This window comes from Scardinius erythrophthalmus, assembly GCF_964197995.2.
Source record: "Scardinius erythrophthalmus genome assembly, chromosome: 12".
Taxonomy (NCBI): Eukaryota; Metazoa; Chordata; class Actinopteri; order Cypriniformes; family Leuciscidae; genus Scardinius; species Scardinius erythrophthalmus.
In genome coordinates, this window is record NC_138232.1 from 4,906,506 (window position 1) to 5,050,684 (window position 144,179).

Sequence of the window (144,179 nt, forward strand, 5' to 3'; positions counted from 1 at the left end):
GTTGAGTGAATTTGTATTTTTAATGAAAATTAAGTACTTTGTACTAATGCTGCTTTCAAGTTCTTCTGGGAAGTTCCTATAAATTGTAATCGCGACATGAAGTGATTTTGGTCATAATAAACTGTATGCAATGGGGGATTGCATATCTTTCTTGAAGACAAGAAGCTGCGGTGCTAGTGCAACAGCATAATAGCATGAAGGGTTCATTAATAGCATGAAGGGTTAATTAATTGCATGTTTACATAAAAAATGTATATTAACTTATGTATGTTATTCATTTAATATAAATTTACACACACACACATTTATACACATATATATTTAAAGTTTTTTTAAAGTGACATATGAAGTATGATAACACATACTCAAATTTGTCCTCTGCTATGTAAATGCATATATATATATATATATATATATATATATATATATATATATATATATATATATATATATATATATATACAGTATATATATATATATAATATATATATACAGTATATATATATAAACTGTATATATATATATATATAAACTGTATATATATATATATATATAAAAATATATGTATATGTATATGTATATGTATATGTGTGTATATCTATATGTGTGTGTATGTATGTGTATATATTTGACCCTAGAAGGTCGTATAGGATCAATGAATGAAAGAATATTTTATATATATATATATATATATATATATATATATATATATATATTTATATTTATATATATTTATATAATATACATAGTTTTATATAAAAGTTCAAGTTCAATACCAAGTTTATTTGGTTGTGATTTTTTAATTCACATGCCCCTAATTCAGACAGTCTGGGCTTTAAGGAAAGTTTCCCGACTGATGATTATGACATTGTTGTGGTGCTCATGTTGTAAATATGATCATTCTTACATGATTTGAAGGCAGCGTTAGTACTTTGTACCAGTACATTGTACTTTTTGTGTTTGTGCTGTATATAAAACCTAGTGTATATGAACCATTGCTTCATTGGGCATTTTTGTACTGGCAAAGCAGATGGTGTTGATTTAAATGTAGCCACTCTGTCTGACACTAAGTATTACCCTTGGATAGCATCATTCAGGAGGTTACACGTGTAGTCTTCCAAATGTTCTTGTGTTTTTACTAAAATGTGATTCTTTTGTCACTTAAGACATGCATTTAGACTGAGACTCTAAAATGCACTCTGGGTAATGTTGCAATTAGCTGCTTAACAATAAAGTACTGTATTACTTCAATGAAGCCTATAGTATAGACTCACTGCATCTCACAGTGGTCTCTGATGCAATAGAAGCTAATTGCGAGGAAAACATGATTTACATTATTATTATTTTATTGAAACAGGTAAGCTTTTCCACCTTTTGATACTTTTTCTAATTAGTGTGTAGAAGTCTTTTCAACAGCCTACATTGAATGCCATATAGCGTTTGATGGATTTGTTGTCACTTAATAAATGCCTCTTTGACTCAAATCTATAGATAACCTCCAATTCAATCTTAATCGACAAGCTTTTTATCCGACAAGTAGGAGATACTGTGAATAGGTGAGCTTGAAAAGAAGATTCACTCTTCAGATGTTAAAGTGTCCTTGTAGAACTGATTCAGAATCGGCTCTGACCACCAGATACCTTCATGCAGAGAAGAAGTGGTTGAGAAACCCGAGATCTAGAGTAAAGGTACAAAAGCTTGTAAACTAGTGCTGATCCAAGGTCAGATTTTACCGTTCATATTCACAACATAAATATGAGATCGATAGGAGCAGATCCTTAGCCTTTTCCATTTTAATATGTTTAAACATGATTACAGATTACAGGTAGAGTGCTAACTTTTGCTACACAAGCCAATAACTGCCGATTCTGACATGAATTGTATTTCCAAGGCTTTAAACATACTAGTATGTTTAATGTTTTATGACATAATAGTTTTTCATTGTAAATATTTATTATTCTTTGCTCACCTTTTTGTCTTGGTAGTGCCTTGCAGTACTTTTTTATGTGTTGTTTGCATTTTTATGTACATATGAAAATCAAATCTTATAAAATGTGATCTATTAGCATAACTGTTTTGGGGAGTGTGTAACATACTTTTATAACTGCGGATCTTCACATGTAATCTGTTACACGTGACTTGCATGACTTTTCCAACAGTGTTACCAAAGACTACAATAAATCAATAAAGTTTATGTTCCTCTTTTTTTTTCAAACCAGATTTTGCAAGCGTATAGCAACAAACAGCATTCTAGTATGTATTTTAAAAAGGCAAAAATGTCAAATGTTTTGAAATTCATATAGGCTATAAATCAGTTACTGACTAAAAATGGTAGTGATGCTAACTACTCTTGTCTGTCATGGCAAGTAACGTGACACAATTCAGTTCAGTGAATTGATTCGTTCAGAAAATGTTTCTTTTGTAAACTGCATTTAAATGGCTTCACTCATTAGTGTTTACAAAATTTCAGAAAACTGCTTTTTATTAGTTGCATTAAGTGCAAATCTGTTTTAAGCTTAATACCATCATCTTAATTGGATTCCTTGTTGTTTTGTGGCTGGCAACAACCACCCAGAACACCCTAGCAACACCCTAGCAACCACCCAGGACATCCTAGCAACACCCTAGCAACCACCCAGAACAACTGCCTAGTAGCAACCACATTGCCACAGCAAGCACTCTGTCACAACAAGCAGATGTCTGTTTTTCATTGCTTTTTTATTAGTTGCTTTCAGTGTAAATTGATGTTTAAAGGCCAATTCAGACTACTATACTATATTAGCAAGTGGATGATATTGTTCTGTTTATTCTATGCGCGTGCTTCTTTGTCACTTTAAGTGCTCGAGGATGGATTCTGGTGGATTCTGATTGGCAGCTGGATAAAATCTTTCTAAAAAAGGATATTTCTCTGTGCTGTTACTGTTATAACTGGTGTGAACTCTTTATTATTAGCTTTATAGTCCTTGGTGTGAATGTACGGAGCCCCTAAAGGCAAACATTCTGCGAGAGAACGCAAAGTTTCTCAGAGGAATTCGTGACTTTTGCAAGAGTTGACTTCTTATTTTTCCTCTCTTGTCACTATTCCGCTGCAACTCGACTCGTGTACGACCATTATACCGGAAGCCAGTGATTATTACAAAGCTATAAATATGGATATTTTTCTTACAAAAATGCACAGCTGTGCTTCAGAAGGCCTTTATTAACCCCTTGGAGTCATATGGATTACTTTTATGATGGATGGATGCGCTTTTTGGAGCTTCAAAAACTATTCACTTCCATTATAAAGTTTGGAAGAGCCAGAATATTTTTTTAATATAACTCTGATTGTGTTTGGCTGAAAGTCAAACTAACTTTTTTTGTGCAAACTAACCCTTTGAGTCTGATACTATCACCCTAAATGACATCCTTAATGTTTTTGGTAGAAAACTCTGCTATTTATCTAAAAGATGTTTCCCCTTAATATTTTTAATTAACTTGAATTTCTCAAGTAACTGCTTAAGTACTTAACTATAATTATATTTAGTTTAATTTTAAATGCTATATTTAGATAATAGTATATGTTACTAATAATACACTATTTTTCAGTAGTAGTTTCAGTGTCTTGTGGTTTGGCAAGCAACATCATCAGCGCTGCGTACTACGTGAAAGTCCTTGCTTGACCAGAACATCCACATTCTTTACACATAACACACACTGAATACACTAGTGCAGTTTTCCGCATGATCTTCTATAGAAACAATTAGTGTTTACAATCCACGTTCTCATTGTGACCGCCGTAAATGTAATCATCACCTGCCATCAGGTTATATGAATACAGCTCTCGATCTGCTGTAGATCATGTTCCGGTGTTATTGTAAACCATTAGACCACATTACATGTCATTTTATATAATCATAGGGTGTGATTATAACTCATTGCTTCAGAAAGACATCTCGCTTCTTGTGTCAGTTTGTGTGTGTGTGTTTTCAAAGTGCCTCTATAGCTAAATGCTTGTTTGGCGAGACTGTGAACTGTTTTATGATGGTTGTAGGCTCCATATGCAAGTTTTGTTTTTCTTTTCAATATAGTGGTCGCATAAAGCATCCAGACACTTAAAACCATTAAACTCTTGTATTTTTGGTTCCCCAAATAACCTTTCAGTAAACAGTTCTACTCTAAAGATCTAAAGAATCTTTTCCCCACTATAAATAACCTTTTGTGGAACGGAAAGGTCCATAGATGTTACAGGTTCTTCATGGTACCATCGGTTTCAAGAGTTTAGTCGGTTTGAGAGGTCTTGTTTCCAACCGAAGTGTGCAGAAGTGTGTGGGTGGACTGGATTTGCATGCTTCAAACTGCTGACCTGCTTTGCTGTCTGTTGGAGAGTAACTTTACCCTCATGGTCTTATTTCAGCTACGGCCCACATCATTAACCATTCTCAAAGTCAAAGAGACTGAGATGTGTGTAGTGTTACAGCAAACCTCTAACCGGTAACTTACCTGAAAGGACTTTATGTTGTGAATGATGTGGAAAAAGCTCATTAGGTATACTGTGTAGTTAGTTTGCATTTTGGACATTTCCTTGTGAAAATGTTCCTGTTATGAAAAGTTTTTCACAGCCTATTATGTGAGGGGACAGCTCGGCCGTTCTCTATTGATCAAACGAAACCTAATTTGACTCAGCATGCTGACTCTATTTACTTTCTAATTCGTTTTCCTGCTTTTATTGTGAGTGATTCATATTCCAAAGAACTACATTTCTTCATAATCTGTAATCAAAATAAATAATTGCTCTTCCCCTGAAGTGATTTTTGTTTTCTGCTGAACTCACTTTGGCCACATGGGCTACTGGATAATGATCCAATCAATAAAGTGGATAATGGATGTTTTTAAATGCATTTAATGGATGAATTTAATTGCATTTTCGTGGATAAATTGAAGTCCCGTCTTACATTATTTTCTCTCTGAAATACGTCAAGTTACGGAAGTTGGCAGATTTTTATACATTGCAATAATGGAATGGATCATGAAAAGTGGACATTTCAGACCTGAATGTGAGTTTGCATGAGGATGAATAATATTTGTCCCAGGAATCAGGCCATGTTTATTTGAGCCTCCGCCTGCTGGAAACTAAAATGGTCATCAGAACGTAGTGGCTGAAGATCAAGTTCAACCTTAAAAGCAACTTGACGCATCTCAACAACGCTTTTTAACTTGTTATTATTGCCATGACCTGTATTACAATAGTGTTAACCAAGATTAAAGCTGAAGTGTGTCATTTCTCTACCCTCAGTGTCACCAAACAGAATTTTAGACCCTTTTCCATTGGTCAGACCAACAGATTGCCCCGCCCCAATCTCACGCTATTGGTGGAGCCCCTTAAAAAAGCAGTTAACTATTAGAAAGTTTTCAAAGAATCTGCATTATAAAATAACTAGACTGAATAGCTCTTTAACCTGTCACGATTATTAATCATCATCTTATTGTTGTTATTCGATCTAATCGCAGTTATTTGAGCTAACTGTAACAATTGCACAGTTTAAATTTCAATTGCATTTTGCCATTCAAATGAGGGAATTCTAAGTGCTTAAAGAAATGCCATTAAATGTGCAATATTGTGTTTCCTTTTCCGGTGAAAGAATATAAAGAGAGAAAGATACACTTATAAAGTGTCCAAAGACATATATACGGAATTAAGGTTTGTGGGTTTAATCAAACTACATTATATTATATAATACTATTTTATAGCATTGAAGTAAATCGTATGGGCCTATTTAAAATTATATTATATTTATGACATTAATCTACAGCACAAAATACATGATAGTAACAGGTCTATACATTAACTTGGTTATGGCAGGTGAAAAAGAAAATGGTTTTAGAAGCAAAGCAGTTTGATGAACAATCATGTAACAAACATTAATCTGCAATGACTAATCATTTTACAGTGACACCAGGACCGTTTATTATAGTAAATATAGGGTAATTTGTTCACTTGTTCATTTTGACATGAAGACCCATGATGTACCCCTTTCAATTTTAAGATTCCCCCAAAAGGACAAACTCAAAGGCTTGTATGAATACTGCAAAAGAAGCTTTTTGTGAATGTAGATGAACTGGTTTCAATCTGCTGACTGGTTCATGGTTTTGTTGTGTAAAGCCACCAGTGCATCATACCAAGCCACGTCGGTTGTGTGTTGAAAGGTGTTTTGTTATTTGCTTTCTTTGCCAGACCTCCTCCCTCTCTTACTCGGAACTCAGTACATTGTTTCTCTGAGGGTCACAACTAATACATTTACTCTATTTTAGGGTGGAATGATGTCCTTACTTTAACCACACAAAGGTTTCAAGCACGAAGGTGATGACATTTTCAATTAGAGACTGACGTTGGTATTTTCACTATGCTGACTGAAGTTACTGCCAGTAGTTTAAATGTAAAAATGTTTACATCATCGCATTTTAAGGTTGCTACTTATTTTATTCTGCATTTTACTTCAACAGCTTTCGTTTTTTGTTAACAATATCTACTTTGTCCTTATAGCCGAATCCAGAGCTTTCTGTACATTTGGAGCATATTTTTTTGTTTAATTTTCTTGTTATTATTTTTTTAATATCATTCAAATGTTTGGACAAATTTAACATTGGCCGCCCCAAAATAATGAATAAAAAAAAAATGAAATGTATGTTTTTAAAGTCTTTAAACCCCTTTGATCTCATTAAACCTGAAACGTTATAAATGTAATATTTATAATAAATATTAAGTAGGTGTGTTAAATCTCTTGACTTGTACAGTAGTGCATATAAACATGTTCTTCCTTCCAGTATTGACTAGCTCAATGACAAAGGCCTTTTTTCCCAAGTCTCCTCTTTAACAAGCATCAAAGCCTCAGGAGACAGGGTGAGTCAAAGCTTGCCAATTTTTTCCCAGTCAACCACATTCACTTCCCTAATATGTCTGGTTACAGTCTGTGCACTCCAAAAGGTGTCTGAGTGCTTTGAAGTGTAACTGGGATGAAGATTTTTTTTTTGCAGCCTTATACACAAAAATGTGATGCGATATGAACCGAGCTGATGACATTTGAAGGTGTTTTTTAGCTGAAGTATGTGGCTGAGCCTGTTGGCTGAAAGAGTGCCAGATATCTGTGTGTTTGAACAGTGGGCCGCTGCCTGAGAGACAGAGAGAGAGAGAGAGAGAGAGAGAGAGAGAGAGAGAGAGAGAGAGAGAGAGAGAGAGAGTGAGCGAGGGAAGAGAGAGAGGCAGTGAGGAGAGAGAGAGAGAGAGAGAGAGAGAGAGAGAGAGAGAGAGAGAGAGAGAGAGAGAGAGAGAGCTGATCAGCTTCTGCTGCTAATGCTCAGTCGTCAGCAAACTGTAGAGCAAGAGCTGGTACAGTACATGAGAGTGTTCATTCAGTTATGCCTCATAACTGCCAAGATGATTCATTCGTTCTGACAATTAATGTTCTGTCATGTTCCAACACTTTTATTTAATTTGAATAGTACACAGGGATATTTGACTCACATTGGATGGTTACTTTGTCCTTATCCTTAAAAAGTTCAAATCCATTTTTTTTATGGATTATTTTGTGTGACATTCTAGTAGAGGAGTGAAGCTTATAAAAACTGTAAGGTTTCCTGGTCATATTTCAACCCAAAATTAAAAGAAAAGTATATATATATATATATATATATATATATATATATATATATATATATATATATATATATATATATATATATATATATATATATATATATATATATATATAATATAAACTGTATTATATAAACTGTAACCAGACATATTAGGGAAGTGAATGTGGTTGACTGGGGAAAAAATTGGCAAGCTTTGACTCACCCGTCTCCTGAGGCTTTGATAAAGAGGAGACTTGGGAAAAAAAGGCCTTTGTCATTGAGCTAGTCAATAACATGTATATATATATATATACTGTATATTACATTTTTACATTTTATTTAAAATGTATGTATTTATTTATTTGTTATGTATTGTGTATTGTAGTGTTGTAATGTTACAAACAATGTTAACCCTTAAATGCATGAATGTTTCACCAGTCATTATTACATATTCAGGTCTTTAGTGACCCGGATCTAGATCTATCATGGATGAATCTCTAACCACCAAAATTGCAATCAGAATCAATATCAAAATCAATATTTTGATAGCCGACAGCTTCTTCACCAGTGACAGACAGTGACACTTGTATTTGATTTGGTACAGTACTTGCTCTGCAGTAAATCTTATGATACTTAGGCTATTCTTTTGTTTTATGCCTGGGATTTCCTGTGGTAATTATGAGTGAAACATCACGCCATCATTGTGTATCATTGTCCTATTGAGGAATAAAGGTGAATTGCACTTAATGAGTCATCAGAGATTCAATTATTGTTGTGCAGAATATGCGGGGGATGTTGCAACATTATATGGTTTCTGTGTTTTTTTTATTATTTTTCCAACAATAAAGTATAGGCCTATGAATAATGCAATGTTAATTGACATAGCCTTTATTACATTGTAGAAACTATAAAATATATTTTCTGCCTTATTCTGTGATAAAAATGGAAAAAGTCTTTGTAATAGCATAAACCAATAATAAAAATTGTAATTAGGAAAATATAGGGGAAAAAAATACCTATTACACATTTTTGGTTATTGTTCAGCAGTGTATATGGCAAAGGTCACAAAATATCATAATATTCTAATTATATACCATGGATTGGAACTATGTGTTCTACTGCCTTTAATGTTGCAAAAAAGCTGCAGAAATAGATGCATTATGGTAATGACAATTTTGAGGATAATATCATGGAAATAATGCATTTAAAAATGTCTTTATGTAAAATATAGCATATATATATATATATATATTTTTTTTTTTTTTTTTTTTTTTTGTGAAATATGAGCCGTGTGTGTTTTTGTGTGATTCATCCAGAGAGATATATGGCAGTTAGAGGTTTACTTTAGATAATGAGCCACAGGCACTGTTTAATCTGTGCTGAAAGCTGGAAACTGTAGAGGTGGGGCTGAAACTGGCTGTGTTGCGGCATGTTTAAGTTTTAAACCTATATGTCAGGGTTTGTTGTAGCTGAATCCATGACATCCAGAATGAGAAATACGTTATAGATTAACTAGGGTGCATCTAATGCCTTACATTGTCATACACCAAAATAGGGTCTATTATCCCTGTTCAGTGCAAAATGTCTTGAAGTTCGTAACTTTTAATTAGAATATGTTTTAATACATTTTTAATTGGTCTATAGAAAAGCTTTGAATGTTGTCACGCCTACACTTGCCATGCATGTCTCATTCACTGTTCACTGAGGACAGCAGTCTACCGGGTTACAGGGACCTCTGCTGGTCAAACACATATATTCTGGTTATAATTGCATCCAGATCCAGAATCAGAAAGAGCTTTATTGCTAAGTGTGCTTGCACACAGAAGGAATGTACCTTTGTGTGGAAACTTCCAGTACTCACATTTAAATATAACAAGGGCATCAAAATGTTCAGGAGGGAAATAGGGAAGAAACCTGTGCTTAGATGTTCTAGTCCCTGTGCTCTGAGGCGCCGTCCAGACGGCAGCAGTTAAACTGGGTTGTGACTGGGGGGAATGGAGTCCGTACTGTCTTTTGTAGTCTCCTGGTGTCTGAGTCGGTGGTTGAACCAAACCAAACAGTTATAGATGAACACAGGACAGACTCAATGAGTAGAACATGTGTCAGCAGATCCTGGGGCACCGTGTCAGTGAGATTTCTTTTCACGAAAGAAATTAATACTTTCTTTCAGCAAAGATGCGTTTTTTATCCAATAAATGCATGAAAATGTCTTACCGACCACAAACTTTTGAATGTAGTGTGCTAAAACATTTTTACATTTACCTACATTAATAAACGCTGTTCATTGTTTGTTAATAATGCATTAACTGAAGACCATAATTTTAAGAATGTTCATAAAGGATATGAAATTTAAGACTCAATGGCCTACATATTTCCCTGAAATTACCAGCGGATAAGGTTAGTTTTCCCAGGGCTCATCTGAAGCTGTTGATGGATTAGTTTCCTGCAGAAAGACACAGTTGTAAAGCAGGATTAGGTAGGATTGTAGCATATGTGCACACCAGCAGTTCTCACACTACAGCCTTCTACATTTCCAATGGAGTGTATTCTAAATTTTCTTCATCTAATGGTGGATTACAGGAAACCATTGATTTATCTGATGAATAAGACTGACGGACCTGCTGATGATTGACAGCTTTGTAGCTCCCGATGACCTTTAAGGGCCCAAAAGGAATACAGGAAGAAAAGATTGGCTTGATTAGTTTTCACTCCAATTGTTTTGGAACATAAAATCAGTTTAATGTCTCCCAGACCAAAGATGACTCACCAATAGACACACAAAATGTGTTTAACTGCTCAACCAAGGCCAGGTTCGTCATCGCACAAACAAAGTTAAGTGTCTGAAGTGCATCCGGACGCAGGGGTCCTGAGTCAGTTGATTGATCCCATTTGGCATGTTGAGTCATGTCTCTCATTACCTATACACGGCTTTGGGCTTGGACTTTGGATTAATCTTTAAAACAGATATTTAAAGATGATGTTTAACAATGGAAGATACAGTATATGCACATTACTCTCTTATTACTTATGCTTTCATGACTGGTTCTGAATCAACGTTATATGTTTAACTGCCCTTTCAGCAAAGTGGTGACCTTTCTTAAATGTCAGCAGTGAAACCAGCTCCAACCTTTTGTTTATTTCTGAATGATTCAGCATCAAGAAAGGCATGCTAATAAAGCTTTGTGTTTTAAAAACAATTTGTCTCCACAGCAAAATGCCTCATCATTTAAGTGGTTCAGTGTTGTTATCGTTAACTATAACTAAAACTAAAACTATTAAACTAAAACTATTAAGCATTGTTTTTGGTCATTGAAATAAAGCTGAAATAAAACAATATATATGCCATGGAGGAGCGTATGATCCGTAGAAGAGTGGATGGTGGAAGGATTCTTGGAGAAGCGGATGGTTGAAGGATCCATGAAGGAGCAGACGGTGGGAGAAGCCATGGAGGAGCAGACAGTGGATCCATGGAGGAGCAGATGGTTGAAGGATCCATGAAGGAGCGGACGGTTGAAGGATCCATGGAGGAGCAGACGGTGGGAGAAGCCATGGAGGAGCAGACAGTGAAAGGATCCATGGAGGAGCAGATGGTTGAAGGATCCATGAAGGAGCGGACGGTTGAAGGATCCATGGAGGAGCAGACGGTGGGAGAAGCCATGGAGGAGCAGACAGTGAAAGGATCCATGGAGGAGCAGATGGTAGAAGGATCCATGAAGGAGCGGACGGTTGAAGGATCCATGGAGGAGCAGACGGTGGGAGAAGCCATGGAGGAGCAGACAGTGAAAGGATCCATGGAGGAGCAGATGGTAGTAGTGGAGGAATGGATGGTGGTAAAAAATTTGTGGAGGATCCGACGGCCAATGAGTGTTTAGAGCGACCCAGGAGATGGCCGGGAAGGAGGTGACCCACAGCGAAAATGATGGAGGGAGGAGCCAAGATGGACACTTGAGCCCAACTGACAGCGGTGGGGACCGGCAGATCAGGGCTGATGGTGGAGACGAAGGGTTGCAGGGATCCAGCAGAGGCGGAGTCAAAGGAAAACAGCTAACCAAGTAAATACAAATTAAAAGTTCATGAAAGCAAAAGTAAAATCTTATATTATATTATATATTATAAACAAGTCCTTGACCAATCTTCTGTCTCTATTAATATAAATGTATCTTTAAATATCAATTGATTAGTTAGATAAACTCTATAACCAGTACTTATTCTCAGTAAAATGTCTGAAGTAGTCAGTGAAAATCAACCTTTCAATGTACAAACAAAGGAACATGACCTACAATGACATGCTTATTTGTACAGTCTAGAAAAGTGAGGTGTGAGAGTGAGAGACAGATGGATGAGAAGGTCTCTCTCTCTCTCTCTCTCTCTCTTCTCTCTCTCTCTCTCTCTCTCTCTCTCTCTCTCTCTCTCTCTCGATGCTGTTTACAAATGGAGGCTGGTGGTGGATGGTGAGTGGGTGATATGTGTTGGTCATCTTGTCTGAGACGCACTGTTCAGTGTGGTACAGTGTTTTATGGGAACTCCACGATGACTTCATTGCAGCTTCACTAGTAAAATCAGGTGTTTTAAATACATATTTATTGCTGTTTTTATTTTTAATTGCTGAATGCAGTTGTTGTGTGTCATGTTAATTCCAGCTCTATGTCCATATGAACTAGAACTATTATGGGTCACATTATGCATTAATATGAAATTATATGTTTTACATATACACACATATTTACTTAACCATACTTTTTCTGGAACAAATATGTTCCAGAATTGAGCTAAACCACAAAAACTTGGGGACATCCTCATTTGTTAAAATGGCACACACACACACAATTTTTTTTTTAAATGCATACAGTTTTCTGGTAGGGTTAGGTTATAGTATTTATAACGTCACATAAAAACTATAGAAGTCTATGCAGTGTCCCCATTTTTAAACATGTGTGTGGTTCAGGTAAACCCTACGTTAATGTCCCCCACGAGGAAACCACCTTATAAATCATACTAAATGATGTTTTTTAAAAATGTAAAAGTGCAGAACGTTTTCTGTGAGGGGGTAGGGGAAAGCATATACAGTTAGTACAGTTTCAAAATCCTTATGTCTATGGAAAGTCCCCATAAGACATGGAAACCCAACATGTGTGTGTCTAACTGCTTTAACACAGCTCCAGATGGAGAGACTGTTAGAAATCAGGCCTCCCCTGCTGCTCATCTTGGAGCTCTGGCTTCCATCCCGTGGTTGTCACACCGCAGAGAGGAGCATCTCCAGGGCTGGCGTATAGGCTCTGCACACTGTGACCCAGATACACGGCAGCGCACCCAGAACACAACCTGTCTCTCTGACTTCCTATTCCTCCATTCCTCGCTATTGTGTCCCTTCCCTCAGACACACCCAGTGAACACCCAGTGAACACCCAGTGGCCTTTGAGATGGTTGTTAAGATGAACATAATTTACTGCATCACTGCGTCAGGTAATCAAGGTTTTTGAACCTTTCATGTTAAACACACTGTATAACACTGAAGTCCAGTGCAACGATTGACGTTAACCAGCAATTACAAATAATTATTTGTATCTCAGATTAAATGGCTTAAAAATGGCCATGATGAGAGTGAGTTTTAGAGTACATGCATTTCATTTGATTTGCATCATATGTCTCAATTTGCTCTTTTGCAGTATTAAAGAAGAACACAAAGGCTACGATTAAAGTATACAACCAATATATATATATATATATATATATATATATATATATATATATATATATATATATATATATATATATATATATATATATTCTTTTTGGTACATTTATGTGGTTGTTTACATCTTTTATTTTTTAGTGAATCATTTGAAAGTGAAAGTGCTTGTTCAGTTGACTTAATTAAAATGAGCTAAAGCAACATAAATGCTGAACATTTTGTCACATCTTAATTTTGTTGTGTTCAGCCCACTTAAATATGAAAAGTTTCTTAACTTAGTGAATTTTACTTTTAAAATGTACTTTAAATAGTGTGCAAAACATGCCAAAAATTGGAGTACATTTTACTTATTGTTATTTGTGTATTCCGATGCGGTCCGATTCCCGAACGAATGACTCTTATGAACTGATTCTTTATAATGAATCATCGACTTGTTTGGCGTGGTTACTGAATGAATCTAAACTCAGTATCCTAAGGTTTGAGTTAGTTTGTGTCCGATTCTGAACGAACCAAGCTCTGTTATTGTCATGAGACTTAAGGCTACAGTAAATAAGTGCAATTACTGACATGTTAATTATGACAAAACATAATTAGTTGTAGGCAATTTCATAAAATGAATAAATAATAGGCTGCGTCACCACATTTATATAACGATTATTTTGCATTTATGTCTGTGAAAACACACATTTTTTAAATCTAGATTTATTTCTGATTGGCTATGTATCTTTTGAGAAATCTGAAAGTGCGTAAATGCAAAAATAAACCTTTTTTCTTTATAGGCCTATTCCTCCCTCAAAGATTATCGTTAAGAGGAAGCATAATCCGAAGCGTTTTCCTCTTTTTTTTGATAACCAAACCCCTTTTATTGGAGGTGACGGGTAAAAGTGGCCTAATTGCCGAATTGTTTAATAAACGATTTGTTAAAACGAACGATTCAAAAGAACCGATTCGCTCAATGACTCGGATTCCGCGGGGCTGTGCGCGCTGACGGTGCTGCGTTCGCTCGAGCGCATCAGCGGCGCAGCATCATTTTAACGCACCACCTTGAGGAGACGCAACACAAAATGGCTTTGCAAATTTAACGCTCGACTGAGAAGAAACTCTCAAAGCACCATTAGGAATATAGGACTCTCTTTGTTTTTCTTAAATAACAAAGACCATACACAAGAAACAAGCCTGGAAATCAACGGCGGACGGTGGGGGGAATTAGGGGACAGTCATGGCGGGGGTGGGAGCCAGGGGGCGAAAGACGGGACTCCCGGGGTTCTGTTGGAAAACATGCTATTTCCACATTCTCTTTTGGGTCGTGTCTGTTTGTGGAGAAGAGAGGACCTTCATTGTTGAGGTACGTGGAAAGAGACGACATGTCCACCATCCTCACCTCCACTGGCTGCGCGTGAAAGAACCTGTTCCATTGAGCAACACGGATGCGTTATAGCGCACAGCGTTTGGGTATCTGATGGCCATTAGAATGAAGTATATATTCAAACGGGTTTATTAGCTGAAGTGGATCAAGCATTTAATAAATTAATGATATAGGGATGCATAAATACATAAGTGAAATTAACAACCAAAGCATTTTTTTAATACATTTAGTTTTTGATTGTTTTAAACAATTAATAGCTAATAATCACCATTAAATACATATACTTTATATTTAAAAATTCGTAGGCTACGCACCATACCCGAAAATTGTAAACAAGCATGATACTACTGGTAAAACAATAACAATGCACCCAAACATCAATATCTGAATACATTTAGTATATTAATTTATATGATATTAATATGTTTGCATTATTCATTATGATTTGTTATTTTTAAGGCATTGTAGGTAGTGCAAAAAATGCAACAATAACAATGCAGCCAACCCATACACATGTGAATAAAATCTCATTATTTCTCTCTCTTCGTTTTGCATTATATTCAGCCCCAGACAGACATTAAGTGTTTTATGTTAGCTCTTCCTGGAAATATAGCACACTGAAACCATTATCAGGTTGCCAGTAATTGGATAATTTCATTGCGCCACTCACTCCACATGCATTCCCTTATTATACCCTATATATCTTTGTTGTGAGCCTCAAGCCTTTTTGCTCAGTGCAATGTTAGATATAAGAGATTGAATGACACATCGGTCCTGTTCAAGATACGTGCATCTTATTGAGCAAAGATAGGACAAAGAGCTTCAGTTAAGATGGAGATTAGCTAGCATAATCATTTTCCTTAAGGACCCAATAACTGTTTTGAATGATAGAGGTTGCATTTATAGCCACGTAATGCTTTTGTTTTGATGTGCAGCTGCTGTTTTTGTGTGTGTTCCAAATATAGGTTCCTCAATAATTGATAGGAAAGGCATGGGAGCAGTTCTCCTGGATTCAGCTTTGTTGTGGCAATAGGTTACTTGGTGAAGAGATCTTACCTATTACTCTGTCATGTCACAATATTTAAAGATAAAACATTTCTATATGGCATAAATTGCTTGCTAAAAGGCTGATTTTCACTGCTATTATGCAGTGGATAAATTAGATATACAAGGAGCACAAATGTTGTGATTTGCAGTACTGTGTAAGCAAACGGAAAGTCTTTGTGGATATCAACATGCATGAATCTCCTTTTTACTTTGACAGAATAATTCTGTCCTAAACATACACACATTTCAAAAATGACAATATTATAGATTCATTGATATTTGGAGAGTTGGTTGTTTCTGCCCATTTTCTCTTCCCATGCCAGGAGCGTTTTAACCCTCCGTTTCTTTGTTTCATTCATGAGTGTGACTTGCAGCAGGTGCTTCAGCAAGACTGCACATAATAGCCACATGCACTGATGCTGTATACTGATTCTTGTGGGCACAATTTAGATTGATTGATTAATTAATTACTTACAAAACAGCGTGATCAAATTTCGGGTGTACACAATTTTCTGCAAATGCATTATTTATCTTCATGACCTAATTTTTTAATTGCAATTCATAAGATTTGTGGTAGTCCCTAACTTGCATAAACTGATATTTACAGGTGTTTACATGATTCGTTTTCACCTAAAATCGGAAAACCGTTTATATGTTTTGGCCGTTCATTTACATGACAACAGCATTTCGGGGGCCTGAAAGCGCAAAAATCATCTTCATGTAAACTACAAAAGCACAAATTTGTGAAACTGACATCATGCGTATTACGTGTTCAGTCTATAGAGCTGGTAAGTCCCACCCCTTCCGCTAACCCCACTGGACCTCTAGGTTGAAAAATCGTCAATGCAAGTGAATGGGAGAAAATAATTATTTTCTGGTCCCGTTTGAATTTTGCCATGAATGTGAACATATGTTGTCTGTGAATTTTTTATATAACTTTTCGTGTAAAGAATGCTACAATTTAGTGGGTAGAAGTTTGATACGGTTAGACTTTGTGTGAGAGCACTTTGTGGACTACAACTCTTCGCTGCTTTCGACGCGTTTGAAACGTCAACACCACTAGCACACGGACACTAGCTCACGGATCCCGCTAAACATGTCTGTGTCTTTGGTGCACTTCACCGCCTTCTTTCAGGGAGAGGACAAAATCGTTGAGGTTGGCGAAAACCACGGGTAAGTCAACTTTATGGGGTGACGTCACATAGGCGACATGTAGTCTTTCTCGTTATGTCTTTTCCACAACTGCTAGCCGAAGAATCATACCATATACTGTCAAACTCGTAACATGAAAAATTATATAAAAAATTCACAGACAACATATGTTCACATTCATGGCATAATTCAAACGGGACCAGAAAATAATTATTTTCTCCCATTTACTTGCATTGACGATTTTTCAACCTAGAGGTCCACTTGGGGTTTTACGGATGGGCGGGACTTACCAGCTCTATAGGTGCATAGTGTCTCTTTACAAAGTGATATCGCCAACTACTGGCCCGGCAGCAGAATACAGCGTTTTTAGTCGTTTTTGCGGATACATGTGTACGGGGATCGTTTTGACAAACATTGTTGTCTGTACGTGAAAATGTTAAAAAATGCAAAGAAAAAACTTTTCCATTTTTGTACATCATTGTTGTGTAAACGTACCCTTAGAAAAGGTTCCTGTTAGATATCGAAAACGGAGGGAAAATAGGTTTCCGATGTCAGTATCCATTCAAAACGAAATAATCTGATCATGATGATCCAGTTAACTGCTCATTCTCTTTTCATATATTAATCTTTTAAGACTAGACTATGATATCAGATTAGACCATATTATATAGATTATATCTTCCTATCTCAGCAGGCCACATTCTGCTTCACTAAATAGCTTCAATCATCAGAGATTCAGTGGATTGGATGTGGATTTGGATGTATTTGCTGTAGTTTGGTTGAGTTGTGCTGAACAAATACCAGCAGTAAAGATGCTTTTTGTAGTACCAGTTAAGTGTGTCACGAGTTCTGGCCAACCATGAAGAAGTGTCTGTTCCTTTACTAAAACAAGTAAATGACAAAGAACCGAGCGGAGCTGCTAATGTGGAAAATGATAAGTGATGGCAGTTGGTAAAAATGAAACTCTGTTCTCTGCGAGCTTCAGTCTCTTAGGCCACGTTTACTACTGGTATTAAGTTGACGACGCTAAATACAAGTGTAAACGGGGTCAAAAACGTTTTGAGCTTTTCCTCTTAAGTCCACTTCCTGAGGTAATCGATAGTGCATTTGACCGGATTGCTTTCGTAGTGTAAACGCTCATGTGGTCGAATGTGGTCGACGCCTACTCTACTGACCTAATGCTTAAACATTATGGGAAGCCAGATAGGATTTAAACTTTGTCGGCAGAAGACCTAAGTTTAGTTTAGAGATGAAAAACGTACCAAGCACGATGTTCTCTCACCATTCCTGATTTCTAACACGCTTTTTTCATGTTAAATATCCTGTTTCACATTATGAAAGTAAAATGGGTTGCACATGTCATTTCATGTTGACTCTAAACAAAGGCTTTTGTGCCGAGCGTTTTGACTTGAATCTTAAGTCATTTGGATAAAAAGTTATTATTTAGTTAAAAGCATGTCGGTTATCTTTTCTGAATGTCGTTTGACAAGATGCGAATGACTTGGTCTGACAGTGATGTCTCAGTGTGCCGTCTCCGTCTGACATCCGTTTTAATGGATGACAGCTGTTATCTGCAGAAGACAGAGTTCACAGGGCAAAGAGAAGGTGGTCTTCATCAGAATATTTTCATCAAAGGCAAAGAATACATTGCTCACTGACAAAAATGTTAAGTGGTAAACTGTGCAAATACTTTTTCCTCAGTGATCAGACTTGTTTTATTGCCAGGAACAACCCAGCAATCGCATAGCAGCAACTTTCTTGGGTAAGCACCACTCAAAGTTTCTTCAGAAAATGTCAATATCTATTTTGTAGATGCTGTATTTAAGCGGGCCTGTGGTATCGAACTGCTGTCTGCACATTAGAGGAATCCCAGTGTCTAATCTAATCAAAAAAGGCACAAAAAACAAAACCTAAGCATTTCTGAGGTTAACTCATTGTACTATTTGCTTTGTTTCATACAGAAAGTAGCTTAATAAGGCATAATGGAGCTTTTTGTTCATTTGGTGGTGGAGATATACAGTCATGCAGGATTTTTAGTCTGATTTAGTTCTATTCCTGAACTATCAATTGATTTCTCTATTCTGTGTCTAGCCCTGTGCAGATAGAAAACCTCTTTACCTTCATGTCACAGACTCTGAGAAGCTGAAACCCGGCGAGGTTAGATTGCCGTCTCCATCTGACAGTTTAATTTTAGCCACAGGAGCAGTTAAGCCCCACCAGTTTGTTGGATTTGAATATAAATGCTCAGCGGTTGCTTCCTGTAATGAACTGCACACATTTACTGTACAACAAAGACTCAGGACCATTATGAGGGAATTCATTCAGCTTTTAGAAAAGCTTCATTATTCGAATGGAGATTTGAGGATGTTTTGGTGTGGCACTAGTTCAGCCGGATTGTGAAGCATGCTATTGGCGTTTCGTTCATTTATAAAGATGTTTGAGAGGGGAATTTGATGGCTTAAGAGTCTTGCTGAGCTCATGAGATTTATTAAAGATCTCATTGAATGAATATATAAACAGTCTTTACCTAAACTAAGTCTCTGAGATCCGGACACCTTGCACTTCTGGAGACTCCAGGTAGGTTGCAGTTCTGGAAAATGGTGGTGCTGGAGACTAAAGGGTTCCTGATGGTTTCACACTTAATTCTTCTCCTTAATTCTTAATTATTTTGCAGTTAACATGTGTCTTTTATTCTCTACCTGTTTTTGTCTGACCCTGCTGACCCAATGAGCATTTCACTGTCCAATGGTCATGCCTTAATTGCAATTTCTAGTATTGCATTAGTATTGCATCCTTCTAATGGGCATTTAATAATTTTTGACTTTTCAGTCGGAAAACAAGCCTAATAATTATGCACACCTGAATATAAGGCGTTTTTCATTTCCAGCCTTCATGAACAATTATATATCACTTATAAATGATTAAATACAAAATTAATAGTTGTTATTAAGATTAGTGTTGTTTGGAATTGGCCAAATGTGCCTGAAGAAAAAATATGATCAGAAAACCAACGTGCCTACTAATTCTGCATGCCTTGTATATTTTATTAATTGACTTATGCTTTAATGTTTGTCACTTTGATTCTGAAAAGCTTGGCTACAAGTGTTGCTGTGTCCTAAGCCTATAATCTGCTGAGAACAGTGAAGAGAACAATGACAACAACCGCCACCACCTCCTCACACAATGGCTTTAATGCCACAAAAATCCCCTGAAATACCTAATTTCATCAAATATCATTTACAGTATTAGACATCTTAAAGACACTTACATCATACTTACAAAGATGGTATTAAACAATTGTACTTTTTGTACATGTATAATGGTAATTCCATGGTATTTTCTGAAGTACCTTGGTGTACCATGTAAATAATACGGTTTTATACATACAGTACCATAGTTGTATATCAATGTACTGTAGTACTACCATATGTTACCATCATTGTACAATACTGCTACGGTACTTGTTTTAACAGTTAAAAAATAGAGGATTTTGCTGTGAGTGGATGTAGAAATGTAATATTTACTTGCCTTAATTTTTGTCTCAGACTGTGAGATATGTATTTCACCGTAGCCTTTAAATGATGTTAAAGCATGTCAGAACCTCTGAGTGTGTGAAGTATAGACTGAAACACACTTCAGTCTACTGCCGCACGCTGCTCCGGTCCCTAGCGAATCTCAGGCGGTGAAGGCTGTGAAAGGAATCTATTGTTGTGTTATTTTATGTTTGCTTTCTTCCCTCTTGACAGCATTATGGTATTTTTTTCTGTTTATTGTAGGATTAAAACACTGTTGTCTTTATGAAATATTCTGTTTTCTGTTGTAGAAGCTGTAGTGTTCGTTAGTTATGCTAGTGTGTGGTGAGAGAAAGCAGTCCTCGCTTTGACTGTGCAATTGATGCAGGGAACTAAATAAGGATGGCACAGTTTCCTCACATAAAAGTCTAATTCGTCCTGAATATGTCTCTTCAGGAGACTAGATGCTGAGGGAGGGAAAAAGTAAGGGGGGGAATCACAAGGCCAAAGAAAAAACTAATTAGTTCTCACAAATCCTGTGCTAGTATCACCACTTGAATTGAAATTGAATGGTGCATTGCCTTTTTTTTAGCAATTCTGGTGGGCTGTGCTGTGTGTTATGTAGTATGTTGACTTGTCAGGTTCCTCATAACTCGGGACAAGCATCATGATTACTAGTGCTCAAAGTGTTAAGAGTTTGAACAAACACTACCCCTACATTTTAATTTCATTAATAGCTGTGAATCCACCCAAGAACACATTAACAACTTCATGGCAATGTGCTAAAAAAAACTCAAAAACTCACACTAACAAGATAGTGATGTGTTTTGCACAGGACCACCACTTTTCCCCCTCGCATTTTGTAAAATGTAAAATATTTTGTTTATTTAGTACTTTTTTTCTCTCGTGTTTTTAGTGTTTATTTCAGTCATTATTCATGTAAATGCTTGACTGTAATGGCTGCCCTTTTGATAAAGAAACGTTTAATTGTATTTAATGTGCACTTTTGTCCTTCAAAAGTACACTAAAAGTGTATTTTCAGAAAAACTGTACTTGGAGATAAGATAATATTAATGAAATAAAAGGCCACTTAAGTGTACTTATTTTACCGGGTACTATGTTTCTTGACACCTCTTTAAAAAGTGCACTTTTTAGTAATTTCAAATTAAAAGTTTTTCTTTAAAGTACATTTTAAATCACATACACTTATTTTGAGGTGTTGACTAACATACATAAAGCACGTAAAGTAATTGATTATACAGTATTTTAACTGTACTAGTGTGTTATTCAATAATACATTTAAAGTTAATATATTTTAAATGTTCTAAATTGCAACAAATATATACAAGTACATGACATTCAAGTTTCAATAGGAAGGACATTAAAGAATATTTTAGTTGATCATAAATGCCTGTCAGTACATTCAGTAGTGCACTTTAAACATTTCTCAAAGACAATAAGTAATTATGGAATTACATACAAATATGTACTTAAGTTCTACTTAAGTTGGTCAAAATAGGCAATAATTGCATTTGATATAAATTGAAACTATAAGATATTTTCATTTAATTTGCAAATAACATGCAATTAGAACATTACATTCAGTTTGAACTTAAGTATATTCCTTAAAGTGTATTATTTCTGTAATAAGTACTCTTTTAAAAAGTGTGCTGAGTGTACTTGTTTTTCATAAGGGTGTTGTTTATGATATGTGGTTAGTAACATTAGATGCAGCTAATGATGGATTTTAGTCAATTATGGCTACATAACTGTAATAATTGTTACTGCATTGCTAATCATTATGGTGTTTAAAGCATTTGATCCATATTTTTTCGTGTCGAACACGAACACAAACAGCAGCTCTCCTCTCGGTCTTTGTCTGAGCTCCCCTCCCCCACGTCTCCATCTACTGTACGCTCTCATCTTCCTCTCTCCATCGCTCTACCTCTCCCCCTCCCCGTCGATATCCTTCGTCTCTCTCCTCTGTCTTGCTCTGTTTGTCTCAATGCCACTGCCTTTGTCTTTTTGTTCTTCGTTGTCTCCATCTCTGTCCGTTTCTCTCTCCAGTACTGTCCTTATCGTTATTTGTCTGGCCCTTGTGCCACTTGTACAATTGCGAAAGGACAAGAAGTGATGGGAAAAGAGGATCGGGGAATGATGCGAGTCAGACTTGAACTCATGTTCAGTGTGTTAGCTAACTGCCAGGCCATGTCTGTAGCACTATTGTTATGTTTTACAGAAGCCAGACATTCATTTTTCTATGTCATCATAAGCTTAATTTAATATATTATTACATTAAATATATTATTACATTAAATATGAACCAAAATAAGAAATATTACTAATGTAGTATTTCACTGTAAAAATAGTATTAAAGAAAAATAAAATTAATAATAATCATTTTCTTTTACAGTACAACTGTAAAATTACGTAACTAATATTCTTTTTTTTTTTTCAAACATTAAACCATCAAGCTTTTATTTTGGCAGAAAACCATCAGTAAGCACTTCTTCCTGTTACAAATTTGGGAAGATGGTTGGCACATATTACATTTTCAATTGCACGTTATAAGCTACTTAAATGTATAGCAAATGCAGAAATGAGTTCATATGCAATTACTGTGAAATGAGCCGCTTTGAGACACTGCGATCACCGAATCATGAAATGCTTGCTTGTAAATGAACAGTGCCGCGCTTCACTCTGAAACACGCACCGCATATATTTACTAAATTAAATTGCAGCCTTTGCGATCTGATTATCTCACTCAGCCATATCGTGAATATGCTTTTTTATTTTGATTAATTGTGCAGCCCTAACCACTAGACTACAGTATATTTAAAAAACTATTTTATCTTTTTTTAACCTTTTCTCCGCTTTTATTTATTGAACACTGCAGAAAGAACGGGAAATGACAGGGATAAGATAAGGAAACAGGAAATGACATGAAATGAATGACATGAGCCAGACTCAAACGTATGCTTCCCTCATGAGCACCATCAGAGCCGGATTAACGCAAAGGCAAACTAGGCACGTGCCTAGGGCCCGATTGGCGGGATGGGGCCCAGACAGAGGGACAAAAAAAAAAAAAAAATGTACAAATGTCCTATCTACAATTTATTTCAATATTTATTTATTAACTAAAAATAGTGACGATGTTTATCTTAACCATAGACTGTTACATTACTACAGTTAAACCAATTAATGTGTCCGTTACAAAGCGGGTGCCGGCTTCTGAAAGTATGTGTAAAGAACGCATCCATCAGGTGCTGCGAGGCAAAAGCCTAATAAGCACACAAAGAAGCACATCTCATACAGCATGGATGTGTTAGTTGTCGTCATCTATTTTGGAGTGATTGCAATGTATTCTAAATATAAACTTGTACTGTAGATCAGCGTCATTTCTGGAAAAATCATTCACCGCTTTATTACGAGTTTAAAAGAGCGCGAGCGTAACGTGCCCAAGACGCGACGCTTTGAATTTGCGCGTACAATGAATAACATCGCGTCGGGAGCTGACTAGTAAAAAAGCTACACAATTAAAAGACAAGACGTCTGTATTCTAAGTTAAAAAGCCAACACACTACAACATTTTTAAATGTTTCAAATAAAGGATCTCATATCTATGGGTCTATCTTCTAAATTCTGCTGATGATTAGATTCCTGACATTACGCCAATAATATCACTTTATATATTTTTTTCTGCTCAGTAGCGATCGTGTCTTTCTCTTCCACTTGATTTGTGTATAGCATATTTAAGGTAGCAATGCAATATAAAATCACTTATGCTCATCTACTGAAGTGGGATTCTGGAACTGTGAATAAATTGAATAAAACAGCAAAATAACAACAACAACAATAACATCTTCATTAAACAAAAAAGAGATTACCTTAGATAAAGTTTGATTAATATGTACATACAGTACCGGTAAAAGTCTGGACCCATTACTATTTTTAATGTTTTTGAAAGAAGTTTATTATTATGCTCTACAAGCCTGCATTTATTTGATCAAAAATACAGAGAAAAAAAAACAGGAATATTCAGCAAGGATGTGTTAAATATATAAAAAGTGACAGTGAAGACTTTTTTAAAACAACTTTTTAATAATCAAAGATCCTGAAAAAAAGTATCACAGGTTATAAAATAAATATTAAGCACCATTTCTAACATAATAAATCAGAATGATCACGTGGCACTAAATTCAGCTTTGCATCACAGAAATATAAAGTATAGTAAAATAGAAAACCATTATTTTAAATTTTAACTATTTTCACTATATTATTTTTCTGTATTTTTGATCAAATAAATCCAGGCTTGATGAGCATAAGAGACTTCTTTCAAAAACATTAAAAATAGTAATGTGTCCAAACTTATGTACTGTGTAAGTAAAAATATACTGCTTTTAAAATTAAATGTTGTATAAATAAAAAGGTTAGGAATCATATTTGTTTCAAGTGTTTTTTTATTGGGGGTGGGGGGCCTCCAACATGAATTTTGCCTAGGGCCTCCTAATGTCTAGAACCGGCCCTGAGCACCATGGCTCAATTTATCTTCTCACTCCTCCTCTATTCTGTTGGTCAGGCGGTATCGGGGTACCGCTGCGAGGAACAGATCCTTTATTGATTCTAGTGATGATGTGACCTGCGGTTTCTCTCTGAAACTCAATATATGAAGAGTCATGAAGCAATGCCAGCCAATCAGTGCCCACAACTAAACGCACACACCGTCCTCTCAACTCCTTTTGTAACTCCCTACTCATTAGCACACATTTATGAGAAAGGAGAGTCAATATGACCTGAACATCTTATGTTTCAAAGATGCCAATTACATGGGCTGTGATCACAATTTTACAGCCAGTAATAATGTCAAAGTGATACTGCAGTAAGTGCATGCTAGATACTCTATCTGCTCTGTAATATTCTGTATAATGCTGTTCAAAGCATCCACATGTTTTTATCAATACACCCCATAATTTCAGTCTGATCTCAGCAGTTTATGTGGCACATTTCAGCATTGATTTTTTTGTGATCAGGGATGGGTAGCAATGGCAGATTGGTCTACTAGTTGTCCAAAAACAAAGCATTCAAAGAGTGAAATTAACTTTTGTGTGCATGTGTGTGTTTCAGGAATGCCCTAAGTTACGAGGACAAAGTGTCCCCTCAAGATGGCAATATCCCAAATCCTTGTCCTTGTGGGGACATTTTTTGGTCCTCATGAGGAAAACAGCTTATAAATCATACTAAGTGATGCTTTTTGAAAATGTACAAATGCAGAACGTTTTCTGTGATGGGTAGGTTTAGGGGTAGGGTTAGTGTAGGGGGATACAGTTTGTACAGTATAAAAATTGTTATGTCTATGGAAAGAATGTTGAAAATGGTTATGAAAAAAAAATCTTTTGGCACACAAAAAAGATTTAAACCCCTTTAAATTCCAGGAGATGGATTGATGGTTGAATCTTCGAGAGTCAGATTGTTTATTTGAGGTAAAACACATGAAACTTTACACAGATTTGATTACATCAAATATCATGATGAGGTAATCATGTTATTTGAGCTCTGCACAGTCTCGCTGGCAAATATTGTGCTGTTTCAGCAGAACAATCCAATGTAATTTGAGTCAGACTTCTTAATCTTAACCTTATCAGTGTTAAACAGTATTTCATTTTATGTGCCATAAGAACAGAACAAAATCGGATAACACCTTATTTTAATAGTCCACTTTAATACTCTAATGAGAGTTAGATGACATGTAGTTGCAAAGTTACTTATAGTTAGTAGACTGCCTCCAGAATATCTTGTCTCATTGACTTCCATTGTAAGAGCATTACACTACATGCACTTTACTTGTTTTTACAAACTGAGGGATGCGTTGGCGTTATTTTCTGTGGTAATCGACTGCATGTCACAGATGCTGTACAAAGAGCTTAACTTGTTTTGAACCCAACACTTTGCTCTAGGCATTATTTTCCACCGAATCCTAAACAAAGATGAAGATGTTTCTGAGGTGTGTTTCTACTCGAAATTCATCCGATCTGTTTAGACTTTGTTTGGAGAGCACATGGAAGACTGCACACTGCTCATCAAGGTAGAATATCATCATCACAATCATGCCACCTGGCAGAGATGACGAAAGGACTTTGAGTTTCAGGGGCAGCTGTTCAGACTCAAAGAAAGACATCCAGTGCTGTGTTTGGAATGGAGTACTAGCTCACTGGGTACTCAGTACTGTATATCATGTACATTGTACTGTATAAATACTACATTTTAAAATAGTATCTTAAATAGAATACAATTTGCAATGATTTTAAACAGTAGTATGCTACATTTTTGTCACATGACCTCATCACATTGCATGTTGAATTTAGTCAGTGGCAGTTCATCACACTAGAAATGGAAGTGAAGCGAGTGCATTGCATTGTGGGATGCAGGACTCTGCACAGTGTACTCCACTGGGGCACCACACATATCGGCAAATGTAATTAGTCATCTGAGTATTGCATGCATATTTGCTTACAATGCATATTATAAATATTATAGGCTATACTTAAATAGGAAGAGTAGTATGCAATTTCTGAACTTGTAGCCCTGGACTACAGTAGTGGCCAAAAGTCATGTTCGGACGCTCTATGTGTTTTTAATGACCCTACAAGTTTGATTAAACCATCAAAATATGAGGAAAATCTTTTATATTTTTAAGTATTTAAAATTGAGGGAAGATCATAGGTAGGTATTTATCTGACAAAATTATTTGGCAAAAAAGGCAACAGTTACAGGTTTTATTTTACTATGCAAAAAGAAATGCATAAAAAACAAAAAGCTCACAGGAAAAATCATACATTGACTACAACATAATCAGTTATTAATATTTCATTGGTTCTTGCTGGTTTTTGCATGTGCTCATAATGTTTTGTTTTTTTATGACAGCCTCGCCAAACATTGACTACAATTTGGCATGTATAATTGTAATGTAATAATTTTTTCATAATATGAATAAAGGGTGAAGATGTCAATTTTCCTATAGGCTGGATATCAATTTCGGCCACTACTGTATTATTGACAATTTTCCTGTTTTAAAAAAATCAGAGATCAGACAATAAATAACATCTGGTTTCAGAATTATATTACCGGTGCTTTGTTAAACAAGTGTGTGGTTAGTAGCCGCTCTTGCTTTATTTCAGAGGGTTCACTCTGAAGATTTTATTTGTTCACCCTCATGCCGTTCAAACCTCTGTGACTTTCTTCTATGGCGTATAAAAAGGAGAAATGATGGAGAATGTATTGGCCACTCCAAAATGGCACATTAAAAGTCATGTGGGCCACTTTTATGGTGCTTCTTTGGAGACTGACAACTTGTAAATTGTATCCCCAATAACTTGTATTATATGTAGAGGAGTGGCAAGTACATCCTAGAGTTTCTCCTTTGGTGTTCCACAGAAGAAAACAGAAGTCGTACAGGTTTGGAATGACACGAGGGTGAGTGCCTTTATTTGATTATCCGTCCATTACATCAATGCAGTTCACAAGAACAATTTATCATTTATATTTCCCGAGAAATGTGGATTTCCGACTTTGTGCTGAATTCCACCGAATCCCACAAAGTGCCGTAACGGAAATAGACCTGCAGCTCAAATAAGGCTTATTATTCACGGAGCTGAACTGCCACAGTCTTTTATGTTCTTCAGATCTCACAGCCTTCATTGATTTATCAAAGTGGATGAGACATGTATAGTTAGGTCTAGCGCTGGTTTCAGACTTCACTGTATGCCATGCTATAATGAAGGCACCAGTAAGAGCATTGGTGAATTATTTAATGGGTACGATTTCCCAGGGGGCTCTGTTACCATGGAGGCTGATGCCAGCCATGTACTCGCTGATACAATGTGAAGTTTGCATTTCAGCATTTGGATATAAGCTAGTGTTGGTTTAATATTGTTTTAACTTAAATTATATATTACAGAACTAGATTTATAACATACATGCACTTCCATGGAAAAATTTGGCACAATGCTATAGTTTTTCCTAGGGATTTTTGGGTTGTTTTTTGGGAGTTGTTAATGAAAACTGATTATGGCTATCAAAAGATTTCAGAACAATTACATTACCCTTTATATATTTCTAGTATACACTGCCTGGTCAAAAAAAAAGTCACTGTTTGGATTTAAACAGGCAAATGCTTAAGAGTCAATGATTGGGTATTTATTGCAGTGACTCTTATGTTTATTATGATTATTACAGAGTGCTTGACTCTTGCATTTTCAATACAAGATCTTGACCAAAAACTGATGCACCTCTTGATGGAAATAAATGTTGTGATGTTTTTGCATCAAGACGTGCATCAATTTTTGGTCAAGATCTTGTATTGACAATGCAAGAGTCCAGCACTCTGTAAAGTCTCCTCCAGCACACTCCAAAGGCCTTTAATGAATTTAAGGACTCAGAGATGCCAGTTCATGTGTGAAAATGATTCTTCATGCTCCCTCACAACCATTCTTTCACAGCTTGAGCCTGATGAATCTTGGCATTATCATCTTGGAATATGGCCATTATGTGTCTGTTTAAGAAATGAAGAGCTACACACTCCATCAATTAGGGTTAGAAGAACTGTTGCCAAACATATAACATACTAGAAACATAATAATCACTGCAATAATGATCCAATCATATACTCTTAGTCTTAATTTAGGCATTTGCCAAATAGGCATTTGCCTATTTGATTTTAAACAGCGACACTTTTTTTTTGGCCAGGCAGTGTATATTACAATATTGGCATCAGTATTCAATCCCCTTTAGTCAGTGTTATTTTAGAATCATTGAGATACTATTATTCTTACTTGCTTAAGTCATAAGAGTCTACCTTTAAATCACTCTGATGTTCTGTTCTCTAGATATGACTCAAATCCCTCTTCTTTGCCTATTTTATAGTATAAATTTATATTACAATGACATTTTAGCCAAAAATCCTTGGTTATGTAGTACGGGTGGGAGAAAATTTCGATAGGGCAATATATCGTTGTCCTTCTCCGTGCAATACGAGAATCGTTACTCTGGCGCCAAATATCGATATTTTAATTAATAAAATAAGGCGCTGTAAATAGATTTTCCTGCTCCCAGCGTCGCTACTTCATGTCTCCTCGAGGTGGGAACACACGAATGAGGGAAACGAACATAAGTTAACTAGCCTAAGAAAAAGAGGTTTTTAACGGATGGCGGACAGCAGTGTGAGTCAAATAATAGATGCGCAGCCCAAAGTCTGGACCCACTTCAGTTTTTATACAATTGATGGGACAAACAAAATTGACAAAGAGTATGCGATATACAAGAAATTCCTGGTAAAATTAAAGTGCACAGGTAATAAAGAGAGAAAACCTGCTCTTAACCTTTTCACAGGCATCTTGTTTTCATAGTTAGATATCGTGATGTATCATTATAGGATTGTCAAGCAATATATTGATTATCGCAGAATTTCAGTATCGTGATATAACCGGTATCGTGAGTCATGTATCGTGTATCGTATCGTGATTCGTGAGGTACCCTGTGATTCCCACCCCTATGCAGTTGTAGATGTGATTGATTCTATTTGCAGATACACATTTAGTATCGAGAGAGCACTCTTTTTTAATTCGAATGAACTCTACATGGCTCTGTCTGATATAGAAACAGTGCAATGTGTACGGGCCCAAGGTATATTGATATCCGTTTCAAGCATCGACTCACTGTTAGTGATGGGTTCTGCTTCATGCTGACAAGGAAAGGACCAGAAACTCCAGCATTAAAATATTCATGCTGAAAATGGACTCTAAGCCATGAGCTCAATTAAAGAGCCCTCTCCATGTGCAGTGCTTTAAAATGAGGGCTTTGCTTACCAGTTCTCCACTCTGCCTGTCCGCAGGGAGAGATGAAAGCTGAGAGAGGAGGGAATGAGAGGATGCTCTATATAAGTTCAGTTTTATTTTTATGCTTTTAAATGCGTTTAGATCAAGGAGCATGTGAAATGAACCGAACTTTGAGAACAAATGGAGTTTATATGAGGTGACTGACCTAAACAATGTCTGTTTAGTTTTTTGTTCCTCCTTTTGTTCACTCATATTTAAAGCTGAAATGTGCACCAGTATCCAAAAATGCATTTGCATAAATGATTATTGCTACCTTAAAACTTGATAGTGCTCTTACTGCGCACATTTTTTAAGTCAGAATAAATTAAAGATGTCATTTTAAGGTCTTGTTTTAGGCCGTATTTTTTTACAGTTTCCAGTCAAGATCTAAAAAGCTGCAACTTTTTTCACCATGGTCAAATTGTTGGGTGTTTTTTCCAGTTCTGATACTGATTAACCACTATCAAAATGGTTTTAGAAAATGTATATCACCAAATTGTGTGTTTTTTAATGTTCTAGGGGTATTTTTAGTATATATTACTATTATATTAAAGTGTAAGTTGCAGGTTAAATTTTTCACGAAGATAATGCAATGTGTTTATTAAACATAAAGATAAGAACTGCCCACCATTGTTTTTTATACCAAAATGCTGATATAATATGAAAAGTTGGCACTTTTAACAGTGGTTTTAACCGCTCCCGCTCCCTTCCACTAGATGGAGCGTGACGTCACAAGAGGAACTCACTAGTAGAGTTACCGGCATAGTCATAGCTATAGATGCCTTACATAACTACAGACAAGTTGGTTGTATGTTTTATTTGATAAAAAAATTATGGATAAAATAACTCAACTGTTAACATACTCGTGTGTGCTGACTTCAAGGGGACCGTGATCCTGCCTGAAATGAGAATAAGCTATTCGCAAAACAAACGGGTTCAGGCACGTCAGATCAGCCGGTCGCGGGTCGAGCTGCTCCACTAAACTAAACGCGTTCACCTCACGGCAGCACACACTCTCCACTGCTGATAGCCCACACACACTCAGTGATGGGGACATCGATCTCTCTTTTTCTTTTCTGACAATAAACATCGCTAATTAAATCGTGAGAAATTGATAACGCGTGGACTGAGGAAGGGTATTACATGACGTTTGAGGCGTCGATGAGACTAGCGATTGCGCCTGACGTGCATCTCTAACGTGCAGCTCTGATTTGGACTGACTTAACGTTACTGTAAGTAAATAATGTCTTCAGTCGTTGTCCCTCCTTGCTATTCTACATGACGGCAATATTTTGAAAAGACTTGCTTGTTCTGTTATATTATCCGGGTTAAGTTTGCACCAGGCTAGACTTGCTCTAACGTAGCTAACGTTACTCACCGGGACACCTGGCTAACCCTCCACTCATTCTCCTCACACCAAGCATTAATAACTCTTTGAGTGCCATGGCTCCCCTCTCTCACGCCTGACCAGTTAAAAATTGTAGGGCTGTGGTCCATAAAGAATTTGATGGTTTCCCACATCCTCAGTCGTTCTCCAAATAGCCATAATACAGTAGGAATCTAGCAGAGTATGGGTTGCGAGTTCCTCTTGTGACGTCATCACCCAGTAACTGAAAAACACGCTACGTTTGAAGAAACCCTAATAAATGTTATTTTAACGCATTTTAAGACAGAAATAATTAAATATATACATATAGAGTACTTTAATTTACACATTAATTGGCTGTGGTGGTTAACCTGCAACTTACACTTTAAATATTTTTCAGTTAATGTTTATTTTATTTCAAGGAACGATTTTTTTTTAATGGTTTAATTTTAGTTAACTATAATAACTCTGCCTTTAGTTCTCAATGTAATGTCTCTCTGTTTGCAGACGTGGCTGAAGAACTATGGCTACCTGCTCCCTCATGACATCCGGACTTCGGACCTGCGATCGGAGAAAGCCATGCAGTCCGCGGTCGCTGCCATGCAGCGGTTTTACGGTATTCCAGTGACGGGAGTGCTGGACCAAACCACCATCGAGTTAGTAACAACCTTTCTTTACTGCACAACTTGCCTTTCAAAAAATACTGAACAGGCAATAACATAAGAAAAACTAATTTCATAACAGTTGAAGTGCAAAAGCTCAATTAATACTGGCTGTTTTTTTTGTTTGTTTTTTCAAACTGTAATTAATTTTATAATTAAACAAGTGTAGTTTCACTTAAAAAGTTAAAAGTATAGTAGTTTTGATAAATATGTTTAAAATGATATCCACTTACATGAGAGGAAGATTTAAAGTTGCCCTGAAGTCAATAATTTTATGCCTTAAAACCTATTTTTTACAGTCTATGCTTAAAACTCATCTTTGAAAAAATGTCATCATGCCTTAGAATAGCTTGACTGCACTTTGCCTCATTTAGTATACGCGGTTCTATGAATATGCAAATGAGCCCCGCCTCCACTCACTCACAGCCGCTCAGAGATCCACTCCTTGACGATCACACGTTGATCTGATTGGTTACAAGGTAGTTTGTGACGTCAGAAACACCAGCGATTTCAAACCGCGTTTTTGAGACTTTCTTTGGTTCACTGCAGTTTTAAAGAGAAAATACTCAGCAATGATGTTGACTTACGAATTTGTACATGTTTTGTCTGAAAGCATATTAAAAACACCACAGAGACGTATAAACAACATTAAAAACATGATTTTTACCACAGGGGGACTCTAAGTCCAGAACAATTTATTTTACACAAGGTGAGTCATCCCTCATGGGAGATGGCATGTTGAGATTACATGACCAGCCGAGTGTTACGCTTAGATCAAGTTCCAGAGCTGTTGGGGGCACAGCGAGACTAATTTTTACTTAGGAAGAAGAATAAATCCAGTGAAACATAAACATATAATTTCGTAGTGCTTAAAGTCGGCATGAAATGGAAGTTGATATAGTCATTTCTTCCCCATTGTGACGAATATCCAAATGAAATGGCTTCTTGAACAAGTAAAAAAAATTTAGGACTTGACTTGATTCTTCCATGAGGAATTGATTGGATGGTTGTGGTTTGCTATTGGTGGATCTCATGTGAGTGACAGGTTTCCCCGCCCTCGTGTCAGTAAACACATCATCAGAGAAGAGAAGAGATGTTGCTGCAAGAGGGAGGCTATTTTGAACATGTGCATGGATAAATCATTTATAATAACAAGAATTATAAATTTGCCCTGTTTGTTTACCGTTAGCTTTTTGGTGTCCTTTGGTGTGATCATTATCCACGTGTTTTAAGGTGGATGAGAAAACCACGGTGTGGGGTTCCAGATCACCCTCACATCAGCCGACGGAGGAGAAATAAACGCTATGCCCTCACTGGTCAGAAATGGAGGGACAAGAAGATCACATACAGGTAAAGAGTGCAATATATTCAGAGACCGTTTAAATGCAAAGCTTACATGATGGATGGATGGATAGGTTGACTGATTCACTGAATATTGCACCTGAGGAACCTCTAGAGGGAACTACAGAAACTGTGTTTACTCTTTATTGAATGGCATTGCAGGGAAACTCCATATGCCTGTAACTAACTGCACCTCACATGATTCTCTTTAATGGCGGCCCATTAGGCATCTTGCTGAAGCCAGCCCGTGGAGTATATGTGTTCCCGCATTTTCAATTATTTTAGTGCATAGTGCATTCACACGTGCAAGTGTGTTTCGGAACACATGCCACTTACATCAAGTTTCCAGAAAGATGTTGTTGAAATGCTTCCCTCCAACCTTAAAAATGCTACAATAAGCTTTTTTTTTTTTTTTTTTTTTGCCTGATGGGATAGAGAAAGAAACAAAGAAAGCAAGGAATGCGGCAGGTCAGGGTGGAGGAGGAATAGTTGATGATAACCTGGTACTTTGACTGGTTTTCTTTGCAGTTATCCCCCCAAAACCCACTCAACCTATTCATTTATGTATTTTTTAAGTCAGTTTCTGCCTATGCCTGTCTCTGAAATATACACATCTATATATGTGTATATATAGCGTAGATGAGCTGAACAATTCTGGGACATTTTGTTCTTGTGGTGCATTCCTATTGGCATAAACATTAAACCATTTAAATAATTTGCAAACATTTGTTTGCTTTCATCTGTTTTTAAGCTCTATTAATTTCATTTAGTCATCAAATGCAGACTTGAGCTTAGTTTGTAGGCACTGGTTAATCAAATGTGATATTCTCACTTGTGTGCCTGCAGTTGTGTGCCAGAGACAACCATCTGCTTCTGCCTCAGGTGTCTGGCCTGGTTTAACTTTTGCCCTATATTCAAGGAAATTTATATGCAGATTAATTCTTATGTAACAGCACAGCGCTGTGAACTGAAATGGGATTCGCTTCAGTATAGCGCAGAGCTAATTCGTATAGAAACAACCTTTCTAATTAAGAAACGGGACACTGATAGTTGCTGCATAGTTTCTGTAGTGTCATAGTTGATATGGAAAAATAAATATGCATGCAGTGTTACTTTACTATTATTTATATTATCTATTACTTAAAGTATTATTCATATTTTTTAGATTTCTAGTTTTCAGTTTAATCTAAGATACATTTTTAGAAAATTTTGTTGTGTGCTTTTGTCAGTTGTATTATGTGTAAGTTAGCTTTGATATATTTTAGAACTTCAGCTTATTTATTTCAGTTAGTTGCCAAGGCAACATTTCAAATGTTTTGAATTTTCATTATAACTTTACAGTTTATGTACGTGCCAGATGCAGTATAACAGTACATTCATACTGCATATTTTGCACTATTTTTTACCAGTTAAGGTGCTTTGAAAATCACATTAATAGTGCATTGTTCCTTGAAATATTAAATTTTAACTAATTAGTTAATATTAAGTCATCCAATTTAATATTAAGTATGCATGATCTTTTTTTCTGTGTTCTTCCTCTTCCTGTTTCCAGCATACATAATTTCACCCCCAAGGTGGGCGAGAAAGATACCCAGAGGGCCATTCGCCAGGCCTTCGATGTCTGGCAGACAGTGACCCCTCTGACCTTTCAGGAAGTGGCCTATTCGGAGATCAAGAACGAGGGTAAAGAGGCAGACATAATGATCTTCTTTGCCTCTGGTTTCCATGGTGACAGTTCCCCTTTTGATGGAGAGGGAGGTTTTTTAGCTCATGCTTATTTCCCCGGTCCCGGAATTGGCGGAGACACACACTTTGACTCTGATGAGCCCTGGACGTTAGGAAATGCAAATCACGACGGTAAGTGTCTCTTAATAGCAAAAACTAAAGAATGAACTGGTGTGATGTAATTTCGAACAATTTCTTGCCAAAGCAAACTTTTCTGGAGAACTTTACTCTGGCTGGTAAACACCTTTGAACTCCTATTGGTTTGTGGCGATTACGTAATAGGTGGGTGTGGCTCTGAGGCTCCGCCTTCTTTGAGGTTCATCTGTTAAGTCCTTTGAGGTCAGACGCGAGTAAAACATGAACACACTGGAGAGCTGCATTGTAGTGAAGTGACACTGGCATTGTTTTTTCAGTGTCAAATACTATAAAGCTGCTTGCATTAAAGCAATATATTGTATAAAGTGCTGTATAAATAAACGTGACTTGAATGGAGTGCTGAATGGCAGAGCTGGTTCAAACATATCCTCATCGCTACGATCAGATGCTTTCTTAACTGGTGTTTTCTCACCGCTGGCATGTTTGTTGTGCGTTTATTTTGTTATTGAGAGGAAAGTGCGCAGCACATATTTACGTATTGATCTAAATGGCACGCTCAGCAGCATGGATGGCATTGGGATGTTAGCTAACAGTATATTGCTGCAAAAGATATTTCCAACTTCATTTTATCCCTAAATGAAGAATGAAAAAGAGAGTATATTGGAGCCTTTAGTGTCTCTTACAAACATTATGTTTTGATCTACCGTAATCAAATATATAGAATGACTGACCTGACATGTCTGGTCTCATAATCTCCGACATTATTTTAATTAACTTTTTTGCAGACATATTAAAGGTGCTACAACAGTTGCAAAATGAGACTATTATAGTTTATTATTTATATTTAATATTTTATTTTATATTCTGTTTTGTAATTTTTTTGTGGCTCTATTTAATGATAAGTTTATGTGTAGGCTATTTATGTGTTTTATTTATTTAGTAGGGAAACGTTAGATTATTAATCAGGATAGGATGATGAATTTTCTCGAATTTTCTGCAGCTGTAGATGAATAGATCAGTCAAATGCGTAGAGGCGAATCTTCTCGCGTGGTAAACTGGAGCAGTGAGCTGAGGAGCATCAGTACATACCACAGGGGAAACATAAAGAAAACACAGAGAATTGCGTTCTTTCTTCTGTGCCTGCATGCTGCATATTTGCTGTGTTATCTTTGTCTGGGTGCTGCAATGTCAGCAGTTCAAGTACACGCTTTATAGACCACAGAATCTGTACCTTGTTCACGTACACACACACACACACACACACACACACACACACACACACACACACACACACGCACACGCACATTGACTTCTTTACAGCTCTATTTCTCTATACACCATATCAACCCTAGTGAATACACATCAAAAGTAACCAGTTTTCAGCAAACAGTAGATGTATTTATCTTCAACGGCTGATGTAGATTTTATATTTCATTTATTCACAATAACACTCCTTTACAGAACACAAAATCTATTTCTTTTCAAAGAGACGGAGAATGAAATAGACTGTTAAATTGGATTGGAAGAGAGTGTGAGGGTTGATAAAGGAGAAATGCTTTGGCCAAGAGAACCTCTAAGAAAGGGGAAGCAGTGTGTAAAAAAAGACGCTTTGTGAGCCATCTGATACTTGTAGCACCCATAGACGCCAACCAACAGATCAGGCTATTTCTGTGATTTGAGTGATATGGTGTCACGTCCCTTCTGTGTTTCCAAAGATCTGAACATGTCAATCTCGACTGAGTCATGTTCTGGTGATGGCGTACACTCGCATCACATGTTTAAGATGTTCTTTTAGGATTCTGGGTACAAACAGCATTTTTCACATGACTACATAAGTTCAAAGATATTACCGTGAAGTGTAGACATAGCGTAAATTGATGTAAACTCATACGACAAAAAATATATTTCATGTTCATATCATGTTTATGTATTACAAATAAAGTAGCCAAAATACATTCCTTATATTTTTTTTTTTTTTTTTTTTTTTTTTTTTTTTACAGTCTTAGTCTTAGTATATATTATATATATATTTATACAAATATTCTTGAAGTTCTTTAAGGGCCAGATTTACCAACAAACTCTCTCTCTGTCAGGATTTACTAAAGACACTCAGAGAGAAATCGGCGCTGAAAAGGCGTGGACAGTTATTTTTGCGGCTGACCTTATTGCATATGTATTTAGTTTCTCTGTAAGACGCAAAATTTATGGGAGGAGAGTATTTCAATAAATCACGTAACGCGATTTACTAAGGTTTATTTACTGGTATTTGCACCAATATTTACATCCCCAAATAGCTTGTCTTAAACCATTTTGCACCTGTGTTGTCAGTAGATCACCCGCACCTGATTATCAGCGGCTCTGCTTGTTTGCAACCCTACGTTAAACTGCACTGCTCTTGGAAGACTGTGTTGGTCATTATGGAAATATAATGTGTTCTTTAATGTGCACATTGACAGTAGATCACACGCAGAACTTTCCACTCTTATCAGCGCTTTCATGGGATTGCGCTCTCATGCTAATTTGCCCTGTTTAGAAAATCTGGCCCTAAAATATTTTGTCATACATTTTGGCATTTGAAGGTGTAAACAAAATACATTTTCACACTGTTTTACAGCATATATTTGAATATATTATTTTGGCGAGAAATATTTGTTTTTGCAATATGCGAATGCGAACCCATCAGTTCCTCTCTAAACTAATAACCAAATGCATTGCACCTGGTTTTGAAAGACTGTAGAATTTGGTTTTCACACCTTTTACAGAAACTGACACTGATTATTGATTTAATTTGCATATGCAATTTCCCAGGTGCATTATACTGTACCATACAGTGAAAGTGAATGAGGATGGATGCTGTTAAGCTCCAGAAGTGACAAAAAAAGCAGGTATCCCAAGTGTGCTGAACTGTGGGTGAACTATTCCCTTAATGATAGAATGAACACATTTATTCTCTGCTGATTCAGTGTTTGATGAACTTCTATGGGAGCTCTTATTTAGACTGTTTTAAATAAAATGCACATTAAATATGCAGAGCTTAGGCTTTGCATTGGTAATTCAGTACATGCCATACTGCTATATGTTTTCATCTAATATCAAATTCTGATTAGTAATGATTCAAAGAGGCATTTGACCTTTAACTTTTATCTTTCAGGCAATGACCTTTTCCTGGTGGCCGTACACGAATTGGGACACGCATTAGGTCTGGAACATTCCAATGACCCCAGTGCAATCATGGCCCCCTTCTATCAATACATGGACACGCACAACTTCAAACTGCCTCTAGATGACCTTCAGGGGATCCAGAAAATCTACGGTACAATTAGGATCTCCATTAGCTCATTTTTAAGCAAGGATATAGATTATACTTGAATTGCCATGGAAGGCTGACTAAACTTTGTTCTTCTGCAGGAATTCCCACAGCCATGCTGGAGCCCACTCGACCTCTTCCTACTCTACCTGCGCGACGCACACACTCCACCTCTGAGAGAAAACACGACCGGCAGTCTCGCCCCGCTCGCCCGCCCTCTGGAGATCGCCCCTTCTCTCCTGGCAATGGAAAACCCAACATCTGCGATGGCAACTTCAACACGGTGGCCTTCTTTCGCCGGGAGATGTTTGTTTTTAAGGTGAATTGCATCGGTTCCCTTTTTTATCATTAATAAATTATAATAAAATTACCATGATACAGATCATTTTAATCAAATTTGGTTGTATCAAAAAATTGTAATTCCTTATACAAGGTATTAAAAAATTATTCAGAATAAAAAAATGCATTTGTTAACATGCAATATGTTGACGCTCAATATATCTGTATTATATCTGGAAATAATTATCTATTAATCTATATCTATTAATCTAAAATCATTAATTTATATATTAATTATTTTATTTAGACAGAATAGTATAGTGTTTTAATTAAGATCATTTATCAGTTATTAGGCATACTGTAAAAAAATGATTGGCTTATCAGTATTGGACATATATTTAATCTATCCTAATAATCTTTTATTCATCACAGGATCGCTGGTTCTGGCGTTTGCGCAACAACAAAGTTCAGGAAGGATATCCCATGTTGATAGACCAGTTCTGGAAGGGTTTACCTTCTCGCATTGATGCTGCTTATGAGAGATCAGATGGCAAATTTGTCTTCTTCAAAGGTAAGACTTATTATATTAGCTGTCATGACTTTAATTTCGAAGAATATTCAAACAATCATTAACAAAACTAATAAGTGATTATTGCTTGATATAATATGTGCAGCCTCAGGCTAGTTTTAAAAGCTCTGATTGTTTTATAACATCTTTTGTAATAACTGCAAATTATGATACCAAATACATCCTGAAGTCTTAATAAAAAGCTCTGTATTGAAGTACCTGAATATGGCCTAGATAATAAAGTGAAGCCATATGCATTAAACATCTGTTGCTTTGTTTGGATCAGTTTCAGCTCAAATCAACGTATTTTGCTCAGGCTGACTAATTCCTTTGATGTACCTTTTTAATACAAGCATAGGTACACTGAGTTAGATAATGCTGTTAGATTGAGGGTTGATCTCAGGAAAGGTCTGTGTTTATCCATAGTGTTTATCCTCCACTGAGCCTGACAGCCGTAGTGAATCTATTCAGTACTTTATTATTCTTTCTGTTCTCTCGAACGATCTCTCTCTATCTCGCCGTCCTCTCCCCCTCTCTTTCTCATTAAATTAGCCCGGTGCAGTCTTGCTGCGCAACGAGAGGCTGGGTGAGATATTTATAGCCCGAGTCTCCTGTTCTGTGATGTTTCATAAGAAAACAAGCTTGCAGGATGCCTTATGGTTATCTCAGAGAATGCACATCAGTATTAATAGATAAAGGGGCTATTAACTACAGTCCTGCTGGCATTTCAGCATCTGAACTACACACAATACAGTTTACTGAGCTGAAATAATGCCACATTTAAAATAAGCCATTGTCATTTTTTCAGTGCAAATGCTGTACATCTCCTTTTTGTGTAGGTTAGGCTCATTTTAGGCTGCGGGTTATTTGCAAAATTCAGTGCACAACCACAATTAATGTTGCAAGCAAAAAAAAAAAAAAAACAACATGCTTTACAATACGGTCTCATTTGTTAAAATTAATGTAAAATAGTTGGTGGCTGTATTAAAGCACAACCACTTAATACAAATACAACAGCGAACAATCAACCGACATCCAAACTAAGGGTACATTTACACGTCAATGAAGTACTAATAACGGAAATGTTTTTCCTTTGCTTTTTTCACGTACCGTTCACACTAATCTGCGAAAACGACTAAAAACGCTGTATTCCGCAGCCAGGCCACTAGTTGGCGATGTCTCGGATAAAGAAACACTACGCTCCTATAGACTGAGTATGCATGCACATGACATCACCGTTTTCACGAATTCGCATTTTTGTTGTTTACATGAAAACGATAACTTTATCGTTTTCAAAAACTTGAACTTTGACACCTGTTTTTAAAACCTTGCAGTTCCAGTCCCCTCAAACGCCTTTGTCGTGTGAATGAACGGCCAAAATGCATAAAAAAGTTTCCAGTTTTTAGTTAAAAATGGTGTCGTGGTGCATTAACTAATGTTAACAAATACAACTTTTGATTTCAACTCTTTCCCCGCCAGCGTTTTTGATCATTTTCACAAAAGTTTCATGGCACAGAATATTTTGTTATAAGAATATCTGAACATTCAATATATTAAAAGAACAGACCCTCTGCTTTAAAAAAAAGAAAGAAAGAAATATTCTAGCTTAATGCATTTTTTTTTTTTATCAATGTGGGTAATTTTAATTTAAAAAGCCACATTTTGAACAAAAAGCTGAGAAAACTGCATTTTTTATCAAAGACTACATCTGGAAACCTTAGTGTTATCAGTTTAATTAAATAATGATCCAGTGTTGGAGAAGATTTGGATAACTGGACATATATCCAAACATACGGTGTAGATAAGCATTTTTTTGGTGTTATGCAATAACAATTCAATATAGCTAATTTAATTTTGACCTCATCTAACACTGCCTCTTGTTTTGACTCTAGGGGATAAATACTGGGTCTTCAAGGAGGTTACAGCAGAGCCCGGGTACCCTCACAGCCTGGTAGAGTTGGGCAACTGTCTGCCCCGCGATGGCATCGACACAGCCTTACGTTGGGAACCCGTGGGCAAAACGTACTTCTTTAAGGGTGACCAGTACTGGCGTTATAACGAGGAGAAGCGTACAGCTGACCCAGGCTACCCCAAACCCATCAGTGTCTGGAAGGGCATCCCTGATGCACCGCAAGGAGCCTTTGTCAGTCGTGAAGGATGTAAGTCATCAAGGTTCCAATATCCAATCAATATTTAATGTGGCAATCAGCCATGTGGTCAGTGGGCATTTTATCTGACTGCTTCGCTCTGGTTTGAGAATTTAAAGTAGGTTGAGCTTCGGTTTTGAGTGTGTAGTACGGGTCTAATCTGTTGTGCAATGCATTATAATCAGTGAAGCTTGGATTGCTGTCATTGCACTGAAAGCAGATTTAAAAAGCCAATAAATGCACACCTGAAACCGCACGTTCAGTATTAATGCATTGTTGCTTGGAAACCGTAAACATGAATGATATTACTTGGAGGAAGAATAGTGCATTTAACCATTTATTAAGTGTTGGTTTACTTTATCATCATCATCTGTTCCTTCTATTTTGACACCGTGTTCATCTTACGCAGCATGCTTCGGTATTTTAGTTGGTAATAGTAATATATGCGCTGAGGTCTAGTGTTGCGATCATCCTTGTAGAGTAATTGATTAGTGTTGGTTTGGCGCAGTCACTGCAATATTGTGGTGTTGACAGAGAGTGTTTTAGCTCTGACTCATCCTCAGTGGCGATCGAATAGCAGGTCTGGATTGGCACAGGGGCCGGGAGAAAAGGCAGACACAACTTTTGGGTATTAAAATTCAGTCACAATCGATGCATGATTACAAATATAGTAAAATGGCAGCTGTTCATAGCTAGATGCAATATTATATTATGTTATGGTAGAGAGCTAATTTAATGGTGTCAGATGGCTCAGAAGTTTTAATGCAGGGAACATAATATCCAAATGATTGGAAATCATTGGAAGGTACTATGGAAAGAGGGAAAGTGCTTTAATTCTTTAAAAGTGGTACTATAACTGGGCAAGAAACAGTTTATATGCCTTTGATGGCATTCAGTATGTATGCCATTGCCAATATTAATGTATTTGCTCTGAAGATGCTTAAAGATGCTCTTCCCCCCAACCAAACATGGTTGCTCAGTAGCTTGAAAATGCTTAGAAATGAAACACAGTACATATCATGTTATCCACTCGAAATGGACAAAAGAGAGCATTTTATTTAAAAGTTTTAAAAGTTTTATTTATATGCACCAATATATTAATAAACAGTAGTATTTTAATATTTATATTTAAAATGTTTTTTATAAAAAAAATGTAAAATTCCATTTTACATTAATAAACATTTTTATCAATTGTCATATTTCATAATGTTGGATAATGTCGTATTACCAACAAAATAATATTGAATATATACCTAGAATATGAATAAAGTAGAAACATGTAAACAGTCATAACCTAAATTATAGTTTAGCACTGTAGACACTAAAATGGGCGACTTTGGATGATGACCGAGAGTTGCCCAAATGATATTCTCACTTTTGCTGTTTTGGATTGATGTCAGTCTGGTCGAATGGTAAATACTCAAGTGTCATTCACTAGAGTCAAGTATTTCTGCTGTGGCTGCATAGAATTGCAGATTTCTCCTCCTTCTCTCTCTAGAGTATTATCCAGTGAAGGAATGATCATCTTTTCTGTGAGCCATGTCAAAACCTCCGTCTCAACATAGAGCCTAGGGCCAGGACTCAAGATAAAGAAGCCAAGAGGGTTATATGGACTTTTTGGTCTGCCTGTAGCTCATGATTTTTCTGTCACTCAGATTTTGCAAGAGGGATTTGGCATGTTTTGCTCGGCAAGATAGCGAGTTAGAGAGGAAGGATGAGCACTTCATCAATCACACACTCAGGGGTTGCTGTCAAAAGCCTCCTCACTGTATTTACGTGTAGTTTTGGGTCTGTGCCCGTCTGTGAGTGTTTGGGATGCATTTGTTTATGTGGCATTGGCAATCAAACTGAAAGCTCTCTGAGGGATTGTGTAACACTGGAACAACTTTTCGAAATACTGTGTCATTGAGTGTTCACAAGGACAGCTATTTATGTGATCATGAATATGAGCTTTCTGTAAAGGACATGCATCTCTGCCTACATGTAAATATTTGCTCGCATTGAATGGCTTTCTACCATGATTGAGCTGTTCATGTTTACAACTTTAGCTTGACAATTCATGGTTCAAATTATTTTTCTACAATAACTCATTCTAATCGTGAATTTCCAGTCAGTAAACACTACAGAAATTATTACTTAAATGTTCAAATAATTTACTAAATGAATTAACAAACTAACTATAATTAAGCAAACACTCTGGCTCTGTGGCATTTCAAAACATTTCCCACATTGTTTAAGCATCTCCACCAGTAGCATTCACTCAACCAATGACGTGAGTTTGGCGGGCGGGATTATCTGTTTGTTGACCAATAGTAGTTGAGTTCTGGATATGTTCTGATATCTTATTTTTTTGTTTCTCTTTGATTTTTTCCTAGTTTATACCTACTTTTACAAGGGAAAGGATTACTGGAAGTTCGATAACCAGAAGTTAACGGTGGAGCCAGGCTACCCCAAATCAATCGTCAAAGACTGGATGGGCTGCGATCAGTCGGAAGTAGAAAAGAACAAGGACCGTCACCTTCCACACGATGATGTCGACATCATGGTCGCCATTAATGACGTACCCAGCACTGTAAACGCAATCGCTGTGGTCATCCCATGCATCCTCTCACTGTGCATTCTGGTCCTTGTATATACTATCTTCCAGTTCAAGAACAAAAACGTCCAACAGCACGTGACCTACTACAAACACCCCGTGCAGGAGTGGGTATGACGGACCGAGGGGCGCGATGGACCCCAAATGCTTGAGAACATAAGTGAGGGCTACAATGCTGAGGTTTGACCAGTGCCTGTTTTCTGAACAACCTTGTCCCAGAAAGGGAACAAAAGACAAGGCAAGGGAGTTTCCTCTTCCTTCCCATATAAGACAAAACTTTACAACAAATATTGCAATTTTTTAGCATGAGCCCAATGGACAAATCCTCTGGGGATTGACAATGTGAAGTTATGCCCTGGCCTTACGCTAACCAGGTGAAGTCTTGACGGTTGAGGAACCATCACTTCAGCTTTGACCGAAACCATCACTTTCTCTTCTCTGGGAGAGTAAGAAGAACGGCAGATTTGCGAAACGCCAGCAAATCCTTGTTTCGTTCTCAGCATAAACTTGTACATGAATTTCAAGAATTATCAAAGAAATTAATGGAGCAAAACGACAAAAAATGACTTGAAAACCATGTAGGTAGAAAGGCCATAGAAAAGAATACCAAGGAATTCGTGCAGTCTTTTTCATTTATGGGGAGGTTCTCCGCTAGCACTCCTCGAAGACTGCAACATGTTTTTAAGGGAGGTTAGGTGGCATTTTAAAATTAATTAGCTTCATAACATCAATCTGAATGTTTGTTTGCATTTTTACCCCTTTTCTCTGCTGCCTACCCATTTTCACAGAGTAGGATGAACGATTTTTAAGGACTAGGGCAGTCTTAACAACTCCTCCCACTTGCTTCTGTACTCTATTCCTTTTCTTCTTATGCTGTATTTATCAGTCGGCAACAAAAGATCATTTCTTTTTGATCAGACAGCACTTGCATTATGTCTTTATAGAAGAGTAATTTTGTGTCATAACAGGCACAATTTGGTTGTTTAGGATTATGCCTATTTCTTACAATCTCTATATTATATTTTGCTTTTATTAGTAATGTTTCCCACCATCTTGTACCTTGTTACCATTTCACCAAGTGTAATATTTGAAACACTGGTGCCAGGCAGGAACATGAACAATGAACAGATCTGAATATGAAATAGCTTTGTTCCCATTGCCTACAGGAGATGATCTCTCAACGGTTTATCCGTCCTCTTCGAATGAACGTAATATGCTGTATGTCTTGCGTTGAAGTGACTTCAATTTCATGTGTTCGGTGTGGATTGTCTAACACTTAGCTCAAAAATGTCTGTCGGGTGCTTTTATTGGTTCGACTGTGCTATTTAACAGTTAAGTGTGTCTGTACCATATTAACACATCATCTCGTGCTCATCTGCTGTGTGATTGGATAGAATACATTACACATTTGAAGGAGCTGAGATGTAATTGATGTTTTTAGAATTTCAAATGGAACTTTTTTGGATTAACCTGACAAAGCTTCGGGCGTATATATATATTAAAGGTTTGTAGCATCCTAATCACAATATTAAGATGGTAGATTTGGCGAGACTCCCTATAAGGCTTCACTTGGCACATGGTTTATCATTTGATATTGGAGTTTTGCTGATATTTTTGCCTTAACTCATTTAGGTTGCATGTAATGAAATCCTTTTATTTTTCTCTGTGGAAAGAGCATTTTTAGCTACAAAAAGCCACTTTTTGTTAACTCCGCAGAGAATAGTGTACATATTGTATTCACAGTTCAATGGAGCATGGATCTGCAACAGAAACTACCTGGCATCTACTTTTAGGTTTCTAATGTGTCTCCACCAATGGTTTGAGCATCTATACGAGCGTTACCATATTTTTACACTGGGCTGGCTTTATAGGCATGGTGTTTGTAACATTACGTCACTTTTGTAGTTGCCATATATACATCTGCCCAAACGATCGACCACTTGGAGATCATCTAATTTTGTAATACATTTCAACCAACATGAATGTTTTCTGAATAGTCCTGCTGTCTGTTGAAGGCTTTGTGGGTATAAGAAAATTAGTTGTGTCTTCCAAAGTAACATTTCACCCTCTTTTGTGTGGTCTGTAAAGCTTTTGAGCCTTCTTTAAAGGGGAACCATCATGCAACCACTGATTTAAAAGACAAAATAGAGCAAACTGTCAGTGCATAAAGAAAAAACTTGAGAACTATACATGAAATACATGATACCATGGTACTTTTTTGTTAGAAGAATGCTTGGTATAATGATTGATTATGGGATGTTTTAGAACATGGTGGAAAAAAAATATATATTTAGTCTGGTGTTCTGGTCGAATTAGCTCAATGCAGTAGTACTGTGGAGGGGTTACGTGACCCCTTTAAGACATTGTGCCTTGTCTTTAAGTCCGCTATGGCACACTGAACACTGCTCATTTACATTGATTTCCCCCTTATTATTTCAACAGTGGATACATGAATACATCCCTTGATATATTATTCAATGCCTTTACTAAGTGAAAACAATGCATATTTTTGTGGTCCTCCTTCTCGTATATCATTTTTTTTTATCTGTTGTGCGAGCAGCTTGATCGTGGGTAGAGAAGTGGCATGAAACTAGAGCAGATTTTACATGTTTGTGCCCACTTGGGAAAGACGCAATGTTATTGTCTCTCAGATAAGCATTTTTATTAGTCAGCTCTGAATCTAGAGCACCTGTTCGCAACAACAAGCAATGTGGCCGTGAAGTGATCTAATGTTTCGGGTACAGGAAGTACTGGGTGGGAGTATTTTTATTGGAACACACTGTGCATCACCAATTGTCTTCCTCAACTTTCAATCCATCTGATGAGCTGGTGTTGATATAAGAGACAGCAAGACCACTTGCTCTAATAAGCCATGAACTGAATTTGACAATGTGGCACAATAGTGTGTTCCAGTTCCAAACTTAAGAGGCTTTATGTGTTTATTATGTATGACTGACATCTTATATAGCAGTTCAAATGCTTCAAAAGAGTTTTAAAGTATGTTCTTTATCAATATGAGGATGTCTTGAGATGGAAGAAAACTCTTGTGGAAAGGCTGTTTAAGTACTCTGAGTCGATTGGGATCAAAATGTCAAATTCAAAATTATTTATAGAGTAATGGATAAACTCTAGAAGTCTTTACACATGGTCACGTCATGCATCTTGATCATTCATATTGCATTTGCAATCCACAAGTTTTTCCGCAAATCCGACTATGAATCTATTTCTGAAACACAATATTGTTTACTGTACAATCTATTCGCCCGATTTGGCAATTAACATCTGAGTTTTGTGGTTGCTTGTTTGTGTGCAATCCCAAACATCTGTATGCTGTCGTAATTCAAATTGGGACGACTACAGATGTGCCCTGAAGACCCAGATGCATTTTTGCTATGTCGCATCTACTATGCCATTCAAAACATCTCCAGATTATAGGTCTCAAATGCCTTTTAGAAGGCATTAACAAAAATGCATGACGTGACCAAGTGTCTCAGAATAAGGTCTACAGGCATTTTTTATCTTTAAATCTGCACTATTATCACTTAAGGATTGGATTGGGAAACAAAACAGGACATTTCAGTTTACGAACCATGCCATTTCATGAGGAATTGTGAAGCGAACAGAGCACTGCGCAAGCCCATATTATGTGTATATATTAACACAGTGAACATTTAGCAATGTCAGAAGTGAAACGTTTAACAGAACTAAAGTGTATTTATCAAAGGTGGATATCTTTAGAAATGGTTGTCGTACGGTCACGTGAAAGGTTTGTAAAGATAGAGGCTTATCGTATGAAAAAAGCTATTTATTTATCATTAAAGGAGACATAAGGGTATTTTACACATTTTCATTTGAAATAAAGGTGAAGCCATGCCTATAACCACATTAGTTGCACAGAAAAATCAATAAATACAGAACTGTACAGGGAGATACATAAATAGGAATTCTCTGGTAATTTGCCTCTTTTTAATGGGTATGATCGTGGCTTTGGACAACAGTCACTTTAAACCCGAGCTGCTGTTGCCTTTTGTTTTTTATGGTCCTTTTATGAGACTAACAATAGGACAAACATATCAGAGGTAGTCAAGGAACCAACTGTATTTACGCTTTTTAATTACAGAGGCTTAATTTTAATGAAGATTTTATCTGAGATAGCTTTAACATTTTTGTTTTTATTATTCTTTTTCTTGACTGACCATGGGGGAATTTACTGTATATAACTGGTTCTTTTTTCCCTTTGACAAGAATTTAAGAGTGAACATCTCACTCTGTGGTTTAAATAAATTCAGATTCTGTCCTTGGAATTTTGATATTTTCTGATTTACAGGTCAAATGTCGCTGTCTGCTCAGCTTCGCCCGGGTTTTAATGGTCATGTAAATACAAAGATTTACTGAAACTTTTCAGACCTTTTGTATTTTTCTTTCACTCTAACGGTAGCCTATGATTTCACATTGTCATGCATAATGTTGATTATTAATAATGAGAGTGATTGCTTTACTAATATTAGATATGATTTTTAAGTTTTATTTCTTGAATCCTGTTTTTAAATCCTTTGAACAATGAGTCGTTTTTATTTACGGTTTCAGTCTACAGTTTTACACTGTGTATCTAATATCACCATGTTCAAAGAAATGTCAATAAAAGAAAATTACATAAATGTGTTTGGTGCTTTCTGGATGGATGCTTTACAATATATAACGATGAAGTTTATGACATTTGTACATACACATTTCATTAGTGCAAGTTGATATCAACTACATAATACATGCTTTTCATACAATGCAATCAGTACATAAGTGCACAGATGTCGAGAAGAACAGGTTGTGTTTGTAAATACAAACATGAGCCAAAACTTTATCTTTGATGTCTTCAAGCACACTGCATGGCATATTAAAGTCATAAATTGCATCAAACCCATTTAAACAGCATTGCAACCCCATGTCTTCTGTTGTCCCACACTGAATCTGGCACTCATTCATGGACGAAACGATTAATATAGTTGGTCTCTGGTCTTTAGTACCAGTTAGTGCAGGATATCATGAAGCTCATGTCGTCTACCTTTCTGGTGCCTATTCGGCATTGAGGCAGGTCGGTGTCTGGATCCGGATGATCCCGGGGCTCAGGACCAGTATCAGTTTGGATACTGGATAAAGATGTTTCACCTTGGAATGGCAGCTTGCCTGGATTCCTCTGTCGCTGGTCAGCATCTGAACTGGTGCTTTGATCCGACCCCATTTCCTTAAAATAAATTAGACTTAGATTAGCTTACATATTTTGCATTCACAGTTGCAAAAATATATTTAATTGATTGTTATTTAGATAAATTGCAAATACATTGTAGTCAGGATAAACAAGTTCTACAGTATCAATCCAATACTGTACCATGTTATACCATCCTACTGTATAACATATGGTACTCTGTACTTAAAATATTACCATTGTAGATCTAAATAAAAAAAATAGTTGTATAATGGTTTATTTTTCACATATCTTTAATAATTCATAGGCAAATTTTATGATAATCTTCAGCAGCTGCCTCACAGGCAGGATTTGGTGAGGCAGGAACTCAAAAGAGAGACATCATCTCTCTAACTCTAACAGGACAGCAATGTATTGAAGACACTGCAAAAACTGCATACGAAGCAAGCACTTAGGGAGTGTTTGTCACCGTGACTGAGACAAAAACAGATCAATAGTGTGTTAACGAGCCGAGGCACGGCAAAACTTTACCCCACGCAGCCTCCAACCACTGGAATCTAGCGTTTTTTCACAGCGCCGATTAGCTCGCGATGTTTGTTTCCAGGCAGAAAACGCGGGGTGGACGTCGAGGGTCACGGGCGCGCGCTGCTGCAGTGACGTTTCGCAGGTGGTCAGCTAATGGAAGTGTCAACAAAAACGACGTCACACTGAAACTCAATAGTGATTGGCTTACAAATGCACATTGCTAGGAGAGGTGTGTCCTGTTGCTATGCAGGTTTGTAGTGGATGATAAAAACAACATGGCTCGCCATGTCTCAGCCATTTGGAAAACAACTGGTTATAGAGATATAAATGTGCTAATCAAAAAGACATGAGGATATATTTTATTTAATTAATTAATTTATTATAGTGCTGTTAAATTGAATAAGGCATGGCAAAAGTGACTTGTTAAATTCATCAAGTATTTGTAGTATTTGTAAATTCCTTATTTTTATTTTTTGTTAATGAAATTAATTCCTTGTTTTTAAAATATGTATCTTCCTTTTATTTTGATTGTATGTTGAACAATGCTATTATAATTTTTTTTTCATACAAACACTTTCAGTAAAAAATACACTTATCCACAATATACAATACCACAATACACAATACCAGCATATATGTATCAGTACACTAAACATTTACAATTTAAAAAGCAATTCAAATTCATTCATTTTACAAGGTATTTGTGTGATTCAGATTCTTAAATGGCTTTATTCATTTTATTATGATATTTTAATTTGCTTAATTAAATTATTTCTTATATTGCATCGTTATTATTATTTTAATTATTATTTAAAAGTACTCAGTAAAAATAAGACTTCGCAACCTATCAAAATGTAATCAAATCACATTACCCTTATTTTTTATTTTTATTTTTTTTACAGAAATAGTCTGTACCATGGTATGTACAGAGGGATATAAATGGATATAAATGCTGTGTCTAATTCAATACAAAAAGTATTTTTTTATTACGAATATAAATCTTTTGTTGTTCAAGGAATAAGGATCTAACTTAATACACTTGAGAATAAACAAAGGCAGCACAAAGAGTATAGAAGACCAAGAGGCGAAACTCTGTTGTGTTATGGGTAACAGTCTGTAGATGGCGCTGCGGAGGCGCGTCCGCCATTATGGACTGAAAGCTGCTGAAATCGTTAGCGCCAGTCAATGGCAAAATCCATTTTAGTACTGTTAATGTGTGCACTTGCTTGATTGCACATCTTTTTTGTACCTTTCCGCCTGTAATAGGACATTCACAGATTGTTTTTGTTCTTGCCATTGAAATGTTCACTGTGTGCACTTTCACTGAAGATGTTGAAAAAACAAGTTGTTAATATTTTTGTGATATTCTATGTAAAATATTAACTGTCTTTATAAATGTTCATTTATAATTTTATTTATTTATTTATTTATTTTTCCAAATCATATATATGATGTTCACTAATTTGAAAAAACATTTGAAAAAATATCTTATTACTTATATCTAATTACTGTGTGTATGCCTATAGCCTATATTATTTCATGAATTTCGTTAGTCATATAACAAGGAAAATGCATAACAGAACATAAATATTGATAGATTAAAGTTTTGCAGTAATTTTATAATTGTATCTTTGCAAACCGTAAGTGGTAGGCTAATGAAGCCGATTCGGTGGGGGACATACCCTTACGAAAAAGTACTATAGGAATCCTATAGTATTTTGGGACAAAATATTATAGTAATCTTATAGGAATACTATAGTAATTTGGGACATACTACAGAAGTAAGATAAGACTACTATATAAATACTATAGCAGCTTTAAAATATTATAGAGGTATTACAGAACATCACAGTATGTTATGTTCTGTTATGTTCTGTAATACCTCTATAATATCCTAGAGCCGCTATACTATTTCTATAGTAGTCTTATAGTACTTCTATAGTAATATTTTGTCCCAAAATACTATTTTCCTAAGGGTAATTAGGCCATGCATAACCAACACATAGACGTATATTTTCTGTCATTTAACGTCATTTAACGTCGGTCATCCTCATTAATGTATTTTAAATTGTTTTCATATTTAGATATGACGGCCAGAAAAAAATAAGTTATGTTAAGTTTTTGTTATGTTAAGTTTTTCAGTGCCATTGACTCCCATTATTTTTCGGCGTTTTCCTTCAGTTTTCAGTCCATAATGGCGGCCGCGCCGTCACGTCATGGGGGCAACTGTTGCTATGGAGCGTTCTATTGAGTTTCGCCTCTTGGGCTTCTATACTCTTTGGGCAGCAGTGTTTCTCATGACAACATGGGTTTATCGCATCACATTCATAGATCACGTACCGTAACGCGTTGACGTCACGTAACGTCAGCACGACAGGGAAGTGAATTGAACACGTGGTTTTACGGCTTTCCACGCTTCTCCACAGTGACAATCGGTAAATATAAGATTACCGTCGCAATTGTCTTGCGTTTTATTGCAAAGTCATTACATTTAGCATGTAATATGTATTGTTAACCTGTGTTGGCATTTGAGGTCACATAATTGGTAGCGTGTAATGCCTGGAGAAGTTGAAATAACTAAATTTAGCCGACTGCTAACTACCTCGACTAGTAACTGTTGGCTTACTGTTTTAATTAAAGTTACGTACGTGTTTAACCCGCATGTTTAGCTGAAAATTACTTTATTTAATATTGGTGCCCCAGATACCCTTATTTAATATTGGTGCCAGGCTTAAGGTACGATAAAAAAATCTTTTTAAATAAAGAAAAAAGTGTAACCCCTTGTTGAGCCTAAAATAGCCTTTCGCTTTAAGTTTTTAGTAATATGATTGTTTTTCATTATAATAATTTTCTGTTGAAATATGTTTGTTTCTATTCTGGATCAAAAACTCGTTGTAGAAAAAGTACAATGAGATCAAGAAATCCAAATAAACAACAGGCATGTATAGAACTTCCCAATGTCAACTTGCCATACGATCTTACGTAAATGTGTGTATGTGTGTGTGTGTCACTGTCAACTAATTTATATATTACTGTATATATCCAGACCATGTTACAAATGTTTGTTTCATACTCATGTTTTTTTTAATTTTCAGCAATATTTAGGATATTATTATTATTATTATTGTCTTAATATAAATGTTTCTCTTCAGTTTCAGACAGCTTTTACCAGTCCCATAGCAGAAAAATGGCAGTTCGTGCGGCATTTGAAAAGAATAATGAGATTGGATGCTTCGCCAAGCTCACAAACACATATTGCTTGGTAGCGATTGGCGGTTCAGAAAACTTTTACAGGTAAGTCATAAATTATATTACTGATGATCTCAACGTGGCCAAATATCTACCCTTACTATATACAGTATTGGGGGGGGGGGGGGTAATTATCTACCCTTACTATATACAGTATTGGGGGGGAGGGGGAGGGGGAGGGGGGGGGGGGGGTAATTAAGAGACCACTGCAAAATTTTCTGGTTTTAAAGGGTTAGTTTAACCAAATATGTTTATTCTGTCAGTAATTACTCACCCTCATGTTGTTCACCACCACAACAAACAACTCTATGATATATTAATTCTAATTTTAATTGAAAACAACCCTAACACTATATATATATATATATTTGGATGCTGCATTAAACAAATTCTTAAAGGGAAAACAAATGTAAATAATAGATCAACTACACAGCTGATTCCAAGTGATCAAGGGCTTAGGACGTTCCAGTTCAGCCCATTGCAGTTTCCGCCAGTAGTGGGCACTCGCAATGACGTACATCCGAGTGAACGAGACGGAGGGAAGTTAGCAAGTGAAGGGCATGACGATTTTGGACTGGAACGCAGCAGTGGTGTTTAAAATGGTTCTAAAGTGTGCATTTCCTGGATGTCTGAATCGTGAGAAACCAACGAGAAAACGTAAAAGTGCCTTACCAATGCCGCAAAATGAATGGCTTACCTTTCACACTTTCCCATCAAATGATCATGAGCGTCATCTTCTCGGTTCTCGCGCATGCTCTCGTGAACTCACTCAGAGGCCCACACGGACGAAAATTAATAGTTGAATAAAGTCGTTTTTTTTAGGTTGAGCCACTGTAGTCACTTGGACTATTTTAACAATGTCTTTACTAACTTTTCTGGACCGGCAGAATGAAATTGCTGAGGGAGGTGATTGACTCGGGGATGCTAGTTTCTCAAGAGAGAGTTCAAATGTTAATTTCGAGAAAGGTCCTTTGTCTTCTCGGGGAGTGGTCGTTCCTCAACCAGACTGCCCGGCATTTTCTAATTTCTCAATTCTTAATGACATCTTTTTTTTTGTTATTTTGGCCAGTTGTCATTTTCTGCCAATAAATGCTCTAAATGACTGCTTGTTGCTTGACATTTGGAAGAAATGCTGTTAATAATTTCTAGAATAAAACTAAATTGTTCATTTGATTCAGAGAAACCTCTAATTTTGCAATGGTCTTTCCAGAGATATGCCGTCATAGAGTCGCTTCAGAGTCCTTCATCACTTATTTTCCCAAACGCTTTTGGTTTTTCCCCACAGTGTCTTTGAAGGTGAACTGTCAGAAACGATACCTGTCGTTCATGCTTCTATAGCGGGATGTCGAATCATTGGCAGAATGTGTGTGGGTAAGAGCATTTATCTAGTCCAATTTATTTTATGTTTGGATACATTTATGCAGGATTAACACCATTTATTTGTTATGTTGATTAAAATACAAGAACGCGCGTGTCCGTTAATAATGTCGCCTTTCTAAAATTCAATCTAGGTCAGATTAGGTATTTTTTCTGTCCTCATACTTGATGTATAATAAATGTTGTGTGTGTCTGTCTGGGGATGCTCTTCCACAGGAAACCGTCACGGTCTCTTGGTGCCCAACAACACGACAGATCAAGAGTTACAGCACATTAGGAACTGCCTGCCAGATTCCGTGCGGATTCAGAGAGTAGAAGAGCGTCTTTCTGCGCTGGGGAACGTCATCGCTTGTAATGACTATGTTGCTCTTGTTCATCCTGACCTAGACAGAGTAAGAACATCCCTAATGGAAGACTGCATGAAATCAGAGCTTTCTCCAAACCCTAAATGGTCTTTATGGGTCTAAATTAGGGCTGCACGATATTTAAGAAAAATGTGATAACTCATTAAATAATGCGCTAGTCGATATGCGATACGATAATGCTCAAAGTGTGTGAAATAAACTTCAATTATCTTTAAAATATTTTTAAAATTATATAAATTACATGCGTTTTTCACATTCTTTTTGTGACATGAAAACATCCCTACAACTTTTGAAAGTGAACAGCAGTGTTTTACTGTAGCATAAGAAGTGTTATTTTAACATCAGTGTAAACCACAGGGTTTAGGGTTTCAGGAAGGCCTACATTAGGTTTATTTAACAACAGAAACTGAATAATCAAATATAAACATAAAACACTGCTTGGTTTTCATTGTGTGAATTAAATGTGTATATATACTGATTCTTCTTAAAGCTACAAAAGTTATTCAGCCAAGAGCAGTGAGTGATTTTCTCTTCGTCTTTTGTTCATGACCCCAGTTATTGCAAGCCGCTACGTTATGCATATCGCGATATATATATATGGGTCATTGACGAATAAGGTTTTTAAAAGTGTAAAAAAATAGAATGGAGATATAACTATATTTGAAACCATTTTTTTAGTTTACCTAGGTGTTAACAATACGATTTTGTGGTTTGTACTATCAATTAACACTGTTTTTTGTCATTTTTTACAAGATGGAAAAAATGTCACCAAAAACTCATTCGGTTTAACCACTGATTTGAAAGTTAAAAACTGATTTGACATTGATGTTGAGATAGTATTTAGTGTGTACCACAGAAGAAATATTTAAAGAAATTATCACTGATCTCATAAATGTAATCATTTATTGGACTACTCTAAACACTCCAACATATTCAAGTAAAACATTGCATAGGGAAAGGAGAAAAGGGGAAATGTAAAAAAAAAAAGAGCCTTATCTGCTTTATATTTGTATTATTGTAGTTCCTTTAGTTATTAAAAACAATATTATTCCATTTAAATATTTACTATATTTAGGTTTAAAATACCTTTATATGTAGTAAAATATAATTAAAACCTTTTGGATTCAGTAAAAGAGATCAAGTTGTACTACCTTACATACTTTGGATGTTATATATTTGTTTTTTTATTATTATTAAGGTCTTTGGACAAAGAAGATGACCCATCACGTCATTGACCCATACATTTGCGATATTTCGATAATTTCAATATATTGTGCAGCCCTAGTCTAAATGATTTCTCAACACTTTATATTTCTCTAAAAAGCCTGTAAAATGAAGCTCCATGAAGAAATCAGACCGTTTTGGTTTGCGCCACAAAGTTGGTGTTTTTTTGTATTAAGTTTTGGGCATTATTGTCCTCAGGAAACAGAAGAGATTCTTGCAGACACTCTAAAGGTGGAAGTGTTCCGGCAGACGATTGCAGAGCAGGTGCTTGTGGGTAGTTACTGCACCTTCAGTAACCAGGGAGGCCTCGTCCACCCCAAAACCTCCATAGAAGATCAAGATGAACTCTCGTCACTCCTGCAAGTGCCTTTAGTGGTGAGTGACTGTTCTGTCACATCTGAGAATCATACTGACTTGATGAAATTCTTCTGCACTGTTGTTATATATTATACTTTTGTATATTATACAAAAGCATGGGGTCGGTAAGAGTTTTTAAATATTTGTATTTAGCAAAGATGCATTAAATTGATCAAAAGTGACGGCATTTATGATTTCTATTTCAAATAAAGGCTGTTTTTTTTTTACTTTTCATTCACACAGAATCAAGGTTTTCACAAATATATTAATCAGCACAACTGTTTTCAACATTAATAATAATAAGAAATGTTTCTTCAGCTCCAAATCAGCATATTAGAATGATCTCTGAAGGATCAAGTTACTGAAAACTGGAGAAATGATGCTGAAAATTCAAACTAATTTTGAAATATATCAAAATAGAAAAGTTAAACTTGCAATGTTTTGCTGTATTTCTCATTAAATAAATGCAGCCTGGGTGAGCATGTTTCAAAAACATTAAAAAAGTTTTACCGACCCCAAACTTTTGAACAGAAGAGTAATCAATGGCGTTTGCCAAGACGAGCATTGGTATTATTTCCTATGCTTAGCTTTTGTATATCAGTATTTATCTATAAATGTATTTGAAATTACTTGAATAATTTTTGTAGACTACTAGGGACACAAGTATTCACTATATCATCAGACCCTAGACTGCAGTAGCTGTTGTATTTTGGTGGAAACCCTCTTGGCTGTATGCAAGAGTTCTGCTGGCTAATTGATAAACGTGTTGTTGTTTCCTCTCTCAAGGCTGGAACGGTCAATCGTGGTAGTGAGGTGATCGCTGCTGGTATGGTGGTGAACGACTGGTGTGCTTTCTGTGGACTGGACACCACGAGCACTGAGCTGTCCGTCATCGAGAGCGTCTTCAGATTGAGTGAAACACAGCCCAGCGCCATCGCAACTACTATGAGAGACTCGCTCATCGACAGGTATGTGATGACACCTTCACATGAGGCTTCTCAGTCCATAGGGAAGTACATATGGGATAAAATACTTATAAAATGAGCTGATTTTATGCAAAAGACTAATATCTCAAAGTTTGATCTTGTTTCAAGGCAGACTAAACCTCATTATTCCTTTTTTTTTTTTCAGTCTCACATAAAACGGTTTTGGATATTTGCGGGAAGATGCCTGAGTGGACCTGGAAGTCGATATAAGATGGTTTGAAGGCTGATTATGTCTCCCTTCAGGGAGAAGCGCACTCTTGGCTTCATACCATGAGGAAACATGTTGTCATTGTAATATTCATGTATGAATTGCCTGTCGCACTCTTTTTGTAAAATGCCAAAACAAAAAATACCTTGTTAGATGGCTGCTTTTATCTGAATTAGTCACTTCAAATAAAAGACCACATTCTTTAAATGGTGACAAATGTAGAACTTGTTTCCTTGCACAATTGCAGCATCAATAAAGCTGTGCATGATCAACACTGACTGGTTTATTAAATAAAAACCTCCACAGTAGGTCTTATTAGTGATTACGTATTAATGCTTATGCAGTCTGACACCAATAAAAGGCTTTTGACAACATCCTGATGCAATAACTGTTTTATTGAGAGCTGTGAAAGTGAGACGATACGTTCGGAAATGTGCCAGTATTAATAGTGCAGTTCAGCTGAACGTGGTCATCTTTAACGCGGCTTGATTCTTTGGTATTTTCTGATTTACATTTTGACACATTAAAGCATGTTTAATGTAGAATATGAAAATTGCAGTGATAAAAGTAACAAACATAGTGACACCAAACTAATGGAATGCAGCAAAATATAAAACAAAAAAAAACAGTAAATGGAAAAAAATGTTGACCACTGTTCAAAAGTTTGGAGAAAAAAAAGCCCATAATAAGGCATTTACTTTTGGTCTAGATCTGTGTACATGGTTCCCATCCAATGAATTTCCATGTCTTTTACAGTTGCTCACTGTTACCGTAGCCAGCCATTCATGGTTAAATTTTATTAAAATCATTTTGTAGAAATATGCTGGATAGGAGTTCCATTTGTAACGCCAATCATTGGACTGGTTGCATAAGACTTTCTGAAACTCAGAACCAGAAATTTAAACTCCGTATCGAAATGTCCATGACGTTAACATTTTATGTTCCATAACATTTGCAGGCTTGGAAGGTCATTTAAATGTAAAGGTTTTTCATATCCGTGGGAACCCCATGTACAGACCGGCAGTTTTTGCCAACATAAATGACCGAAAAATGACCAGAAAATAACACTTTTAAGTCTAAAATCTAACAAAATGTAACAAGCTTCAATAACATATTTTGAGTAAAAAAAGTTTATGGATATTGGGCATCACAATGGACTGCAGAAGCTACACAAGCCACATCGATGTGTAAACGAAACTATAGTGGGAGATCTGCAATAATAACACCATAAAAGTCATCTTAAATATTTCTAAGGTGATGTGTAGACGTTCTTACAGGCTGTCTAAATAAAACCACTTTGCACAAAGTTCTGTCAATTATATGTTAAAATGACACCATTTTAAAACATCCCTTTACTTCTAAATGTAAACGCAAAAGTAATGTCCTGCAACCTGTGCAGGAATACGAGACCCTTTCCTGACAACATTCAGTTCTCTGATACTGACATACAGTTATCACCGATTTATGGATAAGTTCTGATATAATACTCTTAACCTTGATTTGTCAATGCAACAATATGTTCAAAGCACAAGGATCATTCATATTCTTCATATCAGTTAGTCACTCGGAAATCATCTGTTGATAGGAAATGTGTGGTTGGTGAAGTTATGAAGAAAGAAGGCAGGGAAGCGTTGGCAGCGATGTTGACCTGATGAGCTTCAGGAAGAGGTTTAAGATTGGCTGTTCAGTTAGTTCTGCTCTTCTTTCAGATCAAACCTGACAGAGGAAGATGATAAAAACTGATTAAAAGAACAGTTAATCTAAAAATAAGCATTTCACTATTGAAGAAGTTAAACAAAGGTGTCAGAACTAAATAAATCAAACGTATAAACAATATAATTCCATGAGGAATTGTTGCTTAGTAAAAATATTAGTATGTTTGTGCATTATTAGTCCCAAAACTCACCATTCTGTGACTCCGGAGAGAAAGTCAACGTGTGCCAGGTCTATCTGCAACTACAAGAATAAATCAAAAACACATTAAACACTAAAATATATATTATTAAATCAATTATTACAAGCGTATTTATACACATTTATAAAAATATATACAGTTTAACATTTAATTTAATAAATATTTAAATGACATTTATTTCAATATTTATTTAATATATTTTTTTATTAATTTATATCAATTAAATTATGTATTTGTTAGTGGCACAAAGTCATAAGACACGTTGAAAAACAAGAATAAATCAACAATACACTAAACACTAAACTTTTTTTATTACATTAAATAAAATATGATTTTTATCATTACTAAATCAATTGTGAATAAATGTATACAAATATATCAAATTAAATCAAATATATAATATTATTGTACACACATTTCAATATTATCAAATCAAAATATTTTATTTTATTTTATATCTTTTTAAATACATTTATATAAATGAAATAAATTATATGAAATTCAATTTTGCACAGTCATATGACACATTGAGAAACATTTTTTGTCTTGTTTTCCAGTGAAAATATCAAAACAAATACATATCAAAATTTAAAAAAATAAAAATTTTGTTAAGATTTATTAATAAATAAAAAAATACTACAAAAAATATGTGTTTTCCTAAAGTCTTTTCTAACCCAATTTCGTGCACATTTATTTTGTTAGGATGTTTACAAATTTTAAACAGACAATGAGACAAAAATACTGTGTATGAAAATGATTCCTGTGCAGCCGAAGTGAGCCGATGCGGACTGACCTGGCCGATCACATCTTTGTCTCGATTCATGAATGACGAGGATGCGTTTTTCACACAAACGCTGAGCTCTCGTCTCTTCGCCTCCTCTGCACTCATATCAAACTCAAACCTACAGAACAACATTCCAGATGATGACATACACTGGGTCAAGGACTCCTAAAACACTTCAAACCACTTCACATCTAAGCTAGAACATGCAAACACATTTGAGAACATAAAACCAAAACACTTACACAACAGAATGCTTTAAAGATTAATCAGACACACCATCCTTATAGTATTCTAATGTATGGAGCTAAAGAATTATCATATTTATACACCATGGTATTTAAATGGTAAAAATCAAGCTATTACCATGGTACATAGTTTGAAGAACAGATTACAATTCACTTAAATGTCGTTCTCTCTTACTCATGAACGAAAAAGACACACACACACACACACTCGTCTCCAAACCTTTCATTGAACTCTGGGTTGAGGCTTTTCTTCTTCACACTCGTCTTTCTTTTCGTGGCCTTGCTTTTATCCGGCAGCAGAATGAGGGAGACGTAGGTGTCTAAACTGTCCTTAGATGATGTAACCAGACCCCTGAAAACACACAAACACAGAGCGTCCTCACTTTACCTCAAACTTTAAACTTACACAGGCAACTTATAAAACTTGAAAAAACATTTCTTGGTTGCTCACAGAGGTATATAATCATGCCAACACTATACACCCTACAATATAAGCACGAATACAATCCACAAGTAACCAGACCTGCACGCATGGATGGTCACTGTCAGCTGTTTCTGGAAGGACAGTGAGATTTTGATCTGTCCAGTGGTGGCCGTCTGCTTATTACTCAAAACTGGACCTGAACCCATGGCTACTAAGGCCGCCATTTTTGAATCCAAAATCTGGATAAAACAGAACATGTGGGTTTATAGTTTGAGCTATTGTCTTCATGTATACTTTTATTTCTTAACTCCCTGAGAAGTTCTTACAAAAAAAAATATTTTGCAAATAACATTGAAGATAATAACGTTGTCTAACCTTCAGCTGTGCCCTGAGGAGAACCTGGCTCTGTGGTAAAGCTCCATCCAGATCGAGCCATTGGTCCATCAGTAGATCTGGTTTTGAAAGCAGCTCTCTGATTGGTAGAATCAACGAGCCCATGGGTTGATCAAAGGCACTTGAGAACTGCACAAAATGACAATAAATGAAAAGTGAGTATGAAATCATCATAATTTATGGCCTGAAACAAAAGGCAAACACCGTTCTAGATAAAAGCGCTATCCACTTCGTAATGCAACACAACTGATTGTTGCATTCTCATTGTTGCCACGAGGGGCGCTAGAGCGGCATTAACAAAAACTATCTTCTTTGTCATGTCAACTTCTGTCACGCTGAGCAAGTTAGTTATTCATAATAAGTGAAATTTTTGATGTATTTTTAGCGTGTTCTTATTTTTTGTGGAATATTACAGTATTTAAAATGCATTATATATCCGCGGACATCATTTTTTTAATTCATGTGCCCTCAAAATCTTGAATCAAAATAACTTCCCTCCCTCCAACTTCTCTTCTCTTTGATGATGTGTTTAATGGCAAGAGGGCGGGGCAACCTGTCACTCACATGAGATCCACCAATAGCAAACCACAACCATCCAATCAAGCTGTTTCACTCAGATATACATCACAATGGGGAAGACGATTACAACTTCCAATTCATGCCGACTTTAACAAGACAGACATTGAGGTCCTGCACTGTACATACAATAATTAAATTTTAAAATATATATGATCATATTTTGCAGTTGCTGAATGTTATTTAGTGCATCATTTTCGGCAATCTATGTTTTCACTGTTATACGGTAGGGGGCGCTATAAGGCTTCTTCTGAGAGTACTGAATATCCTCATCAAAACACAGGCGAATAAGAAGCAGAAACAAGCGATAGCATATGTAAGCAGATGCATATGTAAAATGACGCAATCATCAACATTAAACAGCATATTAATCAAAACTGCCTAATGTTACTGAATGAAAAGTAAACCCAGAATGAGCTTTAGGACTGTGAAGCTTTGGGGGTGCTGCTGGACTCGATCTACTCCATCTGCTTTCCAGACGTACACGATTTTCTCAGCTTTTGTTCAAAATGTTGCTTCTTTATGAAACTTGACCACATTCAAGTGTTGATTAAAAAAAGAACGAATGAAGCAAGAATAAAATGTTTTTTGTTTGATCAAAAATGGCAGCGATGACTGGCAACTTAATTTTTTTAAATGCTGTCGAGGAAAGAGTTAATTGCATTTCTGACAACAATACCCTCACCTTAATGATAAGAATGTCCTTTTTGGGATCATGAACCAGAAAGTCAAAAGCTTCATTCCAGCGAGGAGAGATTGAACGATCACACACCTTTATATTAGAGAGAAAAGAAATAGGAATTTAAATATATTAAATAGATTACAAATAGATGAAAATATATGGCATATAACTTTTTACAGAACTGTATGATTGTCATTATTGATAAAAATCTCCTGCCTTTGTTTTGTAAGATGTTCCTCCAAGTACAAGTTCAGCGGCAGCTTTGGGTTCCTTTCCACTTTTCTTCAACTAGACACCAATATAACCATTATTACTTACCAAGATTTATTAATAATTAGTTTTAATTATTATTAACAGTGCTTACGTTAATCTTCCAGTACAAATGTAATAATTCCATTAAAATGAGATTGCATTAATAAAGACAATTTCTAGTCAATTAAATACTTAATTGACTAGACTAAATATACTGACAGAAATGCTCAAAATGTATAAAATATGTAAACATAAAGGAAACAGAAATATACATATATTATTATGAATACTTACATTTTAAGATATACATGTTTGTGTGTGTGTATATACATATATATGCATTATCAATCAGAAAGTATATATATATATATCAGAAAAAGATGTGATTTATTTGTGTGAATGACTCACAGGCAATTCATGAGCTCTGTCTAAAAGAATAAACAGCAACGCTGCTGACGGCACAGATTTGTTCTGGTAGCACTGAGTGCTTTGCATCTGCATTACCTGATAAAAAAAAAAACTCTTTTAGTATTAAGTAATTTTTTGTATAAACAAAGAATCAACAAGACTCCATGTGTCTTCATTTAAAACTGACTTGTTCCAATCTATCCCGCTGTGTTGCTGTGGGCAGCCACTCCAGAACCAAATGGACTCGACCGTGTTTTATATCATTCAAAGTAAACCACTGGAAAAGAAAAGCAGGGAGAGATTAATGCACTTATTGTGTTGTGATCTTACGAATCGGAGCCAAATGGGTTTATTGATACTCACTTCATCATTGTACTGGGACCCGATGATGCCTCCAAGTTTGAGCTTGAACCTGAGCACACAGGAAGACAAAAGTAAAGTGTCATTTATGTAGATTATAGTATCTGAAATAATATGTAAATAACATGTTTGACTTTTAATAATCAGAAGCTCAGAAGAATCTCCTTAGTTCTCATTACTATAATACTGAGTATATATATATATATATATATATATATATATATATATATATATACACTGTATATTCTTTGAACAAAAAGTTTAAAAAGGAACAGCATTTATTCATAATAGAAATCTTTTGTAACAATATGCACTACGGTTCAAAAGTTTGGGGTCAGTAATTTTTTTCTTTCTGTATTTGAAATAAATTAATACTTTCATTCAGTAAAGATGTGTTAAATTGATAAAACGTGACAGTAAAGATTCATATTGCTAGAAAAGATTTCCATTTTGAATAAATGCTGTTCTTTTTTACTTTTTATTCATCAATGAATCCTGAAAAATGTATAACAGGTTCCAAAAAAATATTAAGCAGCACAACTGTTTCCAACATTAATAATAACTGAGTATCAAATCATCATATTAAAATGATTTCTGAAGGATCATGTCACACTGAAGACTGGAGTAATGATGCTGAAAATTCAGCTTTGCATCACAGAAATAAATTATTTTTTAAAGTATATTCAAACAGAAAACAATTATTTTAAATTGTAATAATATTTCACAATATTACAGTTTTTCCTGTATTTTTTATCAAATAAATGCAGCCTTGGTGAGCAGAAGTGACTTCTGATTAACAAAAGTAATGTTTTGAGCGGTGCTGTGTATACACAAATATTACAGTAATGAGAATTCGAGGGAAAATGTGCCTAATTATGACCGCCGCTAGCGTAGCTAGCGAAAGCGGTCATATAGGGATTGTCAAAGTTTTTTTTTTTTTTTTTTTCGTCACCTTACTGAATTTTTCGTCAACGATACCAGAGACACCGAAACACCGGGGAACATGAAATTTGGTGGGCATGTAGCCCCACTAGACTTCTAAGGAAAAATTTCGTTTGGTCCCCGGGGGCCACTCCCCCCCCGCGCTGGGCCCCCCCCAAACCCCCAAAAATGCAGTTTTTCCTAAATAACTACCTGAACCGTGGCACCGAGGATGAAGAAATTTTTATGGTATGTTGGTCTACTAGACTTTTACGGAAAAATTTCATTTGGTCCCCGGGGGCCACTTCCCCCCAGCGCTGGGGCCCCCGTAAATTTTTCGTCAACGATACCAGGGACACCGAAGCACCGGGGAACATGAAATTTGGTGGGCATGTAGCCCCACTAGACTTCTAAGGAAAAATTTCGTTTGGTCCCCGGGGGCCACTCCCCCCCCGCGCAGGTCCCCCCCAAACCCCAAAAAATGCAGTTTTTCCTAAATAACTACCTGAACCGTGGCACCGAGGATGAAGAAATTTTTATGGTATGTTGGTCTACTAGACTTTTACGGAAAAATTTCGTTTGGTCCCCGGGGGCCACTTCCCCCCAGCGCTGGGGCCCCCGTAAATTTTTCGTCAACGATACCAGGGACACCGAAGCACCGGGGAACATGAAATTTGGTGGGCATGTAGCCCCACTAGACTTCTAAGGAAAAATTTCGTTTGGTCCCCGGGGGCCACTCCCCCCCCGCGCTTGGCCCCCCAAACCCAAAAAAATGCAGTTTTTCCTAAATAACTACCTGAACCGTGGCACCGAGGATGAAGAAATTTTTATGGTATGTTGGTCTACTAGACTTTTACGGAAAAATTTCGTTTGGTCCCCGGGGGCCACTCCCCCCCCCCCCCCGCGCTGGGGCCCCCGTAAATTTTTCGTCAACGATACCAGGGACACCGAAGCACCGGGGAACATGAAATTTGGTGGGCATGTAGCCCCACTAGACTTCTAAGAAAAAATTTCGTTTGGTCCCCGGGGGCCACTCCCCCCCCGCGCTGGGCCCCCCCAAACCCAAAAAAATGCAGTTTTTCCTAAATAACTACCTGAACCGTGGCACCGAGGATGAAGAAATTTTTATGGTATGTTGGTCTACTAGACTTTTACGGAAAAATTTCGTTTGGTCCCCGGGGGCCACTCCCCCCCCCCCCGCGCTGGGGCCCCCGTAAATTTTTCGTCAACGATACCAGGGACACCGAAGCACCGGGGAACATGAAATTTGGTGGGCATGTAGCCCCACTAGACTTCTAAGGAAAAATTTCGTTTGGTCCCCGGGGGCCACTCCCCCCCCGCGCTGGGCCCCCCCAAACCCCAAAAAATGCAGTTTTTCCTAAATAACTACCTGAACCGTGGCACCGAGGATGAAGAAATTTTTATGGTATGTTGGTCTACTAGACTTTTACGGAAAAATTTCGTTTGGTCCCCGGGGGCCACTTCCCCCCCCGCGCTGGGGCCCCCGTAAATTTTTCGTCAACGATACCAGGGACACCGAAGCACCGGGGAACATGAAATTTGGTGGGCATTTAGCCCCACTAGACTTCTAAGGAAAAATTTCGTTTGGTCCCCGGGGGCCACTCCCCCCCCCCGGGCTGGGCCCCCCCAAACCCCAAAAAATGCAGTTTTTCCTAAATAACTACCTGAACCGTGGCACCGAGGATGAAGAAATTTTTATGGTATGTTGGTCTACTAGACTTTTACGGAAAAATTCCGTTTGGTCCCCGGGGGCCACTTCCCCCCCCCCCACCCCCCCCCCAGCGCTGGGGCCCCCGTAAATTTTTCGTCAACGATACCAGGGACACTGAAGCACCGGGGAACATGAAATTTGGTGGGCATGTAGCCCCACTAGACTTCTAAGGAAAAATTTCGTTTGGTCCCCGGGGGCCACTCCCCCCCCGCGCAGGTCCCCCCCAAACCCCAAAAAATGCAGTTTTTCCTAAATAACTACCTGAACCGTGGCACCGAGGATGAAGAAATTTTTATGGTATGTTGGTCTACTAGACTTTTACGGAAAAATTTCGTTTGGTCCCCGGGGGCCACTTCCCCCCAGCGCTGGGGCCCCCGTAAATTTTTCGTCAACGATACCAGGGACACCGAAGCACCGGGGAACATGAAATTTGGTGGGCATGTAGCCCCACTAGACTTCTAAGGAAAAATTTCGTTTGGTCCCCGGGGGCCACTCCCCCCCCGCGCTTGGCCCCCCAAACCCAAAAAAATGCAGTTTTTCCTAAATAACTACCTGAACCGTGGCACCGAGGATGAAGAAATTTTTATGGTATGTTGGTCTACTAGACTTTTACGGAAAAATTTCGTTTGGTCCCCGGGGGCCACTCCCCCCCCCCCCGCGCTGGGGCCCCCGTAAATTTTTCGTCAACGATACCAGGGACACCGAAGCACCGGGGAACATGAAATTTGGTGGGCATGTAGCCCCACTAGACTTCTAAGGAAAAATTTCGTTTGGTCCCCGGGGGCCACTCCCCCCCCGCGCTGGGCCCCCCCAAACCCAAAAAAATGCAGTTTTTCCTAAATAACTACCTGAACCGTGGCACCGAGGATGAAGAAATTTTTATGGTATGTTGGTCTACTAGACTTTTACGGAAAAATTTCGTTTGGTCCCCGGGGGCCACTTCCCCCCCCGCGCTGGGGCCCCCGTAAATTTTTCGTCAACGATACCAGGGACACCGAAGCACCGGGGAACATGAAATTTGGTGGGCATTTAGCCCCACTAGACTTCTAAGGAAAAATTTCGTTTGGTCCCCGGGGGCCACTCCCCCCCCCGGGCTGGGCCCCCCCAAACCCCAAAAAATGCAGTTTTTCCTAAATAACTACCTGAACCGTGGCACCGAGGATGAAGAAATTTTTATGGTATGTTGGTCTACTAGACTTTTAGGGAAAAATTCCGTTTGGTCCCCGGGGGCCACTTCCCCCCCCCCCCCCCCGCGCTGGGGCCCCCGTAAATTTTTTGTCAACGATACCAGGGACACTGAAGCACCGGGGAACATGAAATTTGGTGGGCATGTAGCCCCACTAGACTTCTAAGGAAAAATTTCGTTTGGTCCCCGGGGGCCACTCCCCCCCGCGCTGGGCCCCCCCAAACCCAAAAAAATGCAGTTTTTCCTAAATAACTACCTGAACCGTGGCACCGAGGATGAAGAAATTTTTATGGTATGTTGGTCTACTAGACTTTTACGGAAAAATTTCGTTTGGTCCCCGGGGGCCACTTCCCCCCCTGAGCTGGGGCCCCCGTAAATTTTTCGTCAACGATACCAGGGACACCGAAGCACCGGGGAACATGAAATTTGGTGGGCATGTAGCCCCACTAGACTTCTACGGAAAAATTTCGTTTGGTCCCCGGGGGCCACTCCCCCCCCCCCCGCCCTGGGCCCCCCCAAACCCAAAAAAATGCAGTTTTTCCTAAATAACTACCTGAACCGTGGCAACGAGGATGAAGAAATTTTTATGGTATGTTGCTCTTAAGGGCCCACATCAACCTAGCCCATAATCACTCATTTGTGATTTGCGCCCCTCCCATAAAAAATGAAAATGCAATATTATTCTGCTTTAATTGCCCCTATCTTCAGTGGAGATGTTCAGAACTGCACCATATTTCATGTGTATGATTAACTTGACATCCTCTGGGGGTATCCTCTGCTAAGTTTTGTAGAATTTCATCCATGGGGGGGTATAAAATAAATTCATTTATGTGCACATTTAGTGACTGTACACTCATCGGCCTGTAGATGGTGCTGTTGAGCGAAGGGTTGCTGGTTTAGGATGATACTGTCACACACACACATGCAGGAATACAAAGAAACGCAAGCATGCACACACACTGACATCCACACGCACAGACACACACCCATACACACACATACAAATCCACATGCACAGACACACACACACAAACACACACACGCACACATGTACGCACACATACATACACGCACAGACACACACACACACACACACACACACACACACACACACACACACACACACAGACACACACATACACAAACACACACACACATACACACACACACACACACACACACACACACACACACACACACACACACACACACAGACAGACATGCACATACTATTACTTTTTTTAGGTATATACATAAACACGCAATACAGCCAAATTACTCCACGTCATTTATTTTTGTGGCAAGCCAGTGCAGGCCTGAGCGGCGGTCATATTTTGTACCGCGATGCGGTACATCTAGTTGTTCAATAAGATTAGTTTAATGAAGCAAAAAAATGTTTCCACTTAGTAAAAGAGATTATAAATATACTAACCTTCCAAGGAAATCATCAGAGTCGACATCCTTGTCATAGACCTCAAACTTCACCTCTAGATTATGATCAGGACTCAGAATCATCTAGTAAATTAAAAAAAGAGTAACAAACATTAAGCCCTGTTTTTTTACTTTACAGATAATAATTAAAAACATATTTAGAAATATTAAAGAGTTGAGCATAACTAGAAAAAAAAAAAACATGATATCTAGAAATTTTTCCAAACTACATTCTCTTATTCCCCACCTCATACATCTCATTCCAGGTGGGATTGAGGTTCTCCTTGATCACATGACTCTTAAAGGTAGTGTCTCCGATATGGATCTTGACATACGGGTCGCTCTTCCCCTTCACCATCCCACCCATCATGTTGTCCTTCGCAACCAGATCTTGAGCCTCCAGCAGATGGATACGCAGCAGCCCCTATGGGACAGATATTAAACAAGTCAAGTCAAGTAAAGTCAACTTTATTTATATAGCGCTTTTCACAATACAGATTGTATCAAAGTAGCTTCACAGTATTAAATAAAATAGTACATCAGTGTTTGTTTCTGGTGTAAAACATCCACGTTTGGTAATGCTGATCAATAGCACTGTTGAATCGATTAATCAAATTAAGTATCCCCAACTGAGCAAGCCAAAGGCAACAGTGGCAAGGAACCGAAAAACTCCATCAGGTGACCTAATGGAGAAAAAAAAAAAACCTTGGGAGAACCCAGGCTCAGTCGGGGGCCAGTTCTCCTCTGGCGTTTATGAAGTAGAGACCGGATTTAACTGTAAGATTAAAATATTATATGAATGCCTGGCTGAAGAGATGCGTCTTTAATCTAGTTTTAAACTGGGAGAGCGAGTCTGAGCAACGAACAGTATCAGGAAGACTATTCCAGAGTTTTGGAGCTAAATGTGAAAATGCTCTCCCTCCTTTGGTGGATCTGGATATCCTAGGTATGACCAAAAGCCTCGAATTTAGTGACCTTAAAGAGCGCGATGGATTATAGGGCGATAAAAGATCCGTTAAATAAACTGGAGCTAAGCCGTTTAGGGCTTTATAAGTCAGTAGCAATACCTTGTAATTAATACGGAACTTTATAGGTAACCAATGTAGGGATGATAAAATTGGTGTTATATGGTCAAATTTTCTTGATCTAGTAAGAACTCTAGCGGCGGCATTTTGGACTAACTGTAGCTTGTTTATTGAGGATGCAGGACAACCAGCTAATAAAGCATTACAGTAATCTAGTCTCGAGGTCATGAATGCATGAACTAACTTTTCTGCATCAGAAACTGATAGCATATTACGTAACTTAGCAATGTTTCTAAGGTGGAAAAAGGCTGTTCTTGTAACATATGAAATATGATTTTCAAAAGACAAGTTACAGTCTAATATAACACCCAGGTCTTTTACTGTAGAGGATAAAGTAACAGGACACCCTACTATGTTAAAGTTGTACTGTAAGAGGTTTTGTGGGCGGTTTTTTGAACCGATAAGTATTACCTCTGTCTTATCTGGATTTAATAAAAGAAAATTGCGCGTCATCCAATCTTTTATATCTTTAACACACTCTGTCAATTTGGATAATTTAGCGTTTTCATCCGGCCGTGATGAAATATATATTTGAGTGTCATCAGCATAACAATGGAAACTAATTCCATGTTTCCTTATAATATTTCCAAGTGGCAGCATATATATTGAGAATTACAGAGGGCCTAACACAGATCCCTGCGGCACTCCATAGTTTACTGGAGTTATGATAGATTTTTCTCCATTTAAATAAACAAAATGGTAGCGGTCAGATAAATACGATCTAAACCAGCTTAATGCTTGTCCTTGAACACCAGTATAATTTTGTAGTCGATCTAAGAGTATTGTATGATCTATAGTATCGAACGCAGCACTAAGATCAAGTAAAACTAGTATTGAGATACAGCCTTGGTCAGAAGCTAAGAGTAAATCATTTGTGATTTTAACGAGCGCAGTTTCAGTGCTATGATGCGGCCTGAACCCAGACTGAAACTTTTCATAGGTGTCATTTTCTTGCAAGAAAGAGCCCAGTTGGGCAGACACACGACCCCAAAAGAACAACAACAGCGACATTAAAAGAATGCTTCCAGCATCCTTAAACCCACTACTAAAAGCAGAGGGAATGTTGATCCAGAAACCTAAAAGGTCAAGAAAATAACAGACTCACCTTGGTGCCAAAGCTGGGGTCATGGCTAGTCTTTTGGGGTCGTGCGTCTGTTGAACTAGAGACTTTGGACTCTTCTGCAGAAACACTGGGAGAAACCTTCTTGTGAGCCCTGTTTAACATGAACACACACACACAGACATAAACTAATCTTTATATGATCATAATACACTATTGTTATGATTAATGGAATATTACTTTGTTAATTCAAGCTAAATTATGTTATATTATCAAAACCATAAAAAAAAACTCACTGTTCTACTGGTTTATCCACATGTTGTTGCTCTTCACGGGATGAGCCAAATGTTTTTACTGGTTCCATATATCCAGCCACATTAGAAGTGGATTCAGGAAGTTTGCTGAGTTCCTGTCAATGAAAAGCAACAAATGAGCAAATCATTTAAAAGGTAGTTTTTTTTTGTTTGTTTTTTTAAATAAAATAAAATAATAGCTGTGGTCACCGTTCACTTTCAACAAAACAATAATATTTATTGTCATTTTTTTAAATTAAATTTTTAAATTAATTAAAAATGTATTTTTTAAATAAACGTATTTATATATATTTATTTAAATATGATATATACATACTGTATCTGAAATATATCTGATGGAAATGCTTATTTGATGTTGAATGTCAATTAAAAAACACAAATAATATCAAATTTTATTTTATTCATATTTTAATATAATATACAAATATAATCAAATAAATTATTTACATTAAAATACAATGAATAATAAATATATAAATAAAATATATTTATTTAATCATTTAAAAGGTAGTGCTTTTTTTCTTTCTTTTTTTTCAAAATAAAATAAAACAATAGCTGTGGTCACCATTCACTTTCAACAAAACAATAATGTTTATTGTATTTTTTTAATACAATTTTTAAATTAATTAAAAATTTATTTTTAAAATAAACATTAAAACGAGATGTATGGTAAACACAAATACATGAAATATGATAAATACATACTGTATCTGAAATACATCTGATGGAAATATTTATTTGATGTTGAATGTCAATTAAAATTTTATTTTATTCATATTTTAATATAATATAAAATTATAAAATATATTGTTTACATTAAAATACAATGAATAAAAAAAATATATATATATATAATAAACAAAACATGAAATTAAATAAATAAATTATTAATTCATTCAAATAAAATGTTCGAGTGAGTTATGCTTTACACACACACACACACACACACACACACACACACACACACACACACACACACACACACACACACACACCTCAGTGTCAGGCTGTGTTTTCGGTGCAGACGGCGTGTGATGCTCTTCCATGACATGGGCGGCTGTTTGTTTCTGAGGTTCTTCAGGCCGTGCTGTGGGTACTGGTAGAGTAAAGGCTGCAAGGTCACTGATCCTGATGAGCACAACATAATCTGGTTTAGCTCTCAAGACAGAATGATGTGATTTATATGAAATCAGTAATCAATCATCACAAAAAAAATCAAACCCTTTTGCTGGCAGCTTCTTCTTCTCAGACTCCTTACTGACTGCAGCTTGTGAATGTTCAGCGGTGACTGGTGCTTTTTCTACATACTGTTCTTCAACAACAGGCTTTTTACATTGAAGGGCACTTGTATCCATTCTCGAGTCCAAAATCTGATAATAAAGTAGAGCAATTAGGCATTTAAAAACGTGTTACGGTCAAGATTTGACACACCGATTGCAAGAAATCCATGTATCCTTTTTTTGATTGTAGTTTCTAGAAAAAGTAATCATAATAATTCTTTCACCTTAAGTTGTGCTCTCAGCAGAATTTGACTGTCAGGACTGGCTCCATCCAAACTCAACCATTGGTCCATCAGTAGATCTGGTTTTGAAAGCAACTCTCTGATTGGTAGAACCACACTACCCAAGGGCTGCTCAAAGGCACTTGAAAGCTACAGCAGTGAAATGAGAGAAAAATATAAAGATAAAAAAAAAAAATGTTTAAATTATTCATTTAAATTTAAAATAAATGATATAATAAATGTACATGTATTATACTTTTTATTACTATTGCTTTTATATATAATACTAATAATTAGATAATTAAACATTCTACTTAATATAAATAATAGACACAATGTATAATATTTAATTTCGTTGGCTGCCAGCGAAAGACATCTACTTTTCCGCGCCCTCAAACACTGTAGGTGTAGCTGAAGCCCGGAGGAGTTTGGTTCGTGTTGTCGACGTGTCAGGAAGACGCTGTTTTCTGCGCTGCGAAAGCAAATCCACTTCGCATGCAATTCAAAAGGACGAGGACTCGTGCTGGAATTGATACGGTAAAACCGACGCCATCGCTACTGTTACTATTGCTGAGGAAGATCCAGAGGTGAAATTCAGATATGGTAACGAGTGTTTCGTTTCTGACACGCGCTATAAGCGATAGACCAATCACAACAGACTGTGCCATCTGACCAATCAGAGCAGAGCAGGCTCTCAGAAAGGAGGGATTTAGAGAGACTGAATCTTTTATCGTTTCAGACACTGTGAGAAAAGAGTTGATGCTGCAATGCGAGAAAATGAACGTGGTTTTTGATCAGGGATGCATGTAAACCTCCAAAACAAAATTAGGAACCTAATCTACTTCACCTTTATAATAAGAGCCTCCTCTTTTGGGTTGTGAACCAGGAAGTGAAAATCTTCACTCCACTGAGGAGATGTGGCGCGGTCACACACCTTTAAAGAGAACAGCAAAGAAGTTGCTTACATTAAGGGTTAGAAATGGACACACAACTTTATCTTTACATAAAGCACAAGTTCAACCTTGGTTTTATGAGAAATGTCACCGAAAACCAGCTCTGCGGCAGCTTTAGGCTCCTTTCCACTCTTCTTCAGCTGCACACATGAACACAAATGACAGTGTTTTGATCACAGCAGCTGAACTGTATTTGTGTGAAAATGCTTGTAAGTGCATGTGTGTGTAAGACGTACCGGCAGGTCATGAGCTCTCTCCAAGAGGACGAAGAACAGAGCTGCTGACGGCACGGATTTGTTCAGGAATGAATGTTCTGACTGTAACTGCAGAGCCTGGACATCAAGAAAACAAGAACACAATTGAAAATGCAGGTTGAGATTGAGACAGAAACTCTAATACCAAATTAAATCCTAAAAAATATATATTCACATTAAATATACTTCCACAATAAACAAATATATATTTAAAAAATGGATTTCATATTAAAATAAACACTACACTTTAAACAGAAATCCTTATGCCAAATTAAATCCTAAAAATTATATTCACATTAAATATACTTCATAATAATACTACACAATAAACAAATATATATATTCTTAATTTTTATTGAAAGGTTCGAGCCTCACTTACAATTTTAGGAGGTGCTTAAAGTAAATCAATTAAATAAATAAAAATAAGGTTTATAATAAGGTCTAGAATAGATGCATTGCACATGGATCGAATTACTATTGATACTCAAAAACATCATATGAATTAATATAATATAATTAATATTATATATGTCAGCTTTAATAATGACCTTTTGAAGTCGGTCAGGTTGTGTTACTGTGGGCAGCCACTCCAGAATCATATGAACACGGCCATGTTTGACATCACTCAGAGAAAACCACTGACACAGAGAAAGAAAACACAACGGAATTAATATATTACAATACTTTCTCACCTTACCAGTACACTTACTAGCAAATTGAATGCCAATATTAAGACAATACAGTGCTATGCATAAGTTTAGACACCCATGCTAAAGTTGACTAAAAAGAGGAATAAAAAATCATCTTTTGGAAACTGAACTTAATGCCTTAATTTAAAAAATTAGGAAAAATCCAACCTTTAAGGACACCAGTTTTCTTTGTGAATGAATAATGTATCGTAAATAAATAAATGTTCTTCCTTAAAATACAGGGTGCATAAGTTTGGACACCCCTATGTTAAATTCCCATAGAGGCAGGCAGATTTTTATTTTTAAGTATTTTTTTTTATTATTTTTTTAGGATACTATGCATCCTGATAAAGTTCCCTTGGCCTTTGGAATTAAAATAGCCCCACATCATCACACAGCCTTCACCATACCTAGAGATTGGCATGGGGTACTTTCCATAAGATCATCTCTCAATGCAAATCAAACCAGCTATTAGGCTAACTGAAATAAAACCATGCCAATCTCTAGGTATGGTGAAGGCTATGTGATGATGTGGGGCTATTTTAATTCCAAAGGCCAAGGGAACTTTATCAGGATGCATAGTATCCTAAAAAATAAATAAAAAAATAAATAAAAATAAAAATCTGCCTGCCTCTATGGGAATTTAACATAGGGGTGTCCAAACTTATGCACCCTGTATTTTAAGGAAGAACATTTATTTATTTATGATACATTATTCATTCACAAAGAAAATTGGTGTCCTTAAAGGTTGGATTTTTCCTAATTTTTTAAATTAAGGCATTAAGTTCAGTTTCCAAAACTTCCAAAACGTGTTTTTTAGTCAACTTTAGTATGGGTGTCTAAACTTATGCATAACACTGTATGTGTAAACTGTTCAAAATCCAATCACTAGAGAATGAGAAATGAGGAAAGACACTAGTGATGATGCACTCACTTCATCAGTCAGCTGGGACTGAATGATCTCCTGTAAGCTGATCTTCAGCCTGTGGACACACACAGGATCAGTGAAATGACACGGACAAGCATCATGCCAACATGACAATGCGTGATTGACTTTCATCCACGTACCAGTGTTATTTTACTATTATTTATATACCATTATAGTATTTATCACAGTAAAGTTACTTTAAAACAATTTGTGTTGTATAAAGCGCTAAAGGTGACGACTATTAATAAATAGCTTGAATTTATATATGTCCAATTTTCATTTTAGTTTTAATTTTAGTATTTTGTTGTGTGCTTATGCATTTTTATTATTTTTTTAGCTTTAGTTTTATTTCAGCTTTAGTTTTAGTAATTCTAGCACTTTTTGTTTCAGTTACATAATAAAAAAATAAAAAAAAGTTAATAAACATTTTAGATCCAATATTTATTTTATATTTATAACATTTATTTTATGTTATTTTATTTGTAGCTAACACAAAGTATTTTGAATAGTTTTAGTTTTATTTAACAATTACAACGCTGCCACATACCTCCCCAAAAAGTCGTCTTTGTCCATGTCCTTGTCAAAAACCTCCACAAGGACATCAGAAGTTGAGCTGGAGGCCAGAACCAGCTGGGAAAAGCATTGATCACATGATATTAGATATAAAACCATTTTAACATCAACTAAAACAGCATCTGAGGACCTAAACCCACCTCATACATCTCATTCCAGGTGGGATTGAGGTTCTCCTTGATCACATGACTCTTAAAGGTCGTGTCTCCGATATGGATCTTGACATACGGGTCGCTCTTTCCCTTCTTCATCCCACCCATCAAGTTGTCCTTCGCAACCAGATCTTGAGCCTCCAGCAGGTGGACGCGGAGAACGCCCTAAAAAACATAAAATGTTCTCACTATGTTGGCATGTTTGCATTTATAAGCCATATCAGCAATGCCATCATCTGTCAGCCTAATATTTCTCACCTTGGTACCAAAGCTGGGGTCAGGGCTGGTGTGTAGGGGTCGAAGGTCATCTGAGCTGGACACTTCCGTGACCTCTGGGAATTCCTCCTCTTCTGGGACTGACACAGAGGAAGTCCTGCTGACAGGAGACGGTGGGACCTCTTCAATGCTAGACCTAAAACCCCCCAAACAAACACAGACACGCACGTTAAAGTCAAAGTAAGTTTATTGTCTATGTGGTCAAAGAAGTTACATAACATGTAACAAAATGAAAATGAAACATTATTCCTTTTAAACAAAATATCAATAAACACACATACTTAACAGTCGAGTATAATCATTAAATAAATACACACTTAAATACAGTTTTCTCTAGAACATAACTATTACATTAACCAGCGATGGATTTATAGCATTATCTATTTCATTTCATCTATTCTAGTTCATCTATTTCATCTTTTATCTTCATCTATCTATTCCTATTTCATTTTTAAGAGAAATTACAAGTGAAATATCAGGTGTTCAGCAGAACTGTTTATTTCAATGAAATGAAAGAACTTAAGTTTAAGGCCCTGCTTATTAAATATCATCTTCTAGATTGTTAAGGTATATGTTTGAGGGCTCTATGACATGAAATTCTCCTCCTCTCACTTTTGCACTAATTCCTCCTCCCGTTTTCTTCTAATGCTGGATGCTTCAGGACGTTTCGGCTCCTCGTGCTGGTCTTCAGAGCTCTCCGTCTCTTTAGGGCAAAGAATCTACAACATAACATCATAACATCATATGATAACATCATATCACGCCATCTCAGAGTCAGACAGCTGCCTTCTAAAAATCAGCATCCTTGTAAATATCCAATATCCTTGAAATAATGATAGGAAAGGCCTCGCCCCACACGTTGACGGGATTGGTTACATGTTTGTGACCAGGGCTTGACATTAATACCTGCCAACCTGCCAAATGCGGGTATATTTCAGCAGTGGCGTGTAACGCAGTCACTCTTACTAGCCACTTTGGTGGGCTGAATTTGATATATATTTAATATATATATACAATTTGCACATGGTTTGTCTTAAAGCATGCTAAAAACACCACATAGACATATAAATTGATTTTCACCACAGGGGGTCTCAATATTTAAATAGAAACAAGTTATTTTAAATTGCAATAATATTTCACAGTATTTTTACTGTATTTTGATCGATTAAATGCAGCATTAATGAAGATGGAATATACATGCGTGTGTGTTTACCTTCAGTTGAGCTCTGAGCAGAATCTGACTCTGAGGCGACGCTCCATCCAGATTGAGCCACTGGTCCAACAGCAGATCTGGTTCAGAGAGAAGCTCTTTAATGGGAATCACCACAGATCCCAGAGAGAAATCCCAATTGTGGGATAACTGGTGAGAAAAAGTGAGGTTAAAGGGTTAAGGTCAGATGGTAAAGTGTTTTGCAAGTCAAATACTGCATAAAAATGTGCTGTTTGTGAGTTCTAACCTTCACAACAAGGTCTTCATTAAAAGGGTTTCGAACCAGGAAGTGAAACGCTTCGTCCCATTGGGGAGAGCTGTTGCGCTCACAGACCTACATCACACAGAGTCAAGTCAAGGAGAAAGAAAATTCATTTTAGCCACACATCATTGACCATAAATTTAAACAGTATCTGTGGTAAAGCAGTTTCTCACGGTGGTTCTATGAGAAGTTCCTCTCAAAATCAGCTCCGCTCCAACTTTAGGTTCCTTTCCACTCTTCTTCAACTAAACACATAGAGAAAAAATAAGACTCATGAGAACCATTTGTAAAGCACTGTGGGTAAATGTTTCAGACATGTTTCATTAAAGTATCAATCAGATTTTTCTCCTAAAAAGTTTCTAAAACAAATCAGTTGTTGAAATACAGCACTGTTCAAAAGTTTGGGGACTTCTACTTTTTTATTTTTATATGTTGTTTTTGAAAGAAGTCTCCCTCACCAGGGCTGCATTTATTTGTTTAAAAACACAGTAAAACAGTAATATTGTGAATTATTATTAGAATTTAAAATAACTGTTTTCTATTTTAATATATATTCAAATGTAATTTATTCCTGTGATGCAAAGCATCAATACTCCAGTCTTCAGCGTCACGTGATCCTTCCCAAATCATTCTAATATGATGATTTGCTGATCAAGAAACATTTCTGATTATTATCAATGTTGAAATCAGTTGTACTGCTACATATTTTTGAAAAAAAAAAAAAAACCTACTTTTTTTAAGGATTCTTTGACGAATAGAAAATTTAAAAGAACAGCATTTGAAATTTAAATATTTTTTTAACATTATAAACGTCTTTACTGTCACGTTTGATCAATTTAATGCATCCTTGCTGCTGAATAAGAAGTATTTTTCCCCAGAAAAATAGCAGCTATAAGATCTTTTGAATAATGTTTGAGTTGATATTGAGATCTCTGACTTCTGATTGCACACTATGGGCCCTATCTTGCACCCAGCGCAATTAACTTTGTACACCGACGCATGTATCATTCCTATTTTGCACCCGCGCACAGTGGACTTTTCCCTCCACAGACGCACGTCGGTAAGTTAGGAAATACACTTGCGCTCCCCAGGGCGGTTCAGCGCAAAGAGGCATGTTTCGGTGCAAACGTTCCCTCGTGCTATTTTGCAGGTTTACAAAACAATTCTGCTACTGACCAGGAAAAACCTAGTCTAAAGTCAGTGGCGTGTTGTGCATGATATTCATATGCTATTTTAAGGGCGCATGCTTGGCCATAATCAATGTAGCGTGTGCACAACGCGCATACACTTTGATTCTCTCATCTACACAGAAGCAGCAGTTTTCATTTTTGCAAATCATACATTATTACAATAGATAGATATATAGATAGATAGATAGACAGTTTATTATAAAAGCATAAATCTAGCTTACACATATACCCAAATTATCATACGCCTGTTTAACCGAAGCTAATTTGGGTGGGTTTCTCCATCCCCAATGTCACATCTCTGTGTTTTACGGCCCTGACGAGAACGTCGGTCTCCTCGGCTGTGAACCGCTCCTGGCAAATCCGCCGTTATAATGGCAATCCGCCATGGAACAAGCGCGCCTGCTCTTAAAGGGAATGTGAGATGACGCTCTGATTGGTTTATTTCACGTTATGCCAAAACCACACCTATGAGTTATGTAGCTACTTAAGACCAACCCATTTTAGATTTGCATCGAGACAAAGTTACTTGCGTTTCACGCTTGATACTTGCGTTTCAGATTGTTAAAATAGGGCTCTATGTTTCCTGGCAAATCTGAGCACAGTTTGAGACATTGTTGAGGTCTTTTCTGAAACTCTAGAGGGGAAAAGGGGGCTTTTTCTCAGGAGAAAAATCTGAAAAACAGGAGGATCTCAGTCTCTCCATTAATGTCATTACTCTTCGGCAGAACAAATGAGATATTTCATACTCACAGGAAGCTCATGTGCGCGCTCCACATACACAAACAGAAGAGCGGCAGTCGGCACTGTCTTATTCATGTACGAGGTCTTTGATTGGTACAGCAACACCTGACGAATAAATCATACAGTTAACCAGTTAGTTTCCTCAGTGTATTTTCAACACATGATGTTTTATTAACAAAGTTCGGGAGGAGCACGTTCAAATAATCAAGTAATCAATCAACTCATCAAACAATTACCATGTCTACCCTATCAGCATGAGAGGAAGAATATATATATTCACTCTGTCAACTCATCTAACTTCCTTGACAGTTTTCAGCATCCCTCCACCACCCCGACTCCTCACTCTTGGCTTGTTCTTTCACAGCCAGGAATACGGGGGGAGTACTCTGGGTTCGGGCCGAATACCGAGCCCGGAGCCCTCTCCTCGGACAGCACGCCAAATACGCATTTATTCTATCTGACTTATTTGTAAGTGTGAACTCGTGAAAGACAGAGATTGATGGAGGATGAGAGATGGTTCTGCCCACCTGCTGGAGTTTCTCTGGTTGTGTTACAGTGGGAAGCCATTCCAGAGCGAGATGAACACGGCCACGCTTCACATCGCTCAGAGAAAACCACTGCCACACACACACAGTCACAAGAGGATATATGTATAAGTATCTTTATATAATATATATGAAGAGTTCAGATGCAAAAGCCTCTAAGTGCCATCTGAAATTTTCCTCTAAAATTAGCATTTTTATTATTCTCGTATATTTAAGTTCAGTAATTTCACATTAATGACAATTAATAGGTAATCTTCATTGTCACTAAAGTGAAATAACTGAACATAAACATACAAGCTTGATAAAAATGATCATTCTAGAAGAAAATTTCAGATGGCACTTAGAGGCTTTTGCATCTGAACTCTTCATATATTATACTTATTACTACTAATGCACATATACTCAACCTCATTAATGTATTGGGAGCTGATTATGTCACTCAGATTCATCTTCAGCCTAAAAAGAAAAGAAAAACAATATGAATATGTGCCTAAATAATGCTAAAACTAAATTACATTGACAGCAGCCTTCTTACCTGCCCATAAAGTCATCTTTCATGTCCATGTCCTTATCAAAAACTTCCAATGTAAAATCCTGACCAGGAAGCTGCGTCAAAACCACCTTAAAAATAAAAACGGGAAATGGCAAGTTTAAACACTTAGTCATACCGCCAAACAATCCCTCACAGCTTAAATGAAGAAAAAGTCCTGCTGATAAATGTTTCGAAGACTACCATACTTCATAATTTGCAGTACAACCTGTGTACTGTGTTTTTTTTTAGTAAATAGCGTGTGAAACAGCATGCAACAATAAATATGTCAAACACTGTTGTAGTATAGTATAGTATAATTTAGTATAGTATAGTATAGTGGGAGTTTGTCATTCTGGACACAGCGTCAAGGTTTGATTTATAACTGTGATTTGAAAGTATTCCCACCTCATACATCTCATTCCAGGTGGGGTTGAGGTTCTCCTTGATCACTTGACTTTTAAAGGTTTCACCTCCAATTTGTATCTTGACATACGGGTCGCTCTTCCCCTTCACCATCCCACCCATCATGTTGTCCTTCGGAACCAGATTCTGACCCTCCACGAGGTGGATCCGCAGCAGTCCCTGCAGGAACAAAGAGCAGATCATTTTACTTTGATTTCAGGGGTTGGTTATGATCGATCGGACCATCAAAGAGTGTATATTCAAGAACATATCGTACTTGTGTGGCTAATAGTGTTAAATATGAATAGCATAGTGACACTAATAGATGAGATCTGCACACCTCAGTAGCGAAGCTGGAATGGGGCGTCGTCTTCTGTGGACGCGAGGCAGAGCTCTTCGAAAGAGGGCCACTGGAGAGCAGGGAGGAAGTTACTGCAGCTTCATCCAAACAGAGAACCTGCAGGAAATGACATCAACACAAGCTATGTTTACAACCAAAGTTACGAATTTAACTAGTGTGCAAAACTGGAATATCGCGAAAAAACTTTTGCGAATAAAGCAGTTTCCATCTGTGTTCACGAGAGCAGACGTTGTTGGAGATTAATATTTTGTAAATAAAGTGGAAAATTATGTTGTTTTTTTTGTATGGAAGAGTATATGTATATGTGTACTCAAGCTTGTGTATTGTGTGTCAGACGGATTTACCCTGAGAACTGTGTTGATGTGGATGCGGCTGCCTGAGCCGGAATTCTCAAGATTAAACCACTGATCTAAAGTCAGGTCTGGACTCGAGAGAAGATGGGAAACAGGAATGGACAGACTTCCCAAAACCTGAACACGGTCATTATCCTTCACCTGAAAAAGAGACGAGTCAATGTAAAAATGGCTTAAGTAACATGAATGTCAACCAGGAAAAGTTCACATTTGGAAAAAGAATCACATCTGAACCCTGTTTACACCTGTATTGAGAGCTTGTGTATGTTCATAACAGGGCAGTGGATGTTAGCATACCTGTACACTAATGTTCTGTGTGCTTGGGTCTCTGATGAAGAACGTGAACGCGTCCTCCCACTGAGGGTTCACGGTATTCCAGCAAATCTAAGGAGAGGGGAAATAAGTGTGATTGAGAAGAGCGGGTCACATGGGAAAGTTTGGTTGGCACAGGTGGTAATTGTGCGTCTTACCCGGCTGTCACGGGTAACATCCTGCACTGAGATTTGAGCAATCGGGTTGGGATCCTTATTACCTTTTTTCATCTAAAAACAGAAGAAACGGGTACAAACATACTTAAAAATAAACATAAAATAGCATATGCGTGACAGGTCATTTACCATTTTGTCATTAATATGATTAGGTTTCCAGTTTAAACTAATTTAAAAAAAAAACTATTTCATATAAATTAGGTTAGTAGGCGATACTGTTTAAAGGATTTAAAAATTTAATAATACTGTGAAATATTATTTCAATTTAAAAGCAATGTTTTCTATTTGAATATATTTGAAAAGAGTGATCAAATCTACATTTCAGTATCAATACTGGAGTCTTCAGTGTCACATGATCCTTCAGAAATCATTCTAATATAATGATTTGGTGCTCAAGAAACAATTCCGATTATTTTGCTGCTTAATATGGACTAACGTTTACACCACGGAAAAAACAAAAAAGATAATTGCATTTTTTTTAATCTCATCATTTTTTTTTCTCAGAATTGTGAGTTTATATGACACAATTCTGACTTTATAACTCACAATTCTTGAATTGTGAGAAAAAACGTCAGAGTTGCGCGTTTATATACGTCAGAATTGTGAGAAAAAAGTCAGAATTGTGAGATAAAAAGTCGCATTTTATTTTTTTATTCCATGGCGAAAACAAGCTTGCATACTGTAGCTTAATGTTTTTGTGGAAACTTTTGTGGATTTCACTTTTATCACAGAGCAAAGCACTATAGACTTACAGTAAGTGCATTATTGTAAACACAATTTATGCTTTAGAACTGAGGAAGGAGTTTTATTATCTGTCTAATATCAATTATTATCTGTGGTCAATCGTATTTCCCAAAACGTGCATAAAAATAGGGTGGATGGAAACATAGCTAATGAAGGACATTCCTTTAAAATCCTCCAGACCGCAGCGCTGTAAGCTTGAGCGCTCTGGGATATTCACTTGATGCAAGTGTGTACTTGTTTCAAGAGTTTTAAGTATCAGTGTGTGCCTCTTAAGTGAACTCTTTTTGCACTGCACTTCTAGTAAAATATTCTGGATGCGGGAAACGGTGCGAGTGCTTTCACAGAGTGCTCTCTCAAGACCACGAGCTGAATAAGATATATCTAATGTTTCATTTAATAGTTTCTCTAGACATGGCTGCAATCCTCCTTTAAGTTTGCTTCAGAATGGGCGGCAGCCGAGCATAAAAGGGAAACAGCAGGCTGTGGGTAACCAGAAGCATTTACACACACGTTTGTTTGGTTTCCCTGCATGGTGGGACCTTCCATTGACTTCTACTGTTTTTATACTGAGCTAATGATGTTTTTTATCCCCTAATCTTAAATTGAACCCAAACAGAAACCTTTTAGCAGTTTTATATGTTGATCAAGACATTATTTAGTATGTTTATTAACCCATTTTCATTGTCGGCATTGTTGGCTCATCCCCACATTAGGGTGATTTGCCACTGTTGCCTTTGGCTTGCTCAGTTGGGGATACTTAATTTAATGAATCAATCAACAATACTATTGATCAGCATTACCAAACGTGGATGTTTTACACTAGAAACAAACACTGATGTACTATTTTATTTAATACTGTGAAGCTGCTTTGACACAATCTGTATTGTGAAAAGCGCTATATAAATAATGTTGACTTGACTTGACTTGATTTCAGGTTTCACTACCTTTTCAAAGACAAGGTGGAAAAACCTGACCCACATACAGTACCGTTCAAAAGTTTGGGGCTTGTAAGATTTTTTTTTAAACAAATGATTGCGTTTATTCAGCAAGGATGCATTAAATTGATCATAATTAAAGACATTTACACTGCTGCAAAAGATTTCTATTTCAAATAAATGCTGTTCTTTTGAACTTTCTATTCAGTATAGAATTATAAAAAAAAAATTATCATAGTTTCCACAAAAATATTAAGCATTCTAATATGCTGATTTGCTGCTCAAGAAACTTTTGTGCAAACAAGTTGTGCAACTGTTTTCAACATTGATAATAATCAGAAATGTTTCTTGAGCAGCAAATCATCATATTAGAATGATTTCTGAAGGATCATGTGACACTGAAGACTGTAGTAATGATGCTGAAAATTCAGCTTTGATCACAGGAATAAATTACATTTTAACATATATTCAAATAGAAAACAGTTCTTTTAAATTGCAATAATGTTCCACAATATTCCTGTTTTCCTGTGTACTTGATTAAATAAATGCAGGGTTGGTGAGCATAACTACTGTGTGTGTGTGTGTGTGTGTGTGTGTGTGTGTGTGTGTGTGTGTGTGTGTGTGTGTGTGTGTGTGTGTGTGTGTGTGTGTACTTGTACAACTATCTTTGTGAGGACCAGTTTGAGTTTTAGACCATTGGAGTGAGGACAAAGAGAGTAAAGTGAGGACATTTTGGCCGGTCCTCACTTTCTGAGAGCCTTTAAAGGCCTGTTTGAGGGTCAAGACTTGGTTTTAGGGATCAGGTTATAATGAGGTTAAAGGTGAACTCCGGTCAATTTTAACATTGAGCTAATTTTTTTGCAAATTTGGAGTGCTGTCAATACAGAGAACAACAACAAAAATCGGTGTTGCCTACACAGTGTTATCCTCTTTTTAAAATTTGCACCCTGTTGACTTCAATGGGGCAAGTTTTAAACCTGCTTTTAGCCTCTTAATAAGGCTAAAATAACATCATTTTTATTAATATCTTTCACATCTACTGCAGTCAGATTCACCCGTGATCACTCTGAAGGAATCACTCACATTGGCTGTGCACTTGTAATGACACATCAAGGATGTTAAGAGGCTAAAAGCAGGTTTAGTACTTGCCCCATTGAAGTCAACAGGGTGTAAATTTTAAAAAGAGGATAACACGGTGTAGGCAACACCGATTTTTGTCGTTGTTCTCTGTACTGACAGCACTCCAAATTTACAAAAAAATGAGCTCAATGTTAAAATTGACCGGAGTTCTCCTTTAAGGGTCGGTTTAGGGTCAGGGTTCGGTTTAGGCACTTAGTTGTGATGGGTAAGGTTAGGGTAAGCGGCTAGAGATTGCATTGTGTCAATGAATGTCCTCATGAAGATAGATGTACAAGAATGAGTGTGTGTGTGTGTGTGTGTGTGTGTCCGTCTTGGTAAATCCTAAATTATGGGGACAAAGTGTCCCCACAAAGATGGCAATATCTGAAATTCTTGTCCTTGTAGAGACAGTTTTTGTCCCCATGAGGAGAACAGCTTATAAAACATACTAAATTAAGTTTTTTGAAAATGTAAAAATGCAGAAAGTTTTCTGTGATGGGTAGGGATAGGGGATAGAATATACAGTTTGTACTGTATAAAAATCATTGTCAATGGAATGTGCTCATAAAACATAACGTGTGTGTTAGAACAAAGAGTGCAGCAGGAAGATGATGTGAGAGTATTACTCACAGGAAGTGCCTCAGCCTTGTCCAAATACACTGCCAAGATGGCTGCTGAGGGTGGCTCTGCTGTTTTACTCACCACACTTTCATTTCTCTTCAGAACCTGAGAGAAAGAGATAAAAAAAAATGAGGGCAAAGTAGGGCGGAGCGAAGCTGCTGTAAAAACTCCTGTTTGAAGTTGCTCTGTTTGTCAAGTGTGCAAAGTAAGCTTTCTATCTCGTTAAAGATTTTGATGTTTTGTTAAAAGGTGGAGTAGATGAACACACTGTTTGCATGTGTGGAAAACATAGCACACCCGTTTCCAAGAAACCCCCCTGTGTTCTGTGTTTGTACGGTGTTATAGGACCTCTTTCAGTCTTCCTGTGTCGGCTTCTAGAGTCAGCCACTCCAGTCTGAGGTGAACCCGTCCTGTAGTGGTGTCCTTCAAAGTGAACCACTAAGAAGGGGACATTAAAACAGCAAATAATTACCCATGCAAAATTCTACAATAAACCTAAAAGACTGACATACACAAATATTCAATAAATAATCTGGTCATTATTGCAACATAAACCCTTTCAGAGTGACACAAGACTGAATTGAGGCACAGATCACCTTGTCAGAGGTATATTTTGCAGCTCAGCGTGCAGTGGTACGACATCAGTGTTATTTAAGTATTATTTATCTATTATTATAGTATTCACTCATATTTTAAATGAGCTTTTATTAGTATATGTTCAGTTTTTTAGCACTTCAACTTAATTCTGTCATGACAATCTCTGAGTGTTTGGCATGGTAATGGATAATGTTTGGAAAGTTGAAAGTTGAGCAGCGAGCTCATTGGCCACTGATGTGACAGGAACCAATCAGCTGTGCCCTGAATGATGTGATTGTGAACAGGTTGAGTTGAGGACCTGTCAGCCTACGCCATGTAGAGTTTCATGACAGAACTTTGTATTTATTTCAGTTACTAGGGCAAAATTATTATTTTTCTTAAGTTTTTCGACTCATATTTCTGTTATACTGAAAAGTTTTAGTGAATGACGAGGGATATGAAACTAGGAAGAAAATCAGAAAAGTTCTGCATCATTAAAATATTTGACTGCAGAATGCCTTGATGGACCAAACAGAATCAAGCATTCAGCCATGTGATCATTTTATTTATAAATAATAATAATTGCAATATACAATGGTTTTAGTTGGTTTGTAGCTAATAGTTTCATTGATATAGATTTCATGTCTACTTGTGGTGAAAGCTATGCACACACTTACAAACCAAATCAAGTTAACCACACACACACACACACACACACACACACACACACACACACACACACACACACACACACACACACACACACACACACGTTGGTGCACCTATCATTATGAGGACATTCCATAGGTGTAACAGTTTGTATACTGTACAAACTATATGTTCTATCCCCTAAAACTACCCATCACAGAAAACGTTCTACATTTTTACATTTTTAATCAAACATTGTTTAGGATGTTTTGTAAGACATTTTAATTACGAGGATTCAGGAAATATCCTCATAAACCACATTTATGTTGTATAATACCCGTGTAAAAGTCATGTGATTACACAAATTTGTGTCCTCATAAATCAAAACAAGCACACACACACACACACACACACACACACACACACACACACACACACACACACACACACACACACACACACATAGTGTGCACACACAGTGTGCTGGAATGTTATCTAAATGTTCTCACCTCATCAACTATTTTAGATTTCTTCACAATCCCCAAGTCTATTTTTGTCCTGAACACAAGTGAAATAAAGAGCATCAACGCAAGGATGAGAATAGAGATCAGCAAACAATACAAAACACAAATTCTGAGTTTATGGTAATGGTGGCTTATGGTAGGACACTACAACTGATGTTCAGAAGATGAAAATCTGGAACAGATCTATATCAAAGAGGTCATATTATAAGAAAAAGTACATTTTTAAGAAACTTCTGGAATAAAAGAGTTTAATGCACTATGGAAACACTTTCAAAAAACAAGATATCCTCAATGTAAATTGTTTTAGTGCAAGATATCTTGACTAACATTATAAGGATTATTCGCTTATAATGTTAAAACATTAAAGATATGACTCCTTTGAGAGAATAAATGAGAGACGGAATGACGGGAGATGAAAAGCAGTGATATGGTACCTGCCCAGGAAATCATCTTGATCAGGATCTTTATCAAATACTTCCACCTCTAGCTCCTGACCAGGCACCTCATGAACGATGACCTGACAGACAGACACACACTCATGCATGAAACACCAAAGACACACCTACATTAACAATGTGGGTTATCAATGACAAAAAGCGGCGTAAATGATTCGACATTTAAACACACACAGATACATATGACCTTATGAAGTTCATCACATTTACATCATATATCAATATTATGATATTAAATGGCTTATACAGTACACCTCTTAAAACTTGAAATCAGTGTTTAAAGAGTTGCTTCTTTTGTTAATATTGCAATGTGGTGTCATTTTAACACCCACCTCATACATTTCACCCCATTTGGGATTGAGTGTATTGTCCAGATGCTGGGATTTGAAGGTTTGCGGCCCGACTCTGAGCAGGGCGTACGGGTCAGACACACCAGACACAATGGTGTCCTTCGCAGCCAGACTCTCGGCCTCCACCAGGTGAATGCGCACAACTCCCTTGAAGAAAGAAAGAAAGATGCACAGAATATGAAAGACTGCAGTGCAGGGAACTGTTTCATTACTGCATTACTCCTAAATGAAAATAACCAATTACATGGTGTCATTATGTTTTATGGAAAGCGATGCTTCAGATACATGTATGCTACTTCTGCTTTAAAAACTATGGAAAAATACTTCAAATTACACTGCAAAATGGCACAGAACACTACCTTTCAAAAGTTTGGAGTCAGCTAGATTTAGATTTTCTTTTTTTTTTTGAAAGAAATTAATACTCTTATTCACCAAGGACACATTAAATTTAACAAAGGTGGCAATAATAATAAGATATAAAAAATAAGTCTATTTAAAATAATTGCTGCTCTTTTGAACGTTCTATTCATCAAAAACTCTAATATATCATGGTTTCCACAAAAATATTAAGCAGCAGAAGTGTTTTCAACATTGATAATAATAAGAAATTTTTCTTAAGCAGCAAATCATAATATTAGAATGATTTCTGAAGGATCATGTGACACTGAAGACTTGAGTAATGATGTTGAAAATTTTGCGTTGCATCACAGGAATAAATTACTAGGGGTGTAACGATTCTTGTCAAAAAAATCAAACCGTAATATTCTCCACCCATGGTTCGGCACGCACTTGCACTGCGGTTCATCTAAAATATGATGACACGTACACATCTATAATATGTGATAAAAACCAAACCGTGAGCAATTTGAACTGTTACACCCCTATAAATTACATTTTAAAATGTATTCATGAATTCAGTTATTTTAATTTTAATAATATTTCACTATATTTCTGTTTTTACTGTAGTTTTGATCAAATAAATGCAGTTTTGGTGCACATTAGAGACTTCTTTCAAAAACATTAAAACATTTAACTGAGCCCAAACCTTTGAACTGTAGAGTAAATGTCAATTGCAAAAACCAAAGTATCATGTATTTGAGTGATTTGGTCATTGTATGTTGGTTCCAATGTGTGTAAGGTCTGTATGTGTGTGTTACCCTGGGCAGGGGGCTCCTCAACTGAGCCACATGCAGGTCTGCCACTAGAGGAACAGTGAGACGATTGGGCAAAACCAGGAACGAGGCAATCGCGTCCATGATCATAGTGTCTGACATCATACTGAGAAAAGGAACAGGGACAGAAAGTGTGAAATAGATTTTAAAAAAAGAAACGGATGTCGATCAGGACAGCGAGTGTACTGAACTGAATAAAATGTTATTGTGTATGTGTAATGACAGAAACTCACTTGACCCCTGGAATGTCCAGCAGGTTGGTCAAACCGGTCCAGTTAATGGTCAGTTTCTGACAACAAAGAGGAAAAAGGAGATTACATGATTCTATTAAGAGTAATATTCTAAGTCAAGCACTAATGAAAGAATAAAGACAGTAAGGATCAGTACACACTTGCAAGAAGACTAATGCAGAACATTTTACAGTTCAATGGAGCTTCAAAGAACCCAGGAGGGTTTCAACTTCCTCAGTTAATGGATGTTACCAAGAACTAATAATGTATTTGATCTGAAGAACCTATAGGCTTAGATTAAGCCAGGATTAGGCCTTAGTTCAATTAGGACATTTAAGAAGCTTTTATAAACATGCCTTAGAAAAAAACATTATTGGTGTGAATCTCGAGACAAAACAATGACACAAGATATATCAGTGCAACATGTTCAGTTCAAACATGCATTTTAGTCTGGGACTAGGCTTAACACTTGTCTGTAAAACTGGGGGATAGTGTAATGTCAAAAATGTTTTAAGCTCCAAAGAATCATTTAGTCAACCATAGAAGAACCCTTATTTTTCATAAACTCTTGAAAATAAAGGTTCTTTATTGGCATCTATGGTTCCATGAAGAACCTTTAACATACATGGAATCTTTCCGGTCCACCAAAGGTTATTTATAGTGGTGAAGTACGTGTTTAGAGACACTCACGGGTCTTTGGATGAAGAACATGGTCACAGCACCCACGATCGGGACGTCACCAATCAGTGGCTCCAAAATCACACGCATCATTCCATGAAGCTGAAAGAATGCAAATGGAATTATCTCTCAAGATTTCATTTCTACAGTGGGACCATGTATCAAATGTACTGTAACAACACATAATCTCACCTGTATTCCCTTCACACCAGCCTTGCAGAAATACCTCTTCACCTCCACGTTTATCTCGACATCCCCCACGTAACTGAAAAAGATGGCGGAGAGGAAACCTTAGGTTGCTTTTAACTCTTTACAAATAAATTTAACCATTCTGCTGAATTTGTTCCAAACCACTAAAACTTGATGGAAAACTAAACAAAAATGAAGTCTTTAAATAGGATATACACTTCTCTGGATAAACAAATCTGAGGTTGTCTGCAGTTTGACGCTCTTGTTTTGTCAGCTTGTGAAATACAGACACAATATCGATTACACAAGACTTTTAAGTCAGTAAATAGACGTATGCGTCACCTGATGTAAACGTCAAGCAGAATTTGACCTTTTTCATTTTCTGAATGAGCCTTCACTCCAACCACCTTCATCGGCTGTAAAATAAAGAAAAGTTCTGTTGTAGAAGATAAAAATGTGCAGCCAAAACTCTAATATAGGACAAATCAGTTGTTTCTTTATGCATATATTATTCCATAACATTGTAATATAGTAGTTTTTTAGGTCAGTAGATTTTAGTTTAATTTAACAACATATTTGCTTGTTCATGGTTCTCTGATGTTGGCTAATGGTCACATGACAAACTATCTTTTTAGTGCTTTAATTTGATTGTTTAGATTTTTAAATTATATATTTATTTTAATTTGACATTTTATGATTTCATTATTAGCTTTTCATTATCAGCTCATAAACACCCCGCAGTAATAATTCAGTAGCTATTTGTTAATAAGCAAGATTTTCACAGCCTTATGTCCTTTAAATCACATGAACATAAAAATTTCACTTTTGCCTTGACAGGAATGTTTGCCATGAGACATCAGATGTGCTTATTCTAACAGAATGCTTGTTCAGACATGTTTCAAGGGCAGTGGAGCCCCTTTTAATCTCCTACTGTACTGGAATGAGATCTGCAGGAATCTGGAATATTATTTATTATGTAGCAGTGTGTGTGTTTCCATGAATGACCTTGCCACCAAAGTCTATCTTGGTGAAGCTGAGAGTCTGTAGATGAGTGCTGGAGCCGCGGATGGATGGAGCAATGGTTTCCATAAGCAGCTTCTCCAAATACTGACCAATATATGGCCAGGCCTGATGGATAACCTTGAGAAATAGACAGGAAGAGAAAGAGAGTGTCATTTTTATTTGATATTAAAGTCACCATGAAATCAAAAATGGACTATTCTTATTTTTTATGGAATACTGTAGTATTTATTATAAATAGTTCATCCGTGCACATCTTTTTATTTTTTTATTCACGTGCCCTCATAATCTTTAATCAAAACAACTTCCCCTCCCACTTTCGTTCAAATCTCATCTCTTCTCTGATGACGTGTTTACTGGCGTGAGGGCGGGGCAACCTGTCACTCACATGAGATCCACCAATAGGAAGCCACAACCATCCAATCAATTCCCCATGGACAAAATCAAGCCCCGCCCTACATCTTTTTACATCTGACCAACATTCTTTCCTACAGAGTGGAATCAATAAAATTCCTACTAACCCAGTACTTTGATGTATATACTTTACGGTCTTCAAAAATACCATGGTATTAACCATAATTCCATGTACAAACCCTGTATGTGTATGTGTCTGTGAGATTGGGGGACTAGAGATCTGACGCAGTTCCTTCTGTTTAATGCCCATGTCTGTTCTCTGCTCTCCTTGACGCTGTTTACACCGTGCCATTTGTGTTTGCCTAGTTGCTATAGTGACTTCTTGTTTGCGGATGTTAAGATGTGATAACAGAAGCTAAAGCGCCAGATGCCAGGGCATTTTTCAGATTGTTTCATTACATGTGCAAACCACCGATTTTAGAAATAGCAATATGACTCATGCACAGACCACATGACCACAGGATATGAAGGGGGGAGATTCTCAGCTGGAATAACTGCCAGTGTAAAATGTCTGCCTCGTGAATCACTGATAAAGTCAGGCCTAAATATTTGTGTTCTAATGATACGCCACAGCACTGTTATAACCAAACTACTACTGAAACGGAAAGAAGGATAAATGGTGTCAGGAAGGGGTATATCTCTATCTGCTCCTCCTTTTTCTGTCTCTCAGTGAGTGAATCTCATGAAGAAAGTTAATTTCATCCCAAAATCAAAAATAATATTTTAGTACCATTAATACTAAATGCAATGGTAAAGCTAATAACTTTTATAAGCATTCAATGTATTATGTTGTCTTTTATTATTACTTTTTTTGTTATACATATTATGCAGCCTATACTAATTGTATTTTCTTTTAAGGGGTTTCATCTTTAATCTTATGTTATGTTATAGTAATTTGGTGCTTATTGGAGTATTATTATTAAGTTTTGTTTTGTTTGTTTTTTTGCTTTAGAGATGCAAAACGACATTAAAAATTAAATTTCCTGGAAAAGCATGTATTGCAACTGATCTAATAATTCAAAGGCAAGGAACATATGTTGGTTGAATTAGTGTTTGGTTGAGAATGGATGTGTAATAATAGTATATAAAGCTTTTGTTCAGCAGGCGTGTGCCGTGTGGGTGGTCATCGGCAGCTGTTGTGACATGAGGGTGGAGTCATTCATTTGATGGGTGGATACTGGAACACATGGGATTACAGGCTTGATGTTAATAAACAAATGTAAACCTAAACTGTTTGCTGAATTACCTTGTTTAGCCATTCAACCTTCTCCACATCTGGGAAATTGACCTGAAATTATAAAGAAAAAAACAATAACAGACTTCTAAGTGCAAAGACTGTCTATGCTTATGAGCTATACAACAAGAGGATGTGGTTAAAAAGAAGAAAAAAAAAACAGCACACGCAACCACCTCAGTCTATCATGTGTTTTTTTTCTTCTCCATTTACAATATTTCCTTCTTAAATAATACATACAATGTGCAGTGTAGAATTTGATTTGTCTTGGACAATTTCCCCCCCATTAATAACATGCATAGCTTATTTTATCTCATGATAGCCATGAGACATGGCCAAATATAGTATAAACTCTTTTATGGAAGCATACTGAGCACATGGGGAGGAGATGACAAAGCAACAATGTATTCAGAGTGATTTGGACGATGGGAATTTTGCCAAGTACGCAGTTACTAGTATGCAGTACACCACCGATACAGCGCCACCAACAGGTCTAAAAATGTCCTCTAAATCTGCAGACCACTCCTACTCTTTGGCAGCATTCGGGAATCAGATTCATTCGTTATCGAATCGATTCGTTCAAACAATGAACTGTTTAAAAAAATGATTCGTTCCAAAGATAAGTAATCGCGAGGCTTTTCTTTTTGTGTGTGTAAAAGAGTTTTTTTCTGTAAAATACTGCTGTTTTCACTATGTTGTCGATTAGGTTGCGTCACATATTGTGGTTGTTTGTGATTATTCAATAAATTTAACCCTCTTTGACTTCTAAGCGAAGAGATTTCAAAAGCCGCACGACTCTGATTCATTCAAATGAGCCGATTGGAAAAACAAATCGTTCGCGATTCGGACATCGCTACTTTTTTTTTTTTTTTGTAGTAGCGAGCGATGCAAATGTGTTTCACATAAAAACACTGAATATTTCTCTCTTAGTATAACTAGAGGTGGACTTATTCGGACGTTATGCATCAATAACAGTGCTGGAGTGTTTATTTTTATTCACCTATCAAAAGACGCATTTTTATGCATTCTTACCCAAGAAGGCAGGTCTCCTCTACTTCTAAATGATTTGGATGATATGTATTCTTGCTCGTCGTTGAGTAACTGTATAGCGGACCTCAGTCTCGCCTCCTTCGCCTCACGAGAATGTTTCCATCCTGCGTAAACCATCATCCCAAACACCACCAAACTAGTGCTCATGCGATAGTAACCAGCCAGGTAAACAGGCAACATGGCAGTGAGACATTTGCCGAAAGTCCATAAGATTGCCTTGGCGTCCAGTAATTTCGTTTTAGGGACGTCCATTTCTCCGGATGAACTGTCCTGGGCTGGTTCAGTCTTCTTTTCCGAGTCCGAGTCATTTTTCGGCCCTGAATCAACGTGCGACATTGTAGTCTGTTGGTTTGAAGGCAAATGTTTTCAAAGTCAAGATACGATTACAAATGCAGCGATTTGCAACTCAAATTCAACATGTGCTGTATTGAAAGTCACGTTGCATTGGCGCATGGACTAGTGAAAATCTGCAGTTGAATCGGATGCCTGGTCACTGCAGATCAATAAGCCAGTCAGCCCGAGAAAGAGAAATCGCCCACCTCACAGCTTTTACCCTTCTGGCATGACACTCTTTTTCCTTCTTGCAGTTTGTCTGTCTGAAATCCCTGGCCTGCACCGTTATAGAGGCAGATCACGCCCACAGAAAACGACGCAGTTGTAAAAAGGGGCGAAAACTTTTAGTTGGAAGCTGCAGTAGGCAGTTTGTTCTTTGAAAGCTTCTAGCTTCACAAGTCTTGGGTCAATTCTTACTAGCCACAATTTAATTTAAATTAAATTAAATGTAATGCAGTTCCGGCTGAATACTAGATGAATGATAATAGTCTAATTAAGTATGTCTGATATAAATCTAATAGTCAAACTAATGTAATATTGTTTTCTACACGGACCGTCCTTGTTATTTACTATAGTAATAATAACTATAAATTAAACATGCAACTAACCCTTAACCAAACCCTATCGTAAGTGCATGCAGTTAATTAATTTTACTCAGTACTACTATAGGAATAGTTATAATCATTCTATAATCATTTACTCACCCTCAAGCTGTTTCAAACCTATATAAATGATGAGATCATTTAAATTTTTAAGTGAACTATTCCTTTAAATGTATAATTACACTGTAACAGGGACAAATTCAATTAAAGTGTAATCGTAATAATTTGCACACAAGGTATCTAATGACATTTTTACTAGTTATAATTCAGGGTGACTGTATCCATGATGAAATTGTTTGACCAAAATCATTTTAAAAATCCTAAAGGAATAATTAAACATATATCCGAATGCAATTTGACTAGTTGCTTGTGACTGTCTAAAACTAACATATCTGGAATGTATATTGGACAGGTGATAATTTACTTTAAAGTATCTGCAAAGCAATTTTGACTAGTCATAATTCCAGTTGAAAATGTCCATAGTGCAATTTTGACCAGTTCACCTGTAAACACTCCTAACAGAATCAAATAAAAATAACCTAGTGAAGATTTTAATAAATAAAGTGAAAATCTGTAATAAAAATAGGATAATCAATTTATCATTATCCTGATAGAAATTGGCAACATATTCAGAGTGTACACTGACTTGTAAAAAGGCAATAAAGGAATGCAAAAAGTACTTGCCATAGTAGGTGCTCTCATGCCAGGTCGAGGTCTATGTTCATGGACATGTGACTGACATTAGATTTCCAGATCATGTTAATCTGAGACCTGCCAAATTAAACATCCGATGCAGTTAACAATACTATGAACAATGGTTCTTTTTGCATGATAACCCTAATAATAAATCCCCCTATACTCTAAATCTGAGAGATCCCAAACCTTATTTGTTAGCTTAAAACATAAACAAACACTGAAGGATGACAGTTCAATTATGAGAACTGATTATGAGCAATATTTCAGTGTGACTGTTCATAGGGTCTTCTAGATATAAAACATAAATTGGTAAAAATCAAACATAAAATGAAAAGATATTTTAAAAATAAGAACGATTTCTACGATAATATTTACACATACAGCACAGGGATTGCTAAGATCCCATTCAGCCCAGATCCGTCTCTGGTGGTCTTATCATCAGTGGACAGGCCACAACTGGGACCATACTCTCAACAGAATGAGAAAGCGATCAAAACTAATGACAGAAGTCTGGTTTGATAAGAAATATAATTTTTCATTAACATTTCAGAAAGATACTCACTCAAGATGAAAGAAACAAGACCAATATTCTGACAGAAAAATGCAGTTATTTAGTTTCCAACAGAAAGAAATAAAACACTTTTTTTCCTTAGTAAGATTTGACAAGAATTAATAACGAAGCATAATGTGTCTGATTCGTTTTTTTTTTGTGTGTGTGTGTGTGTGTGTGTGTGTGTGTGCAGAATCCAAATAATCAGTTCACACAAAAACAATTCACAAAACGAACTATTAAAAAAAAAGAGTCAAACTAAAACTGACAGCAAATTCACAATTCTTCTGTAGTGATTAGTTGAATAGTTACATCTTTCAAAATGAGTTAATAAATGTCCTGTGAAGTCAATGATGATTTCAAAAGAGTCTTTCCAAGGCAAGAAAAACTGAAATAAGTTCCATAAGTTCACAAGAGAACATCTGTATTCTATACAGAAATCTGTATGTTCATTCAGACAAAACAGACCCATGACCTGAGAAACTTCCCATGGTTTCCAGTTTGCTATTTGTTTCATGTATATATTGCTGAAGTGTGCCCTCATTAATGAGGCATGGTGGTGATCCTCATACTCTGACTGGCGATGGGGTACGTCACCATCGGTGTGGTCGCGTGGCTCATCGTGATGCCCGGCAATGGTTGTGCCATGGACACGGCCACCGGCGCCACCGAAACAGCAACAGGGGCCATTGAAACAGGAGGGGCCAATCCCTGGGCGATAGTCTGAGCGAGGGCGGCAGAGATGGGGTCGGGGTTCAGATGTGGAGGGGGTGCGGAGGGGGGCGCAGCATTAGAAGGAGGGGCGGTCGGCGCACCGGTCGAGGCCACCAGATCTTGTTGAGTGACGGGACGGGGCTGCAGACCAGCACTGCTCAGAGTGGTGTGTGTCTGGGCAATGCCATGGTTGTAGGAACTCACAGAACCAACAGGGGGCGCCAGACTCTGTTCAGACGGAGCCGGGGTGGAGGACAGCGTCATCACTTTAGCCTGGCTTCGAAACTGAGCGTTCTGCTCCAGAAGCACTTCGTTGGTGGCTATCAGGTTGGACACCTTGAAAACAAAAAATATAAAATTTTGAGACATTTAGGATGTGGTTACAGTTGTTTTACATTTTTAAAATAAGTGATTCTGTCACTGATCTTTAAAGGTAGGGTAGGCAATTTCAGACAGGCTAGCAATATCAAGCTAGCTTTGAAAACATGAGATCCCACCCTCCCTTCAGAGCGTCTCCAAAGCCACGTCTCCTTCAAAACACTTGAACGTGCACAGCAGAGTCTGCAAAGCGGCACGAGATGAGAGACGGTGTTAAATTACCTCATGTCTCAAAGCACATAACATAATAATGAACGTAGACAACTTACAGATCTTTTACTTGTACCACCTGACTGCTGCAGATTTATTTCGGCATTAATGTGTCGTATTGACATAGAAACGCATAAATAGAACGTTGCCATCTCGTAATTACGGTCACAACATGGAGTGAGCGCGGCATAAACTGGTTGTTTTGGTTCAGGAGGAACTGTAAAAGCTGCTGTTTGTTTGCGGCGCTCTGTGACTGTCTGTCTTCAGCTCTGCAGAGCCTCAATGAACGGGTGTGTGTCTGTGCAAGCAGGTGCGCGGAGGTATGGAAATACACACACTGACAGGCAGGCAGGACATCCTATCATTGCATTTGGACCGAATGCAACGATTGGACAAACATTTTTTGGTCCTGAGACGTCCACAGAAGATGTACATGTTTTAATATTTAGACCACTTCTATTTTTGATTGCTATCAGGATGTGAAGAGAGTTTCAACCAGTTGAAAAAAAAAGTGTTTTTACAAAAAATTGCCTACACTACCTTTAACATAAAAAGCACAATTTAGAGATTAAAAATCATTCAAAATTTTTATTATTTGTCATCCATGGAACATAAAAGATCATCTATTGCAGAATTAAAAAGTAACCAAGAAAGTCAAACATGGGTCTGTCAAGCTCCAAAAATGACCAAAGAAGTAGGGGTGTATGATATAACTGTTTCATATCGGTTATCAGTTGATATTAGAGATTTGTAAGTACACTGTTATCGGCCAATATTAACATTATTAATATTTAAAAATGCCATTCTTACATTTAGATTATGTATGTAAAGATTATACATTTATGTATGTATAGATTATACATTTATTACCCTCTCACACTCACTTAAAGTTAATCTTTAAAAAAACTGTTAAATGTAATCTTTATTAAATGAGTTTTACTTAATCTATTTAATAAAATAGTTTAAATGAAGTATTAATTTTTCATTCTGCACATTATAATGTTGTGACGCCTAAATTCACTCAATGCATTTAAAATTAGTTTTATATTAGTTTTATTTTATTTTTTAAATTATTTAGACGAGAGTACAGCATTTTTATATTGTTGCATCCCTACTAAAAAGCACTTACTATTAAAAAAGACTTTTTGTTAATTAAAATAAAGCTGAAATAAAATAAGGGGCTGTTAGATGAAATTAGACGAAAAACTTTAAAAACTTAAAAATTGGAAATATTGCCGTGGCAACTAATTGAAAAAAATAGTTTAAGTACTAACATTGCTATAACTGAAATATTCAAATGAAATATAAATATATATAAAAAATTAACAAATGCCAATAACAAAATGACTAAAACTTAAATTAAAATGAAAACTGAAAAAAAAAAATCTTATTCAAAATATGAATAAATACTATAATAGTTTACAAATAATACTAAAATACAGCAAAAAAGCACAATAAAAAAAGTCCAAACGACTTTTGCGCTACACCTTGCAATACGTATGTGTTAGGAACAGACTAAACTTTTTTTTTTGTTGCTAAAAGTCTTCTGTTGTAGTTGTGTCATGACTGGTTCTTGTGTTGTCTGGTCTTTCACTACAAACCTGGCACAATAAATCGCAGTATTTGAACAGAATGAGATTAGAGAACTAAGAGAGAGAGGAAGATTTTCAGCGACTAGTACAGTACACAGTTTGCATGGACTATATCCAGAGGACTTTGATGTTGTTATTCCAGCTTGGAGACACTCTGCAATATATCTTCCTTTGTATTCCACTGAAGAAAGGAAGAGTACATTCCCTACCTGTTTCTTAAGCTCCTCCACTCTTTTCCTCAGTAGGGCGTTCTCCTCTTCTAGCAAGCGATACTCTATCGGTCGGATTGGCAGGGTGGTCTGAACCCCCAGGTCGTAATGTCCACTGCTGGTCCCATCGGTCAACCGCAGCCCATCCAAACGCCGTCTCTTCAGCTGGAAGGCCGTGTGGTCAACGGGGGCCTCCACCGGCCCGGCTTCAAACATGCCATTTTCAAACAGGGGGTCGTAGACGGAGCAGGGGCCCCTGTCGTAGCGCCGATGACCCACCGTCCCCATCGACATACAGTTGCTCATCGAGCCCCCACCTCCACCTCCAACCGACAGGCCCTGGTCTCTGCATCCGCCCATGCTGGGACATCCCATCCCCATGTAGTTTCCCACGCCGCCGCCAACCAGGCCAGACATCCCACCGCAGGCCCCACCGCCACCAACCGCACCCCCCCCACCAGCGTTCACCATCCCGCTCACGCCCCCGGTGACACTCATCATGCATCCCACACCGACCCTGGGCGAGGCCTCGTATTCGTAGTCCTTCCTGACATGTCGGAACTTGCACTTGTTGCCCCGCTGGCACTCTCCTTTCAGGTAGTCCCTGCAAATGGGCACCTCTCCGCGGCTCAACGGGAGGTCGGTCGGAGACAGTCCCAATCCGGCTGCCACCTTCCCCCTGAGCCGAAGAGGAAGCTCTCCGGTTTTCTTATAATAGTCCTCGTCTTCCTTCGAGCCGTGCACGAATCGGCAGTTGGGGCGCACGCACTCTTTGTTCTGATGGTCGTGGCAGAAGATGAACTCATTCTTCTGCACACCCAAGTCGGGAACCTCATTGAAGTCTGGATGGCGGAAGCGGCAGCGTTTGCCGCGCTTGCACACGTTGCGCAAAAAGTCCCGGCAAACGCCATCCGGTCCCAAACCACCGCTGGCTCCGCTGCAGCTGTTGCCGTTTCCTAATGCCCCGCCGCCTCCCATGGCCCCAGGACCCCCGTTACCCCCCGTGCAGCCCGCTGATCCGCCCACCACCGTCACTCTACCCTCTCCTACACCTCCACCCAAACCTGTCCCGCCTCCTCCCTCGTCCCCAGTGCCCAAACCGCTCCCGCTGCCACCCCCGCCGCCACCTGCCAGGTAGGTGCTATCCCGGTCAGGCATGGCGCTCGGCCCAGCGGGAATAGAACGCTGCGCTCATGTGGGTGCCAGAGAGATGAAGGTCATACAAGGGTTCAGAGTTATAGTGCAAGAAAGACAAGAGCTCAGACCGAAGGCAAATGCAGATCACAGCTCCACCTGGGCACCTGGAAATATCACACAGACACAATTAAATATTATTCCAGAATCAACATTATATAATTTAACTTATTCACAATGAATAAACAATTTTTACTTTGTTTTTGTTTTTTGTGTGAATTTTGAGTAAAAATAAATGTTTGCATATGGCCATACTGTTCTCTAAATCAGGGGTTCTCGGATGTCGGTTTGTGGTCACATGAGATGCAGGTAAAAAAATATATATATTTTGTCTTTTTAAGTGTTTTATTTAAAAAATAAACTATTATTTGAAAATATTTTTTTACATTTTATATTTTTATGACTGAATACAATTTTAGCAACTCTGGATATATCTGCATTAGTCATTACAGAAGAAATATACCGGTTGACAATCAATAACAACAAATTTCAGATGCATCATTATGGTGTTTACGAGGCAGTAGTGCATTGATATTCTTCAAGCATTTTATGTCCAATCAAATTTTCTGCAGTTAAATCAGCCTGAATTACATTACATAATGGATGCCGCTTTATTGTGCAGACCTCAGCTTTCGGCATGCCATAACTTACACACTGGCTTTGAAACTTTATAGATTTTGAAATTAAAGCCATACAGCACCAAAGATAAAACTTTAATGCTATTATTTTATGTATTAAAATTATATTAATTCTACATATTAATGAATTCCCTACCAGCATTAACAATTCCTCTTGGAAATACAAATATTGATAAAAAATCTGCAATATGCATTCTGTATAATGCAATATAAAACCTTAGATTTATTTAGTAACACCATGCTTTGCATTTTATATATATAAAATTATTCATAATTTTAAATAATAAAATTAAACGATTAGTTTTCCACCTAATATCTAGTCTCTTATACAACAATTGCAACCATTTGTTTACTAGTGCTGTCATGTCAAATGTTGTGGGGCGCCATATACTCTACTCGATGTGCATGTCATGTAGTGTTACATAAGTAACCAGATATAGTTGACTGCTTCTTTTCCACATTATTTTAAATAAATATGCAATATTTTATATTTAATCCACAACACATATAGTAAAACATGCTCTCTGGCACAAAGGCCTGGACAACGCGCATGGACACAGCGCAACGTTAATAACCTAAAAGCATTATTACTAGTAAACTCACCCAACTGTAACCAGTCGTATCAGCGAGATTAAAGAAACGGCATCTGTACATTACTAATTACACGCATTTTGCATGTACTGGCTGTGAGAAAGATCACATTAGATCACAAGTTGGTCCATGAACAACAACTTCCGCTGTTCTCGTTAGAAGCACTTCCTGTGCGGTAGAACACTGGGAAAATGCATTTCAGATTAAAAGGCTTCAAACCACAAAAATACTATGGTACAGTGATGATGCTGGAATCAATACGGTGCTCCAATGTATTTCTAAAAATACCGTGGTATTACCATTATGCATGTCCAAATGTCATAGTTACAAGGGTAAAAGTAAAAAAAAACTTTTGTATGCACCTATTGGTATTATTCCACTAAACACATTTATAGACAAGTACACTTAAAATGCAACAAGGTGCAATATTTCTTGGAAAACAGAGAAGAGCAAAGTCTGACAAAACACATGCAGCAAATGTGAATTCTTATTTCTGCTAAAGGTCCAAAAGTATAGACAAGTTTCATGTTTAAGTGCCATTAAACAGTTTTTTTTATGTTCTTAAAAGAAAATGTTAAGAAAACATTAAATTACAACAACAAAAACAACTTGTTAGGAACAATCACCACCCGAAAAGCCGTCAGTATGCTATAAAATCTGTTGCTTGCAGAAAAATATCAAGAAAAAACTATTCTAGACATAATTATGACAACATTACCACCAATTTGGGGCTAAATTCAGAGTTTAAATTTGGGCTTTTAACTCGTATCTTTATTAGATAAATAATAGGTAAACATCTGACCTTGTCAATCTATATTAAGACTCTTGAACTCAAATGACATTTTAATTTTGAAATATAACATAGGAGAGACATGTTGACAAGATGCATTGCAATAAGTCACTACAGCGTGATGGTTGTCAACAGTTTATTTGTATCTTATTGAGAACATCAGACATCAATGTTCATATCCAATAATCTTATAAAGATTCAGTTGTAGAGCAGGAATGCAGGGGCACATCACCTGTAAAGAGAGAAGAAAAGTATAAGTCAAAGTGTTTTTTACACTGAAGGCAAGACACCACAGGTAAATAAGGTAAAATATTAGTAATAAAAAGATAAAGCTATACTTTCACCAGTTGACTAATCACAGTGCGTTATCAAGTTTTCTGAAATGCAATATTTAAATATGCACTAATTTTTATTTTGTTGACATTAAAAGTTTTTACAGAGTAGATTTAGGCTCTCTCAACAGCCTGAAAAACAAGTTTTTGGAAATGTTATATAAAACAGACGAATGATATATGAACAAAATCGTTTGTAAAAACCTTCAGAATACAGATAGGAATAAAAGTGTACAGTTTGGTGTATGTAAAGCTGCTGAAGTGGAGATTTTAGACTGTAGGAGGAAGAAACATTATATACACAATACATCTATTGTAATTGTAACCTAAAGACAACAATGGATATTAGACACTTAAATATATATTTTGGATGTTTTCTATTCATTAGCCTGAAGAAAAAAAAAAAAAAAAAAAGAACGTTATGGAAGCAAAATAGCTCAAAGTTTCAAACTCTCAAAATTGACCAGTGTATAGAAGTAAAATAATGACTAATGTCTTTGAAACAAAAAAAATACATTGCATTAACAGTGCTTTCATTTTAATGCTTTGTATTTTCAGGGATTGTATTTTGTGGGGCTGAAATTAAACATGGTTGCATATTTAAGAAGTGAATATTTCAAGTGAAAACATTTCATACACAATTTCATTATTAAAAACGCAATAATCCATATTCACCACATCAGCTTCGGGGGAGATAACATTGCATCTCCTTTGCAGTAGAGAAAGCTGCTTACATGTACACTGGGAAAAAAAAAAGTGTAACCACGTAGACTTTGAATTAAACAAACACAGTTTCTGTGTCTTTATCAGGGATAGTACCCTATATATGCAGAAAATCTGGTTATTATAACATATACTTACCTCTTGTTCCATTTCTGTAAATCAGTTTTTGTGAGTGAGTGAATAAACAAATTAATGAACGACTCTCTACCTGTCGCTTTGGTCTTCGTCATCACCCGCATGCATCGGTACTCTACTGTTATTCCTGCAGTTCCCGCATGTGCAATGTTGAATACTTTGCTAAATTGAACCACTGAATTTATTTAACTAAATTTGTAAAGCAAAATAAAAGAAAAATTGCCTGTCAAATATAATAGGTGGTATTTTTAAACAGACTGGATATTTTGGAAATGAAGTCTGGATGTTGAATATGGATTATCACATTTTTAATAATGAAATTGTGTATGAAATGTTTTCATTTGAAATATTCACAGCTTAAATATACAATATTTTTCATTTAGTGCAATTCAACATGATTATTTGTTTCAAAGACAGTCATTATTTTACTTCCAACCCAAAGCATAAAAACAACATAAAAAAAAATTACAACCATGAATGAGTGCAAAATTATAATTGCAAAGTATTACAAATCAGATTTATATGCACTTGAAAGGCCACTCACATCACATTGCTTTATTCTCCAGAAGGCCTGACACTTTGAAAAACACCAGCCTCTTTCATGGCGTTGAACTCCTTCATGGCATCATACTGTTTGTAGAAGTCAGCATACGCCTGTTTCCTGGGCTCTGTTACTCCGTACTGCAGAAAGACACACAACTTTCTCAGATTAATGAAAAACGGTCCATGGTCCTTGTAAAACAAGCTTCCAAAATGATTTAACTCACTTGCCTCAAAGGTAAAAGAATGAAAGATAGGGATGAAACTAAATGTCCAAGATTAGAAATTAAGAAAAAATTCAAAACCCATATCGATCGAAAACTACTCTTAATGACTATGGAAGTTACATCATGACAAAAGGTGCTTTAAAAATAATAATCTTAAGTAGCATTTCTACGTAAACATAGATGAACAAAAATGAAGTCCACAAAGGTCCAATATATTGCATATAATCATATAAAACACAATACCACTGACCTTGAAGCCGGCTGCCGCAATGAGCGAAAGAGCAAATGCGATGGGCAAATGAAACCTCAAACGCTTGGCCAGGAGGCCTCTCATCGCTGGCTTTGCAAGTGACATTGTTGACTTCTGGAAAGAGAAGACAATAATATTAATGTCATACACTGATAGTCATTGACAACCTTGCACTTCCAATAACAGGATAGATCACCCTTTAGTATTGCTACGTGCTATTCTGACCATCACAAATGGATGTCTTGCCGACTTTCAAGACAGACACAGAATAAGCCACGCTAACATTTAACTTTTTCTTATGGGATAGAGACTGAGAAGATAACAATACCACATATACTAATATGCATGTTTTATATACAAATGTGCTGTTCAGGCCAAGGTTTTAGCGGTGTAGCTAATACGCAATTTGCATGTTATTTCTCTAGACGTGATAAAACGCATGCAGACGCAGAGCCAAGCAATTAACCTTTGTTTTATTTTTAAAATGGCACTTGTGATTCATATCATAGTGTCTTCTGAGATTCAGGACTAACGTTACCGGTCTTGCTAATACTAGCAAGCAATGACAACCAGCGGCAAGATGGTGTTTCTAAAACGAGACGCGTTTAGTTCAATTAAATCAAGAAAAAACGAATGTTTAGTGTTATTAAAAACATAACATGGTGATATTATATTTTATACATAATTCACCATAGAAGTTTTGTTATAAACGTATAGCAAGCTCAATATTTACCGTTTAATTCGCGACCTTCAGCACGCACGTCCGGTGACTCTGACAGGAAGGTGTTTATAGAGCCCAACTACGGAAACAGGCGAAGGACAAACACATTGTAGCGAGTAGCGACCATATATATATATATATATATATATATATATATATATATATATATATATATATATATATATATATATATCAGACTGTAATTCTTTTTTAACTAGAATTAAAATGAAAATGGAAAATATAAAAATAAAACAGATTTAAAATATTTAAAATTATTTAAAAAAAATAATAATTTTATTATAATCTTGTACTTTTATTACTTAAATATTTTACTCACTGTATTGGCTATAGAGATTTGCCCTTTCAATTCGCATAATTAAAGTCCCCATTAAATCAAAACGGACTTTTTTTATTTATTTTAGTATTTATACAGCCTTACTGTTATCCATAAGCTAGTGTGCTCCAAAACAATGACAAAATTTGCATTTAGAAGATATAAGCATTCAAAACTTAGTCTCTCCATTTGGTTACGTCACTCTGCACTTCAGGTTCACGTCAGATTTTCTGTCTAATCAAATGCTCTCTAGAATCTAAAGTGTCCCGTCCCCTACATTATACATAGCTGTGGATCAGGGCTGGACTGGGACAAAAAATCGGCCCGGCCCACTATATGATCATAAACACCACCCATCTTTGCACGCCCTTAATTATATGCATACCAACTCCTATTCATTAAAACCACTAATGCCATGTAATGACTGAGTATAGGAATGAGTGAGAGTTAACAGATGAAATAAGTCAAAATTTTAAAGATTTATACTCCACAGTGGTGAATCCTAAAACAAGCTATAAGCGGCTCTGGCATAGCAATACAAGTGTTTCTTACAGGATTTTTGTTAAAACTATGGTGGTGTGTCCTCGGTCCTTCTAGGGGGGTTCGGGGGCATGCCCCCCCGTGAGAAAATTTTGTGCATTTTAATGTTAAATTCATCAATCTGGTGCACTTTGAGAGTTCAAAATTAAAAGCTCCAACCCATATTCAGTGTGCAAATTAAACAAAGAAAAATTCAAACCTCTTTTAGTTACATTGTCTATTTACATTACACCTATACATAATAATAGTTATAATATTAATCCAATGACAGTAATAGCCATATTTTGTAAAACAAATGCACTAAAAAATAAAGGAAACTTTCATAATTAGTTGTACCAATTTCTATACTTGAAAGAGATAAGCACATGATCTTTTATTTTGACGCAAACTGCATCAAGCTTTTATTTTGGCGGAAAACATGGTTTACAAACGCCTCTTATTAAATTTCTAGTGAATTGCGGTAATCGTCAACTATGCAGATGTGGAAATAATCTACACTCATGACATGGCCTAAGTGTTTTGAAAGTAGTTCTGCTTACCGCAGGCTCTACATTCTCTCATCTCTCTCCTGATCCTCCGTCCTCACTATCATCATCTGCCACAGGAGCTGATGAAGGTCAGAAAGCATATATTTTGACACAGTTTACAGTGTCTGCTTTAAGGGCCTGCTTGTATTTTTTCACGCTATGTATCTGCACATTCCTTGCATTTCTTCTCCATCTATTTTGACAGATACACACTGACACTGCTGCACGCTCGCTCACTCGTTTAAAGTTGTGATTGGGCCAGCCCAGTGTCAATCAAGAAAAGAGCCAATGGGCCGCTGATCTACGTGTTTCATGGGCTGGTCTGTCAGAAAAAAAAACTAACACTGACTTTGACCAATGCATTACACCGGCACAAACCCAGCGCCGCCAATTAAGCAAAACAAAACAAAACGAATGGGCCGCCGATGTAAAATTTTATGGGCCGTTAAAAAAAAAAAAAAAAAAAAAAAAAATTATGAGTATTAGATATATCGGCCCAAAAAGCACGTCGGCCCACCGGGCAAATGCCCGGTATGCCCAATGGCCGGTCCAGCCATGCTGTGGATGAAATCGGTCACTTGATCACACATTTACAATTTGCTATATGGTGAATGGCACATAGTGCACTATATAGGAGATAGGGAACGATTCAGACAGTGTAAATATGTTTTCCATCAGGGCGAATGAAGTCTGGTTTCACGTTAGTGTCACACAAACCGCCGCAGCTCCGGTCCAGAGACGCCACAGCACAGAGCGGATCATATGTGTGAGTCGACGCAGACCACAAAACTTATCAGACCCATTTGAACTCTGCACAGAATGCTGTATTTAAAGCGATGGATGAGATTAGAAGGAGAAACGGTTAGAGATTAGGAGGAAACTGCTGCTTTACCGAGCTCAACGGCTCTGGACGAGCTGTGATATAAACTAAAGCTATTGGCTATATATTTAAAAAGGGGAGGAGCTGCTTGATGTGCCCCGCCCTGTCTTCCTGTTTCATTGGAAATTACGAGAAGACAACACATTGAAAAATGCAGCGTTTCAAGGCCCTTCAATGGGCCTTTAAAAAGAAAAAGGAAATCTTTAAAGGAATCAATACGTTTTAAAACAATGAATGTTTAAGGTCTAAGGAACATCTGGCAACCAACGGCTGGGCGTTTTCATATAGGGGGAAGCTTGGACTGGGTGAGGGTTGCCAAGTCCGTACAATTAAAAGCACATATTCGCATGTTTTTGTCGGGCCACGATGCGTGCTATTTTCGACGGATCTGGCAACACTGGATTGGGTTACAATCAACCACCCCGATCTTCAAATAGCAGCACCGGAGCTCGACAGCCGCTTCAGCCCTGAAAACTGAAACTGAAATTCAACACCATCCATTTCTTTAGAGACTCGGCCGGTAAAACGTGGTGTTTATCCCGGCTCGCGCGCGCGCATAGGAGAAGTAGAAGAAGAAGCAGACGCGGATGTTCTAGTGAGTTCTAGAACAAGGACTGTCTAACGTTAGTTGTCTCATCACTAGCTGGTTGTTAAACACAATAACTTGTAACTTTAAACAGGCGGAGTTGAGCGGTCAGCAAAGCCCTTCCGAAAACGTTCACCGGGTTTTTCCAACATCAGACGGTGATTCATTCTACCGCGGTAACTTTGGTAAGTTTATACTTAACACATTTACTGACAGTGTAATATTGACCCCTAAGTTATAAACTAAGTCAACAGCAGTTAAGGATCTCACAACTGACTGGTCGTTACAGTGTCATCATGCCTCAGAAGCGGCGCTCGCAGTCGTGGATGGAACTCAAACTAGCCGGTAACCAGTGTTTCAGAGCGGGCCAGTATGGAGAAGCTGTGACCGTCTACAGCCAATCCATCCAGCAGCTGGAGAAGTCTGGTAAGAGAAGTCAAATATCACCATGCTCACCACCAGCGTTACAGTATTACCACTTATATAACTTGTTTTGTACATGTACCATGTTAGCACCATTGTATTATTGTACTAGCACAGAATGTTCCATTGTATTCTTGTACCTTGCATTAGCATGTAAATACCATGTTCAATGAATTTCAGCACTGAGATTTTCAAAATGGGGTCCAGGACTAGTCTAGGGGGTCTGTGGAAAAGTTAAGAGATGACAAAATAAATAAAAATAAATACTGCATCTAACAGTACTAGTGAGTAGAAAATAAAAGCATATGATAATAACAACACAATATTATGTAATAAACACCAAATATTTTCCAAATAATATTTTACACACATTTAGAATATTAATTTTCACAGTATAAATTGGGTCAATACAATATATTACTGCCTCTTTTTGTCAAATACATTTTATTGAATCATTGGATTAAATTGAAATTGAAAATGAGAGATTCCTGATATTCTTGTATGCATAAAATGAATAAACAAACCAGTTTAAAGAGAACAATTTTAACCAGCTTCCCCTCCCCAGCCTGTTAATACATGATATGTATGGCAGACATCAGTTCCTCAAGCCATAGTTTAACAGAGTCAGTCTTTTCCCAGGACAGCAATAACAGCTTCTTGGTGAGGAGAAGTGTATTCTATGTGTTACCTTAAACCGAATGAGGCTTAATCTAGTATAATCTGACCGATTGTTTATCAATATCCTCCAAAATACTATGCCATATCTCCTCAGGGATTCCAATTCATATCTCTCACTCTTATTCCTCTCTGATCAGGTTTGTATAGGGGGAAGTAGCTGCTTGTAACCTTACATTAATTAAAGATAACTGATTTGTGTTTCCCCTAAACTGTGTGAAACAATAATCAGTGATTGAGGGCGGGACCTCGTCTAATGAAACATTGTGTGTACGTAAATAATTCCTTATTTGTAAGATTCAGAAAAAATATTGCTGCCTTTTAAATTTTCGAGGATGCATGAGGATGATAATATCTGGGGGTCTTGCAGCATCTAAAAAATTACTGTACTGTACTATCTGACAAAACCTTGAAACATGATGAAATTGATAGTAGTGTCATGGTACAATCATATGCTAATGTGCTTCTAAGAGATGTGTTCATGTTTTTAAATTAGTAACAATAGGGTTATCATTGCAAGCAAGAAGGTATGAAAGTTGCAGAGCAACTATTTTTAAAAAGATTGCTCAGACTGTTCTGTTGTCGATATAAAAGAGCATTTGGTACTAAGGTAAATAAAGTAATCGTTCTGTTCACAGGTGAGAAGGAAAAGGAAGATCTGGCTATTTTGTACTCCAACAGGGCCGCCAGTTACCTCAAAGACGGAAACTGCAATGAATGCATTAAAGACTGCACAGAGTAGGGATGAGAAGACAAAATTGGTTAAAGTGATGATGTTCAGTGTTAATAATCTTTATATGTACCTTTCAGATCTCTTAAATTGGTTCCTTTTGGATATAAAGCTCTGCTTCGCCGGGCATCAGCTTACGAGGCGTTGGAGAGATATAGACAGGCGTATGTGGACTACAAAACTGTTTTACAGATAGACTGCAACGTACCAGCTGCTCACGATGGCGTCAACAGGTAATTCCGCATGAACGGCATCCAGAATTATTAGGCAATTAAAGGGATAGTTCACGCATAAATTAAACATTTTTCATCACTTACTCACCCACAAGTTGTTCCAAACCTGATTGAGTTTCTTTGTTCTGTTGGACACTAAAGATAGCCTGGGAAAACCCAGACAACTTCCGGCAAATTTAGTTTTGCTCTGCAAGTAGTCTGGCAAAGAGCCCATTCCTAATCCGTCGAAATCGCGGCACCAATCAGAAACGTTGGGGCGGGCTTTACACAATGACGATCGCTCTGATTGGTTTTAGGTCTATCCAATTGCGCCCAGAGGCATTTCAGCGACGTCCGTTCAACTTTTAAATGCATTATTATATTCAAATTGAAAACACATGAGGACAGTCTCCATGAAAGACCCACTGGCAGATGAACGTGCTACTACATTTCTCTCCGAAACGGTAGGAAGTTAAATTAGATTTAATAGAGGATTTTAACTGTGACAAGATGATTGACAGGGCAGTTTACGTGACGGGATGCACGCGACAGATCCATCCGATAAAGATGACGAAGTAGTATGTCCCAAAGCTTGCCTACTTTCTTGCTACAGATTCAAAAATAAATACCTTTTCTTCACAAAAAGACTACATACTTTTATGGCGTAGTGTAACTTAGGCGAATTGGGACGCAGCATATTACACAATGACGATTGCTCTGATTGGTTTTAGGTCTATCCAATTGCGCCCAGAGGCATTTGAGCGTCATCCGTTGGTGACACCCCTTTGGAAATGAGTTATTAATGAAGCTTTGCCAGACCATAACTCAGTTAATACTGAGAATGGTCTGGTTTTAACCAGGCTACACAAAAGAAGATATTTTTAAAGAATGTTGGTAATCAAACAGCTGACGATAGCCAAATTTTACTTCCATAGTAGAAAAAAGTCAATGGCTTTCGTCAACTGTTTGATTACCAACATTCTTTAAAATATCATATGTGTTCAACAGAAGAAAGAAACTCATTCAGGTTTAGAACAACATGAGGGCGAGTAAGCGATAATTTATGAGAATAAGAATGCAAAAATGTACCATTTAACACATTTTTCCTTCCCTTCAGAATGACCAAGGCTTTGACGAATATAGACGGACTATCTTGGCGAGAGAAACTGCCACCGATTCCCAGCGTTCCAATGTCTGTGAAAGAAAGCCGAGCGCAAGCCGCCGGTTCGGCCTCGAACTCACAACAGAACAGCATGGTTGACAACAAGAAAAAAGGTATTTACCTGTGCTGTACTGATCGGACCCATCATACTTTGCTTCAGCACTTCATTTTCAATTGTTTGATTTTAAGCACCAGGACCTGCAGCTGTTAAAAAGGCCAAAGCTCTAAAGGAAGAAGGCAATGCATTTGTGCGGAAGGGCGATTACAAGACAGGTGTGGAGAAGTACACGCAGTCGCTCGGTCAGGACCCCTCAGAAGTCACAACCTACACAAACAGGTATGAAATGCAACAAAAACAGCCTAATTATGCTGCCAAACATCAGGGTTCACATGGCGATTTGAATGTCTAGGCCTGGAAAAGTCGAGGACTTGGTTTGATAATGTGTTTAAATGAATATTGCTTGTAGGGCTCTTTGCTACCTGTCATTAAAGATGTACAGAGAGGCTGTAAGTGACTGTGATGAGGCTCTTCTAATGGATTCTGCCAACATTAAGGCATTTTACCGACGTGCCCAAGCATACAAGGGACTTCGAGTAAGTTCAAATATGAATAAAGTATATTGTCTTGAAAAATGACTATTATCTTTGATTGGTGGATTGTTTTATAAATTGAAATGCATGCATTTTTTTTTCTCCTAGAACAAGGAGTCTTGTATTGAAGATCTCAACAGTGTGCTCAAAATCGATCCAAACAACATGGCAGCACAGAAACTCCTACACGAAGCACAGAATATGAAATAACTGTAATTGTAAAGTGGACACGAGGAAACTTTCCCGAAGTGCCTCAAGTTGATTTGCTGCTCAAAGCTGCAACGTTTGCTACAGATTTCTGCTCATCCTTCAGATACGCACGTCATAATGTTATTTAAAAAATAGAAAATAGTTTGTGTTCATATAGGCACATTTGACTGGGTGTATTACTGTCATTAATATGGCAATCAGGTTTCCTTCTGAAACTCCAATCTTGTGTTTCTTTTTTTGATCAGACTTGTTGTGGTTGTTAAATTAGTCCATTTAATCAAATCACTAATCAAATCTGATGTTGATTCGGCATGTGATTTTAACGTATTCTTCATTGCACATTGAACTGAATGGCAATTTTTTCAAACAAAATTACGTTTAAACAATTTCCACTTAATTCACTCAGTTTTAGGGCTGCATTTTCTACTAAATGTGTTGTTTTTCGCTTACCTTTAGTCTTTTCCACAGAAAGTACTCCGATATGTTGTATTTTTGAGGGTTATGGTTATTTACTGTCAAAACCACTTCATATTTCTATACATTTGTAAAGACTTGACACCTGTATTTATTGATGTTTCGTATGCCATTTTGCATAAAAACAATGTAAACGGGTCTTTAATTTAAAGAAAGTAATGCATCTGATAATAAAGGACAATGTTCAGTAATATGGTATTTCTCATCCAGTAAATTGTCAGATGTAATGCTAAGATCAGTGATGACTTTTTTGAAGAAATTAGCAATACTAAAAAGACAAAACAGTAAATGCTATGCACACAAGTAGTATAACTAATTAAAAGCAATTCAAATACAAGCTGTCAATTACCAGACAAAATCTGATTGAGATCAGCTTGCTCAAATCTTTCTTAAATGCTTATTTAAATATTTTTGAAAATAAAATGCATTTTATATCTTTATAAAACAGTGACATGCCCTTGAAAATATGCTGATTGTTTTTGGAAATTAATGTACACCACCACCACTGCGGGAAAAAATTACAGCGCAATTTGGAACTGATAAAACTTTTATTTCACTTTAAATTGTCTTTTACACTTTCCTGATTATAACATGTAAGGTGAAACTAGAACTGTTTTAAAAGACATACACAAATCTAGTATTACGTCAATAACCAGGTTGTATTTTTTTTTTTTTTTTTTGCATTTTGTAATTTTTTTCCCTTAAGCTAGTCTAAATTTTCACAACCACGTGCGCGCTAAGCAATGAAACCGTCACAGAAGCTAACTTTAGGCAGAATACTGGTCAGTAAAAACAAAGCAATTGGAGATACCAGATATACAGACAGGCTCGGCTCCACATTCACTACTGTATTTTTTTTTTTTTTTGTAATCAAGCGTAGAATAACTGCCATTTGTTCAGCTAAGGGGAGAGAAAAAGATTTTGTCTTCAGTGCATGAACATTGTCTTCAGCTCGAGACAGATGAGTTCTACACCTACGTGGAATGTTATGGTGATGTGACACTGTGTATTGTGACACTGAATGAGTGGCTACCTCCCTAGTAATGATCAGGGTCCTTCAACTATTTGCCAAATCTGACCTCGTCTTGTGTTTCACTGACTTTGGGCCAAGACTTCGAAGCCTCCACTGGTCTGCGGCACTTTCCTGCACAAAATTCAAGTTAAATCCAGAATTTCTCAGTTTGAACTGCTAAGGTCTTACAGAAACTCGTCTCTTAAAAGGAAAGAGGAGTCGTAAAGCTCTAAGTCAGTCTAAGGCCCCAAAACTCCTGAATTACACTGATATCATTTGAAGAGGGAAACATCAAATCGAGCTTCGTCGTTCGTAAAGAGGGTTGAATAAAAAAAGTTTTTTTTGCATGCAAGTTGACAACATTTAGTTTTTAAGACAAATTTATAATTACCTCTATAATGTTTACAATTGTACATCTTTATTAAATGGCGGGGTGGTCAATATTATGCAAAAGGGAGAAAAAAAAAAAAAAAAAACATACAGAACAAACCAGGAAAATTGTTTACTGATGTCAAACAGCACCTTTATGTTGACTGCCATCTTGACAGCACATTATAGGAAACTCTCCAGTTTGTTCATAAAAGGTCTGTAATCGTTAAACGTCACATACTGATGGAATGTCTTTAACTTAAAACTGAACAGACATGGAATGGCAAACCTCCGGTTCCTTTTGTCGTCTTTAGCCATGTACGCAAAATAAAATTATGCACATGACAGCAATAATAGTAATGCATGTTAGTCAGTGTCACAATACAGCCTGTTTTTATCCCTTCTGTATGAGATCGCAACAGAATTGTACTGCTACTCGTACTGAAACCGTTCCGATTTCCATTAAACACAAGTTATCCAGGAGGAAAAACTAAACATCACAGTGTTTGTTAAATTAATGGACAGTTTAATAACCTTTTGAATAAAACCAGCATTCGCCAGTACACTATTGGGAGAGAAAAGACAGAGAAGGGAAAATGGGTGGAGGACACTATAATGCATTATAACCTGCTAGACCAGAGAACATATACCTTTTAAAAATGTTAGGAGGGATTTTAGGAAGGGAAAAAAAAGATGGAAACCGTTTCCACTATTCAACCATTTTCCCTCATCTGGGGTGGGGGTAAATACACGAACAGACATGTTTGAGACAAGTCAGCCTTGGAAAAAACCAAACGTTACCCAGCCACTCGAGGCGTCAGGGGTACAAACTTGTAGGTCAGGTACAATTCATGCTGCTCGTCATACAGAAAGGTGGATAAAGGTGAGGTGGATTGGATGGAGCAGGGAATTATGGGCTGTATATGTGTAAGATAAAGAGTGTAGGTGGATTTAACAGTGAAGTGCAACGCCTTTAGTTCTCGCCCTCGCCAGCATCCCCCTCATCACCCTGGTTTTCTGATGTCCACAGCTGCAGAAAGAGAAAGAAAAAGGTTTCAAAATTAATATTTTTTACCAATGGCATAATATTAAATATTTCTTATTTATTATTCATATTAGTGGACTTTTGGACCCCTATTTTCCATGCATTACAAGCTAATTTTTTTTCTAATATATTTTGGTTGCTTAATGCTAGCATGTTTCACACCACATCGTATTCCAGATTAAAAACCTTTATATTAGATAAAAAATCCTACACAAAATTGTTGTTAGAAGTTGTGCGAGTCACAAAAGATGTTTAAATGTTACATTAGCACAGCTCAGACCATCATTCTTAAAGTTTAAAGATTTAGTCTACAGAGTCCATATTAATTTTGCATTGTTAATTTGAAGCGAGTGTTCATTTTGGGCCGTCTATACCTATACAACTGGCCAAACTTACAGTGAGGTTGTCCCTTAGTAACTGCATGATCAGGGTGCTGTCTTTGTAAGAGTCCTCGTTCAAGGTGTCCAGCTCAGCAATCGCCTCATCAAAAGCCTAAGGTGAAGGAAAACATGAGGGTCAGGGTCTGTTGTCTTCCTGTACACTGGAAATGCACACTCGAGTATTCAGTAGAAACTCAGTCCGAAACGCTTTTTGAAGATACTCACAGAATGTTGCATAAATAAGATGAGATGAAAGAGGAAATATCACATTGCATGTACTCAAAACAAAGTCAAACAAGATAATTGTCTAACCGTCTTTGCCAAACTGCAGGCCTGCTCTGGGGTGTTGAGGATTTCATAGTAAAACACGGAGAAGTTCAGCGCTAGTCCCAGCCTGATGGGGTGTGTTGGCTGCATTTCCTTCTTGCTGATCTCAAATGCATCCTGGTAAGCCTTCTGAGAGTTGTCCACTGTGGCTGTAATTTGATAGAAAACATCAAATCAAATTCATGACCGCTAGCATCACATCCTGAGTGTTTTAATGCCTTTTCTTTAGCTAGCATCTAATTATTCATTCTTAGGACATGACTTTATGCTGCAGCATTATCAGTTCCCATCTTTATACGTTAAACTATCTTCGCCCTTAATGACAGGTGTATCACAATTTTACGCAACATCATTTTAGGCTTTATAACTAAAATTAGCTCACTTTTCTTTGATTCTCCGGCTGCCACCTCGGACAGGTATCTGTAGTAGTCTCCTTTCATTTTCAGGTAGAAGACTTTGCTCTCTGCCTGGCTAGCGTTGGGAATGAGGTACTTCTCCAGGAGACCCTGAGAGAACAGAGGAAAGGTCGACATCAAGAACATTAAAAATACATTAATAAAAAGAAAGAGGAAAATCAACATTCTTAAAGGTAAAGTCAAGTGTACATTTTTGGATCCATCCAAATTGATGTTTCATATTACAAACACAATTGATTCCTTTTGCTCTGATCATAAACGTAGTGACATGCAGCATTTTTACTGAAAACAAACATATTAAGTGGTTGATTTGAAACATTTGAAATACTGCATCATTCATTTAAAGCTTTGCACATGAAACAATGACTTGACAACAATTCTGACACAAAAGGCAGTAAGAGAGACGAGACAGTATGCTAAAAAGGTAAATATACATTGCACACAAACTGCCATGCTTTAAAAGCACTTCATTGCTATAATGCCTTAAAATGCTGCAGCTCACTAAGTTCAGAACATATATAATAGTGAAACGTTTTTTATTCAGCTGTAATTCTAACTAATTAAATCTATGCGGCACTTCTAGAATTGTCAAATGTTTATGTTTTCTTCCTTGTAACTCTCAGATTCACATGTCTGTCTCTCACCAGCACGTCGTTGCAGATGTCCTGAAGCTCAGCCTCGATCTTCTCACGGTATTCACGCGCCATCTGCTGTTTCTTCTCATTGCCCTCCGTTTTCTGCTCGATGCTGGAGATCACGCGCCAGGACGAGCGGCGGGCGCCCACCACGTTCTTGTAGGCCACGGAGAGCAGGTTGCGCTCTTCGTTGGAAAGCTCAACGCCGCCCTCCGTGACAGCCTTCATGGACGCAGCCATGTCATCATAGCGCTCCGCCTGCTCAGCGAGTTTAGCCTTCTGCACTAGGTCGCTCTTGTCCATGATGCAACTACAAAAGTAGTGGGGGGGAAATGTACAATTAGATGATAAAATGCACGTTGCTGGTGAGTTAACGGTTTGATTAGTCTAGCGCATTATCCGGCCCTTGTAAGCATATAATAAAAATAAGTCAAGATTGGTATTACTTAGAGAGGTTGGTTGGTTGGCCTCCTTTTGTTGTAAAGAGGTCAACCTTCAAGTTGGTACCTATTTTGACCTGCACCAGATACTATTATTACATTTGGGTCTTACAAATATTTAAGTCATATTTAAGGCTACCCATAAATGATTATGTAAGAGTTCACAGTTATGATGTGGCATGGTTCATTGGTACGTCATTCATTCACTGACTGTCAATTTATCTAAATGCATTCATTACTGAATCATCGCAAACATTATCAGTAAAATCCCATTTGAGGTTATAACACTTATTGAAAGTATGACAATACAACATCATCATCTGAACAAGGATAGTTATACAGAGCTTCCTTAAGATTGATTAGCTGACTCTGACAAAATGCAGTTTTCACTAGTTTAAGATGGCAATATTACATCAGACCTTAAAATAATGCAGCATTGAATTGAATTAAAAGAGCATACCAACATAAAACTGATCAATTTTTTTGTGAGTCAAAAATAAAAACATCCCACCATAAGAACGCTCATCATTATATATCTTTAAAAAAAAAGAAGGGAAACAATTTCTAAGAAATACAGAAACACTTTAAATACATGCAGTTCGGGGGTTTTATTGTGCCATATAATGCATGATCATCTTTTAAAAAATAATTGTATGCATCATAAACCAGGCTAAACCATAAATAATGGTATTAGTAGACTGACATGACACATACATGTTGACCTCCATAACAAGTTTTACCTTGTCTTTGCTTTTCAAGTGTTTTTCCATTTGTTTTTTTCACCAAATGACAATTATTCAGGTCATATTTAGCTCATACTGCCAAAATAATCCAATTTGAAAAAAGTAGGTCAAAAACCAGTATTTCTAAAACATCCAGTGGTCTTTATCCACCTCTGCATATTACAACTGGTCAAAGTATAACTCAGATCGCCTATTCTAACCCCAGGTGTCTCTGACTCCTGCTTAATATGACATTTACCGTCTACCTTTGTGCAAGGTCATAGAATACGAATAGGAATCGTGATTTTAGCAGGTCACAGTGGGAATTCCGACTCTGTCAGCTATCAATACGTGTGTAAGTGCCAACGCCCTGGGCGTTGATGTCTCCGCCTGAGTCCTGAACCCGAACCGCAGGTAACGGTGTCAGGCGAGTACACACCGCCCGTCCGGCTCCTGGAGACCAACCCACCTGCGCGAGCTTGCTCTTCGGTTGGTTAACACGACCGAGGGGGGCCGGAGTACTAGTTAAAATGCGTAGTTTGCTCAGGTAGTAGATGACATCAGCTAGTGTCGAACTAAATTTATTTACATAGGCCCTCACGACGCGTCCTGACGACGAGTCCGCCATCCTTTGAGGCGATTGTTTCGCGATTTTATATGATCCCAATCCACCATTGTATCAATAAATCAAGTTGAATGCGTTTAAGAAAATAGTAAAACTACGAATTTGAGCCGTATTAAGCGCCTAACCTTGCTAATACTGCACTGCAGCATATTCAAGGCTCTCCGCTCGAGCTAACAGCTTTAGCCACCAATGCAACGCCCTCTCTCTCTCTCACATTCCCTTGTGGAATTTAATCGAACGCTCCGATTATTCGCGGCAAATTAAATTTGACCGTTGGTAACCGTAACTCACCGGCAAGCGCTTTAACGTTACTCCTCTAGTGTATATTACCATTGGCTGGTTAGCCGGTTAGCTTTCACGACGGCCAGACGCTGAATAGACGCGGGAGCCGCTGGTCATTCCTCCCGTGCTGATGAGGGCTGTTCCGCGCTATGCTACTTTGATTAAGCTATTATATAATGAAAGTACGGGAACCGCGCGCTTCTAGTATAAATCGGACGCAATCGGTAATAAATCGGCAATAATCGTTATTCATCGCCCGCCTCGGCCTAAGTCCTTGTACCCAGCCCCAAACCACAATAGACACCTTCCGCCATTGACAATGATGAGGGGGGCTTACATGAGCAACAATACAGCAAAATGCATCTCTAATATTCATAATATCACACGAGCGGCCATAATGGGCAATGTAACTCACAGTTAAATATATTTCGAGTCCTGATTTGTGTCTGTTAACGATGGGAGTATCAAGCTGTCCTCCGTTTCGCTGCTCGGGGTATTCAGGGCAGTACCACTTCCGCCTGCGCTGACACTTCCGCTTCCTCTAAACTCCACCCCTCCCCCCGCCAGTACCCATGGTAACCGCTATCCGGGGTTTCCTACACTGTTTTACACGGTCCCTCACGTCACAAGGACCATGGTAACCGAAGTCGTGCGTGACGTAGTTAGTCACCATAGCAACCGTTGCCAGGAGGCGCTCGACAGCTTGCTGAATTCGAAATGGAATCGTCAGAACGTTTGGGTTCACTTGTGAGATTAATAATAACAGAACAAGATGTTTACTCCACTCAGACAGTCTAATAATGCGCATGATTCCTCCTCCAGACAGTGCACATGTATTCTAAAACAAGTACAAGGCCTTTGAGAGACAATCTCTTATTTCTGCTTTCGTTAATGGTATTTATGAGTAGGCCTATTGAATATTTATTAGTAGGGCCTACTTTTGATTTGTTTAGTCGCTACTGCACTTTCCACACATAAAATGCAGCGCAAAGTGATTCACGTCATATAAAACAATATAAAAATCCATTTAATAAAAATAAGATAACAGTAAGTGTTAAATTAATAATTAAAATAAAAATAAGTTAAAATCAATGTCACAAAATAAATAGATAGGCTAAAATAGGCCAAAAGAATTGATTTCATAATATTCAAAAGAGCTTCTTGTACTTCAAGTGATCAATGTCTCAGAATTGTGACTTGGAAATAGTGCAGAATCTTAAGTAGGCCTATTGATTCCTTATTTTACGTCATACATTTTTACATACAAACACTTCAGGATCAACAATATACATCAACAAATTCTCTAGAATTATTTGGCCATCAAGATTTAGTCTTATGCATCTTTGTTGAAGTACAATGATAACAAATACATTTTCATCTTATTTTAAATAGGCCAAAAATATAAGACAACCCAGTTAAAGGGATAGTTCACCCAAAAAATGGAAATTCTGTCATCATTTATTCACCCTCAAGTTGTTTCTTTCTTCTGCTGAACACAAAAGAACATATTTTGAAGAGTATTTTTTTCTCCATACTATGGTAGTCAATGGGGACCATCAACTGTGTGGTTACCAACATTTCTCAAAATATCTTATTTTTTTGATGAACTATCACTTTAAACCCAGGGTTTTATAACATTGAAACCCAAATCAAACCTGCCAGATCTTGTCATGCACAGAAGTCACCAGTAGGGTGTAGTGTAGATCTCTCTACAGCAGGGCAGGCTGGTATAGTTGCTTTTGTTAAACAAAATGTTACATTCTACAAATACATTCTCAGACAGAATAAAGTTTGCCAGTTTAACCCCAAAGTGGCCGTGAATTCGAAATGAGAGCATTGCTAAGATCACAATCTACTCTAACAGCAATTTGCCCCTTGAAAAATATGAAGTTGCTCCAGGAGGAATTTCAATGCAATTACTGCTTAATGGCAAATGCCATTTGTTAGTATCTTGGTCATTTTTTTAATAGATGTATGATGTCGAGACAGAAGACACATAACCTTTTCATTTGTTAATACTTGCATTCATACATGCTATCGCATCATGCATAATTATGTTGAAGATATTTCTGTATTGTGTTTCACCTCAGCAAGAGATTTGATATGTCTCTAATGTAATCAAAATAAGCATGCAAAGACCTTTTGAATTTAAGCTGCAATCTTGTATTTGACAGATTTTTTTTATATAATTTATGTATCTTAGAAAAAAATCTATTCTCAGAACATTAAGCAAATGTTCCAATTAAGTTATGAAAACATTATTTCTACATGTTCTCTCAACATTCAAAACGTCAATTTTTTATATGTTTTAAAAAAAATTGTTATGTGAACGTTAAGGGAACATTTCATTATATAATTTTGCAAACATTATGGGAACGTTTAGCAGCACTTTATTTTACAGTCCTGTTCCCCTAAAAACCTTAACCCATAGTTTATTAACCAGTACTTTCTTACTGTAAGTGCACGTACTGTAAAATAAAGTGCAACTGTTACTTTTGAATATGTGAATGTTCTGCAACAAGTAGTAACATTTAAAAAACATTAAATGAATGTCCAACTAAAACATTCCATGATGATGTATAAATAATGTGTTTATGCAAACATTTTGAGAGAATTATTAAAGACGGCACTCTGAACGAATGTTCTAAGAATGTTACTGAAATAAATTGTTGGAGTCTCTGATTGTTTTCAAGCACATGACTTATCAATTATAACGGATCATATAATCAATAATATTAATGATTTTGTGATTATCTGCAGAAAAAAAGTTTCTATCAGGCAATCAATTAATCATTCACTTCATTAATTTAGAATTGCAATGATCAAGATGACCTTTAACCTTTCACACAAGCACGCAAGTAAACCTTCCTTAATGCATATTTTTTTGCAAACAATGTCCTCTTTGTAATTGTATGCATGCATATGAGAAATTACAACATTCTCTGTCATCCGCTCGTAGGCCTACAACAAACTAGTGTAACCAAATTTGATTTATTTGGAAAAAACAACAACTTATTGTTCAATGAAACAGATACTGCAATGTGAAAGAATGTTTCATGCGACCAACTGAAAGCTTTTCAGCGATGCTATATCATATATGACTCAGACCCAAAATGAGGATGGGTTATTTTGGGACAGCAACCCAGATGAGTGAAAAAGACAGCATGGAATAACTGAACATGGACGCTTATTAATAATTTAAGCTTATCTTTTAAATACTCATCAACAACACATTCTGAAGGCAAATGTCTAAAATTAGTGGATGTATAAATTATATAAATGAGGGGAAAACAGTTCTTTTTAAAGCCTAATGCATGGAAATGTCTTGAAATAAACCTAAAAAAAAAAGAATCTAGCACAAAAGAGGCTGGCTGCTGTACAGTGACGAGTCAGTGTTCCCTGAAGGGACTTGAGAATAATATCAATAGCTTCGAGTCTCCAGGGAAATCTATACAGACCTGCTTAAGGCATGTTCAAGCAGATTTATTTGTTAAGCAATGGAAGGATGTGTTGATGCTGACTTGGTTACCTATTCATAAATCAAAGACAAAGTACGCCTCTATGTGTTGTTGTTGCTGTTGTTAATGAAAGCTCTGCACAAAAGCTATTCAGGGTTAGGAACACAAACCTGTGTTATATTAGTATTACATATATATTATTATATTTATTCATATTTGAATGAGCTTTTATTTTTATATTTTTATCTTAATTTTCATTCAAGTTTGAGTTCAAGCCTAAATGTAGTCCTAAGTTCAAATCTAATATATATATATATATATATATATATATATATATATATATATATATATAGTAACAGTCAAAAGTTTGGAAACATTACTATTTTTAAAGTTTTTGAAGGAAGTCTCTTATGCTCATCAAGCCTGCAGTTAAAAAAAAAAAAAAAAACAGTAATATTATGAAATATTATTACAATTTAAAATAATGGTTCTCTTTTTTTAATATATTTTAAAATGTAATTTATTTTTGTGTTGCAAAGCTGAATTTTCATCAGCAAGTACTCCAGTCTTTGGTGTCTTATGATCCTTCAGAAATCATTCTAATATGATGATTTGATACTCAGTTATTATCAATGATGGAAACAGTTGTGCTGTTTAATATATTTTTTTTGGAATGCTTTTTTCAGGATTCATTGATGAGTAAAACGTTAACAGCATTTATTCATAAAAACAGCATTTATTCAAAATCAAAACATTTCTAACAATATAAATCGCTACCATCACCTTTTATCAATTTAACGCATCCTTGTTGAATTAAAGTACTAATTTCTTAAAAAAAAAATAGTTATTGTTCCCAAACTTTTGAACGGTAATGTATATTGTTACAAAAGATTTCTATTCTAAATAAATACAGTTCTTTTTAACTTTTTATTCATCAAATAATCCTGAAAAAAGTATCTCAGGTTATAAAAAAAATATTAAGCAGCACAACTGTTTCCAACATTGATCATAAATCATCATATTAGAATGATTTCTGAAGGATCATAAGACACCAAAGACTGGAGTGCTTGCTGATGAAAATTCAGCTTTGCATCACAAAAATAAATTACATTTTAAAGTATATTAAAAAAGAGAACCATTATTTTAAATTGTAATAATATTACATAATATTACTGTTTTTGTTTTTTTTGTTTTTTTTTGTTTGTTTTTTTAACTGCAGGCTTGATGAGCATAAAAGACTTCTTTCAAAAACATTAAAAATAGTAATGTTTCCAAACTTTTGACTGGTACTGTGTGTGTATATATATATATATATATATACACACACATGTAGCCCCGCCCCTTTTCTGCATGGCGCTCGTTGTGTTCTGTCTTCCGGTTTGTATTTCCACAGTATGAAGGTAAGATCTTACGGATTTATGAATGAACCGCTCGTTTTAAAATCTTCCCGGTCTACTGACATCTGATATGACATCCGCTTCAAACATTACAATGCTCATGATAACTTTCAGTAACTCTACAATAAGTAAATCCACTTCACCAGCTAATTACTCTTCAACAGCGATGCCATTGAAATATGCAGAACTACCGCAAAAACGAAGTTCAAAGACAAAATTCTAAAGATGGCTGCAAGCTAGTTTCTCTGGCAACCACATAATAATGCACTAAATCCACTCTGAATACCTTAACATCCATTTAACAACATCCTGGAACCCATTCACAACACCATCGCATTGTGGCAGTGGCTTTTGCATAGTCAAATAACACTCACATTTCCTTAGAAGAAGTACAAATCCAGTTATGAAGTATAGGCCTATTGTGGATGATGCTAGTGGTCTAAGCAGACTTTTTAGTCTTTTTTCCTCTTGGTTGTATTCAAGCCTCAGAAGACGCACTGTTTGCCTCTCATGTTGGAGCGAACATAATAGTTTTGGACAATAGCAGACATGAATTGTTCAGCTACACAATGGAGAGAGGTGGAGATTCTTTACTATGCCATGGAGAGAGAACAGAGCTATACTAGCACATGATATAGCTTTTATGCTAGCATGCCATTTTTAGCTCCTAATCACTCCCTTGTTAGAAATTAACACAAATTACTGACAGCCAAACAATTCAAAGGAAGGAGTGAAGCACAGCAGAATGGCATATATCATCTTTCTGAAGAAAAGTGAATTGTGCCTGTTAATGCAAAACTCAATCACTGTGGTTGTCAACACGTTGCTATGCAGTTGCTTGAGTGTTCTGATTGGTTGCCAGGGTGTTACTTTCTACATTTGGAATCGGTGTTAGCGCATTGCTGATTAATGGCTTACATTTCGGTCGAAGCATATGGCTTTTCTTGGCATATGTTACTGATTTTTTGTAATCTTTTTTTTATGACAATTTCTGTCAAGACAACTCTCGGATTGGCATAGTAATGGACATGACAATGTTGATATGTTTGGTCTTGGAAAAATAGATCTGCTACACTGCTGCTGTTATTGCTGCTGCTGCTGCTGCAGAGCAGACATTCAGACACATGCTGTGAGCAATGCTGCCGCTGTACAATGCAACATACTTGAATTACTCATATAGTAGATACAGGTGGAGCTGGGGAAGGTGGAGGGTTTCTGAAAGCATGCTGCAACTAATGCTGACCAGTATTTGAATGTTGAGCAGCGAGCTCATTGGCTGCTGGTGTTACAAGAACCAATCAGCTGTGCACTATTGAAGGCATTTTGAGTTAAGGACCTATCAGCCTGCGCCATCTTGTGTTTAATGACAGAACTTTGTATTTCTCATAATCCTTTGCACCTGCAGTGCAATAGTTACATTTACATTTATGCATTTGGCAGACGCTTTTATCCAAAGCGACTTACATTGCATTTCAAGGTACACATTTACATTCTTATCAGTTCTTGTTTTCCCTGGGAATCAAACCCATGACCTTGGCGTTGCAAGCGCCAGCGCTCTACAGGAAACCTACAGGAAAGAGCTATAATAGTTACTTCACAAAATAATCAAAAACAGCAAATTAGTTTTTAATTTGACATTTCCCCCCTCAAAATTACTAGTACATTTCACAAATAAATACAAAGAAATGGCAAGAAACCTCAAATTAAATGGGAAATTTGGATATAGAAAGAATGAAATGGTATTTTCTTGTAAAATGTACTCCAATAATCCTTGTTTTATTGACAACTTAAAACACATTTTGTAATGAATATGTGCATAATGCTTTCACATGCTTGTATTTTTTTTTTATTTGAAGATCAGAGTGTTGTTGCATTAGTTGCACTTCAGCATTTTACTGGGGGAAAAGGTGAGCATGAAATGCTATGAAAGATCTGACTTAAAAACAATAATAAACAATAATCGATAAGTGACAAGGTGTATTAAAAAACAGGCGTTAGTCTGAAGAACCTCCTTAGCACAAATGAAATCATTAGATTTGATGTCACGTTGTGTATTATATTTTTTAACTAATCTAATTCTTATATCTGACAAATGCAAGTGCATAGACTTATTATGTGATGACTTGTGCAGAAACTCTCTGTTCTGTTCCTCACTGCAGTTGCCAACCACAAGTTCTTGGCACTCGTTTTAAGAGTGCCATCGGTTTCCTCCAGTACACATCAACCTAGATTGCTGAAAATGGAGCAGCCTGCTGCCAGTTAATATAGAAATTGGGGCTCTGCGGACGATGTCGTGTCTTTCATATCTGATATCCTCGGCTAATCATTAAAACCTGGAGGATGAAGGACAGGCTAAGTGTGTCAAGTGTGTCACTTGTTCACATCCTGAGACGGTAATGTTAAACAGAGAGAGGCAGTAACTATGCAAGACCAGACTGAACCTGAAATCATTACTTAAAGTCATTATACAGATATCATTACTGGCCCATTCCTTAATTGAAATCAATCAAATACTTTATAGACTGAAACACCAGAGGAGATGCAATTAAGGAAAATGAACCCTATTTTCTTTATTAATGCATGTTATTGGTCTTATTGTGAAGAATTCATGTTATTCCGAATAAAATCGAAACAGGAATTTAAGCAGTTTTTTGCAACTGAAATCAATAGTCAATTTTTTTGCATTAGCATTTTATTATTTTGTAGTTTTACTCATCGCATGTCAGCAGTAAATGATGGAGCCTTGTAATTTATAAATCTACATTAAACACATAGTGAGGATAGTACAGTATCCCATACAATTTGTTATCAAAACCACAATTTTGATTTTGCAATGCAAAGAATAATCAATACAAAATGAAATATTCAGCAGCCCCTAAAGGCAATATGGTGAATTTATTTATACATATCCATCTTTGATCTAAATCGTCAATGCTTGTCCCATAAGACACGCCTGCCCCGCAGCCCTCCCAGAGATATATAGAGGTGGGACGTCATCTGTAAATTGCTTTCTGACTCAGCATGTCCTGGTAAAATTAATTCACATTTATACCAGCAGGTACTGGGCCCTCGGTGGTAAACAGCTGGCTGCATTATTTGCTTTTCTCTCTCTGGTAGTCACTGGAAAATAGAGACAGCCTGCATGCATCTGTGTCCTTGGATGTGCTCAAAACCAACCCAGTAGGTGAGCAGGCACCAACAAATGAGGTTACTACAGGAACAAGAGAGGGTGGCCTTAGCAGGTGTTTGTGAGACATATAGCATCTGCTGTGAATAACACTTGGACTGCAAGGCTATACCCCTATTCCTTCTGATACTGCTGAAACATTTTCAACAGTATATTACATATCTATATATAATATATAAAACCAATGGAGCTCTATGATCATAATGTGCTTTGCTTATGTCAAGGACAGGTGGCGGCTACATTCCTTTGAGCTCTTTTCTTTGTAGAGGCGGCAGAGGATGATGATGGCTTTCCTGTTTTCTAGGTCAGTCTGATACATGATTCTGTGGAGATGTGCAGTCTGTGAGTAATATGCATTTTTAGGGTGAATATGTTTGTGTGCGCAAACCAGTTGTTCCAATTCAGTCATTACTGTAAACTTAGCCGTTTGGTGAAGATATATTTCCTGTAGGTCCAGACCTATCTTTTTTTACAGTCTATGGTCCAAGCAAATTATCAGTGGACAAATAGCATGTGAATCCAATGTTATGTACTGCTTTCTACTTCAAAACCGAAACAAAATCACAATATGCTGCCTTTGTGTGTGTGTCAGGCCCAAAACATTCTGAAGTACACATGTAAACCATAGACCTTATTCACAGCAGCGCCATCTTTGAATTTTAACGGGAATTAAAGCTACTTTTTTTTAAAAAACAAATAAATGATATTTTCAACTCTAAAGTAAAGGCAGTAAATATAATTTAAATATTTTAATAAATGTTGAATTGTTAATTTCTAAATAAATTAAGAAATCCAATCAAACTTACTAACGTCTCCCCAATCTCATTTAAGCAAGAATTTGTCACGTGACGATCTGCATTTTGGCGGATAACAGTCTATTTTGAAGCAGAGGGTGAGTAGTTTTTCACTTTTTTATTTGCTTTATAAAAGTCTACTTTAAAATATCGCGTTTATAAAGCATTTTCAACGTGTTTATTGTTAAGTTTAACGCATAAAAGACCCAGCTCAGCTCAACCTTTACAATTTGCGTGTGATCTATCCTTTTGCAGCCTATGGATGTATCTCGTTGCCATTGCTGCTCTCTGTAGTCGTAGTACGGTGACGCATTGCTGCCACATACATATTATTTTTTTCCCCAATTATGTCGTAATAACGATATCTTATGTCGTTTTAACGACATCTTTTCTCGTAATAACGACATCTTATGTCGTTTTAACGACATCTTTTCTCGTAATAACGAGATCTTATGTCGTTAAAACGACATCTTTTTCTCGTAATAACGAGATCTTATGTCGTTAAAACGACATCTTTTTTGCCCTTATAAGGACATGTGTAGTCATGTACAAAATATGCCTTTATCCACATACAATTGAAAGCCTATCGCGCCTTTATCACACATTCAAAAAGCTTAAGCAAATAGTAGTAGCCCCCAATCATGCAAAATTAATCAATGAGGCTCTTTTTGAAAATATATTTTATATAGGCTAAGTTTTTTTTAATATGATATATTATATAGGCCTAATAAGATTTATTTTTGTTAATAGGCTATATCTTCATTACCTAGAGATACAATTAAACAAAAAGTATTCAAAACACATCTAACAGAACATAGCCTGAGTTGTTTATTTTTTACAACATTGTGTTCTTATTTTGTTTAATTAACGAAATGTCAATCTTCGTCTTTATAAGAAGATACAATAAAATACAAAAATCTTCAAGATGTATAATGGATTGTCACCTTATAAACAGTCCTTTTTTAATGGAATAATACACCCTTATAATAAAGAAAACGCTTCAGTTATAAAGAATATGAACGCAATGCATTTAATTATACATTAAGCGTTTTCCTTCCCTTTATTATAAAGAAAATAGGTGGCTCTTAACGTGTCTTTCTATGGGAGGGTGGTATTGCGGTGCACAGCGAATATTCAATGCATTCAATGAAAATATTCAATGGTATTCAATGCAAAACAAAAATGAAAAATACAATTAGCCAATAAAATAAACAAATTATTGTGGCATTAATTAGCCCATTAACAATATTTATTTTAAAGTCTAAACGAATTTGTTTAAAGAAAAACACCAGCGTTGGGCGTTTATCTGTAGGCTAAGTGTTTAAGTGTTTTTCAAACTGGCGCAATAAAATGCAACAGAATTTGATTAGTTAAACATGAAGAGGATTATCTGTCTGGCATGACCGCTCGCTCTAACGTTAACCTAGATAAATGTTCGCTATTATGAAGCGCATATCCAGTGTTTGTGCGGAGTGTGGAGCGCGCAATATGACATGGATGAAGGCGCCGGTGCCATCACTCGCATTTTCCTATCAACAGTGGAAACAACTTAAAATACTCCATCATTTCTGGTCATACAGAACATAATAATACATCAGTCGCAACTACTTTTATTTGTGTAAACTCACAACAACAAGAAAACGGTGTGCCTTTGTAAAACAAAATAAAACGAACAGGGCACGCTTTCATGATCTCTGTGAATTGGAGCGCGCCTCAAAAATGAACTGAAAAACAGTGTATAGACAAGCCTCACAGACATGAGAAATATAACTATAAAGTTAATAAAAAAAATGCCCACCAACGAAAAAAAAATCCAATCGAAAGCAAATACGGTAGCTACTATCTGATTAAGTAATCCTGTCCGTAATAAAGGCGCATCTAGGCTACATTACAGCGGAGATGTATGGAGATATGTATGCAGGCAGCCTACACTTATTTAGAAAAGACTAGTTAATTAATAAACAATTAAAATGCTTTTTTTCAGATACATTTATTATATCATTAGCCTACTTTTGCTGGTGCTTTGCGGCAAGTTTTCTGCATGCGCTTGAGTGCGGAATATGCTATATAGCCTACATGCACCCAGGATTGAATATAAACGTGCGATTAGTCCTAATTGCTTAAATTAATGACTAGAAAAATCCTTTAGTCTATGGCAACAATCAATAGCCTACATTTAATATTTGACATTATTTCATTAGTAAGTATCCAGCTCGTCACATTTAATTAGCTGAGTTAGCATAATTAATGAACTAATAAAATAATAAAATAAAATTTAAATTAAGATACTAACCATATATTTCTATATAGCATTGCTTATTCCACCACACAAAGGACTGTTTATAAGGTGACAATCCGTTATACATGTGAAGATTGTAGGCTGTATCTTGAAGATTTTTGTATTGTATTGTATCTTCTGTTATAAAGGCGAAGATTGACATTTCGTTAATTAAGCAAAATAAGAACACAATGTTGTAAAATTTTCTTTTAGATGTGTTTTGACTACTTTTTGTTTAATTATATCTCTAGGTAATGAATGAAGATATATATAGCCTATTAACAAAAATAAATCTTATATATAATATATTATATTAAAAAAAAAACTTACAGGCCTATTTAAAATATATTTTCAAAAAGAGCCTCATTGATTAATTTGGCATGATTGGGGGCTACTACTATTTGCTTAAGCTTTTTGAACGTGTGATAAAGGCGCGATAGGCTGTCAATTGTATGTGGATAAAGGCATATTTTGTACATGACTACACATGTCCTTATAAGGGCAAAAAATGATGTCGTTTTAACGACATAACATCTCGTTATTACGAGAAAAAGATGTCGTTTTAACGACATAAGATCTCGTTATTACGAGAAAAAGATGTCGTTAAAACGACATAAGATCTCGTTATTACGAGAAAAGATGTCGTTAAAACGACATAAGATCTCGTTATTACGATATAATTGAGGGGAAAAAATAATATGTATGTGGCAGCAATGCGTCACCGTAATAGTGTGAATATGTAAGTTTACTATAGAAAAGTTAAATGTGCTTAAAATAGAGACTGACCAAAGCCTGACCAAGCTCGGATGTCACGCTTCTATGCCCATGATGCAAAGCTTCAATGCAAGCGTGGTTTCCGAACGTAACCAACAACAACTCAACATACACACTGCATTCTCAGCATTACCTCAAGAGGCGCTATAGCAGGCATGGGCATTACCGGTATAGTGCACTGCAAAGTGCAAACTGTCAATTTGTTTTCAGATCAACTTGTTTCGTTACAGAATAACTACTTGAATCATGCAAAAAAAAAAAAAAAAAAAAAAAAAAAAAAAAATATATATATATATATATATATATATATATATATATATATATATCGAGCTAGCTAAATAGTAGCACATCTGGTTAAATGACATAGATCCCTGAAGGAGTGCACACAGTCTATGGATCTATGTATGCATATGTTTGTGTACTTGTTTCTGGCCTAAGAAAGAAGATAGATCGATCGATCAATAGATAATAATCTTTATAATATTTAAAAAATAAATAATATAATTCTAATAAATAAAATTTAGCAACATTTGTGGAACATAAGAGCACAAAAAGAATTGGGCCAAGAAAAAAAGAAAAAAATCAAATAAATAATAAAAAAAGAGCAGCTTCCGGCTGAAGAAGTTTCTAGAGATGTGAAGGGGGAAAGATGGTGCTGATGAGAGTGGTGCTAGAGGAGGACAGTGGCTCTCAAAGATGAACCATTGTCAAATGAGACCAGACTAAAACATCTGCACCTCAGACAGCAACAAACAAAACCACAGTTTCTCCTCCCTACTTTGCTTTTCACTATCACCAACATGAAGAGCGAGACCGAGAGAGAGTGCTCGACCTTTACTGTAGACAGCCAGTGTAAGCGCAAATTACACCGGAATGATTTATGTTAGCTCCTCTCCCAAATCCCACAACATCAGCAAGTGCTCAACATCCAGATGCAGCCGTACCTCTCCCTCTCTCTCTTTCTCTCGCTTCCTTCCACCATTCCACTGTTCCACCAAAGATGTCACAAGGACACATCGGCAGAGACATCCTCATTTCGTTCTGCTTGAGAATTGTGTCTCCTGGGTACCTATTTAATTACTTTGCGCTGTTTGATGACAAGAAACACACACACACCAGCTACCTGATTGCAAGGTGATGACCTCTGTAAATGTTGAAGGTAATGGCAGAGAGGGAGGGGAAACAGTTAAAAAAAACAATGCTCATGTAATTTATCCATCATCAACCCTTTATTAATTGATTATTATTAGGACAGACACAACTGTTCCCTCTATTTTTGTGGGCGCTGATCTTCGGGACACACTATGAGGGTAGAAACATGGTCAGCATACTTTTGGAAAGGCTACTCCTTCTCAGTGTTATTTTAGTATTATTTATTATAGTATTTATTCATATTAGGCAACATTTCTCATTTTCATTTACGTTCTTTAAGTTAAGTTTTTCCATTTAATAATTTATATTTTCATTTCAGCTTTATTTCAATTACCGAAAAGATTTTTAATAGTTAACAATAATAGGACTGCAATTTCTGCAGTATATAGGTACTCTATTTCTGTGTTCATTTTTCAACGTTTACTACAATGTGAGTATATAATACAGGAGACTGCGTGGGATGCTATATCCCACAATGCAATGCACTCTACTTGACCTTCCATTTCCATTGTGGCCAATAATATCTGCTAAAGCCAAGTTATTTTTTAGCACATTGTGCACAAGATGACAATCAAAAGCATCAATTATTCAAAATAACCATTTTAGATGCCATTCACAAAATAATCCTGACAGAAATGTAGCACAATAATGTTTTAAATTTATATCATTGCATAACGCATTCTGTTATGCATACTGTTTAAAAAAAAAGCAGTCGACCTGCTCCGAGCGGGATCAGTTAAATTTCCCCCTCCAAACTTCACTCCCATCTGTGTCACAGCACCAAATGTAACCGGTCCTACTTGACCCACTCCCAGAGGGATTCAAACTGGCGTCTCCGGCATGGAAGGCGGGCGTGCTAACAAGGACGCTAAAGACCGTAGTAGTCTCTTGCGTCAGTCGCTAGTGCACCTCTTGAGGCCGGGGGAGTGAGGTTTACTTGCCCAGCTCTTACTAGCTTGCCTCCGTTACACATACAGCGATATGTGGTAAGCAATAGGCAGTTATTTGATTCTGAACATATTACTCTTGCTATTTCTGACATAATAAGATATAGGAGAAATAATAAGAGTGAAATAGTAGTATGCTATTTCAAATTACTATAGTATACCATACTATAAAGATTTGAATGGTTGACCAATGCATTTCAGATGTGCGGTCATGTTGTACACACTCAATGTGTAAAATATTTTATTACTGTGTAACAAACCTGAAGAGAGCGATAATTCTGTGCCATTAAACCAGATGTGCTAATCAGGTATATTCTCAACTGGGGGTGGGGGATCAGGACGAATTGAATGGCTATGTTCCACTCCCTCGAATCACTGAAATTCGTCATGCATTTAGAAACCAAACTCAGTTAAACGATAAAAAAAAGCCTGTTGAGTTGTTCAAAAGTCTTTCAAAGTTAACATTGATCAATTTATTTTCTAGAAATAAATACATTTCAATTAATTGAAAATAATTAATATTAATATTTAATTATCAATGTGTCAATGGTCATTTACTAATATTACCATGAAAAAAATTTTTTTTGGTACTTTCTTGGGTCCAACTTACATTCTGAGTCCAAAGTTGAAACAGAATGCAAGAGTGAAGTCAGCCCGCTTCACAAATGTGTTATCCACAGGATGTGAAAGCTGCTGCTGCTGTCCTGTGGCGCGGTGTGTCTCAGCGAGTGGCGCACTGATTGCACATGTAAACACACAGGTGGTCTGGGCCTATTTTGGAGCAACTCACATTAGAGCTCGATAAAGACTGATTTTGCTCAACATTATGACAGAACACGCTGTGTCCGTTTCTGCACAGATTCACTCATATTACTACATCACACCTGTGCACTTGGACATAATCAGTGTTGCCAACTTAAAAAGCGACGGGACTTTTTGGTGGTTTCTGGTCGTCTGACAGAAAATATGTAAATGAGAAGATCTTTATTGGACATTTGCCAATATATATATTATAATACAGTATGTGAGCATGAATTAGGAGAGAAAACGCATTGCATAATCTAGCAACATTTAGCAAGTTTTTGAGCAGGCTTTAGCTACTTTCCATTGAAAATAGTTGGCGACACTAGACATATACATGCTAAACCTTAAAGTGCCATTATTATGCTTTTTTCAGATATTACCTTTAATGTAGAGTGTGATGTAGATGTTTGTGAATGTAAAAATGTCTGCACAGTTTTAAAGATCAAAGTGCACAACAAATAAAGGTATTGTCTCCTTAAAGAAAGAATCAAATCAGAACTGACTGTAACGAGTCGTCAGCGATTCCAGTCTCACTTCCTGTTACATACCTATGTAACAATGTAATACATTTGCATAATTCTAGCCTATGGTCTTCATTGGCTGCCCACAAATGACATCTACTTTGACCCGCCCTCAAACACTGAAGTTGTAGCTGAGACTGGTAGAGTTTGGTTCATGTTGTCGACACGTCGGGAAGACGATGTTTTCAGCGCTGCGAATCCACTTTGCCTCCACTTCAAAAAGATGAGAACTCGTAGTGGAATTGATACGAAAAAAATTAAGCCATCATTTACTGTTTGTATCACTGTGTATTAAGTGCGGAGGAAGCCTCCAACACTCGCCGTAAGCGGTAGACCAATCACAACAGACTTGGCCATCTGACCAATCAGAGAAGAGTAGGCTCTCGGTAAGGAGGGGTTTAGAACTAAACCGTTTTCGGACTCTTTGAGAAATGTGATGTGCAATGTATAATATGAGACAATTAGTGTTTTTTCTAATTTATTTTTTTACCTTTGATGTATGTTCATCTATTAGGAGACCTCCAAAACAAAATTAGGAACCTTAAAAATAGCGTAATCGGGGCAACTTTAACTTCTGTCATCATTTAACCACCCCAATGTCGTTCTAAACCTGTATGACTTTCTTTTTTTGTGTGGATACAAAGTCTTCTTTTTGTCCATACGATGAAAGTCAGTGAGGTTCAGTGTTGTTTGCATTGTCTGGCTTCTCAATAAGCTGATGTTTCATAGTTATCAGTGTTTTGTTGCACATACTGTATATTAACTCACTTATTGACTAATCTCCAGACTGTCTGAGTTCAGTGTAGGACGTGCTTAAATAGGCCGACTCAAAGGAGACTCTCTCGTGTGGCAACCAGTGTCCTAAAAGTGGGACCGTTTTTAGAGCAGGAGCTGCTACAGTTTTACATAGAGTAAATCAGTGTGTGGCTCTGCAGCTCCTTTTACGAGATGCCCAGCATTCAGACTATCAGCAGCCTAGGAAACAACACAAATAACAGACACCAGGAGTAAACGGGTGAGATTACATCTGTGCATGTTGCTCAACTCACACAGCCATCAACATAACAAGATTAGAGGATTAGATTATCATAAAAAAATCATGGTAAAGCCAACAGGATTCTGAATTAAGCAGTGTTTCAGTAACTGAAATGATGCGGGTCTAAACAAAAAAAGCTGTTGCATAATGAACATCTGGAAAAATAAGGAAGAAAAGGATTTGATGGACTAAGAAATAGAGATAATTGTGGCTTTAATTAAAAAGAACTATAAATAACTCTTTTTTTCAACTTTTAAATTTGTTCTATATAAGAAGTCACATTTAAAAACAAAATTATAAACTAAACTAATGCCTAGTTCACACTACACAACTTTAAACGTCGGCAGATCGCTGTGCTGTTTAGACTACATGACTTGCTCTGTAGTCTTGAAGTCGTTGTGGTGTTCACACTATGTGACCCTACGTAAATGTTCTGCAACAGGGGCTCAACACACTACACGAGCTGACAACAACTCTGTCACCCAACACCTCTATCCGGTCCCAAAACCACATTTTGTCACGAAAACATGCACAAGAAGTGGAATGGGAAATGGCGCATTCATATGGCGCATTGTCTATTTGAAAATGGACGGCGGGACAAAATTGGCGGTAAAAAAAAAAAAAAAAAAAAAAAAAAAAAAATATATATATATATATATATATATATATATATATATATATATAGTTTGCACAATGATCTGTTTAGAACCCAGAAAAAAAAAAAAAAAAGAATATGGGAGAAAGGATGGATAAGCACACGGCGGGCAGCAGGGATTGTCTGTCAGCAAGAGTTAGAAGTGAGTAAAACATTATAATGAAAAAGCAGCTGCCTGTTGTGGTTTGGCAACGATGGTTACAAATACAAAAGGCTTTTGTAATGTCATAACAAGCTGATCATTGGCTGTTGCTCGTCGCGACACGTGACACCACAGGCTATCGAGTCGGCCGACAGCTCCAGATATTTGGCATGCTAGATATTTGTCTGGCTTCGGCGACGTGTCAGTGAGCGTTTTTGTTGCGTCGTTAAGTATTTCACACTTAAAGATTGGCGAGCGCGGACCACCCGCAGATTTGCACGCGATTACAGCCCGACCTGTCGGCAAGCTCGTTGCAAATCAGGCTTAAAATCCTGTAGTGTGAATTAGCCATAAGATTGAAATAAACATTTCAATATTTATTATAATATTCACATTATTTCTAGAATTTATTTCTTGAATTATATAAAAAAAATAAAACTAATAAAAATTATGAACTGTCCATCAATCGTAATTTCCAGGGTTATTTTTTTATATTCATATATTATTATATATAATCAGCTTTATTAACAAAAAAAATTCAAAAAGACAAACAAACATGGTCATTTTCAGGACAACCAAAATATTTGTCCAAAATAAAGTTAGAAATTAGAATACATAAGTTACCAAGAAGTCAGCATGCATCAACGGTGTTATTAAAAAGCTGGAGATGAAACAAGAAAAATAAAATAACTGACAGCCTAAGAGGGTTTTTATCTGTTGAGACATGGGGACGCTGACAACACAAAGCGGATGTTTATTTTAATGGCAGCCCATTTACTAAAGAGGCTGTAATTTTAACTGATGCTGTCAAAATGCATCAGATTTGGTTTGATTTGGATTTTAAGGATATCAGAAAAACATTTTTTCTTGACTTTTGTATTAAAAAGCTGGACTTGGTGCGAGCTGTGGTAGGCTAGTATGTTCAGTAGGCAGACTGGCTAAGAATAGCTTTCAATTTGGGATAATTTATTAACCATGAATTGGTTCAGTTTGGCATCTTGGATGAGATGATCTGTGACATTACACCTCCTGCTGTGTGCATATACATTAAACACCTGAAATTACCTCTAAATGTACAGCTCTAAATGTCACACAGCCTGAGACGGACTATCGATGTTGGTCTCTTGCTTTCACTTCCTGTAGAGAGCACCCGTCTGTTTCATGTTTACGGGCATCAGTCAGCCATGGTCATGATTGTGGGTTTATGTCTATCAAATCAACAGCTACAGATTACCAAAGTCTTTTTTTAGATAGACACGACTAATGCAAGTTTGGCAGCAAAATATTTGACTAAAATCAATATGATAAGTTTTAGTAGTTATAATATAGATAATATAGTGAAAACTTTTGGGTGGACTATCCCTTTAAGATGCCAAAAGCAGGCTCACCAGGGAATTACATAAATCTGTGGAATTAATCCCAGTTCTTACCTCAGTAGGTTTGCGTGCATGTGTAAATCTGAAATTTTGTGGCGATCCATATGGCATTACAACAAATATTTGTCATAAACTGAAGTTAAATGCCAAAACGAAAGGGGAAGTCAGCATATTAGGAAAACAAGAGAGACGGTGAGATAGACAGAGAATGAGAGATAAACGTGTGGCACTATGTTGATATTAAAAGCTGTTAGAGGGATTGGCCCTTGGACACAGCTCTTTGTAAATCCGATAAGTGGATTTTGCAATACTGTGATAGACTGAGTGTTTTTGCTTGGTTGGTAAAATGACGAGATCAAGCAAAGCTTCAATACGACATGCCCCAAAAAAGAACCAGACAATCGCTTGGGTTTGTGTGTGTGTGGCACTTTTCACAGCAAGGGCTTCTTTTTTTTTAATCAAATAACCATATATTTACCGTAATTACCTTTATCGAAGTACTATTAAGTAATTAAAGTTTGAAAAGCTTTGGCAAACCATGGGCCCCCGCTCTGGACTGAGATGCAATGGCTGACAATGAGTCTGCAAAATTAAAAGTGTTATGGCCCACATCAGCTTGACCTGGATGTCAGTTGAGCTCCACTTTTACAAGTTGCCTTCAGAGTAAGACAGTATGTTAATAAAAAATGCAGACAATTGGACCATAAAATATAGGCCATCCACACTGCGGCGCTCCACAGGAAAGAAATACCACAAATGAGATCTCTTTAATATCTCAGTTGTTTCTCCTTGGCAGCAAATAGAGTTTTTTTTTTACCAATGGCCTGATTTTTCACCTGAGAAAAAGACCCCAGTAATCTCACATATGTCTCCACTACAAAGGTTCTTTATTGATGCTAAAAGTTCTATCCATTGATGGTTCCATGAAGGACCTTTGACATCAATGGAACCTTTCCATTCCACTAAAGGTTCTTTAGAGTGGAAAAAGTTTCTTTAGATTTTTAACATGTTCTTCAAAGTTCACACTAAGAAAAAAACTGTTCACTGAAAGGTTCTTTTAGGGAACCCAAAATGGTTCTTCAATGGCATCACTGCAAACCCCTTTTTTGCAAAATCCCCCAAAAATTTAGGAACCTTTATTTTTAAGAGTGTAGAGTTTCGAAGAGATCTCAACAATGTGCTCAGATTCACCAAGATACTAAACTAGTCTGCATTTGAGATAAATAAGGTAAAAGTTTTCTTTCAAATATACATTCTGACAGGATAATAGTGGAGGATGTGTTTGTACAGGAGGCCAGTGTGCTGAAAAATGAAAAAATAAATAAAGATGCTGTTGTCACCTGCTGTTATGTCTCTAATCCCATATGTTGTGTGCTCTCCTAGCAGAAAAAGCTATTGCTTCCAGAGGAAGGCGTCAACTGAACAAAATGAATAAAGGAAGATATAATACCCTATCGTGATCATGACATCATATATCAAGAATTGGCTCTAAAACAATATGACAGACCAGAAAGAAACATGTTGAAACATTCCAAAATCACCAATAGAGGCTGCAGCTGTAGTCACAAAAATCAAATCATTATGTCAAAATTGATCCTATTTGCTTCATTTGTTGATAAATTATATGATAAACATTCCAACCGTCCATAGGCTGTGTTATATTCTATAACTAGGATTCGGTTGATTTAGTAACCGCTCATGGATTCAGTGAAGGATTTGTGACACTGATTCAAACAGTGACTTCTGAGGTCAAGTGTCTACTAAGTTATTGGCTGCATCCAAAATCGCATACTCTCTTGAGTAGGTACTTATTTTGAATAAGTATTTACTTCACAACTGCTAAAAAAGTACATTCTACATATAGGGCCCTATTTTAACGATCTGAAACGCAAGTATCAAGCGCGAAACGCAAGTAACTTTGTGGGCGGATCTTGGGCGCTGTTGCTATTATACCGGCGAGATAAATGACTCTTGCGATGCAAATCTAAAATTGGTTGGTCTGAAGTAGCTTCATTATTTATAGGTGTGGTTTGGGCGTAAAGTGAAATAAATCAATCAGAGCGTCATCTCACATTCCCTTTAAGAGCAGGCGTGCTTGTTCCATGGCGGATTGCTATTATAACGGCGGATTTGCCAGGCACGTGCCAGGAGCGGTTCACAGCCGAGGAGACCGACGTTCTCGTCAGGGCCGTAAAACACAGAGAAGTGACATTGGGGATGGGAGAAACCCACCCAAATTAGCTTCGGTTAAACAGGCGTATGATAATTTGGGTAAATTTATAAAGCTAGATTTATACCTATTTTTTCACATCTTCATGGACACAACAATGATTTCCCTCCTGTGTTAATATTTTTCCTTGTAATAATGTATGATTTGCAAAAATGAAAACTGCTGCTTCTGTGTAGATGAGAGAATCAAAGTGTATGCGCGTTGTGCACACGCTACATTGATTATGGCCAAGCATGCGCCCTTAAAATAGCATATGAATAACATGCGCAACGCGCCACACAATTGTTTTCTAAACCTGCAAAATAGCACCAGGGAACGTTTGCACCGAAACACGCCTCCTCTTTTCACTGAACCGCCCTGGGGAGCGCAAGTTCATTCCCTAGTTTACCGACGTGCGTCTGTGGAGGGAAAAGTCCGCTGTGCGCGGGTGCAAAATAGGAATAATACATGCATCGGTGTACAAAGTCAATTGCGCTGGGTGCAAGATAGGGCCCATAGTATGAATGAGTGTGTGTAGTAGCCTACGAATGTAATCCAGACGTACTACATTCACCATTTTGTCATTATCATGTGACCAACCAGCGTCCGTTGTGTTACTTCACTGTCATTCACAAATCCTCTCCTGTGGCCTCATGGGATTGTAAAGTGTCCATCGTATACGAACTTCAGAATCTCACCGCAAGTAGTTGGTCATCCTGGTACTTTTTGCCTACTCTTTTATGAGTACTGTGAATTCGGACATCCTTTTGTCACATAATGGGTAAACAGTATTACTGTTTTTCGCCTACTATAGTAGGGAAGTATACGATTTCGGATAACCGGTTCATAAGAGTCATTTGTTCTTGAATCAGACTCGAACCAATTGAACTGAATGCTTCTCAAAATGATTCACTGTTTCGAAGCTCTCGAAACGCTGTGGACATCTGCTGGTTAAAGCAGTGTAAATGCAAGTAGAACACCGCAAAATTTTTTGATTTTTTAAAGTGTTTACATTAAAGTGCAATCTATAATATCAGTAAAAATCAAATCTTTAAATTATTTTTATAATATATATGTCACAGTGTCGGGTTTGTCATGTGTCTTGTCTGGGTTGTTGTGAGCACATGGCTTGTCTTGTTTTCCTTGTGCCATGTGCTCTCATGTCAATTGTCTAGCCCCTCCCATCTCGTTATCTCATTATTGGTTTATCTTTCCCACCTGCTTTGTTCGTTACCTTCTTTTGTTTGTTCCCTATTTAGTCTCCCTGTGTTTGCAGTCCTGTGCTGGTTCGTTGTATATATGTTCCCTCGTGTTCATGTTTTACCTGAGACCTGTCTTGTTTCCCCCCCCCCCCCCCCCCCCCCCCCCCCCCCCACAGGGAGGTTTTGTTTGTAGTTTTGTTTTATTTTGATTGTCTATTAAAACCCTACTTCCTGCACTTGAATCCTCGCTTCACCATTTTCCCGTCCCGTGACAGAACGAACCAGCCAATATGAGGATTCAGTGGAAGAATTCACGCCAGCCACCAGCCTCTCCTATTTTCTGCCCGCGTTATGAACGCATTGTGAAGTTCACCGCCTTAAGTTCCCTTCGTCAAGAAGGGAAAAATGTGAAGGACTTTGCCCTAGAATTTTGCTCCGCTGCAGATGGGCTGGGGCTGGGTGAAATGGCCCTTAAGGACCTGTTTAATTACGCCCTTGAGGAGCCTGTAGATGTTTGGACAATGGCAGGGCTGGAGCGTTTGACGTTCTGGAGATTCATCGCCTATCTGGTCCAACGAGAGAGTCCTCCTGTTAGGCAGCCCGCTGTTGTCCCGGAGGCCATCCCCGTCCCAGTTCCGGTGGTCCCAGTTCCGGTGGTCCCGAGTAAGGTGGTTCCAGTTCCGGTGGTCCCGAGTCTGGTGGTCCCGAGTCTGGTGGTCCCGAGTCTGGTTGTCCCGAGTCTGGTTGTCCCGAGTCCGGTGGTCCCAGTTCCGGTGGTCCCAAAACACAGGAGGAGGAGAAAGGCTCCCTCCGTAACTGTTTTGGTGGTCCCGAGTCCGGTGGTCCCGAGTCCGGTGGCTCCAAACACGGAGACCATCCCGGAGGTGACTGCCGTCCCTGACGCACCGCCCAGGCGTCTTGCTCTGCCTGCGCCGCCCAGATGTCTTGCTCTGCCCGCACCGCCCAGGTGTCTTGCTCTGCCCGCGCCGCCCAGGTGTCATGCTCTACTGGCCTCACCCGAGCTGCTCGCACTGCCTGCACCACCCCAGCGATCCGTCACATCTGCCCAGCCAGAGACTGTTCACGTCACGTCTGCCGAGCCTGTGTCTTCGGACAAGATGGCCGCCACAGAGACTGTTCACGTCACGTCTGCCGGGTCTGTGTCTTCGGACAAGATGGCCTCCGCCGAGCCTGTTCACGTCACGCCTGCCGAGCCTGTGTCTTCGGACAAGATGGCCGCCGCCGAACCTGTTCACGTCACGCCTGCCGAGCCTGTGTCTTCGGACCAGATGGCCGCCGCCGAGCCTGTTCACGTCACGCCTGCCGAGCCTGTGTCTTCGGACAAGATGGCTGCCGCCGAGCCTGTTCACGTCACGCCTGCCGAGCCTGGGTCCCCTGACAAGATGGCCGCAGTCGAGCCTGTGTCTGTTCCTGAGCCTGAGCCGGTGGTGTCTGTTCCTGAGCCTGAGCCGGTGGTGTCTGTTCCTGAGCCTGAGCCGGTGGTGTCTGTTCCTGAGCCGGTGGTGTCTGTTCCTGAGCCGGTGGTGTCTGTTCCTGAGCCGGTGGTGTCTGTTCCTGAGCCGGTGGTGTCTGTTCCTGAGCCGGTGGTGTCTGTTCCTGAGCCGGTGGTGTCTGTTCCTGAGCCGGTGGTGTCTGTTCCAGTTCCCGAGCCGGTGGTGTCTGTTCCAGTTCCCGAGCCGGTGGTGTCTGTTCCAGTTCCCGAGCCGGTGGTGTCTGTTCCAGTTCCCGAGCCGGTGGTGTCTGTTCCAGTTCCCGAGCCGGTGGTGTCTGTTCCAGTTCCCGAGCCGGTGGTGTCTGTTCCAGTTCCCGAGCCGGTGGTGTCTGTTCCAGTTCCCGAGCCGGTGGTGTCTGTTCCAGTTCCCGAGCCGGTGGTGTCTGTTCCAGTTCCCGAGCCGGTGGTGTCTGTTCCAGTTCCCGAGCCGGTGGTGCCAGTTCCAGTTCCCGAGCCGGTGGTGCCATCTCCGCCGTGGCCGCCCGAGGGGCCGTCTCCGCCGTGGCCGCCCGAGGGGCCGTCTCCGCCGTGGCCGCCCGAGGGGCCGTCTCCGCCGTGGCCGCCCGAGGGACCGTCTGCTCCGCCCTGGCCGCCCGAGGTACCGTCTGCTCCTCCCTGGCCGCCCGAGGGAAAGTCTGCTCCGCCCTGGCCGCCCGAGGGGCCGTCTCCGCCGTGGCCGCCCGAGGGGCCGTCTCCGCCGTGGCCGCCCGAGGGGCCGTCTCCGCCGTGGCCGCCCGAGGGGCCGTCT

The 144,179-nt window shown here is 37.3% G+C and overlaps 8 protein-coding genes across 11 annotated transcripts in view; 4 read left to right on the top strand and 4 right to left on the bottom strand.

Moving 5' to 3' along the window:
- Nucleotides 1-136, top strand: part of fam83c (family with sequence similarity 83 member C) — a 7,324-nt gene extending 7,188 nt beyond the window's left edge. Inside the window, exon 4 of the mRNA XM_081379751.1 lies at nucleotides 1-136. This exon is cut by the window's left edge and continues 1,064 nt beyond it. The gene's annotated coding sequence lies outside the window, so the exon portion shown is untranslated.
- A 14,386-nt stretch (nucleotides 137-14,522) lies between these two features.
- On the top strand, nucleotides 14,523-44,453 carry mmp24 (matrix metallopeptidase 24; the record flags this gene model as incomplete). Its single annotated transcript, XM_081380392.1, has 9 exons — nucleotides 14,523-14,648; nucleotides 32,123-32,271; nucleotides 33,511-33,627; nucleotides 35,171-35,475; nucleotides 38,591-38,752; nucleotides 38,848-39,065; nucleotides 39,458-39,596; nucleotides 41,486-41,752; nucleotides 44,116-44,453. 9 exons carry the CDS (start codon nucleotides 14,523-14,525, stop codon nucleotides 44,451-44,453), a joined length of 1,821 nt encoding a protein of 606 aa, XP_081236518.1.
- A 7,819-nt stretch (nucleotides 44,454-52,272) lies between these two features.
- eif6 (eukaryotic translation initiation factor 6) lies at nucleotides 52,273-58,201 on the top strand. 4 transcript variants are annotated; one of them, XM_081381755.1, is made up of 8 exons: nucleotides 52,432-52,496; nucleotides 52,960-52,999; nucleotides 53,214-53,355; nucleotides 54,596-54,681; nucleotides 54,904-55,079; nucleotides 56,475-56,651; nucleotides 57,420-57,601; nucleotides 57,765-58,201. In XM_081381755.1, the coding sequence occupies exons 3-8, from the start codon at nucleotides 53,249-53,251 to the stop codon at nucleotides 57,772-57,774; spliced, it is 738 nt and encodes a 245-aa protein (XP_081237881.1). In that variant the 5' UTR covers nucleotides 52,432-52,496; nucleotides 52,960-52,999; nucleotides 53,214-53,248; the 3' UTR covers nucleotides 57,775-58,201. The 4 variants fall into 4 exon arrangements, with proteins under 4 accessions (XP_081237878.1, XP_081237881.1, XP_081237880.1 ...); XM_081381753.1 differs by having other exon boundaries at nucleotides 52,484-52,797; XM_081381752.1 differs by lacking the exon at nucleotides 52,960-52,999 and having other exon boundaries at nucleotides 52,273-52,496.
- A 2-nt stretch (nucleotides 58,202-58,203) lies between these two features.
- esyt1b (extended synaptotagmin-like protein 1b) lies at nucleotides 58,204-95,552 on the bottom strand. The gene is made up of 53 exons (XM_081381751.1): nucleotides 95,504-95,552; nucleotides 94,947-95,306; nucleotides 93,927-93,968; nucleotides 92,252-92,386; nucleotides 91,589-91,662; nucleotides 91,250-91,322; nucleotides 91,070-91,159; nucleotides 90,383-90,438; nucleotides 90,135-90,255; nucleotides 88,960-89,124; nucleotides 88,607-88,689; nucleotides 88,158-88,206; nucleotides 86,773-86,862; nucleotides 86,434-86,529; nucleotides 82,988-83,059; nucleotides 82,815-82,901; nucleotides 82,509-82,658; nucleotides 82,144-82,260; nucleotides 81,807-81,983; nucleotides 81,405-81,490; nucleotides 81,277-81,325; nucleotides 80,852-80,941; nucleotides 80,334-80,429; nucleotides 78,567-78,638; nucleotides 78,379-78,465; nucleotides 78,135-78,281; nucleotides 77,534-77,640; nucleotides 76,904-77,057; nucleotides 76,634-76,810; nucleotides 76,468-76,550; nucleotides 75,927-75,975; nucleotides 74,852-74,941; nucleotides 74,286-74,381; nucleotides 74,118-74,189; nucleotides 73,944-74,030; nucleotides 73,100-73,246; nucleotides 72,817-72,965; nucleotides 72,591-72,723; nucleotides 71,578-71,690; nucleotides 71,327-71,435; nucleotides 69,384-69,560; nucleotides 69,138-69,220; nucleotides 63,870-63,918; nucleotides 63,694-63,783; nucleotides 63,507-63,602; nucleotides 63,063-63,134; nucleotides 62,850-62,936; nucleotides 61,571-61,717; nucleotides 61,295-61,434; nucleotides 60,992-61,123; nucleotides 60,536-60,644; nucleotides 59,734-59,783; nucleotides 58,204-59,543 (listed from the first exon to the last, which is right to left on the bottom strand). The coding sequence occupies exons 2-53, from the start codon at nucleotides 95,298-95,300 to the stop codon at nucleotides 59,516-59,518; spliced, it is 5,484 nt and encodes a 1,827-aa protein (XP_081237877.1). The 5' UTR covers nucleotides 95,301-95,306; nucleotides 95,504-95,552; the 3' UTR covers nucleotides 58,204-59,515.
- A 1,557-nt stretch (nucleotides 95,553-97,109) lies between these two features.
- Nucleotides 97,110-102,845, bottom strand: zc3h10 (zinc finger CCCH-type containing 10). Its single transcript, XM_081380450.1, has 3 exons — nucleotides 102,684-102,845; nucleotides 100,249-101,549; nucleotides 97,110-98,195 (listed from the first exon to the last, which is right to left on the bottom strand). The coding sequence occupies exons 2-3, from the start codon at nucleotides 101,404-101,406 to the stop codon at nucleotides 97,689-97,691; spliced, it is 1,665 nt and encodes a 554-aa protein (XP_081236576.1). The 5' UTR covers nucleotides 101,407-101,549; nucleotides 102,684-102,845; the 3' UTR covers nucleotides 97,110-97,688.
- A 696-nt stretch (nucleotides 102,846-103,541) lies between these two features.
- On the bottom strand, nucleotides 103,542-106,468 carry cox6c (cytochrome c oxidase subunit 6C). The gene is made up of 4 exons (XM_081381854.1): nucleotides 106,402-106,468; nucleotides 105,669-105,782; nucleotides 105,196-105,332; nucleotides 103,542-103,693 (listed from the first exon to the last, which is right to left on the bottom strand). The coding sequence occupies exons 2-3, from the start codon at nucleotides 105,771-105,773 to the stop codon at nucleotides 105,207-105,209; spliced, it is 231 nt and encodes a 76-aa protein (XP_081237980.1). The 5' UTR covers nucleotides 105,774-105,782; nucleotides 106,402-106,468; the 3' UTR covers nucleotides 103,542-103,693; nucleotides 105,196-105,206.
- A 2,343-nt stretch (nucleotides 106,469-108,811) lies between these two features.
- tomm34 (translocase of outer mitochondrial membrane 34) lies at nucleotides 108,812-113,924 on the top strand. Its single transcript, XM_081381337.1, has 9 exons — nucleotides 108,812-109,265; nucleotides 109,351-109,441; nucleotides 109,546-109,682; nucleotides 110,993-111,092; nucleotides 111,165-111,317; nucleotides 112,414-112,571; nucleotides 112,648-112,795; nucleotides 112,926-113,052; nucleotides 113,158-113,924. Exons 3-9 carry the CDS (start codon nucleotides 109,553-109,555, stop codon nucleotides 113,257-113,259), a joined length of 918 nt encoding a protein of 305 aa, XP_081237463.1. The 5' UTR covers nucleotides 108,812-109,265; nucleotides 109,351-109,441; nucleotides 109,546-109,552; the 3' UTR covers nucleotides 113,260-113,924.
- A 1,319-nt stretch (nucleotides 113,925-115,243) lies between these two features.
- Nucleotides 115,244-120,567, bottom strand: ywhaba (tyrosine 3-monooxygenase/tryptophan 5-monooxygenase activation protein, beta polypeptide a). The gene is made up of 6 exons (XM_081381338.1): nucleotides 120,402-120,567; nucleotides 117,927-118,227; nucleotides 117,249-117,372; nucleotides 116,852-117,015; nucleotides 116,556-116,651; nucleotides 115,244-116,144 (listed from the first exon to the last, which is right to left on the bottom strand). Exons 2-6 carry the CDS (start codon nucleotides 118,218-118,220, stop codon nucleotides 116,088-116,090), a joined length of 735 nt encoding a protein of 244 aa, XP_081237464.1. The 5' UTR covers nucleotides 118,221-118,227; nucleotides 120,402-120,567; the 3' UTR covers nucleotides 115,244-116,087.
- Between the last annotated feature and the right edge of the window lie 23,612 nt (nucleotides 120,568-144,179).

Excerpts from the sequence above, each read along its gene's own strand:
- eif6 (XM_081381752.1), top strand. The coding sequence starts at position 53,249 with ATGGCAGTTCGTGCGGCATTTGAAAAGAATAATGAGATTGGATGCTTC. Across the intron at positions 53,356-54,595 it reads GGTTCAGAAAACTTTTACAG|TGTCTTTGAAGGTGAACTGT; the intron begins GTAAGTCATAAA and ends TTTTCCCCACAG. Across the intron at positions 54,682-54,903 it reads CATTGGCAGAATGTGTGTGG|GAAACCGTCACGGTCTCTTG; the intron begins GTAAGAGCATTT and ends GCTCTTCCACAG.
- esyt1b (XM_081381751.1), bottom strand. The coding sequence starts at position 95,300 with ATGTCGCACGTTGATTCAGGGCCGAAAAATGACTCGGACTCGGAAAAG. Across the intron at positions 91,160-91,249 it reads CTGGTGTGAAGGGAATACAG|CTTCATGGAATGATGCGTGT; the intron begins GTGAGATTATGT and ends GCATTCTTTCAG. Across the intron at positions 86,863-88,157 it reads AATCTAAAATAGTTGATGAG|TGGTTCACTTTGAAGGACAC; the intron begins GTGAGAACATTT and ends TCCCCTTCTTAG.
- zc3h10 (XM_081380450.1), bottom strand. The coding sequence starts at position 101,406 with ATGCCTGACCGGGATAGCACCTACCTGGCAGGTGGCGGCGGGGGTGGC. Across the intron at positions 98,196-100,248 it reads TGGAGGAGCTTAAGAAACAG|GTGTCCAACCTGATAGCCAC; the intron begins GTAGGGAATGTA and ends TTTGTTTTCAAG.
- cox6c (XM_081381854.1), bottom strand. The coding sequence starts at position 105,773 with ATGTCACTTGCAAAGCCAGCGATGAGAGGCCTCCTGGCCAAGCGTTTG. Across the intron at positions 105,333-105,668 it reads TTGCGGCAGCCGGCTTCAAG|TACGGAGTAACAGAGCCCAG; the intron begins GTCAGTGGTATT and ends GTCTTTCTGCAG.
- tomm34 (XM_081381337.1), top strand. The coding sequence starts at position 109,553 with ATGCCTCAGAAGCGGCGCTCGCAGTCGTGGATGGAACTCAAACTAGCC. Across the intron at positions 109,683-110,992 it reads CCAGCAGCTGGAGAAGTCTG|GTGAGAAGGAAAAGGAAGAT; the intron begins GTAAGAGAAGTC and ends TTCTGTTCACAG. Across the intron at positions 111,093-111,164 it reads TGCATTAAAGACTGCACAGA|ATCTCTTAAATTGGTTCCTT; the intron begins GTAGGGATGAGA and ends TGTACCTTTCAG.
- ywhaba (XM_081381338.1), bottom strand. The coding sequence starts at position 118,220 with ATGGACAAGAGCGACCTAGTGCAGAAGGCTAAACTCGCTGAGCAGGCG. Across the intron at positions 116,652-116,851 it reads CCTGCAGTTTGGCAAAGACG|GCTTTTGATGAGGCGATTGC; the intron begins GTTAGACAATTA and ends CCTTCACCTTAG. Across the intron at positions 116,145-116,555 it reads TACTAAGGGACAACCTCACT|CTGTGGACATCAGAAAACCA; the intron begins GTAAGTTTGGCC and ends CTCTTTCTGCAG.